This window comes from Notamacropus eugenii, chromosome 3 (assembly GCF_028372415.1).
Source record: "Notamacropus eugenii isolate mMacEug1 chromosome 3, mMacEug1.pri_v2, whole genome shotgun sequence".
Taxonomy (NCBI): domain Eukaryota; kingdom Metazoa; phylum Chordata; class Mammalia; order Diprotodontia; family Macropodidae; genus Notamacropus; species Notamacropus eugenii.
This window is the reverse complement of record NC_092874.1, coordinates 466,866,607-467,001,629: the sequence shown is the minus strand read 5'-3', so window position 1 is coordinate 467,001,629 and position 135,023 is coordinate 466,866,607. Positions and strand designations below refer to the sequence as shown.

General features: G+C 45.0%; 4 protein-coding genes and 2 long non-coding RNA genes across 12 annotated transcripts; 5 read left to right on the top strand and 1 right to left on the bottom strand.

Annotated features, from left to right (window-relative positions):
* The first annotated feature begins 12,108 nt into the window (after positions 1–12,108).
* RPP14 (ribonuclease P/MRP subunit p14) lies at positions 12,109–17,844 on the top strand. 4 transcript variants are annotated; one of them, XM_072598825.1, is made up of 6 exons: positions 12,109–12,199; positions 13,961–14,069; positions 14,183–14,267; positions 14,609–14,685; positions 15,599–15,677; positions 16,962–17,844. In XM_072598825.1, the coding sequence occupies exons 2-6, from the start codon at positions 13,975–13,977 to the stop codon at positions 17,019–17,021; spliced, it is 396 nt and encodes a 131-aa protein (XP_072454926.1). In that variant the 5' UTR covers positions 12,109–12,199; positions 13,961–13,974; the 3' UTR covers positions 17,022–17,844. The 4 variants fall into 4 exon arrangements, with proteins under 4 accessions (XP_072454926.1, XP_072454924.1, XP_072454925.1 ...); XM_072598823.1 differs by having other exon boundaries at positions 12,156–12,818; XM_072598824.1 differs by having other exon boundaries at positions 12,160–12,669.
* HTD2 (hydroxyacyl-thioester dehydratase type 2) lies at positions 17,146–17,844 on the top strand. The gene has a single exon (XM_072598827.1). The coding sequence runs from the start codon at positions 17,146–17,148 to the stop codon at positions 17,677–17,679; it is 534 nt and encodes a 177-aa protein (XP_072454928.1). The 3' UTR covers positions 17,680–17,844.
* Positions 17,845–20,532: 2,688 nt separating this feature from the next.
* Positions 20,533–21,613, top strand: LOC140531770 (uncharacterized). The gene is made up of 3 exons (XR_011976432.1): positions 20,533–20,654; positions 21,023–21,101; positions 21,522–21,613. It is a non-coding gene; the product is annotated as an uncharacterized lncRNA (long non-coding RNA).
* Positions 21,614–25,212: 3,599 nt separating this feature from the next.
* Positions 25,213–116,942, top strand: PXK (PX domain containing serine/threonine kinase like). 2 transcript variants are annotated; one of them, XM_072598819.1, is made up of 18 exons: positions 25,213–25,400; positions 60,237–60,287; positions 64,245–64,292; positions 73,651–73,837; positions 81,258–81,335; positions 82,878–82,951; positions 83,807–83,881; positions 86,754–86,858; positions 88,278–88,379; positions 91,394–91,555; positions 92,153–92,270; positions 93,894–93,972; positions 96,897–96,945; positions 97,828–97,905; positions 99,549–99,635; positions 100,726–100,795; positions 102,125–102,187; positions 115,559–116,942. In XM_072598819.1, the coding sequence occupies exons 1-18, from the start codon at positions 25,299–25,301 to the stop codon at positions 115,765–115,767; spliced, it is 1,737 nt and encodes a 578-aa protein (XP_072454920.1). In that variant the 5' UTR covers positions 25,213–25,298; the 3' UTR covers positions 115,768–116,942. The 2 variants fall into 2 exon arrangements, with proteins under 2 accessions (XP_072454920.1, XP_072454918.1); XM_072598817.1 differs by having other exon boundaries at positions 25,216–25,400; positions 102,128–102,187.
* Positions 116,943–118,067: 1,125 nt separating this feature from the next.
* Positions 118,068–124,577, bottom strand: PDHB (pyruvate dehydrogenase E1 subunit beta). 2 transcript variants are annotated; one of them, XM_072598820.1, is made up of 10 exons: positions 124,129–124,577; positions 123,984–124,037; positions 123,008–123,115; positions 122,865–122,927; positions 122,744–122,779; positions 122,327–122,612; positions 121,378–121,488; positions 120,795–120,886; positions 119,036–119,177; positions 118,068–118,604 (listed from the first exon to the last, which is right to left on the bottom strand). In XM_072598820.1, the coding sequence occupies exons 1-10, from the start codon at positions 124,174–124,176 to the stop codon at positions 118,459–118,461; spliced, it is 1,086 nt and encodes a 361-aa protein (XP_072454921.1). In that variant the 5' UTR covers positions 124,177–124,577; the 3' UTR covers positions 118,068–118,458. The 2 variants fall into 2 exon arrangements, with proteins under 2 accessions (XP_072454921.1, XP_072454922.1); XM_072598821.1 differs by lacking the exons at positions 123,984–124,037; positions 124,129–124,577 and adding an exon at positions 123,745–123,866 and having other exon boundaries at positions 123,008–123,282.
* LOC140497647 (uncharacterized) lies at positions 124,540–131,467 on the top strand. Of its 2 annotated transcripts, XR_011964802.1 has the most exons (4): positions 124,569–124,851; positions 128,433–128,549; positions 128,636–128,793; positions 130,404–131,467. It is a non-coding gene; the product is annotated as an uncharacterized lncRNA (long non-coding RNA). The 2 variants fall into 2 exon arrangements; XR_011964801.1 differs by lacking the exon at positions 130,404–131,467 and having other exon boundaries at positions 124,540–124,851; positions 128,636–129,406.
* Positions 131,468–135,023: the final 3,556 nt, after the last annotated feature.

Below are 135,023 nucleotides of genomic sequence, written 5' to 3'. Positions count from 1 at the left end.
ATCTGTAGGTGTAGAGCTCCAGAAACAGCCACTACTGCTGCCCTCCACCCCTTCCACATCCCTGGGCTGGGGTCAGACCACTCTACTCTCTCACACAGGTCTGACAAATATTTTCCACTGATTGTTCAATTTGTCCTCAGCATTTTGGGGTTGTAAAGTCTGGAAACTGCCACAGATGCCTGAGGTCTGCTTAGGTCCCATAAGTGCTGGTGTGGCTCACACTGGACTGTGGTCTCTTCTCAGCATGGTGTGATGGATACTTCCTGTTGATCTTTCAGGCTATCTTGGGCTGGATATTTGCTTCACTCTGTCATTCTGTGGGTTCTGTAGGTCCAGAATTTCTTAAGAGTCCCTTTTACAGGTTTTGGCTGAGTTTGGGAGGAAACCTCTAGCAAGTCTCTGCTTCTGCTTTGTCATCTTGGCTCTGCCCTCTCTATTCTTCACTTTTAAATGAAAACTAACCACATTCTTGTTTCAGAATACAGCCAACTCCTAATAGTTGACTCACATTAATGTATTGAAGTTATGTCTTTAAACCACCCTATATATTTTTATAATTAAGTGTTAGGCAAAATGAAATCTCACTCTTTATTATAGTGAACTGTGTAGTATATAGTATAGTAAATCTTATTGTAATCTGCTTCAAAACAAAATATGCCCCTTCAAATATTTAAGTCTTTAAATATTAATTTTTATCAACATTCTTTTAAAAGCTTAATTCATAATCTAACAGCATCCAGATTTTTAAAGAAATGTTGTTACATTTCTGATACAATAGTTTCTCAAATTTAGCAATATAAAGAATTTAGAAATACAGTAACAACACATAATACTATGTGTTTAGAACAGGGAACAAAACATTACCAGTTAGATGGCATCAATTCAGCTGAATGCATTTCCAAATTATTCTACATAGAAATCATCAATCTTATTACCTTTGTTATTTTATATGAATCACATCTAAAATCCAGTATGGAGTTATCAAGTATGGAGCCATTGCATTCAATTAAAGAAATAATAAAAATAATAACAATAGTCAACATTTCTATAGTGCTTACCACATCCCAGTCACTGTGTTAATAAGCACTTCACAATCATATTTGATTGTCACAACAACCCTAGAAAGCATTTTCCTCTTTGCAGATCAGAACAGAGATAAAGTAACTTGCTTAAGATCACATTTCTGAGGTCAGAGTGTAACTCAGGTTTCCATGCATTTTTCCAACATTGTTTTTTGTTATTGATGTCCAACATCTTTATTTGAGAACCTGATCTGACATGAGGGGTTAACAGAGTCAGAGGGGGAAGTCTCTGAAGTGGGGTGAGAGTCATAGGAGAATCTCTGCCGGGAAAGGAGTCAACTATGCTGGGATGGAGTCTCTGGGGATCCTGATTTAAATAATCTTTTCTCTTTTCATAATGAAGGATGATGGATTTGAGTACCAGGTAAATTTAAACCGCAAACTGCATACCATTTTTTTCCTTCACTCTGGGATTGCTCTCAAATTAGCTGCCTTCCTTTCTTCCACTAAAATAATAGCTTTATCAATCTTCAGAGGATAAGAAATCTAAGTCCTATTTATCCTTAACATTTTTATAGAATTTAAGTCGTATTTTCCTTATAACAAATGCTACAGAGTAATGCCCCAAAACTCACTAAAATATTTCGGAATGGAGTGAGTTCCTGGAATGATCCAAAGCCCAAGGAGTCTTCAAGTGATTAATCCCCAAACCTCCAAAATCTAGTAAGAAGTTTTTAGCTTCTTTTTTCAATCCACTCTCCCACTAAAAGCCTAAAATGGGAATTAGTCCTGTTTACTGGGACAACTGCTTCATGTATGAAACTCTATCAGTCTCCCCCAGCATACTAAACTCTTTAGCTACAGCTTTTTAGCAATTTTTCTGGCTGGCTGCATTTTCTCTTTAGAAATCTTTCAAGGTAACAGAATCTACAAACAACACTAAACAGAAGAAAAAAATTGCCCCAGAAAAACACAGACAAAATGATAAGACACAAACATACTTGCTAGCCTTAACTTTTTTTGGATTTGTCCTAATTAAAAGAGCTAAATTAACCAAAATAAATTATCAGCTGAATCTCTTGCAGATTTATGTCAAATGTCACATAATTCAATAGCGTGCTACTTGGTCATTCCAGTAACTATTGGGAGCATGCCCTGCTCTTGTGCTATCAAAAAGTCTATCCACGGGGCCACCCACAGGTATCATTACTGAAAACCATCCTCCTTCACAACTCCTGGGGAAAAAATAATTTAAAAACTAAAACAACCCTAAAATGTTCCACTCCCTGGGATAAACCTAATTTAAACCCAAACCACCCCAATCCCTGGGGAAAACTTAATCTAACCTTTATTAACTCTTGTCTCTCCCTGCACAGGTTTCCACAACATTAGTCTTACATGGGTGATAACAGAGTCTCCCTGTCATGGTTCCTGTTCCACATAAATAGTTCTCAAATACAGATATTTCCTGCCACTTGTCCTGCGCAATTTGTTTTGGTTGTTCAGGGTGAAAAATTTAGAGCTGCACCTGCTTTTTTCCCCTTTAGCCATCACCTCCCCAATTTCCATCCATGTTAATGGCACAATCATCTTTCATTCGCAATGAAAATTTGTAAGTGGACTCATCTTTAATTTTTTCTTCTCCTTCATTGCCCTGCATTCCAAGTCTGTAGGTTTTTCTTTCCAAATACTCTACCATCGCCCTGCTCCACCCACATGAGAGTATGAAATATCACCTTTCTTCTCTTTCCTCTCCATTCTTACCATCATCACTTATCATTTTAGGCTAGATTGCAAGTGTAATCATTGAAGTGATGTCTCTGACTGGCTTTCTCTTTGCCTAATATGGTGCTAAATACTAGGAGGCACTAAATAAACATCTGTTGGTTGGCTGATTGATTCACAGTTTTGCTTAGGTTGGTCTTTTCCTATTGTGCCAGTCCTACAATCAAATAGTGACCTCATTTCTAGAAGGTGAGCACTTGCTGGAATAATGAGATTCCTTGCCTGTGTGTGGGAAAGCTGATGGACCAGTTGATACTATTGATTGTATGTCCTAAGGGAAGGGAGAGGGAGAGAGAGCATTTTGGCTCTCTTCTAAGCAACCTACTTTCATTCTCCCTTGATCTCCATGGGAGTATTCTGTGAGAACACATCTAATTCAAGGATTCAGGTTTCTGAACCCTAAGTCATGAAAAGAAACATAAAAACATAGGAAATCAAGGGAATGCAGTGGAGATGATATATCTAGGTGTTAGCAAAGCATTCACTTTGATCTCCCATGCTATTCTTATGGAAAAGATGGAAAGATGCAGATGGGGAGATTAGAACTAGTTAAGTGGTCATATTCAAAAAGTTGTTATGAACAGTTCAATGTCCACTTGGAAGGAGAAATCTAGTGAAGTGAAGGTTTTGTGCTTGGCCCTGTGCTTTTTAATGGTTTTGTCAATATCTTGGGTGTACAGATGGCATTTCTATCAGATTTGCAGTTGACTCAAAGCCTACTAGATGTCAATTAGTATTCAGGAAAATTTGGGCTATTAGAATTTCGTCAAATAAGAAGGGATTTAATAGGGAGAACTGGAAAGTCTATACTCGCATTCAAAAAATCAATTGCCCAACTACAAAACAGGGAAAGTGTGGCTAAGCAACAACTCATCTGAAAAAAGAACTGTGAGTTCTAAAATTCTGAAAAATTCCTTTTGCATCAGCAGCAGTATATTATAGTAGCCAAGAAAGAGAGAGTGGCCTTCAGCGGTACTGACAAAGCTGGTGATTGTCCATCTGTAGTTGGCCCTGATCATACGATGTCTGGAGTATTAGGTTTGGTTCAAGGTTCCACAAAAGAACATTGATCAGTTGAAGAACATCCAGAAGAAGGGAACCAGGGTGGCAAATCACTTTACTTCTCTGGCCTCAATTTTCTCATCTGTAAAATGAAAAACTAGACTAAATGGCCTCCATGATCTTGTTCAGCTCTAAATTGATGGCAAAGAAACTCCATTTCAAGTCAAATAAGGATCTACTGAAGGATTAAGGTTATTTAATCTGGAGAAAAGTTAGAGGGGGATCCACAATAGATGTATTAAGGGTCTGAAAGGTTGTTACAAAGAAGAAGCTTGCTCTGCTTGACCCCTAGGAGCTCCCAGGTGGAAGTTGTAAAGAGACAAAGGGATCCTTAAGATGGAAAAGGATGGGGAGAGTTCCTTCTCAGGAAAACTGGTAACCTTGGCACCAGGATGACAAGAAGAAAACCCCAATTGGGTGGGACCATGTCAAATTCCCTGTACTGGTCAAAGAGCAGGAAGGAGAGAAGCAGATCAGAGGGACTCAGATTTGATGGTCACCTCCTAGCAGCAATGATGGTGGCTCCAGCAGAGTGAGCATTGTGAGAGCCTAGATTGATCTCAGTAGAGCCAGATCTCCTCTGGGCCTTAGTGGATGAATTAACTGGCAGTACTCAATGTGAATGCCTAAGAAAGACTGGTGCCAACCAGGGCCAGGAATTTTTGTAGTTTGAAGGATTTATGGTTTACAATGCCAAACTTGGAGTCCAGAAAGCCTGAGGAAACCAGGGGAAGAATTATGTCTGAATCTTCCCTTAGAATTGACTAGTTATATAATCCTGAGCAAGTCACTTTCACTGTCTCAGACTCAGTTTATTCATCTGTAAAATGGGAATAATAACCTACTTCACTGGACTGTTTCAAGGATCAAATAAAATGATATTATATAAATGTTAGCTATGCTGTTATTATTCTTTTTTAAAGAAAATCATTGTAATGTTACCTTGTGATGCAATCATCCTGCATTCAATCCCACAGGCTCATGGGAAATGGGGGTCTCTGAGGTCCACTGGAGATGGAGTTCTGTGGTTTTCTTCCCTCACTGATGCTTAACTGTATTTCTATAGATACCTTTGTTGATGTGTAAGAATTTGAGAGGGGATTACTTCCTGGTCTAGTATAGATGCTAAACTCCCATGACCTCAGGGCTCATAAAACACTGGAGCTTTCAGGCCTTGCAGAGACTGCTGGGGTGAGGAGAATTCAGTTCCTGGATCTCCTTGTCCTATCAGTATGCAAATAACAGTAGCACGGTGTAATTGCCATGGTCCAATCTGGAAATATCTGATTTCTTTTTTAACCAGCCATGATAATTGCTTAGAAGGCCAGAGACACAAAAGTCTGAATTCATAAAGGATTGCATTGAGCCAGGTCTGGGCAAATACAGTTTCATCAGGGTTCTTTGTGTGACAAATGTCACCATGAGTGAGTGATGAGTAGGTAGTAGTAACTGTGGCCAGGATCCACTCACTTTTCGACAAGGAGAATCTGTGTATTCGCCCCACGGCAGAACTGTTCTAGGTTAAGGTAAGTCCTACTGTACTTTGGACTTTGATATCTCTTTCCTGATTTACAGGGCAATGACTTTATCTTAGCTAAACCCTTGTCTCTTAAGTATCTCCTAAAACCCAGCATTCCACACACCACAAGTCTTTGAAAGAAGACCAAAGAGCTGTTTGAAATTTGCCCTTGATCTCCCTACTGACGCTGTTGGAAAGTGCTATAGTACCCAACAGGAAGAAGGGATGGGGTTCTGGAATCACAAGGGATGCCAGGATCAATCTTCTTCTTTGAAATTCAAGTAGAAAGAATGGAAAGGACCTAGAGAGTTCTATGCCATTCACTTTCCTCTAATTTAGGGATTCTCAATCTAGAATCTGTGAGCTTAAAAAATATTGATAACTATATTTCAATATAATTGATTTCCTTCGTAATCTAATTTATTTTATTTCATGCACTTAAAAACCTTATTCTGAGAAGGCAGAAGGGTCCATAGCCTTCATCATGCAGTTCAAAGGGTCCATGACATATAAGAGGTGAAGAATTGCTGTTCCAATATGAAACAGGTCTGGAATCATTTCTGAAAACCTAATTACTTATACTTTTCTTTCTTTTCTGGTGAGGCAATTGGGGCTAAGTAACTTGCATAGGGTCATATAGCTAGTATCAAGTCTCTGAGGCTGGATTTGAACTCAGGTCCTTCTGATTCCAGGGCTGGTACTCTATCCCCTTGTGCCACCTTGCTGCCCCTTATATTTTTCTTAAATATCCCTAAAGAAGAAGATTCCTCAAGGAACATTTAAAGTCAGTGTTGTACTGGGGGATACATCTGAGTACTTTCCTACCATTTCCTTAGGGATAGGAATAGGGGCTCAATCCATGATCTTACCCTTGTAGGGAATTCCTAAGCCAATGAAGAATGGCCTCTTTTTTTGTGCATTAGAGTTTTAGAGACACAGCCAGATGTGTCAAAGGTGGGACTTGAACTCAGATTCTTCCAGCATTCTCTCTATTTCACATCACTGCTTTGGAGAATTGACTCCTTAACCATAATGTATTTTCTATCTTTTACTCATGGATGTCCTGCAGTGCCAGGGTTTAAACAAGCAAAAAATGGGAAACATTGCTCTCTTGTGGACATGAAAGACATGGCTGTAGGAATGACTTCAAACTTTTGTTTTTTAAATTGGAATCCTAGTCTTTTGAGGGTGTGGGGCTACAATCAAGTTAAAGGATAAGCTAGCATTTCCCAGTGCTATTAATTCCTCCTCATACAGCCTTAAACCAATTCTCTTTTGAGACTGAAGTCTTTAGAAAATCCAAGTTTGAATCCCACTCAACCACTCATCACCAGTGTGACTACTTAATCACTTGAGACCTGTTTTGTCATCTGATACATGAAACTTTGAATAAGCGAACCTTTAACATTCCTTACAACTGTAATACTATGATTTTCTCTTTTTATAAAACTGGTGTTGGCGTGACTTATACTTGTAATTCCTGCTATTAAAAAGACAGATTGCTTGAGCTATGTGAATTAAGAGCCCTGGGAGGAGTGTGGAGGGAGAGTGGGTAGCTTCCAGACAACCTAAATAAGAATGAACCTCCCAGCTGGAAATCGAGCAGGACAGTTTTTCTGATGATCAGCAATGGGATAGGGCCTATATGTAACTGCTTCACTTTTGACCCAGTCAAGCTAGGGAGATTTAGTCTCCCTGTCCCACCCCTTCCCCTAAAAGTGATGCTGGGGTTAGGGCAGTTTCTTTTTAGTGGAAAGGTCTTTGACATAGGGTTCAAAGCCTGCCTTTGTTGCCACATGTGTGAACTTAGGCAAGTCACTGAACCTTTTTGGGACTCAGTTTACTCATTTGTAAAATGAGGGAAAGTGGACTTGACCTCTAAATCTCTAAAACCAGCTCTAAATCTATGAGTCTAAGTTGTTTTTTTTTAATTTGAGAGGACCCTTATTGTAACTGGGACCCCAACCCCAGACATATCACAAAACTTTGGGGCTTCACTTTCTAGTACATAGAAGACAGTATGGTTGACTTGGGCCTGAATTCAAGTTCCACTACCAAGCTTCACATCAGCCTTATTTCCATTATCTAGCCAACAATCAGTAAACATTTACCTAAGCTCCTACTATGTGCTAGGCACTGTGGTAAGTGCTGGAAATACAAATAAGAAAAAGATAGTCCCTGCCCTCAAAGAGCTTCCAATCTGATGAAAAATAGGAAGGAGGTAGCCAGAGGAGGGGGCATGACAGTGTCGGGGGGGGGGGGGGCAGGGAGAAACTCAAGCAGAGCAGCTGGTGGTGAATGAAGAGTTGGCTGGAAATTTTGAGCCCTCAGTAAAGTGAGACTTTGAAAGACATTCATTGCATTCTCCAATCTGAGTGATGAAGCAACTGAGGAGATCTTCATGACCAGGGCTGAGGCAGTCTCCACCAAGGGGAGATTTCAATTGAAATGAAAGGAGCCCACAAAGAGCCCCATGTTTGGAATTCCCTTCCTCTTCAGCTCCATCTTGTCACATCTCTCGCGTCCCTGAAAGTCCAGTTGAGCCGCCATCTCCTCCACTACACTAGTGCTCTTATGTTCCTGAAATGACTCTGTATTACTTTGTACTTTCTTATTAGTGTACTTGCTGTATCCCTCTCCAGCACCATTCCCTTCCCCCAGTGAATATACCCTCTTTGAGGGCAGGAAAGGTTTTCCTCAGCATCTAGTTGTGGTTTACTCCCAATAAACAAGTCAAGAAGTATTTATCAATGACCAACTATGTTCCATAAACTGTCCCAAGCATTGGGATACCAAAAAAAAAAGTCAAAGACATTTCCCACCCCCAAGGAACTCACAATCTAACGGGGAATTTGCAAACCACTATTTACAAACAAACTATAGAAAGGATAAATTGGTGATAATTCCAGAGGGAAGGCACTACCATTGAAGGGGATCAGGAAAGGTTTTTTGCAGAAGGTGGGATTTGAGTTTGAACTTTGTTGAACTGAATTACCCTTGCTTACTGCTTGTTTCATTCTATTTTCATAGTGGGGATGTAAGGGTCACACAAGATCCTGTGTTTGAAAGCAGTAAGAACATTGTCTTTCAGATGAGAAAACCTGGATGCGTCCAATCTACATTTCACTGGTCATTGAGACAAGAGACCTCTTTAAAGATGTGAAACTCTACAGTTCTGTGTGATTGTTGGTGCTCTTACTAACGTGGCAAGAAAAGGAAGTTCTAAGTGGAAGGACAAAGGATAAGAGTGCTTGTGGCACTGGGTCATAGCTGGTGGAATAAGACTTTTCTGCACCTCATGACTACACCTTCCTCCTCTCTGGGGCTCAGATTTGCCCACATTAACAAGCTTTCCAGACTCATCCTACCTACAAATTTATGTAGCAAAATACTTGACATTTCTAGATTTAGAGTTTTCCATTTTGAAAACTCACTGTGTACTGTGAAACCCCAACAGAGATTTAACTGCCTAGATCTCCTTGAAGGTCCCTGATCTCATGGAGCTCACAGTAGAAAGGTAGTTATTACTCTTTTTTCCCTCCAAAATGAATGGGGGGGTCATAGTAGGAAAATAATCCTGTTCAAGAGGTAGGGAGGTTTGCTGTGCTCCTTAACTCAACTTTTTTATCCAGGTAAAATGGGATTTAAAAAACATTCAGGGTAGCTTTGAAAGGAAAAAAATAATAATAGGGCAGATTGAAGGATGTGTGCCCAAGGGGAAGGGTTGATCTTCACAACTTTGTCTTGGGATAAACTGAATGCATGAGATCCTCAAGATGAGCAGCAACTGACTAGAACTCCCTCCTTCTCCCCCATCTGCCTAGTTACCAACAGCATGGGGTTTCCTGACAAAGCACAGGGCTCGGGGCTGTCCAACACCTTGACTATGAAACCCTGCCAGAGCTCTGTATCCATGTATACTCTGAAGCTGCCAATTTGGAGATCATGATCAAAGGAACGACTTCACCTTATCTTCCAATCTACATATTTGTAGAATCCTGTCCCTACCATGTCGCATGGACATAGTCACATCCACTTGTATTGTCACAACAACACTGTAAGCTAACCAAACATCATACTCATTTTATTTTTTTTCTATTGTGTCCATTTTACAGATGAAGGAACCAGATAAGTGCTATGCCAAGATTATACAGCCAGCAGACCAGGGCAGGAGCCACCTCTTCACTTTCAGTTCCTGATTCATTGCCCCAGATTGCACTCATATTCCTTGTATACCCATTATATAATCCTTTCTTCCTCAAATCCAGAAAACTACTTATATTTAGGTAAAGCCACCTAGCATATGCCACAGTGGAGACATATTGAGTTGGAACAAATGAGGGCTTTTGTGTTCTTTGGAACAGAGACAACAACGTTGAAGAGAGGAGCTGAGCCTCTGAGGTCCAGTTGCTTCCTCCAGCTCAAGACTAACCTTAATTCCTACAAAGGTTTGCACTTTCTCAGACACATTTTAAGTACTCATGGAGGAACATTTCAGCTGACTTCACAAGTTATTTAAATAAATGGTCAGCGTTCCAGAGGGTCCTGGGCAACTGAAACTACCCATTCAAGGTATAGCTAATTTCCTAAGAAACAGGTTGGCTTTATTTTAACAAGAAAGGTTATTTTTCCTTCAGCATATTCGGATGCTCTACTGTTGATTCAGTTCCCATTCCACTGGAAACCCCTTCTTCTTAGATCTAGCTATCATTAAATCACTTGGACCTCAAGTCATTGAAAAATAAAATGGTCTGAATCAGGAAAAGCATGGTCATCTAAAACATCTAACAAGGAGTGGCTGTGGGTAGCATAAACAGTATTAGACACAATCAAGATCAAAAGTCAAAGGTCAAGGATCTCCCTCCTCACACACTTTCCAAGGACCAGAGTTCTGTGGGTTGAAGGTCCTAACAGTAGAGTTACTATCTCAGTGCAGAGCTCAAGTAAGTCAAAATGATGAGGCTTCACCACAGCAACACTGGCATCTTCACAATCTGGAAGTCAGTTAGTTGGCTAAAAAACCCCCACCATTTATTAAATACTATGTGCTAGGTACTGTGCTAAATACTACAGATACAAATTTGGAGATCGTGATCTCCAAATTGGCACATCCGTGCCCCTTAAAAATTCCCCAAACTCTAGGAGATCCCATTCTAATGAGAGGCAACATGTAAATAACTGGGCTATATAAGATCTAGCCAGAGTAGCCGGATACTTTTTGGCTAGTTCTGGCAATTCCAGTTACCTGGATGCTTAGAGCAAATGCAATAATATTTGTAAAGTGCTTAGCATATGGGCTGGCCCATAGTAGGTACTAAGTAAATGTTTGTTCCCTCTCATCCTTCCACATAAACGGCAACAAAATCCCTTAACCAATATCTGGTCTTATTTCATTTGATCCAATGGCTCTCAAAGATTTTTCACACTTAGTTTAAAGCATAAATTTTAAAGATCTAAATGAATGGAGATTGACTGAACAATTTATAGCCTAATTTAGGTGTAAGGTGGGGTGATCTGAGGAAATAATCAGTCATTCCCACCCTTAAAGGGCATTTTAGGCAAACAGAGGACCACAGATTTAGAATTGGAAGGGTTCTCAAAGGTCACTAACTCCTTTATTTCACAGAAAAGGAAACTGAGTCACAGAAAAGCATGGTCTTTTAAGACCAGGCATGGAAAGTGACTTGACCAAAGTCACACAAGTAAATGGTAGGCTGGCATTCGAACTCAGATCCTGTCTCAAATACAGGATACTTGCCCCTAGCCCACCTCTATCAGGGCATCCACCTGGCTGTCCACCTCTTCTGCCTCACTGGCTCTTCAAAATCACACACTTAGAGCTGGATAGGACTTGAGAAGCTTTCTAGTGGGAACCCTTTATTTTACAGATGAGAAAGCTGAGGCTCAGAGGATGAAAGAAGAAAGAACGTAATAATCCCTATTCCAAAGTACTTACATTTTATCAGAAAGATAGCATGTTACCCAAATAGTTACAGAGTAACTATAAAGTGAATAAACACAAATACATTGTATCCAAAGTAGTTACATCCAACGCTCCTGGGTTTCCTCTGAAAAGAGGCAGAGGTCAGGAGCAAGTGCATTCCAAGCACCTCATCTCTGCATCCTCAGCACTTCGCACGGGGTTTAGCACGCAGCAATAACAATAACATTAATGTTTGGTGCAGAGCATATAACGAGAGCATTTGTGCAGGGCTTTAAGGTTTTCAAGACTTTACTCACACCGCTGTTGGTTGAACCGAATAGAACTGAAAGCTAACGCTAATCTGCCACCATTAGTACCAACCAATAATAGAGCACTAAAATAAAAATAAGTACTTTACAGACTCCTCCCCAAACCATTCTGAACCCGAGACCTAGGAAAGGCCTCAGACCTGGATTAGCCAATCAGGGCGCCCGTATCATCTGAACCTCACAACAATCCTGGGTCTCATTAGGCCCATTTTACTGATGAAGAAACTGAGGCTTCCAGAGAGGGGGGGGTTGGGCGAGGCCACCCCCGCACACCCCAGTGCCCTGTTTATTGTTCCCATATAATAGACGGGGAGGCAGAGTTGTCTGGAGTTGCGCAACCCGAGTTCAGAATTTCGCGCTCTCTCTCTCTTTCCAGCTCCCAACAGAAGCGCCCCCTGGTGGCTTTGCAGCCTCTCTCCCGACGGGGACCTTCTCATACTCTCTCTTTAACTCAGCCCGGAAGGTAAGAGGCAGACGCCGGGAGGCGGCGACGTCACATCCGGCCTCCGCCGCGTGTTTCCGGAAGGAGCGCTGACGTCCGGAAGAGCGTGAAGGAAGTGTGGGTTCGGGAGTTTCGGGAGAATCACTGGGTCACGCCTCCCTCGCGGAAGCGTTAGTCAGAAGGAGGGGATAATGAGAAAGGCTCCTAGCGGGTCTTTCGGCTGAGATCCTCCGTCCTCCGGGGAGAGAAGTGAAACATGGGGACTCCGGGTGTAGGGCACGGTTGGCCGCCCCGCGCAGTACTCTGCGCTCAGGAGAACCGGAAGAGCATTCTGCACCCTCCTGCGCACAGGCGCCCCTCATGCACGCGCACGTCTTTTAGTGCGCAGGCAGGTCCTTCCATTCAGGCGCGCACGCTTTCTAGCGCAGGCGCATCTTCTGCGCGTGCACATGCGCTCCGTCCCACGCACGCGCAGGCGCGGTAGCGCCGAACCCGGAGTGTTTCTGACTCTGAGCTGCTGGGGGTCTGTTGGCTCCCAAAGTGGTTTGTCTGAACGCCCCTTCCCCTCGGCGGCAGCCGGAGAGCGCGTGAGTCTGTGGCCGTTGTGCGTGGGAGGAAGCCCTCTCCGGGGCCGTGCACGTGCTCGTAGCGCCTTGAGGTTCTGGAAGCGCTTTCCACGCGCGGGATTCTCCAGGGGGGAAACTGAGGCCCCGACAGACCAAGGCGCTAGTCCGAGGTTAGACCAAGTGACTGAGACTGTCAGGTGCCAGGCCCTGGCACCCAGTCATCGTTTTGTGCCCACGGCTCGGGACTTGGGAGACCATCGAGGCCAGGGACCGGCTTCCTCTTTGGGGTCCATGCAGCAGGCGCCCCATAAATGCGCAAAAGGCATGGGAGGTTTGGAGTCAGCGCTTGAACCCGTGGCTGGAAAGCCCTCCTCTGGATGCCTCATCCTGGTCTTGTCGGGGCTTCTGGGTTGTTTCTTTTTCTTTTTTTAAATAAAAAAGGTTCCCCCGAACTTTAACATCAAATAAGTTAACCTTTTCTGTATATAAAGGATAGAAAAGTGGGGCTGTATATGATCCTAAATTTCTTTTTTATGAGCCTGTCTCTTGTCTTTTTAAGTGTATAGTAAATCCATTATATAATGAGCTTTATAATAAATCTCATTATATAATGAGCTTTTCTGATTGTATGTATCATACCTTACCTCCTATTTTCATTGGTACATTTTTTTAAAGTTCAATTGTTTTGGGGAGCTGTTTTATTAGCTTCTCATTTTCTCCTACACCTCTCCCCTCCCTTGGAAAAGCAAAATTAAACATAAGCCCTTGTAACAAAGATATGATCAAGCCAAGTTAATCCCGACATTAGTCATGTACAAAAGTACACATCTCCTCCATGTCCTTCTGCACCTCCCTGGAGATGGGTCATCAGGCCTTTGGAGCTGGGGTTGGTCATTACTTTAATCAGAGTTCAATGGTTTCAGAATGATGATTCTTTACAATGATGTTCTTTCAGGAATTGCTCTCCTGGTTCTGCCCCCTTTGCTCTGTGTTAGGTTAGACAAGCCTGCCCGATGACCCTGGGTTCTCCAAACTTGTGCTTATGGAACATGAATTCCGTCAGGTTCTGCCTGGCTGGGAAGATTTCCTCCATTTTGTCCTTTGTCCCAGAACCATCCTTGTTAAGTTTGAAGAGATTCGTGGCCACCTTGGCTCCCCATCTATTGATGCAGAAGGGTGAAGGCTGGTGGTGGTGAGAATGACCACATGGATGATAAAAAGGACTGGCTGGGTCACACAAATTAACATTCAAAATGAATTTTTGGAAATATTCAGAACCTAGAAATTAATAATTTTCATTCTCTTCCTGTAGGTTTAATCAATACTATGAAACACTTAAGTAAAAAGTTGCCTTCACCTGCATCATTTGAAAGAATTGTATACAAAAATCCCTCAGAGTACCATTACATGAAAGTCCAACTGTAAGTTCATTTATCTGTGTACTCTTTTACATTTGTTCCTTAAAGGTCCTTACATTTTGTCCCTTAAAGAAGGTGAAGAATGGAACTTTCTTAATGCCTGCTTTTTTTTATAGTGAATTTCAAGATCGTGGATTTAGATTAACTGATGCCCAGTTCAAACAACTGATTGTTTTGGCCCTAAAGGACTTGTTTGGAGAGGTATGTGAGCCTTCACCTTTTTAATCTATTGAATGCTGCTAGGGTTTTTGAAAATACTCTAGAGATGATCTCTCGATATAATTTCATGAATTGTTTTTAATACTAATATTTGGTATGGAAATATTCTTGATTTGTTTCCCTATCTCTTCATAGAATGTTACAAGAAAAAAGTAAAAGCTGAATATTCTCATCCCAATTACATCTAGTAATTGTTAACTTGGAATCTCGTACTCTTTCACCATTAACCAGAATGTTCCCAGTGGTTGTTAAAATGTGAATGTTGAAAATGTTTCTTCATGGGGCTTAGAATTGTCTAATAAGAGCATCATTTCCGTATGTAGGTGGGTGCTGCCTTACCCTTTGATGTATTGACATATGAAGAAAAGACCTTATCAGCAATCTTGAGAATCTGTAGCAGGTAGTAACCACTTAGCCTTTTTGAAACATGTAGACTGTGGAAGAGTGACTGGTGGAGAAATGGGGTGAACTCTGTCCTCTTATAATGCACTTTTCAGAACATCAGGCAAGTCAGTCAGTCCAGTGCCTGCTCTGTTCCAGACACTGGGATAAGTTCAAGGAATACAAGGAAAGGCAAAAGACAGCCCCTGCCCTCAGGCTGCTTACAGTATAGTGGAAGAAACAACATGAAAACAACTTTATACAAGCAACATTGGCTAGTCACAGAGGGAAAAGGAGGACTGAGATAGTTGTCTTGCAAAAGGTGGGACTTTGCCTGAGGCTGGAAGGAAGCCAGGAGGTGGAATTGAGGAGCTGGCAGTGGGGACAACCAGGGAAAATGCTCTTCGAGTCAGTAGATGGAGGTCATGTGTGAGGACAGCCAGGAAGCCAGCATCACTGAGTCACAGAGATATAGAAGGGAGTCAGGTGGGAGAGGCCTGGAAGGGGAGGAAGGGGCCAGATTCTGAAGGGCGGGTGTTCTTCACCATCATCTTTAAGTATCTGCTTGTCTACTAAGAACACTGCAGTAGCTACAAGAGGGGTAATGTTTCATTTCTCTCCACTAGGAGCATGTATTCTAAGGAGAGTAAAACTAATGGCATTTGAATTGGGTATTATTTCTAATAAAAGACCTCTTTTGCAACTTAGAAATATCTAAATATACACGTAAATGTTTTAGAAAGTCGTTGAGTTTTTTTTTTAATATTATATATAGATGTGTGTGTTTCCCATCCTTTTGAGATTTAGCATTTCAAATCAAGACAGTTTTTGGCAGAAGCAGTTGCTAGGACAGACATATAGAGCTGAGGATGCTGGAAGCATAGCAGAAATACATCTTTGTGTCATTCTGACGTGATCTAACTTTTCTACAGGGGCCTTGTAAAGGTGTGGAGTTCTCTGACCCTGCTGGGGTCCTATCAGAACAAGAAATGTGCCTTCAGAGTGATACAGGTACAGACTGACTTGGAGATGTTACAGGTCTGCCTGAGGGAGGAGGCCTTTCATGAGTGTCCGCATCCATTGATCAAATGTGTGTGTGTATGTGCGTGTGTGCGCGTGTGCATACGCATGTGCATACACATGTGCATGCTCTCTTGAGCTTGGAATTAAGAAGGCTCATCTTCATGAGTTCAAATTTCACCTCACACACTAGCTTTGTGACCTGGGGCAAGTCACTTAACCCTGTTTGCCTCAGTTTCCTCATCTGTCAAATGGCAACCCACTCCAGTATCTTTGCCAAGAAAACCACAAATGGGGTCATGAAGAGTCAGACATACTAGAACAATAAGAAGGACTTAAAGGAAGGCAGGGAGGTGAGTAGGCAGAGATGAGGAGAGAGAGCCCTCTAGGCAGGGGGGACAGCCAGACAAAATGCCTGGAGCCAAGAGATGGGGGGTCAGGGGTCTTATTTGTGGGACAGCCAAGAGGCTATTTTAACTGGATGGGAAAATTATGTGTTAGGGAGTAAGATGTGAGAAGCCTGGAAAGGTAGGGGCTAGATTCTAAAGGGATTTGAACACCAGAGGATTTTATATTGGATTCTGGAGGTAATAGCCATTATTGAATAGGGGAAATGGGGTAACATGTTTGGACTAGCACTTTAAGAAAATCACTTGGGTGGCTGAATGGAGGATGGACTGGGGAAAGGGGAGACTTGAGGCAGGCAGACTGCCCCCAGCAGCCACTGCAGTTCTGAGATGGGTGGGGCTTTCTCAGGAGGTGGTTAGATCCTCTTCTTTTAAAGTCTGCAAGACAGGCTGCAAGGCAGCTGTATTGTGAGGGGAGGATTTTGAGTCAGATGCAGACTGGAGTGGATGACCTTTGAGTGGATAGAGTGCTAGGCCTGAAGTTGGTGAGACCTGAATTAAAATCTGGCCTCAGTCAAGTATTAGCTGTGTGACCCTGGGCAAGTCATTTAACTGCTGTTTGCCTCAGTTTTCTCATCTGTAAAAATGGGGCTAATAACAGCACCTAAATCCCAGGGTTCTCCTGAGGATCAAATGAGATACTCATTTGTAAAGATCTTAGCCCAACGCCTAATACATAGGTGTTGTATAAATGTCAGCTATTGTCATTATTACTACCACCACCACCATTCCTACCATATTATAGTCTGACCTTGATTCAAGTTTGTTCAAATAAGAGAAAAAGAAACTTTTTAGCCAGCCAGCCTGATTGCTTGTGTTTCAGCATAATTTTCTTCCAGTGTTGGATTGATATTTTTCTTTCTTTTAGGTTTCTCCATTTCTTCTTGCTTTATCTGGTAACAGTAGAGAATTCGTATTGGAAGAGTAGAAATTGAATCGGAATCCACTAAAAATCAATGGTTGAGAATTTTTTTTTTTGCCAGTTGTGTGTGCAGCATTTGTAGACGGAAGGACTTGCAGCTCTAGTTTGTAACTGTCTAAAATTTGGAAAGATGTTCATGGTAATTTCCAGTCACCAAATTTTACTGAGCACAGGAGGGCTCAGAGTTCCCCTAGTGCTGTTGAGGCTGAATAAAAGAAGGATGTACAGTGACTTGACCAGGCAACACCTTCGATATCTGAGTGTAAAAGTTGGAGACCACGCTGAACTCACTAAGGCTTTTACTCAGAAGGACGTTGTTACGTTTTCAGAATTAACAGGGGACATCAACCCCTTGCACTTAAACGAAGACTTTGCAAAGCAGATCAAGTTTGAAGGGACCATCGTTCATGGAGTTTTGATCAATGGACTGATTTCTGCACTGCTGGGCACCAAAATGCCGGGTCCGGGCTGTGTGCTTATCTCTCAGGAGATTAACTTCCCAGCCCCTTTGTACATTGGAGAAACGGTGTTAGCGACTGCCGAAGTGAAGAAGCTCAAGATGGGTGTCGCTTTTATTGAAGTATCATGTGGTGTCATAGAAAGAAGAAAAACTGTGATGGAGGGCCTGGTGAAAGTTGTGGTCCCACCTGTCCCTAGTTCTTGAACCGTATGTTGAAGTTAAAGAGTTAGAAATGTATGAATGTGAAAATTAAAGTACAACTAGAGAAAATCGTAGGAAATATTTGAGTTGCTATTTCATATAATTATTGATAAAAGCAAATACTTTATGCTTGGAGAAAGGAAGAAATAAATTGTTTAAATACTTCCATTTTGTGTCTCCCTTCAGCGTGTACATCCTTCATCCCCCCCCACATACACACAAGTGTTATATCCAAAGACTTTGGCATATAGTGGTTTCTTCAGTATAGCCAGCTTTTTAATATTTAAAAATATTTTAAATGTGATGTCGCTATGAACGCTACTTTTGTTACCTAAACCTGGATGTATTTGAGTTTCATAGACTTCTCTGTGTCAGTGTATCTTAGATTGAATCTATGACCCATCTGGAGTTTAATTTTTAGTGGCAACAATAGAACTTTTAAAAAATTCCATCTTTTTAATGTAACTATAGTTGGTTTAACCTTCACCAAACACTTTTACAAAGATTACTTGGATACTTGCCACAACCCTGGAAGGTATTTGATATTATTATCCCCATTTTACAGATAAGGAAACCAAGGGTCAGAGATGGTAAGAGACTTGCTGAGGATCACGCAGCAGGTGAGTGTCTTGGGCAAGATTGAAACCTTGCTCTTGCTGTCTCCCAAGTCCAACGCTACCCACAGAGCCATATTCTTCCAGTGTTGCCATTCTTTTTGCATCTTTGAGCCCCACAATTCATGAAGATTGAAGCTTGAGGGTGATCCAGTAGGCACTGTAGTGGTGGGTGGTGGGCTTACAAGTAGGCAGCGGCATAAATGATGGCTGGTGGTCCGGAAGGTGGGGAGAGGACCCTCATCAAGGATTGGAGGAGAGGAGAGCTGATGATGTGCACAGAGCCAGGGAGATCGGGGGATGGACCAGGGCATCACCAGGACCCACCAAACAGAAGAAGACCTGGAGGAAAGCTTTGTTTGGATGGCCCCTCCATGGGATCCATGGGGAAACCCAGACAAGAGTCACACAGAATGAGGATGAGGATGAGGGGGTGGCCTGGGATCTGCACAGAAGGAGGGAGGGAATACATCTGCTGAAATGAAACCGCTGTAAATGACAACAATTATTTGAAAGCAACATGGAAACATTTCTTCATGTACAAGTGAACTTACTGATTTCATCCTCAGTAGCACAAACATTTTGATTTGTTTCATCCAGAGCAGTGGCACTAATTGAGACTAAACCATCCACATTCTTGTCCAGCTTCCTTGGTAACCAGGAGCTAGGAGCAAACTTGTGTTTTTAAAGCTCAGTTTAAGAACTGTTGGTATTAATCCCATGAGTGAGTCAGAGTATGTTGCTAATGAAACCATATAACCTGGACCTCCCATGCCCCCGAAAAAAATAATAAACTTCCTGGGTATTTAAAGTTATAAACTACCCCCCTGCATTGGTTCTCCAGATCTCCAATGAGTTTTGCTTAAACTCGGGGCTCTAATGAAAGAGGCCAGCTTCTTACTGGCGAGGTGCAGAGAGTCATGGTCATGTATATAGAGGTCTCTGCTACCTCCAAGACAAAAGACTGTAACAGGAGAAGGCTAGATGATTTTTTAAAAAATGTATCTAAACCTGGTAACTGTCAACAAAATAAACGTCCAGCAACAAAAACATTCAAAGACACAAACAAGGCTGAAAAAAGGGGCACTGAACCAAAACCTTGGTTAGAGGTTATTAAAGGGGATTGTGCATGTTAACTTTCCCAAGAGCACGAAGGGCCTTAATGCTCTTCTGTTTCCTGAACCATTGCATGTATTTTCCCAGATTTTATTTGGTCTTGGCAGGGTTGACCGTATGTACAGGCTGCATCATTTCATACAGGTGGTACTGTATGTCTGCTCTTGGTGTTGCCCAAGACTGCAAGACTGCAGAATAGTCTATTATTCTTTTATACCATTATTTGATTAGTTGTCCAAATTAGTAATCAGCTTTCATTACGCACTTACTATGTGCCAGTCATTGTGCTAGCAAAGACTGTCCCTGCCCCCAAGGAGCCAACATTCTAACGGGGAAGAAAACAGGTGTGTGTGTAAGTATATGCATCTTATATACAGTGATAGGAGATGGATATGGGGAGGGTGGGCAAGAACCCTCCTGGGAACCAGGGAAGGCTTCATGTTACCTAGAACTAGGTTTCAGAGGCAACCAGGGCTCCTTGGAGGCAGAGATGAGAAGGGGGTATTTTCCTGGTGTGGGAGATGGCGAGCAGAAGAGGTGGAAACAGGTCTTGTTACAGCTGTTGTGGGCTCTGTGACTCAGCCAGGTTCTATACCCAGAAGCTCTGAGTACCACTATTGTCTCAGGGCTGTATATCCTAGAGTGGAAGTGGATCAGATGTGGTCCATAGGAGGTGTGGTCCATAGCCGCTGCTGGAAAGGAGTGAAAACCGTCTTTGGTAGCAGAAAGGACAGTCCCCTTTGACCCAACAGTGAGAATCGCCCTAGTCACAAGAGGGCAGCAGTGCACAGAGACGCCAGCAAGGGACTGCTGGCCTTCCTTGGCCATCCTGGAATCTGATTAGGTGGAAACAAGGACCAAAACATTTCCAGTGCAAAGAAGGAGATTAAACTTTGGCTTAGTTAGATAGCCTCTGAGTTTCCTTTTGGAACTTGGGTCAGTTTCCTAGCTTGAGTCAGTCCCCTGAGACTTAAACCATGGAGAAAGAGGGGGAGGGGGGAAGAGGAGGAGGAGAGGGAGGAGGGGAGGAGGAGGAAAAGGGGAGGGGGATTGCTCCAGGGGGTCAGAAATTTGAGATCCCATGCTTTGTCCTTGCTATGCCCTAATACCCAGCTTCCAGACGAGAACTATCTTTTCTCTTTACAACTCTCCGAACCTAAATGGATGCCAATCTTAAACCCTACTACAAATAAATAAAGCATGGAAGGAAATGCAAATGGATGTCATTTGTTAATTAATGCCAGCCATGTAAGTTTGCTTTTGGTTACTACTGATTCACTGTGCAGGGTAACTGACAGAATTACGCTGAACATGAAAAATTGTGTGGGCCCAGGGTAGACGCCTTGGTTGTTGCTTTGGCTAGGCTTTGATTTCTGTTATTAGCAAACCCGTTCCCAACCTGTAGCTTCCCAGATGCCTTTGCTTTTCTGACTCTCTGAATCAGATTTATAGAAACAAAACTCTGAAGCAGAGTCCTGCCCAAAGTCCGGTTCAGGTAGTGGTGAGTTGTCAGTTTTACCCAGAATTATTTCCGCAGTCCATCGTACCTTTGCTAGAGTGAAGCCAAACACATTAAAAGATTGATCCATTGGAGCTTTATCGTGGCACTTCCACAGCTTCTGTAGCAGAGAAGGAAACATGAAATGTCTGACACAATTCACCTGGATATCAGAAAATGAGCAAGAGATTGGAGAGGTAACTGTGACTGTACCTAGTGGGGGCTATGAGTTAGATGACAATGCTCAGACCAAATTATATTCAACGCAGTACCAGACTCGGTAATCCATGTTCTTTTTTTGACCGCCACAGAAAGGAATCCTCATCTTGTGCAATGTCAGCCTAATGTCCTGGAAAACTGGTTAACAGATTTTTATACTCTATGAGAAACATTTCCATATTGGTCAACTAGCATGCATTCCTTTTTACGAGTGGCAAATTTGACTTTTTGGCCCAGAGGAAAGGCCTTGGTGAAGCTACCATTGCTTTCCTCACCTGACTTATTTATTGTTCTAGAATGAGCAGAAGTAATTAAGACACACACCGGTGACTTTTGGGTAATGGGAGATCTTGCATTTTCCGTGGACTTACTAGTCTTTTTTTCTTTTTTAATTTTAGGCTATGATTCGGAGACCAATTTATTCCCAAAGAAACTTGCAACTAAATGATATCTCTTAAGTGTTTCTATTAAAACACCCTTTGAAAGTTGACTGTCCTCATGTGTTGTCCAGCTGCTCCATCACAAATTGTTGATTGACTTTACAGTCATGGAAATCAGAGTAGCCTAAATCACTTTCTTTCACCTCTGCTTGGTTTTCCTCTTGTTTAGAGATTAAAATTCTCATTGTTTTCATTTCTTGCTTCAGAGAACAAGTGCCCACTCTTGTTGAAACAGGTATTCTTAGCAAAATCGGAAGTGTGTAAAGTGAAGAAAAGGACCTCTGAGAAAAGGCTGGGCAGTTACTTGCTTGTTATCGAAAGGGATCTTGTGCAGGTCTGGTTGGGACTGGCTGGCCTCTGATGTTTTTCACCTATGTGATTCTGTCCTTTAACTCCAGCACTGTGGCGTGAAGCCACACCAACTTCCTGGAGGTCATGCCATTGAGGAACTGGCTCCCACCGGACCTACCAAGCTAGATAGACTTGTCATAGCAAACCCTACAGGTTCCTCACTGCGTGGAGTTAGTCTGAAAAATCATCTACTGACTTAACATTCAGTAGGTACTTAATGGATGCTTATTGATAGAGAAGAGTGGTTGCCATTTATGTTGGTGAAGGTGATGGGGTTCAGACTCTGGGAGCCTCCTTGAGCTCCCCTTGAATCTTCCCACTTAATCTGGCCTTTCTTACTCAAATCTAATCTTCCCATTTGTTCTGGCAGTCTCAGGAAGCCCGTGGGCTTTTCATCATCATTCTACTCAGGTCTCTGTTGCACTCCCCACCCTTGATCCCATCAAAACCCCATTCCCCAGGCTGCCGACCACTCCCATCAAGATCTGTATCCATTCCCATACTGCCCCTATCAAGATCTCTGGATTGCCCCACCTGCTTCCCACCTAGGCGCCCCCTAGTCTGTCTGGTGATAGCCTCCAGCTGTTTCCAGCCTTTGACCCTCCTTAGATTCCCTCCTTGGACTTCTCCTCAAGACCCTTCCTAAACCCCTCCTCCCATCACCCTGGACTACCAGACCACCCCCCAGATCCCTCCTGTACTCTTTTCTGTATTTAAGTTCATCTTGCCTCCACGAAGGCGCTCAGATGCAATCCAGCTCAGACTCTGTCTAGCTGGGATTCTATCTGACCCGCTTGTGAATAGCTTGTGAATACAAGTGTCACAAATGCTTAGGCTCCTTAAGAGGCAGCCCAATTTGGCGAATCTTTAATAAACTTTGTTTTCTTTGGCTTTAAGAAGGCTTGAGTTGAATTCATTAGAGCGCAACCCAGACTGTCGGTATCTTGGGGTTCCCCATCACCCCTCAACCTCGTCAAAGGAAGGAACCCACACTTAGTAGGATTAGAGAGTCTGAAAGTAATAGGAAATTAAACAAAAAGTGTTTGTCAACAAAGCTCTTCAGGAAAGCTGGAAGAAAGCATGTCCTGGGCAACCTCTCTAAGGCCTAAGTTTCCTCATCTGTAAGATGAACGAAAGTCCACCTCAGAGGTTATGACAGAAACACTTTGAGCTTTACAAAGGGCGGTATAAATGTGAATCAGTGTTTTTTGTGTGAGGAAAGCTGCTGGGCCTATGATTCCTGACGCAGCTTGAGACAGGTTAGTTAGTATTAGAGAGGGACCGGTGACCTACTCTGAAGGATGATGGAAATCCAATCTCAGGATCCCAAGCAGAGGTGGGGGTCCTGGAGCCCTGATGGGACCCCAGAGTGCTCAGATTTTCAAGCATGAAAAAATAGGTTGAAATTTGCCCCTTTTTTGCCTGGTGAGGTTCCCCCTATTGGGAGTTTTGAAAGAGAAAAGCAGAAGGGAAAGGCCCTGGGTGAACCTTGGCAGCCTTCCATTCAAAGTTTCTGAAATCACTTTCAGTTTCCTTTTCCTAACTTTCTTGTCCTTAGGTGTGCAGGTGGTTTCAGTTTCCTCCACACCTCCTCCTCCCCTTTGCATCTCTGGTCTTTGATTCTTCCTCTGCTCTAATTCAAACTGTTATCTGCTCAGCCCAGCTCACACTTTCCCTTCCCCTTGTTTGTTATCTTGCCATGGAAGAACTGAAATAAGTGTGTCTTGGGGGCCACAGCAGTTTCAGAATGGCTCTTTAACCCTTATCAAGTCACTGAGACTGTTCCTGGGAGGGTATCTTTAATTATGTCATTAAGGAAGCAAAAGCAGCCTAGACTTTGGGAGCATTAAATGGCCTTTCCCCTCCAGCACTGTGGTGTGGAGTTCAGCCAGGGTTCTCCAAGTCTATGCCAACTGATCACAAACTTGGATGCTACCTAGGTGAAAAGGCTGCATGGGCTCTGTTGGTATGCTGTCTCTTGTGCCTTGCTAAATTGATGGGGTTATTGGTGATTATTTTCCTCTTAGGAATGTGATGTAGAATGTGGCAAATGTAATTCTTAGATCACAGCATGATCCTTTACTGGAAAAAAACCTCTTTAGATTGGGATTTAGAAACCAGCCCAATTTCCATCATCTTACAAAAGGGAAACTGAGTTTCAGGGAGGTGAATTCCTACTGCCCCCACCCACTCACTCACTCACCTACCCAGTTGCCCAGGGTTTTATGAGTGGTAACTGGATCAGGTTTGAATCCAAACTTTTGAACTCCAAGGTCAGTGGGGCATTTTGTGTGTGTGTATTTTCCTTCACTGTGTCAGACTGCCTCACTTTACATTTCATTATTAGAAATGCTTTTTGGCCAGGCTCACTTTCTGAGCCTAGTGATGGAATTTGCTCCACCTCTCCCATCAGGAGCAGTCAGGGTGGTCCTTGTTGCCCAAGGTCTTGCCCACCTTCAAACAGACACAGGGTCAGACAGTGTGGGCCATGGTCACTGGATGTCTGCCAAGGCTCTTTGGAAGCAGCAGCTGTCCCTCAGTGGCATCATCACTGATGCTCAGGAGCCCAAGACAGAAACATGCCCAGATGCAGAACATTGGGTTACCATCAGAAAACACCATAGAATCACTGCCTGTTAGAGTTGGCAGGCCCCTTGTCTAAAGCAACCCTTCATTTTACAGAGGAGGAAACTGAGACCCAAGGAGATTGAGTGGGTCACACAGGTCAATGCCAAAGGTAGGATTTGACCCCAGCACTCCAGGGTTCAAAGTGACCAGTGTCCACTTTGTACCAGGTGCAGGCTCAGCTGCCCTCCCCATCCCCCCCATAGGGACCACTCATCCCGCCCCTCTCCCTTCAGCTTATGGGGGACAGAGTTTGTCCGCCCACTGCCTGGTACTCGGCAAGCCCTGCATTAACAGGGACTGATCGCTTGATTGATTGACTGATTGAATTGAAAACCGAGAATGTCCCAGCAGGGGTCCACCCTGTGCAGCCCAAGGCCAGTGTCCGGGTATGTCCTCAGGCCCTTAGTCGAGGGGGACACAGGGGCAGGGCAACCGGAGGAGGAACCCCAGCGGAGGAGGGAGCTCTGGAGAGTGGGAGACCGCGAATGACGTGCGGGAGGGGCAGAGGCGGGGGCGGAGCCTCCCTCCTCCCCTGTCAGGGGGCGGGGCTTCTCCTTCCCTCCCACCCTCCCACCTCGGGCGGGGGGCGGGGCCGGCCGCTCGGACGGGCGGCGCTAGGGCCCCGCGGAGTGCGCGGGGCCGGGCCGGGCCGAGTTGGGCCGGGCTGAGCTGGGCCGGGCCGGGCTCGGGGCGGGCCGGGGCGGGCGGAGGCTCTGGCAGCCGCCGGCCCGCGGAGGAGGAGGAGGGCAGGCGGCGATGGCGTTCATGGAGAAGCCGCCGGCCGGCAAGGTGCTGCTGGACGACACGGCGCCGCTGAGCGCGGGGATCGAGGCGAGCCAGAGCCTGCACTCGCACACGGTGAGCGGGCCGGGCCGAGCCGGGCCTCCGCAGCGGGCGCGGTGCCGGGGCCGCCGCCAGGCCCGCCGGGAGCGGGGGTGGGGGTGGGGGCTCCTCCGTCCGAGCTCGCATTCCGGCCAGACTGGCCCGCTCATCCATCTCCTGCCTCCGTGCCTTTGCCGGGGCGGCCCCGGCCCGTCCTGCAGCGCCCTCCGCGGGCCCGGGGCTTCCCCTATCCCCTTTTGGGAGCCCTTGCTCCCACCTAACCGTGACGCTTCACCGGGCCCGGGGCGCCGGCCCCCAGCGGGAACGACGGCTTTGTAATCCCCGCGCTTCCTTTCGGTACACACTGGTGTCTAATGTTTGCCGGGTGGGAGTGAACACGGGAAAGTGGCGGCGTCAGCTGGGGCTGGGGGGAGAAGAAAGAATGGGACCGGGCGAGGAGGATGCCCGAGGGCAGCTTCCCTGCCTGCCCGCCTGGGGCAGGAGGTGGTGATGATGATGTGGGGGGGGTGGGGGGGGTGGCGGCGGTGTTAGAGGGCCGGGGGCACAGCTTGGGCTGCAGAGAGGCCCCCTGCCTTGCCTCTCACCGCCCTCTTCTTGGCGCTCCTCTCGGCTTCCCACTTAGCGTGTTCAGGGGGTCGGGGGTTCGCTATATCAGTGATGGGGCCAGAGGCAGGCTGTGTGTGGGGCGAGATGCCTGCGGGTGCGGGGTTGCTGAGGATGGCCCGTGCCCCGCCTCCCTCCTCCCCCCTGGGCTTCCCACCTGCGCTCCCTAGGGATCAGGACCCTCCACCGGTGACTGGGTGGGCATTTATTTTTACTTCCAAGTCATCGGCACCGCCTGGAGTGGGGATAGGTCCTGGTGGGAAACACAGGCAACACTTGTGGCCAATCTGGTGCCTTTCACTTGGCTCTGTGTGTTTTTAAATGGACTCACTTTCATTTGTCTTTTTGTAAAAATGTGTAAAAATGACCATGCCTTGCAATTTGACAAGCTATAAATGAATCAATGACCAAAGCATTCAGAGAGCTGGGGCGGGGGGAGGAGGAGGGGGGGGTTTCTCCTGAAAAGAATGAACAGAATGAGGCAGACAGACTCCTTAAGCCCTAATATTTTTCCTTGTCAACCACTCAGATTCTGGTCTCTTCAGCTCGTTTGTTTACCACTGGAGTGTTTTCCGAATTCATCTTCTTGGGAGGGAGGGGAACAATAGCCCTTTGTCTTTGGGTTCAGACAGTTCCGAAGACTCCAAAGGCGACCTTTCCTCCCCAGAATGGCCCGACTTCAATGGAGTTTTCTGATTCCATTTTCCTCCTTGTGTGCTGTTTTCTAAAGTGAAGGAGGTACCTGACTGGCCTTTCCTTGGCCTCTTCAAATTCTTCCTTTATAATTGAGAAGATGATTGTCTGGCCAGGGGAATGTTTTCTATGTGGCTTATCTCCCCACATCTGCTGGCATCACGTGGCATTTTTAAACACTGAAATGTTCTCCAGGGAGCATGGATTGAGGGAGGATTGAGGTCTAGGGCTGGGAGTCAAGCATCTTGCCATGAAATTAGTGGCCAGTCCATGATAGGAGGAGAGGTGGAGAGGGTACTGATCCTATCTCCAGAGCCAGAATCTACCTTAGAGGCCGTTCTGGGAGGCCCCCACCTGAGTCCAGAAAGCTAAGTGCCTTGCCCGCCGGGGCTGAAGATAGAGAGGAGAGAATTAGGTAGGAAAACCTAATAGGAGGATATGACAATAGTCCAGGTGAGAGGTAGTTGAGGGCTTGCACTAGGTCTGGGTAGAAAGCAAGGGTCAGATGCAAAAGATGGGGTGAAACTAGAACTGGGTGGGTGTGTGGGGGTGCTCAGCAAAGGCTTCATGGAGAAGGGGACCTTGGGTTGGGTTTCAAAGGGAGCAATGAATACTGGAAGGTAGAGGTGAGTAGGGCATACATTCCGGGCCCAGGAGATAGCCAGTACTAATGCATGGAGACCAGAGCTGGAAAGGCAGGTGAGGAAGAGGAAGGCCAATTGAACCTACAAGACTGGGTAACTGATTGGCCATGGGAGCCAAGTGAGCGTGAGGGAGTTGGAATGGATACCAGGATGGTGGACCTGGGGGACTAGAAGGATGTTGGGACTCTTAACCCAAACGGGAGAGTTGGAAAGAGAGGGTAGGTTTGAGAGGAAAGCAAACACGCTGGGTCTTGGATAGGTTGTGCTGGTGATGCCTCCAAGGTCAGTACCTTTTCTACTACACTTTTGGGGGTAGTATCTTTTTAGATTTGCTTTCTGTAATGACAAAAAGAATCATAGAACCCTAGCTGGTTCAATGTCAAATAGTGTAACACCCCTGTTTTACATCTGAGAAACTGAGGCCCAGAGAAGGGATGTGTATAGCCTTGCCCAAGGTTATCCAGGTAAAGGGAAATGACAAGCTGGATTTGGGCTTGGTGCCCATGACTCCAAGTTCATCCTTATTTCTCCTGCACTCTGGAATCCTCCTGAAATGTTGCCAACCTCATGACAGGCCTTTGTTTTTCTCTTTGTATAATAGTGAAGATGAAAATGACAGGTTTTATAGAGCAGTGTAGTTAACTGAAGGAGAGAACATTTTCTTTGAAAATTCCAGCTCTGAAATACTGGAATAACTTGTAGGAATTAATACGATTATAAGTTTATCTCACTTCTCATTAAAAATGCAGATAGCATTATTTGGGGATTGGAAATGGCTCTTCTGACCAGGTTGGGCTAAACCCTGGAGTCTGATTCATTGAAAGCCCAGATAACCAGAAGTGCTGTCTTGTCTCTTACGAGTGCCCTCCTTCAAAATAGCTGCAAAATTAAAGGCTAGAAGAGGTTGCGTCAGCTCTGAGCTTCCCTGGGCAAAGCTAATGCTGAGGCCAACGCTCTTGATTCATAGCATTGGGATTAGTAAGTTCCCCTCATCAGGATGTGGTGAAAAAATACTCTGAAACAATATGAGTATTAGGGATGGCAAATGGAAGAGGAAAGGTGGTGTGGCAGTAGTTACAGGAAGGAAGAAGTTGGTTTTGCCTCAGCAAGTTTTAGGTGGTGTTTGGAACACCCAAGACCCAGCCGAGAATGAATGAATGGGTCCTCATTGACAGACAGGGAACTCTAGGTTTCTGCATCTGTTTTGTGCCTGTGGGCAGAGAGCATGGCTGTGAGCTAGCAAGCCAATTTTCCACTTTGACCTTAGTTCTTCTAAAATGGCTAAAACTCCTCAAATCTTTCAGGCATCTGGATTTACGATGGCAAAAATGGGTTTTGGATTTATGGTCTTGGGAAAGGGATGCTTTGTGAATGGAAGAAAAGGAAGGGCAGTCAGCCAACTTTTATTATGTACCTACTGTGTGCCAGAAAGTGAGTATACAGGGACACAAATGAAGCTGTCCCTGCCCCCAAGGAGGAGAGGAGGCCACTTCTGCGGTCTTACAAAATCAATGCTGGAGGCTTTGGGGAGGGAGGGAGGCACTAGCTATATGGTGGGGCCACTGGCGGCACAAATCCAAATGAGTCGGGGACATTGCAGAATGGAAAGGGTGCTGGGATGGTTGGTCTTACGGAGCACAAGTGTGTGCCTGGCTTTAGTTTGAATGATTTAACCTTCACTTTTGTGGGGAGCAGGAAGTGCTTTGCTTCTGTCTGTGATGTAGAAATGGAAAGCTCACATCCAAACAGAGAAGGGAAATATTTGTGGTGTAATTTGAGCAGAAGAGATGGCTGGTGATGCCATCCATGCCAGGGAAGTAACATTTCAGGTGCTGATGGAGAGAGGGAAAATTTTTAAAAATTATTTTTTGGGAAGATTATGCTAGAGTTTGAGAGGTACAGTAAGACAGGAGCATTGTGGGAAGATGTTTTTAAGCTCCCTGCCCCACATGACAGGCACCTTGTACTTGTTTCGGTGAGGTGTCAGGGATCTCAGAGGGCATCTAATCCATAGCACACCTGAGGGCAGTGCCATCTCTGTCATTTTAAAGTCAGGTTTGGATGCCTCATTGCGTGCCTGGTGATTTTCTGGACTTGCGATTTTTCTCTCTTCCTTCTTGGGAAAATCATAGTAAACACTCGGGGATGGACCTTCTTAGGGATCCAGGGCCTTTCTTTTCACTAGAACCTTGCATGTGTCTCTGCTTGCCCTGCTGGACCAGAGAATCCACTGTTCTGTTTCTGAGGTTTTTCATGTAGGCGCCGCTTGCTTTAATCTGCCAAGAAACACAGGTCAACTGAGACATGTGACTGCTGTGAGCACTGGCTTGTGGCAGGAGCTACCCAGGATCCTCTAGGAGAGCCAGGAGGGACCTCAGAAACTCTCCAGGGCCACCCCTCACTTTGTAGCTGAGGAAACTGAGTCACAGAGGGGTGAAATGGCTTGCCCCAGGTCTCCCAACTAGTAAGTCATGGGCCTTTGGCCTCCTGACAGCTCTGGGCCACTCTCCCTGTTGCATCATGCCTTGTGTCCAGCTCTGAGAACCCGCTTCTTTTTAGAAGCTAATCACTGGAATATTCAGAAGCCTTTTAATGCCCTTTATGTGACCTTCTGCTAGTATGCAGGGACCTCATTTAGCATCTAGACCTGGCGGTCACCTTTCACAATCTTTTAGGAAACTCTGGTCATGCTGGTATTACTGAAGCACCATTTGGAATTCAAGTGTGAAGTTAGATTAATCATTACCTTTGGGTTATGAAATTGTACAGTAGGCCCAGGCTTTGGCTCTGTATTCCATTTTCATTTTGGAAGTCTGTATTAAAATGCCCTTGTGGTTCTAAGCCATGATGCATGTGGTAAAACTTCTTGGCTTTCTAGTCAAGCCAGCCAGCTTTAGTAGGTACCTACTGTGTACCAGGCACTGTGCTAAGTGCTAGGGTTACAAAGAAAAGGGAAACTCAGGAGTTCTTAACCTTTTGTTTGTGTCATGAATGCCTTTGGCAGTCTGGTGAGGCCGGGGGGACCCTTCTCAGAAAAATGTTTTTAAATCTATAAAAGAAAAAATGCATGGGATTCCAAAGAAAATCAACATCAATTACATTAAAATAAGATGTGATTTTTTTTTTCCACATCCAAGTTCACAGAGCTCATGTTAAGAAGCCCTGGCCTAGACTGATGCAGAACCTTAGGCTAATTTGTATACGTCATGCCTTTCAATAAGATGATGATGCCAATAGTTTTCTGGGAAGTTAATTGTTTTTCTCCTATTTCTCTGCCTTGGAACCTAAAATGAAGTGAGTGTCAAAACCTTAACTTGGAAAGTTACTGAGCAGGAGGTGAGGAAAGAGAATTATCCTCTGCCTGGAATGACCTTGGCTTCATCCTTAATCTGCCCTTTAAGGCTCAGCTTAAACACTTCTTTTCCATGAAGCCTTTCCTGAGGTTCTCTGCTGCTAGTGCTGTTGTTGCCAAATTACTCTGCATATACATGTGTGTATACACACACACACACAGACACACACACACACACACACACACACAACATGCATCGCCTCTAATGTAAACTTCTTGAGCTCAGGAACTGTTTCACTTTTATCTCCAGTGCCCAATGCACTGCCTAGTACATAATAGGTCCATAATCAATTCTTTTGGATTGATTGATGCTAACCAATTAATTTAAATATTTGAAGTCATTTATTTCTATCAGAGAAGTCAGCTCTGAATGGATGATTCTTGTTATTGGGTGGATAATTCTGTCTTGATCATGTTTTAAAGACTAAAATTTCCACAGTATTCATTTCAACTCACACTTTTATTAAGTACCTACTCTATTCAAGATACATGGTAACCAACTATGTAAGCCTTATAAATGTCCTGGGATATAGTACTCTCAGGGAGCCTAAACAATGAATCTGTTATTGTGATGTCTCAGCTACTGGAGCTTTGTGAAATGATGAATGTGCACTTTGCCCTTAGGAGGACAAGGGCAACGCCCTCCCATGTTTATGTTGATTTTATCCACCTTTACTGGCTGCCATGTTCTATAGTGCTCTGTCATGGACCCCTTCATCTGGGGTCAAATGTTCTCATACCACCGTAGCATGTTGGAGGATTAACTAGAAAATCTTTGAGGTTATTCTCAGGAATGTGAAAAGAAGGAGCTGTGTTCTTTCCCCTCCCCCTCCATCAAGTTAATGAGAAAAATCATGTATGTTTGATATAGTCAGTATTGAAGAGCCCATACATGCTGAGGGACAATTGGGGGACAGGAGTCATAAAGTTCTTCCCACGGATAGAGAACCAGGCCTGGAAATTCAGTCTCTAATACTCACTCTGGGCAAGTCACTTAACTTGTCTGCTTCAGTTTCCTCATTTGTAAAATGGGATAATAATAGCACCTACCTTCCAGGGTTGTTGTGAGGATCATGTGAGATAATATTTGTAAAGCACTTGGCACCGTGCCTGACACAGTATCACTATTATTACAAATGTTTGTTACTGTTATGATTATTTTGTGCAGATGTAAGAAAAATGCTGCTAATGTGCCTCTAGTTTGTTCATGTGCGTGTGTGTGTGTTTGAAAGAGAGAGAGAGAGAGAGAGAGAGAGAGAGAGAGAGTGAGAGAGAGGATGGCTAGTGCCCAGAAAGAATGAATGTGGCTCTTTTCACACCAATATGCTTAGCTTAGAAGAAACACCTATGTAAATGAAGGCAAGGCAGCAGGCTTGGTCAGCCAGCTGGTCTACCTTATTGATTTGCAAACTCTATCAAGTTGGAGTTTGAGCATTATTCTGTCCTTTCAGTTTACCAAGATACTGCAAGTGAGATGAAACAATCCCTTGGTTATTTTTGTTTGGCTGTAAAGCACTATCACTTGAGTAGGTAATTCATGAGCTCGCAGGGTAGCTTGGGGCATAGTGAGTGATGTTGTCCTCATTCTTGTTTGTCCTTCGGTCTCCAAGAGGACCAGTGACATCACAAGGGTGATGTCTTGACTTGCTTGGGAATTGGATGTAAATGATTTAAGACTCTCCTCCAGAATCATCGAAGTCCAGTGACAAGACAAGTCAAGGTAACTGGCGAAGGCCCAAGATACCTGTTGTCCTTATAATTTTTCTCTATAGGTTACTTTTAACCTTGAAGTATCTTCTATGTATCTTCCTTGAAGACAATCTCACATGCAAAGCTGTAAAATGCTCCAGGGTATATTCTTTACTTCCACTGACTAAAATACTGATCACTAACTCTAGGTATGACCTGAATAATTTTCCATCATTTCACAGTAAACGTGGTTAACCCATTTTAACCAGCTTGCTCCAGTACTTTCAGGAATTCCCATCCTTTCTCTTTTGTGCTACAGAATCTGCTCATGTTCTGCACCCATTGGTGCCTGTTTAGTCCACGTAATTGTTGTTTGAGCCTTCCCCAGATCTTTACCAGAAAGGTCCAACATGTGGGAGACCTTCCTTTGGTTCTGCGAACAGTTTGTAGACACTGAGGCCCCATTCAAGGTGTCCTCCTGGTTTTTCCCCCCTTTGTTCTCATATGTGGCCCTAGGGCACCCACATAGCAAATGGCTGTTGGGACTCAGATCCAAGTCCTTTGACCTCCTTCATGTTCTGGTAATCAGCAGTTTTGATCCACTGGAGTTTGTTTTTTAATGTGAATTGATCGCTTAATTGATCTCTTTCATGACCGAGTGGTCTGGAGCTTGGTGCTGTCAGTCCCATGTCATCCACAAGCAGGAATATCAACCTATCTCTAAGGGATCCCCCTTCCATTTGGACTTTGCAGAGGACAGCCTTCAGGGTGGTCACCAAAGGCTGTCATAACGGCTTAAAGAAGCTGCCAGAAAGCTGATTATTCCTCCAGAGCAGAGGTTCCATTTGACCAAATGTTTTCCCTGCTGAAACAGGCAGGATGTGCTTGATTTGACAGAGGTGGAGAAGCTTTAACATGTCAGGAACCACTGCCAATTAAATGTTGAGGAGAAATGAAGATAAAACACTCCAAAACTGTGATATGAGTTCATTGAAAAAATATGGATTTGATTTATACCGACCAAGATGACATCCAGACCCTCAGAAACACAATGAAACAACATCCTTTGGGCCATTGGCTTAGAGAGGAAAAAGAAAGTTTGAAGTCAAGCAAGTGATCCCGCTTGGTCCCTCTCAATAAGCTATGCTGGGTGTGGACACATTATATGAATGATCTCCTGAAGGGGTGCCCAAGTTCCCAGCACCTAACTGTGCTGAGAGTGAGTCTAGAAACTGGGATGGTCTGTTTGCGAAGTTTAGGCACAGCCTCAGCCTACTTTGCCTGCCCTCCTGATCAGCTAGGACTTTCGAGATGCGGCCTCCTTGCCCTTCTTATGAAGCCAGGAGAAGGCCTGCTCAGGTGGGGGTTCTGAGCCCCGCCTGTAGCATCCTGGTGAGAGCGAAACCTTTTGGACAGGGTTTTCCCTCTCATCATCAGGTTTCCAGCCATTAAGTCTTCACCTGTTTCTCCTTCCTCCTATTTGGGTAATCTGTGTTCCCAGCTGTCTCTGGATCTGTGCTTAACTAGCTTGTATAAAAAAGTGAAAATGACATTCAGTTATTTCCATCTCAGCTTCATCAGTTGCTCAATAAACATTTATTAAGTGCCTACTGTATGCTGGGCATTATGCTCAGATCTAGGGATACAAAGAAAGGTGAAAACAAAACAGTCCCTGTCCTTGAGGACTTCACAGTCTAATTGGAAGGGGGGAGATAACTAGCAAAGGACTATGTATAAATAAGACATATATAGGATAAAGTAATAAAAATAATAACCAACATTCTTTTAAAAGACTGAGGGAGGGATGAGAGAGTGGAAAAGAATTTGGGACTCAATTTTTAAAAATGAATGTTACAATAAGAAAATACAGTTGGGAAATATTTAACACAATAAATAAAATATATATACATATATATGCATACATACATGCATGCATACATACATACATACATACATACATACTTAAAAGTAGCTGGCATTTCTGTATGGCTTCGTATGTGCCAGCCATACTACGAAGCATTTGATCCTCACAACAGCCTTGGGAGGTAAGTGTTATATTATTCTCCTTTGAGGAAACTGAGGCAGACGGAGGTTGAATGAGTGAATCACAGTGATGACAGGCATCACTAACATACAGCACCCATGACGTACCAGGTTCTGTGCGAAGCACTTTATAATTATTATCGGCATTTACATTAGAATCGTTGTCTCGTTAGAGCCTTAAATAACCCTGGGAGGTAGGTGCTATTATCCCCATTTTGCAGTTGAGGAAAGTGAGACAAACTGGGTTAAATGACTTGCCCAGGGTCACACAGGTGTGTGACACACTTACTGTGTCTGACTCTGAATTTGAACTCAAGTCTTCTAGACTCCAGGCCCCAAGCTCCATCTACTGTAAAAATTGGACATTTTTTTGTAGTGCTTCCACATTTTATGTCATTTTTTTCATTCCAAGTTTCCTCATGACTCAAGATGTCTACAAGAGGAATGAGCTGCTTCGGGGGGGGGGGGGGGGGTTCCTTATCCCTGGAGAATTCCAAGCAGAAGATAAGTGGTCAGTTTTTCTCATAGCGATTCCTGTCTGGCTCCAGGTTGGTCTGCGTGACTCCTGGGATCCTTCCAATTTGCATCTGCACAACAACCAAAGACATGGGTTGGAATGAATATCCGGGAGGGCAGATGACAAACAGGAAATTAGTGATTGCACTAGAGCCTGACCCAGGCTTCTGGACCCGTGAAATCTTATAATAAATCTGTCACAGATGGGGCCAGATGGGATCGGATGTGTGATTTTTATAGGGACAGCAAACCTCCCTTTGCTGGGGTGAATCAGTGCCTGCTCTGCCTGCCCTGCAGGTTCTAGCCTATGAGTTACATAGCTAGGTGGGGGGCAGGGCCAGTATTTGAACTCAGGACCTGCCTCTGAGGTCAGCTTTCCACTCAGCCACACCATTTCCCAAAGGTATATAGTATATAGCCTTTTCCTTGGAGCACAGACGAATCGTTATCATGTTTCATCACAAATGACTTCTTGTCCAGACAGAGTAAGACATTTCTTCCCACTTATTCAGGTGAGGTTTCGTTTTTTGTTGTTGAGGGAGTCAGGAGGGTAAAGTATGAGGGATCTTTTGCTCAAGTAGTGTCCAAGAGCTGGAACTGGTTGAGAGGACTGGATCTTGGGAGAATCCCAGAATCAGGGATTTTTAGAGTAGGAATGGACCACGGAGGCCATTGAATCCAACCCTACAGGGATCCTCTCTCCCATACTCCTTCCTTTGAAGACCTGGAGGAGGGGAAAAAAATCTACTGCTTCCCAAAGCATCACATTCCACTTTGAGATAACTGATTCTAATTTGTATAGCCCTAATACATTTCAGGGGATCCTAACCTTTTTTGTATTATGGCCCCCTTGGTCTATCTGGTGAAATCTCACAACCCCTTCTCAGAATGTTTTTAACACATAAAACATATAGGATTACAAAGGATATACCAATTATTTTGAAATAAAGATGTAATTTTTTCCTATCCAAGTTCATGAAAACTACCTGCAGATTAAAAACTCTTGCTCATATTAAGAAGTTTTTCCTTATATTAAACTGAGATGTCAGTTATCACTTATTGTTCCAAGTTCTTATCTCTGACATTGAGTTGAACAAGGCTTATCTCTCTAATACACAGCAACCTTCATGTCCTTAGAGACAGCCAGGAACCTCTCCCTTCTCTTTGCTAAAAATTCCCAATTCCCTCATGTGGCAGATTCTAGCACCTTCCAATTTACCCTAGTACAGATGGGTCTGATGAGGACCACATCCAGTGGGAGTGTGACCTCATCAGCCTCACATTGTTTTAGCCTTTTTGTCTACCCTTTTTTCCTGTTGGCTTATAACGGTTGCAAAATCCGTTAAAATGCCAAGGGATTTTTTTCTTCCAGCCATGTCTCCCATGTTGTTTTTGGGCAGTTGATTCTTAGAAAGCAAATGAAAGACCTCACAATTATTTCTGTGAAGTTTCATCTTAGAAGCTTTGGCCCATGGTTCTAGTTGGTGAAATCATTTTGGAGTCCAACTCTGTCATCCAATGGGTTAACACTTCATTCCAGCTTCCTGGAGATGTGACCAACTTGGCAATGGTCCTGTCATCCCACACAGTGATATGAATGGTAACCAACACAAGACCCAGGGCATATGCTTGAGGTTCTCCATGAGACACAGCCCTGGAGATCAGCATCTGCCTATCAGTGACTATGTTCTAGATCTTGTTCTTCACCTGGTCCTGAACCTTCACTACGGCATGTACACCATCGTGTAGGACCCATCTCTCCATCTTTTTGACAAGAATAACATGAGATGTTTTGGTGAATGTTTGAGTGAACCCTAGGTAAACTGTGTCTTACTGAATGTAGCTGATCTCTCAGTCTAATAACATCAAGCCAGCCTGGTATAACCTGTTCTTAACAGCGTACTGGGTCTTGGAAGTTATTATTGTTTCCCTCTCTAAATGTTTACAAACCGTCATGTTATTTCAATTCAACAAACATGAATTAAACACCTACTGTATTCCAGGAATGAAGGTACTAAGACAAGGAGAAACAGCTTCTGCTCTCAGGGGGCTTCCTTCCTATGGCAACAATGCATTCTAGAGTTTTCCCTGTTATTTTTTAGTCAAGTGAACTGAACTATAGATTTCAGACTCCCCCCCCCCTTTTTTTTTTTTTTAAAAATCCCAGCATTTGATTCTCCCCAGTCTTGTAGTGCCTTTACTGTGCTCCATGACGGTGGCCTTGTAACACCGTAACAATAATCCCTGGTATCTGCCCATAGTAAGCACTGACTGTGTGCGCTCTCTGTCCCTTGTAGAGTAGCCTTAAGGACTGTAGTACATTAACTTGACTTGATCGATATTAGTGAACATTTTACTATTCTCAATAATAATCTGTCACTTTCTATTTTGGGAAAGGGAACTTCTTGCATACTTGTGTAGGCTTGGTGTTGTGCTGATAAAGGTTTAATAATAGACTTCTCAAGCAATGTACACTTTGAAGTTTAGTCTGTATTATCATGTTCTTCATCACTTTCTTAAGTTTAGACAGTTAACAAACTAAACCAAAAAATCAAGTCTGGATTTGTAGCATTTGCATATTTCCGAGATATAAGTGCTCACACTGAAAATGTAACAATTGAAGCAAGTGGGCAGCCCCCACTTCGTGGGGTTTCTTGGCCATATTGGACAGATAGTGTCTGGGCCCTCTGCGGAGGGACTGGAAAATGCCCACATGCAGGGGGAGCCAGATGCCCAGCCCAACCTAGGGGAACAGTGCTATCCATCTCCCCTGTTGGACTAATATGGTGAGTCTTCTCTCTGAGGCCTGAGAGGCTTGGGATTATTTATCCACCTTTCTTGAGAAATAAGGCTGACTGGATGAGCTCCCTTTGATTGGTAGTTAGGGACTTCCTGTCAAAAGCCTAGTGCAAGGAGAGAGAGAGAGAGAGAGAGAGAGAGAGAGAGAGAGAGAAGGGAGGGAGGGACAGAGATAGAGACACAGAGAGAGAGTGTGAGTGTGAGTGTGAGTGTGTGTGGGTGTGGGTGTGGGTGTGGGTGTGTGTCTGGGTGTCTGGGCTGGGTGGGGTGATGATGTTTTGGCTGAGTCCAATTATCACCAATTTCTCTCCCTTCCCTCCCTCTTCTTGCCTGCTCCCATCTCTTCTCTTCCTCCATTCCCATTCCCAGGAGAGGCAGTAACCCACTTCATTTTAGACCCTTTTGCATTGAATCTGCCTCCATCACTTAGTTGAGAAGCAGTTTGTTAGTCTGGGCTCTGAATTGAGGGCATTTCATTGGCCATATTGGGGATGACCAGATAGCTCCTGTGTAGGCATTGTTTTGGCATCTCAAGTTGTTCCTTCCCTCCCCCCCACCCCCAAGTGTATAAAGGGAAATTTAAAAAGCAAAACAGAACAAACCAACCTGTTCCTGCTTAGTCCCTCTGTCCCTTTAGGCAGTTTGGGTTGGATATCTGTTTGTGTGTGGAATTTGTTTATTCAAATTTGAAAGTCGATATTTTCATACTTTCCACCTCTGGGTTTTCCTTGGTGGGTGAACATTCCATTTTGGGGTTGATTTGTCTTAGTAGTTAACTCTTTTTCCAGTGTTCAGAAATAATGACAAGAGTAGCAGGATATATATGTACATGTATGTGTGTACACACACACACACACACACACACACACACACACATACCAGACTAGCTACTTTTACCCTTCTGTTCTCTAGACCAAGGGGGATCAGATTCAAATAGAAAGGGATCCCTACTGGCACATATGGATTTAGAAAACCACAAATTAACATTATCTATGTTTTATTGTGTTTTTATTTATTTTGCTAGATATTTTTCAATTATGTTGATCTGGTTTGGACCACACTCAGGAATTTTGTGGACCTCGCCTGCAGCAGTCAGCCATGAGTTTGGCACCTGGCAGCCTTCTAGACAACTCTTGAAAACCATAGGTCAAAGGGAAGTTGTTGACCTGCGATGGTAGAAAGACTTCCAGAGTGCCCTCTACTAATGGAATAACAGGTTTAGTCTCCATGCTTCTCCCAGAAGCAGATGCACATAAACCATTGGAAACATAGCTGGAGAGCTAAGGTTTTCTATCTGTGGGCTGCCCTGAAGAACCAGCCAGTGGGAGCATCCCCTATAGACACTATCCTTTCTTAAAAATTATTTATTTTTTTATTTTTGTTGCATTTTGACTTCTGAGTTGTCTCCCTCCCTCTCAGCTCCACCTTTGAGGTCAACATTTGCTATCCATACGTAGGTGAAAGCTATGTAATACAGACTTCTATCTGTCAGCTCTTTCTCTGGGGGTAGAGAGCATTTCTTTCCTAAATCCTTTGTAGTTGATTTGAATGATCATGTTACCCAGAATAGCTTAGTGGCTCCCAGTTATTTTTGAGCACTTTTGCTCTTACTGTATACAGCATTCTCTTGGTTCTGCTGGTTTCCCTCTGCGTGGATAATCTTGCAGGAGATAAGATTTCATCACACCAACTGTATGCAGCCCATGCTGCCAGGAAATGAGGCCATAGGACTGGTCATATCCTTTTCTTGGTAACTGGCTTCCTGGTATGGGAGCTGTGCTGGAAGGGCAGAACAGAGTAGGGGATTAGCTTTTTTTCTCTGCTTGAGCCACCATTCCCTGTGTGGGAGAGAGAAGGGGAAAATGGATACGAGGTGCAAGTCCATGTTGGCAGCTGACCCTTTGTGAAATTCTGTCAGTGTTTTCAGGGTTTGGAGAAGGTTTCATAAAACCCAGGCTCTCTCACTTGGTATTCATCGGGGGTGATATTTATATAGGCACATATGTATCCTATACCTACTAAGTTCAGGTTGTCCCAAAAGTCTTCATGTGGTTTTAAAGTTTTAAATTGGACTAAAATTTTTGGGGAGTTGTATGTGTGTCCGTGTGTGTATGTTGTGTGTGTACATGTTGTAATGCTAAATGTACCTGCACATATCTTATATATGCTAATATATACATGAATATATATGAATGTGCGCACATGTGTGTTATTTAGAAAGAGACCCAACCTGGCAGAATGAATAATGTTCTGGTCTCAGGGCAGAAAGATCTGGATTTATACCACTCCTTTAGCTCTCTCAGCCTCAGTTTCTTAATCTGTAAATAATAGCACCCCCTACCTCCCAGGGTTGTTGTGAAAATCAAATGAGATAACATTTGTATAGCACTATAAAAATGAGAGCTGTTATTATCACATACACTCACTGATTCATAGGAGAGGCCAATGGAGCCATGTTTAAGTCCCCCCATCCCCTTTGAGGCGTACTGGATTTGTGACCCTGCATAAGTCACTTCACTTCCCAACAATGTTCCAGACAAGTCTCTTAAGACTAGAACTTATAGATGAGTTGTCAGTCTGTATTCATGGATGGGGCATCCTAGCCCTAACCCTATGCCAGTTACACATGCACATGTCTTATATATGCTAAGCATACTTGTATGTGGACACATCTTTTATACATACTGTATTAAATTCAGCTGCAATATGTGATTATGTCTTTATGTGCTGTGTGCACACATATGGGTGAGTTTACACACATAAACACACATCTGTGTTACACCATCTAAATATGTGTCCTCCTAGACACCAATATGGGGGGTCTGAGAAAAGGGTCACATCTTAGTGTCGATGCTGAAGATACCAAGTGACTAATATAAGGGATAAAATGCTCTTGGTGTTTTTAAAAAACCGCACTTTCAAACGAAACAAAACCTTTTTGTGGACCATGGTTTGAAAATCACTGTCTTCCAGATGGATCCCATTGTTTCCTTCTTCTACCTTCCTTAGCAGTCCCTAGGCACAAGGCCTGGGGGTTGAGAAATTCCTAAGAAAAGACTAGTAGGCAAAATTGGAAACTTCTCATGTCCCTGACTCGGTTATCCTCTTGTAAAATGCTGACCAGGAGGCTAGAGGAGAGAATTGGTACATTCTGCCCAACAAAGGCACATGTCCGCTGTTGCCCTCCCAGTTTTTGTCTGTTACCAGAACAGTCCCAGGTCTGGGTACACAAAGGCTTGACCCATGGTGGGATTAAAAATTAAACCAGCGGCCTTTTGCTTTGTTTTCTCCTTCGGGGCCTGTGGTGCCAAGTGCCCAGGCTGGGATGGGATTCTCTGGTGTAAAGGCCTGAGATTATTCAGCAGCAGTCCCTCCTCGTGGATGTCCAAGGGTGAACTGTTTTCTTCCTGGCTCCCATTTGTCTGCCATTAACTGGGAATCAAGCATTGTATGTGGGGGGGAGACAGGAGGCATGATGGGAGGGGTATGTTCTAGGTAACTTATTTGATGAAAATATAACTTCAGAAATGTTGGAGTTTCATTTTGTTATAAATTATCTGCTATGGAGAAAAGTATTCTCTAGCTCTCCTGCATACCATTCCATCAGCAGAGTAGGTGCTATGCCAGGTGTTGGAAAGCTTGGTTTGACAGAGCCCTGCTCCTAATTTAGCTTGCTGCCCACTGTGCCCAGAATGCTCTCCCTCCTCCTCTTGGCCTCGAGATGCAAAGTCTTCCCTGATTCCTGCCCCCACTATGCCACTTTGCGTTGGCACTTTCCCTCCCCAAATTACCTTGGATTTACTCCTCTCTGTACTTTGAGGATAGGAAGCCTTTTGTTTCTGTCTTGGAATGAAAGAATGAAAAAGCATTTATTCCTCAACTTACCCCTTCGTGGAGGTGGGAGGTCCACACATTTTACACATGCACATGTTTTTAGACTCTTTCAACATATCGATAAATTATACTGATTTTTTATTCATTTCCCCACCCTTACACCTCTCCTCATAGGGTAGGGAGAGGAATACAAGGGAAAGCTATGATCATATTTTTTTAAAAAGGCATCAATAAAAACTTATTTTAAATAGAAGAAAAAGCATATCACAAGTCCTTACTGCGTGCCAGTCATTGTACTAAGTCCTGCGTCTACAAAGACAAAAAGAGAGATGGCATCTGCCCTCAGAGAGCTCTCATTTTACAAGGAGGAGACAAGTGGTGGCCAGGGAAGGAAGTTAAGATTGGTAAGTCAGTCAATTGCCATGCCCTTTCCAGAACCAACAGTCAATACATTGACACATTGATTCAGTTCCTACTGTGCCCAGAGCAAGAAAGGAGAAGGGGGCAGCGCAGAATGGCATGGGTGGGTAACTGGAGGGGGTGGGGAGTATCTGTGTGCCATGCATACAAGAAGTGTTTAATAAGTGAACGTTTGGTGAATTAGATTACCAAACTGGCTGATCAAATTTTGAAACTAAAAATAATACAATTACTTTCTGTAAGAGCTTGGATTAAGTTTGTTCCTTCAGTCATTTAGGATTTCTGTTGAAGTAGAAGGAGGGCAAAGGTAGTTTGGGGCTTCTTTGCTTGGGATTTGGAATAGGAGTTGGAGGAGTTTGGATTTTACTTTATATAGAAGAGAGAGCCTTGGGTGGATATCAGCCTTGGAGCTGATCAATTACATGAAAGTGGATGTTTTGGAAGAGTCATTTGCTGGTTGTGTTCTGTTTGAGCTGGAGGTGGAGAAATAGGCTTGGAATGGGGAAACCCTCAAAGACCTGCAAATAATTCAGCTGGAGGTTATAAGTGTGATCCAGAGGGCTTGGAGGATCCTAGGTCTAGAGCTGATAAAGGGCTGTCCCACCCATTTTACAGATGGGTACACTGAGATGGAAGGCATTGATTGCATCAACTTGCTTAAGGTTACCCATGTGGTAAATGGTATGGCTGTGAAAATGGAGGGCATCTAGGTGGCTCAGTGGATACAGCACCAGACCTGGAAGACTCATCTTCTTAAGTTCAAATCCAGCCTCAGACACTTCCTAGCAGTATGACCTGGGCAAATCACTTTAACCCTGTTTACCTCAGTTTCCTCAAATAGCAAACCACTCTTTGCCAAGAGTCCAACAAGACTGAAAATGACTGAACAATGAAAATGGAAGGAAGAGGAAGAGAAGGGCAGGTCATCAAGGGTTAAAACTAGGAAAAGATGCTTCTGGTTCAGGAAGCGGGGAGAAGCAAACTCAGATTATATTTTATCTACTTGGCCTTGTTTTGTGTTCAGCATCCTGTCTTGGTGTTTGAAATTAAGGAATGAGAAGAAACAATAGTTTGAGTTTTGGTTTTTTTTAACAATCACAATTGATACTTTTGAAATGGACAGAGCAGCATATAAAGCTATGTCTGCCTGAAGGTCCTGCCTTAGATCCAAGGAGGCAGCTGGGTCTTCTGACACTATAGTTAAAGAAGCAGTCCACTGGATGGCTGAGTGCCTGCATAAAGTAACTTGGCTGCCCCAAGACATGTTCATGTCAAAATACCTGGTTCTGCCTCTTCAGACCCTGCTCATTGGCTAAGTGGTTTTGAGTTGTGGAAAGAAGTCCTATGTAACATGATGACCATAACTCAGATGACCTGGTCATTTTTCAATGTCCTGGAATTGCCTGGGATTTGAACCCGTAGAACGTTACTGTTTTAAAGGAGTGGAGAAGTGAAGGAGTGAAAAATTGTCCCCTTCAAGGAAGTACTTGAGGCCCTTCTCAGAAAGCAACATGTATTTTCTGTCCATAGCCTGGATAGAGATCTCCTGCATCTCTAACAGGTATCAGCTATGAACGATTGAAGTCCCAGCACTACTGCTGAACGTGGCGTAGCTTTCCTCGACAGGAGCACCTGGTGGTTTGGGTCAGTTTAACTGAATGGCCTTTTTTCTTTATCCTTTTATATAGGAAATATCTCTCTGAGTAGAAAAGAGGGAATGGACGTATTTGGCAATAAAGGTGATATTAAAACAAAAAACATCCATAAAATATTTTTAAATTTGACATGGTAGGTGGGGGAGAGACACAGAGACAGAGAAAGAGGGGAGGGAAGGGAAGACAGATTAACATTTGTGACATAGAAAGAAAGGTGCTGGATTTGGTGTCCATGGACCTAGATTCTAACACCTGATCTGCCACTTACTAGTTGTGGGACCTTAGTAGACTAGGGCCACTCATGGCAGGTTTCTAGGAATTTAAAAAGAAGGAGACTTGATCAGTTTTTCCACCCATTCAGTGCCTTCATGTGGAAGTAAATGCTTCTTCAAATAAGTGATTATGTAGCAACCCAAGCATCTGTTGTAGGTAGAGGAAAGGGGAACCCTAGTGAAAAACTTAAGTGTCCAAAGGAGATTCCCTGAAAGAAATTCCTTTCCCTCCACATGGGACTTTGCAGGTTGGGAGGATGGTGGGCTCACCAGATGGCTTCCCAGCTCCCCCTTTTCCTTATGATTTTATCAGAGATGTTCCCTCCTTTTGTGGAAGGGGAGGTCTGGGACTCCAGGCTGCTGACTGGGGGGAGACAAGGTGTATCAAGGCTTTGGGTTTCCTGAATGCAGTAATTGGTTGAAGGAGATGAAAGTACCATGTTCCTTGAATTTCTCAAGGTTAGCTAATTGGAGTAGGGTAGGGGGAGGGAGTACCATAAAAATCTTATCTCTGATGACAGCTGTTGTGGGATCACTTAGGCTCAGATGGACACTTCTCTGGGAGATTCTGATTGGGAAAAGAGGGGGAGACTTTTTCAGCAGGTTGTGAGGTGAAAACAAGAAACAGTTAACACAAGATCCTTGTAATGGGCAAATGCCAAAGGAAAGCAAGAACTGCAAGTTTATTCTATCAGTGAAATGCAAGCTCCGATTTCAGAGGGGTAGTGATGGGACAAACGCCAATTAAGATGAAGTCCTTCCTTAATAACATAACTTTATAAATATGTGTTTGCATATATATTCTATGGCAAGCAGTATGGATTCATTTGCATTACTCTAAGAGAGGAATGTTTGCTCTTATAGCTACAAAATTCTAAGAACTTGATCAATTGTGCTGATTTTTTACAACTTTTCTGAGCAAAATCATATCCATTAGGAATAATAAGAAAGGAGTATAGAACTATGAGACCTAATATGGGAAATATTTTCGCAGTTATAGTTTGGTTGACTCTCGCATACCTGGGCAACTTTCTGGATTGCAGTTTCTTCATCTGTAAAATGGGGAGCTTTAAATGAAAAGATTTCTCCGGTCCCTTCAGAGTCTTAGTCTTGTGATCCTCATTTCCTGGTTTCTCCTGCTTAGTAGAGGTTCTATTGCATTGGAAAGTGGGCAGAAAGCTATTACAAATAGGTTGGAATGTAGTTATCCAGGTTCTGATAACCTCTCCCCTTGCCTTTGGCTGATTATCAGACTGACCTCGCTTATCTTATGCTTTCGGATGGCATGTGAGACAAGGCCATCATGCAATAAAAATGATGTTTTTTTCAAATTAACTGTCTGGTTTGATATAGGTTTAAGATCCGTATTGGAGTAAGGGATACTCATTCCATCCTGAAAAAACAGAAAAGGCTGTTTATTCTTTCCTATTCTTAGCACTGCCGTCTTTCTCTTTTGCTCCAGTGTTCTTGGAATTATAAGCTTTTCTAAAACCATGAGCTGTATTTGCTGATTAGGCAGTTGCTGTATTTCCCTTCTGGACACCGGGTCATTGTACGGTTTCCTTAGACTTAAGCTGAATTGAAATCCAAAGCCTTACAGTCAGTGAGGCTCAAAGCTTCTGAGCTGGCTTCAGCGTCCTCTTCAGTCTTGTTGTATCATCATTTGGGGCACTGTGATCCTGTCCCCAATGATCTATCTGTTGGGTCCTTTTAAGAGTGAATCTATGTAATATTGAAACAATGTAACATTTCTTTGGTTACTGTTATAATGAGGGGAAGAGGGGTTATATAGTATCCTTCTCTATAATTTGTGCTACTCCTGTCCCTGTCCTGTGTTACCAGGGCTAGTTCCTTGCCCTTCTGTTTAAGGGTCAATGGTAACTTCCCAGATAAAATTGATTTTTAGGTGCATCTTTCAGGTTTTCTGCTGGTTCAACTGGAGATTGCCTTTGGAGTAGGCTGGGAGGACCATTTTGGTGATGGAGGAAAGAAGCTTGGGTGGAAAAATCAAAGCTGAGAACAGAAAGAGAAGGAAAAAGGGAGAGAAGGAAGAGGAATAACTAGATCAGAAAGGATGCTCAGGCTCAGTGATAATTCCACTAATAAGATTCTGCTTTTCTACTCTTGACTTACTTTTGCATAAGGTTGAAAGTCTATTATTCTCTTAACTAATTTAGCCAATGTGATCTTAAATTTCAGTTCAGTGAAATTTGTTTTTAAAAGAGGGCAGGGAGATGCTAATTGCTTCATCCATCAGCACAACCTTAACTTCCAGTTACCATTCATTCTTCCCTTCCTTTTGAAAATTGGTCCTGAAAAACTGGCACACTAATGCACTGTTGGTGGAGTTGAGAACTGATCCAGCCTTTCTGGAGAGGCTGTTTGGAACTATGCCCAAAGGGCAACCAAACTGTGCATACCCCTGGATCTAGCAATACCACTTCTAGGACTGTATCCCAAAGAGATCATAAAATAGGGAAAAGGACTTAGGCAGGCAAAAATATTTAGTAGCCCTTTTGTAGTGGCACAATATTGGAAACTGAGGGGATGCCTGTCAATTGGAGAATGGTTGAACAAGCTGTGGTTTAAGAATGTAATGGAATGATATTGTGCAATAAGAAATGATGAACAAGCAGATTTCAGAAAAACCTGTAAAGACTTGTACAAACTGATGGGAAGTGAAATGAACAGAACCAGCAAAACATTGTACACAGTATCAATAACATTGTGTGATGATCAACTATGAATGATTTAGCTTTTCTCAGCAACACAATGATTCAAGACAAGTATAAAGGATCACAAAGGAAAGTTCTGTCCATATGTAGATAAAAAACTGATGAACTCTGAATGCAGATCAAAGTATATATTTTTTCACTTTATTCCTTTTTTGTTTTTCTTTCCCGTTTGATCTGTTTTCTTCTTTCACAACTGTGACTAATATGGAACTGTGTTTTACCTGAGAGCACGTGTATAACCTATATCAAATTACCTACCGTTTTTAGAAGAGGGAAGGGGAGGGAAGAAATCAGGGAGGAAAATTCAGAACTCAAAATCTTGTAAAAATGAATGCTAAGAATTTTATTGACATGTAATTGGGGGGAAATACTATTTAAAAATTGCTCCTGAAAATATGTCTTCATTAATTTGGCTCCGTTTTGTGTGCCTTATTGGCTTGTACAGCATTTGAAATCCAGCAATTACAGGTCAGACTTCAAGGCTAATGAGTGTGCCAATGGATCATGGAGAAATAATGAATATTGAGCAGAGCCAAGTGGAAGCATGAACTCAAAGGGAAACTTCTGGAGCTTGAAACTCCCCAGAAGATGGTTAGTCAGCTAACGCAGAGCCCTGGGAATAATACTCAAGCAGACGCCTGTTTATTGGAACCATTACTTTTTCTCCATAAACATCTCTGTCAGGCCTACTGGAAGATGATCCCATTATGGTAAAGGTCAAAATCTCATTGGACTGGATCTTGGTGGCACTGGACATTGCTCATTATTACGCCTGGGGTGGGGATGGTGTGGGTGGAGGGCAGGGCTGTAATGCTGTTTGATTTTTAAATGGACTTGACCTGAATCTTTCAGTGGTGATACAGCCCAGAAAGACCAGCTTGTGGCTTAGGTCATTCCCTCATTAGTGTCCTTCTGAAGTTCAACCAACCAAGGTCCATTGTATGTCAGGTCTGGAGAAATCCAGAGGACATAAGGTATTTACATAAGTAAGCTACCAATAGGAAGCATTCTGTGAGTGGTTCTGCCATTGAGTACTCCTGGAACATGGAAGAGGCAGGGCAGGGTGTGGGTGGGAGTGCTTAAGCAAAGCATCATGGGAGAGACAGGGCCTGAGCTGGGGCTTAGAGGATGGATAGATTTGGACTGGCAGGGCAAAGTGGGGGAGGGTAATCTCATTAGGGGAAGAGAGTGGGGGTGAGAATGAGTAAGTCCTATTTGGTGAGTAGTGAGTACTGTAGCATAATAGGTATGGGACGTGTTTGTTGGGGGCTGGGGTTGCCATTAAGATCCAAGAGATAGGCTTGCTCCAGAGTGCATGAGGTAGCAAGCAATGTTGGGCTAAGGAGGAGACATGGTTTCTTGTAGGTACTAGGGAGCCATGGAAGATTTTTAAGTAGAACAGTGATGGCCAGGCCCTGCAGAGGTATGTTCTCTCTACCAGTTTATGTTGAGGACACTTTCGGAGTCCCCTGGGAGATGAACAGCAGTGGGATGTGCTAGGTTCCAGTTCTCACCCCTGGTCCAGATGCTTTCCCCTGCCTCTCTTAGCATGTGCTCCTTCACCAGTTGGGTCCTCCCCTCAGAGGTGCGAATTGCAGCTCATCCTTGCCATCTTCACCCACCTGGATCTTGCTGGTGTCCTCTCAGATCGTCTCAACATACACGATTTCTTCTTCTCATTTTCTTGGGCAGTCCTTGGTCCACTTGTCTCTCACTCTTGTTACCTGCCTGGGTTGTCTCCTTTGCTGATTCTACATTTTCTGGATAATGCCTTTCAGGCCATTTCTTATGAGTCTGGTCATCTCTGGCAACCCATTTCTGCCCACTGTGGTCTTACCAACCATTGGGTGGCATCACTGCCTTATGGGATCTAGCAGACCTGATCAGTCTCATTCTGAGTAGGAAGGAGAGAGGGGGGCTGTTGTGGAGCTGTCAGGTGTTGAACCAAAGGTTTGACTGAACGCTCCTGTCTCTTTCTCTCCTAGTTCTCCTGGGGTCTGCATCACATGCTAGCTAGCTTCAGATCTTCAGTGGGGAGCACCCTCCCCACCAGTGTCTAAATGTGTGCACACAGAGAACATTGAAAAAGTGTCTTTGTCCAGGCTCTTGGTCAAGAGAATTGAGATTGACAAGGGAATATTATGGTGATTTGTTTTTGTTGTTCTGCTTTGTTCTGATTCTTTTCAGAGGCAGCGGAAAAAGAGCTTCTGTCTTGGGAGCCAGGAAGCCCTGGTGCTCTCCCCCCACCTTCCCCCCCATAGGTTGGCTGTGTGACCCTGAGCAGGTCACCTATCGTCAGGTACTCTCCATACAGTGCTGACCCGCACTGGTGGAGGGAATTTCCTCATTTGGGGATTCCTCCTACCAATGAAACCACAGGTCCATGTCTCTATCTTTCTGAGTCTTAAATTCTGACTTTGAACAACCTTTCCCAGTGTTGGACATAGTGTTGACCATCTGCTGCCCTTGTAGCTTTAGGAAAGTCATCTTGGCATGTGTGGATACATAGTATAGAGTGAATTGTTTTTAAACCTGCCAAAAACCCCAGACGACTTGGAAGGTCAGTTCTAGCCAGTTCATCAAACCTTTATTTACCGTTCTGGGCAGAGCGTTGTGCTAGAAATTGGAATGCTATAGCTAAATGCATTTGGAAAACTCTTAGCTCACTTAAAGTGTCCTTGGGCAAGCATTATTTGGACTATACTGCACAAACATGAAAACATTTGTATAGATTGGGCTTTTAAATAATAATCCAACTAGCTAACATCTATATAGTAACTGTAGTGTGCCGAACACTTTGCTAAGAGCTATGTGATTATTATAGCTCATTTGGTCCTCACAGCAACCTTGAGAGCTAGGTGGTATTATCCCCATTTTACAGATGGGGAAACTAAGGTATATAGCAGTTAAGTGACTTGGCCAGGTCCCACAGTGAGTACTTGTCTGAAGCCAGAATGGAACTCAGACCTTCCTGATTCCACCCTCCAGGATTGCATCCACTGTACTGCTGAGCTGCCCATGGTAAGAGGAGCACCCTTAAATGCGATCCACACCCAGAGAAAGAACCATGGAGTCTGAATGCAGATCGAAGCAGACGATCTTCTCTTTTTTTGTTGGTTTTTCTTTCTCATGCTTTTCCTCTTTTGTTCTGATTCTTCTTTCACAACATGACTAACGTGGAGATGCATTTAATAGGATTGTACATGTAGAGCCTCTGTCAGATTGCTTACCGGCTTGGGGAGGAGGGAGGGGAAAAGACGGAGAGAGAGAAAAAATTTGAAATTCACAATCTTGTAAAAGTGAATGTTAAAAACTCTTTATATGTAATTAAAATCATCAGTCATCTTTGATGAATCCTTGCCCAGAAATGAGGGCATAGCTTCATGAATTAAAATGGCTGGTTCCCACCCTTCAGGGCAAATCAGTGCTCTGAAGAAGATGAGGATGCTGCTTCCCTGAGACACTACGTCCCCCATGCTGGGCCTTGGAGTTTTTTCTGGTTCTGCTCCACCAGAATAAAGGATGTGGTGATGATAGGAGAAGAGGGAAAAAGGAAGAACCATGGGGAAGTAATGGGAATTACAGTACAGATGGGAAAGTTCAACAAGATAACACACACGCACAGTTGTTTGTTTGGCTGGTGTCACCACCATGTGACGTAGAACCCCACCCCATGCTCCCCAGTTGGAGCATTATACTGTCCTGTGGAAATGGGGACAGCTCTTAGTGGTACAGGCCTTACACGCCTGACCCCACCTATTTGTCATAGTCTGCTTTACATGCTTAGAAGGTGATGTGTGCTTAGTTTGCCTTTGGAGGCTTTGGGACATTCATTTGGAGAAGGCTGTGCTGCTGACTTGAGCTGGGGCTGGGGACAGGGAGACCCTTCTACAGGCAATGAGGTTCTTACTGGTCTCAGGAGAACAATTTGCTTTGATGAAGCCTGAGGCCTCAATGCAGACCTTGGGTAACGTGGAAAGGTTTTCCCAGGATTGTGCATATCAAGAGATGAGTAAGAGCAATAGAAGTATTTCTTCCTGGTCCTGTCATATACGTAGAAGTCTTAAGAATTGTCACATCTTTAAGTTGGTTGATGAACTTTTCTCATTGAGTTAACTAGTTATATTTCTGAGAAAAATCACCTCATCTTCTGTAGAATTTCTTTGCTTTGTGTTTCTTCTATACAGATGGAACCTCAGAATTAAGAGGGACCTGAGAGGCTCATTCTGGCCCATAGCTGAACAACAATCCGCTCTAGGATGGGCCAACAAACGTTTGTCCTGGCCTTGCTGAAAGGGAATCTACCAGCTGGCAAGAAAGCCCATCCTGTGCTGGGGTGGCTAAGTTGGGATGAAGATGGAGCAGCCACTGTACAGCTTCAGGGCCAAACAGAACATGGCTAACCCTTTGGCTTCATGATAGCCTCTTCCGTTTATGCAGACCGCTGCCATGTTTCCTTTTGGTCTTTCTTCTTTGGCCTACCCACCTTCCTACCATTAACGGATACCCTCCTGGACACTGCCCAGTTTATCTGTGTCCTTCCTAGCTAAAGTTTGGTCCCAGAACTGAAGTCAGTCCTCCAGCTGTGATCTGACCAGGGCAGGGAGAGAGGCACTCTTCTCTCCCTTGTACTCCCTCTCAGTGAAGCGTAGGATTACACTGGTATGTGTGTGTGTGTGTGTGTGTGTGTGTGTGTGTGTGTGTGTGTGTGTGTGTGTGTGTGTGTGTGTGTGTGTCTGTGTGTGTGTGTGTGTGTGTGTGTGTGTGTCTGTGTGTGTGTCCTATTGATTCTGCAGTCCTCTAAAATTCCCACATCTTTTAGATGGAAGCAGTTGCCTAGCCAAGTGTAGACTTTACATTTGTCCTTATTAAATTCCCTCTTACTAGACTTGGACCAGGATTATCAAATACCAAGGTCTTCTTGAATCCCAAGTCAGTCATTCAGTCCTCCTGACTTCTCATCCTCATCTCTACAATTTGAGTACAATATCATCTCTGGCCTCCTTCAAGTTCTGATTCAAATGCACCTGGAAGGCACAGCACAAATCCCTGAGGTTCTCCACCCAGCCACTGTCTCCTTCTAAATCCACAACAGGCCATCAAATCAATGAGTATTGTCCTTTTTAGAAGAAGAGCACCTCATCAGGGAGGTGATGCCATGACATGCAAGTGAATTGGATTTAAGTGAGGAAAGACAGTGCACTCACCAGTAGGGATGTTTTCTGTTTTAGTCGGAACCCTGAGGGTCTTCTCCTCTCAGTTTGATTTTTTTTTCTGGACTAGATTAAAGAGACCTCTTCTTTTTACCTTGCCTTGTTAAGAGCTTACTGTATAAGGGGTAGGCTGGAGATACAAAGAAAGGCAAAAACAGTCCTTGACTTCATGAGCTTACACACTAACATCTAGATAAATGGAAAGTATTCCATCTGGAAGTAGATAACCACCGAGGGGAAGGTACTGGCAGCCCAGGGACCAGGAAGGGCCGCCTGCCTTTCTTGGAGGCATCTGTTCTACGATCACTTGACTGCTCTTTGGATCTGGTCACACAGCCAGTGATGTCTCTATCTACCGAACTGTACTCTTGTCTAGCTCATGTCTTCCCACGTTGATCACAGGATGCCAGGAGAGGTTAGTCAGAGGCTGAGCTGACATCTAGATAAATGCAGTCTCCAACATGCCCCTCATGCCAGTGGTCCAGGAAACCTATCAGAGGAAACAAAGCTGACTCATCATGACCAAAGTTAAGTGAGAAATATCTCTTAGTCATCACCACTTCCTTTGCTAGGAGTTCACAAACCATAATTTGGAGACTAGATTTCTAGAATTTTGCTTTGAAATCGAGTTCACTGGCTTCCAGTTTGCAGGATCCGTTCTTTACTTAACCCCTTTAAAGTCTAGGCCTGTGCAGTTCACATAGTGAATGTTTGGCCAGGTTTGTATCTGACCTCAGATACATAGTAGCTATGTGACCTTGGGCCAGTCATTTCATCTCTGTGTGTATCAGTTTGGTCCCTCTCAGAATTGCTGTGAGGATCAAATGAGAAGATATATGGAAAGAGCTTAAATGTTAGCTGTTGGTCGCTCTGCCCTTATTTCATCAGTGTGGGGAATTCCTCCATCCGTGCACATCCACACCTGTCCAATTACTTCCTTTGGGGAAGTGGCTTGAGGCACTGAGAGCTAAATGACCTGGCCTGGGTCAGAGGAGGGCACGCAGGTCCTTATCCCCCAATGCCAGAATCTGTTCACTGACTTATAATGGCAAGTAGGATCTTTTGCTATTTTTGTTTTAGTATAATCAAGTGCCTCTCATTGAATAATGTGATTAAAGAAGATCTTCCCCACCCATTAATGGGCCTGCCCCGCCCCACCCTCCTTTAAAGCCCATATGTTGGCGCTTCCCTCTCTGGTAACTGTATGTAATGGTCAGACAGTTGGATCTGTCTGTTGATCTGTGATGTATGTATTGCTTATGTCAGGCAGCCGGAAGCCCTGGCTGTTGATCTGTGATCTGTATTTCCCTGTATTTTCTCTGAAGTTCAAGGTGCTGACTTTTTCCCCTAAACTAAGTGAATGATACATGTGCTTGATTAAAGGGATTGTTGACCCCTCAGAAGTCGCCTTTCCTTTTAGAGAAGCAGATCAGAGAACCTGTGGCTGCAGCCCTTCATGTACATTGGGGCCCCTTCTTTCACACTGACCCAGAATTCTTTTTTAAATCTCTTCATATTCCTCTCTTCATGTATGCGGTGTGCTATGATTTGCAAAGCACTTTGTGTGTGTTATTTTATTGGATCCTCACCACAGACCTGTGAGGTAGATGCTCCTATCCCCATCTTGTGGATGGGGAAACTGAGTCAGAGGGAGGTCAAGCAACTTCACCTGGGTCACAGAGCTAGTGTATATCTGAAGCAGGTTTTAAACAAAGGTTTTTCCTGACTCCAGGTCCAACACTATTCATTGGGCCAACCAGCTTTTAGTTGGTCTTGCTATATTTGTGAAGAGAAGAGATAGGAAGAGAATCAGACTTTATTAAGCACCTACTATGTTCCAGAAACTTTGCTAAGCACTTTATAGATCTTATCTCATTTGATCCTGACAACAACCCTGGGAGGTAGGTGCTATTATGAGCCTCATTTTACAGTTGAGGAAACTGAGGTAGGCATCAAGGTTAAGTGACTTGCACAGGGTCACACAACTGAAAAGTGTCTGAAGACACTCTGTCCCCCATGCCACTAGCTGCCTCTAGGCCTCTGAGTGCACCTTAATAAATGCCTGCTAATTGATGGATTATCCCCTTGAGGACCTCTCAGGACATCTCCTGGGTTTCCTATTCATTTCTTTGCTTCTGGGACTTTTAGGCCATTCAGATGCTAGCAGTTTTTACCCTTTCTGTATGCCCTGCCTCCCCCCCCCCCCCCCCCCCCCCCCCCCCCCCCCGCCAGTCACAGGAGGCCTAGGGACCTCTTCAGAATAAATGCAGAATATAGGAAACAAAATCAGTTGTTGAAATAGTTATTAAAGCATTAAAAAAAGCAGCCACCAAGTTCAGACACCAGGCTAAGACCCCCTTACCTACAGGATGTTAAGTATGTTGGCACTTGGCTTAGGTTTTTCTCATTTTAGTGGAGATTTTCTTTTCTATTCTGCACCTTTTCAAATACTTTTCTTCCCTCAGGTGTTCTTGTTTGAAGTCTCTCTGTCCAACATCTTGGCTCCTTCTCCTCTCTCCTCTTTGGCCAGGGAGCCTGGATAACATCTGCCCTTTTCTAGGCCTGCGGCCTGTTTCCCTGCTTGCCAGCCTTGTGTCCTCCTCTTAATGCAGTTCACTGTGGCCTCAAAGTGCTTAGTGAAGGCAGCCCAGGCTCCATCTCCTGGTTTGTCTTGGGTTCCACCTGCATAGGAGTCATTTTTCTCTCATTTCTCCCTGTCCAGAGTGATAATTGGCATTGACCCTACTGGCGTTGTTTCATACAGAACCGTGTCTCAGATGTGGATTTATCTTCTGTTACCTGTCTCTGCTTCCATCTTCTCCTAGTATCTTTGTTAAACTAGGTTTGTTGCTATGCATCAGCTGTAAGTCATCAGTTACCAGTAGTTGGGCTCCTTCCCATGCTCACCACATCCCTCCCCTCTTGCTGTGTTTGCCCCCTCTTCAGAAAAGCTTGTTATGAGGCTCCAAATATTCAGTCATCCTTATTCTCACCATCCTTAAACCTCCTGCCTTCAGGCCAGGCTTTGTTTTTACCTTGAACTACTTCGTCTGTTTTTCTTTTAGAAGAATATTTCATTTTCCTTGATGTCTTGGAGAGTAGAAACACATTCCTCTATCCATCCCTCTTACTTTCTCCCCTTGGAAGCACAGCAGTTACCTGGTCATGGCAGAAAGACAAGTGTCATGCACTCTTTTCAGGACACAGCAGATCTTCACGCCCTCCTTCTTTGAGGGCAGTGAGATCCTGTGTTCTGGGGATGCTTCATCTGCTGTCTCTTAGCACCACTTGGCCACACCCATTAGGCTCCACCTGGGGGCTCTTGAGGGAAGTGTGATTTATTTGTAGCAGTCCAGAGAGTGTCAGCTGGCTCTAATGGGCAATTAACAGCTTCCCGCTGAAGTCCTGGTTCAGACACCACAGCGAAGCCAGCAGATGGTTCTGAGCAGTTCTTTGACTGATTTCACTTGCCAGTCATTCTTCCTCCCAGAGCCCTGAGTACTTTTGGATGTCTCAGCCTGCCACTTTTGAAACAGATGTGTTTAGAAATAAACTGGGGGCTCACTTCATTAAGGCTTCCTCCTTTGGCATCTTAGAGATGAAAGCATATTGTTCACTTGTGTCAGTCATGTTCAACTCTTCATGACCCTGTGTGCGGTTTTCTTCAAAAAGGTACTGGACTCGTTTGCCATTTTCTGCTGCAGCTCATTTTACAGATGAGAAAACTAGCCAAACAGACTCAAGTGACTTGCCCACGGTCACACCGCTAGTAAGTATCTGAGACCAGATCTGAACTCAGAAAGATGGGTCTTCCCCACTCCAGGTCTGGTGATCTATCCACTGCAGCGCCACCTAGCTGCCCCTCAAAAGCACATTATGAAGTTTTAAAGTATTTCACATCCTCTTTCTTCCAAATGAGAGTCCTAGATGAGCTCTCATATAACCTTATAGTTACGTTATTATTCTATAAGGATTCCTAAAAAGCATCCTGCTCATCCTTTCTCAGAGCACCGTAATCTTCCATCGTAATTATATACCACAAGTTCTCAGATGCTTTCATTGTCCCTACAGGGCAGCAGTGGGTGTCCCAATACTTTTATTTGAATACAAAAGGCAGTCATTTCGCCCAGTTGGGCAGCAGCCACAGAACCTTCAGTATAATGGAGTAATAGCAGGACAGCTAGTTGTCCCAGGGGTTGTTCTGCCTGGAAACCGTGGGAAAGATGGGAAGGAGATAACTCTAAGCACAAACCAACACTTCTGTAGCTGCTGCTTAGATTATCTCATAGGAACCTCACACCAGCCCACCTAGCTGGCATCATTATTTCTATTTTACAGATCTGGAGACATTTGAGGCTGTGGAGGGCTAAGTCACTTGACCGTTGCCACTCAGGTAGCAAGGGGCCGAGACAGGATTTGAACCCAGGCCTTTGTGTGCCCTGTCCTCAGCACTGGCTGACTAGATTCTGATCTTTAGCAGCAAGGTTAGGGAATCACCTTCCTGTCCTGGACCTTAGTTTCCTCATCTGTAAAACCAAAAGATTAGGATTCACTCACTTCTCAGAAATCCATGCTCCTTTGTGCTTCTAGTGGATAGGTCAGAGTTCAAAGAATCAATATTTGAATAGGGGGGCATTGTCTTATCCTTTGTCCTTGTATGTGCGGTACCTCATACAGTGCCTAGCACCTGGCAGACTAATAAACCCATCAGTGATTAGGCTAATGATTCATTATTGCTTATTAATTATTAATGCTGTTGATGGTATTGGTTATGGTATTAATATTGACTAATAATTAATAAATACTTATGGATTGGTTACAGTGACACCGAGTGAGCTCCCTTCTCTTCCTCCTCCTCTCTGAAATTCTTCCCAGTGTGCTATACCCAGTTTTCTTTTGGTCAGAGCCTGTGATTCATGGGGTGCAGGGAGCTCAGAGAGCTGCCTATACAGATGAAGTGTGGCCACCATTCTGCCAAGGCTGCTGGGGCATGGGGTGGGGGGTTGCCTGGAGCTCTCCGAGTTGAAGTAACTTGCCCAGTGTCAGAGGTGGGACCTGGTGGTCCTGCCAACTCCCAAGACTGGCCCACATCTAGTACGGATTTCACAATGTGTCCTAGGAATGACGGCCATCTCTTTGGAACAGTCCCAATTCTTGGGCACTTAGCCTTGGGTTACTTTGTGGCCTGAGTAAAGTCCTCTCTGCTCAAACTACCCAACCCACACTGAGTGCTCTGCCTGCCTAGATGCTCTCCTGGGCCAGCCCAGGGTTATCTGTGTTGTCATTACACTAGAGCCTGTATCCTTCCATATTTAGCACCCAGCTCCTGGGAGCCCGGGCCACTTTCTGTAACAATAATATGGCCCTTTTTGTAACACTTGGGGAGTCTGCAATGCCAGAGTGCTTGTGAACAGGAACATTGTTTCCTGTGTCAGAGATCAAGAAAACAGTTTCCACAAGTTGTCAAAGGGTGAGGCTGCAGTCCTGGCAGATCAGCTTTCAGGTCCCTGTTCAGACCCTCCTGGCTGTTGCCCCCTGGGCAAGAGAGCGCCCCAGACAATCCTCTGGGATTGTGGGCTGATGTTATTAGGGATCTCCTTCTTATTAGGAAACCACACATCTCCAGTTCTTATGCTTTGAGAAATATGCAGACCTGTCAGAATCATCCCCAGGAAGGACCATGGCCCAGCAGAGGACTAATTACCCCTAGTCTCTGGATGAAGAATTTTGGCTTCCAAGCTGAGTGTCTTCAGGTTCCCCCTCCTTGATTACCTCATTCCATTCTATTTAGACTTATCCTGTGGGCTTATATGGCATAGCCAAGTGGCACTGACCCTGGAGTTAGGAAAACCTGAGTTCAAAGCAGACTCCAGATGCTTACTATTTGTGTCACCCTGGGCAAGTCACTTAACCCTGTTGGCCTCAGTTCCTCATCTGTAAAATAAGTTGGAGAAGGAAATGGCAAGCCGCTAGTATGTTTGCCAGGTAAATCCCAAATGGGGTCATGAAGAGTCAGACATGACTGAAACAACTGGATAACAGCAAAAACAAGTACTCTTCGCCTACCTATCTATCCTGGTCAATTACAAGCATCCTAGATTATCATGCAATTATCATGTAATTATTTAGATCATATAAATGATCATGTGCGATCCTAGATGTGGATCTGAAAGGAGCTGTAGAGATCAGAGTCCAACCACCTCATTTTACAACTGAAGGAACTGAGGCCTCTTGGAAACCTTGCCAAGACCATTGAATTGCACTGAATAGGTGCTTAATAAAGGCTTGGATTGAAGTGATGGAATTTTCCCATCACACTCTGTGCTGCTTTGTAGTGTCACTGTCCAGCCTCAAGTGAGACTGTCTGGGTTACAGCTTGGGTACTAAAGGAGATGCTCCTGGGCTCTGGGCAGTGAGGCAGCTGGCCGGCCAAACAGGGCCGTGCTCACTGATGAGTTCACTAAATGAATAAAGGACATGAGGATGGAGCTGGACAAGAAATGCCACATCCTGAGTGCCTGATTCGTTATCTTCTGTCTACCTGTATTCAGTAGAAAACTTGAGAACGTCGGGAGAGCAGGGCAAGTAGAGGGGCCTGCCAGTTTGGAGTCTAGCTGCAAGGCCTGCCTCTAACAAACCCTACCTGAGGGATCCTGGGCAAGTCACTTACTCTCTGCCTGCCTCTGTTTCCTCAGCTGTAAAGTGGGGATAATCATGTTACTGCCTCCCAGGGCTTTGAAGATTAAATGAGATCATACTTATAAAGTGATTATTTTGCACAATGTCTGGCATATTAGTAGACACTGCATAAATCCTTCCTTCTTTTTCCCTTCCCTCTCTTATTCCTTCTCCTTCCTTCCTTCCCTCCCTTCTTTTCCTTTCTTCTTACTTTCTTTTCCTTCTCTCTCCCTCCCTCTTTTCCTTCCTTTCTCTCTCCTCCCTCCTTTTTTCTTTCCTTCCCTCCGTTTCCTTCCTCCCTCTCCCTTACTTCTTTTACCTCCTTCCTACTTTCTTTTCTTCTGCTCCCTCCCTCCCCCCTTCCCTTCCTTCTTTCCTGAAGCTCAGTTCTCCCAAGACTGGGAGTTGCTGATCTGCGCTGCTAAAAAGGGGCTTCCATGCTGAAGTTCCTCCGAAAGAGGAAACCACAGGACTAGACTGTCCTTTCCTTACCCAGAAATAAAATCAAGTAAAAATGATACTAATGTGTGAGCTCATCACAATTTTGTTGTTCCTGTGGCTGAAATACCAATAAGAGATGTGCTAAGTTGGAAATGTTAGTGTTCCTCAAATGCCTTGAACGCCTGCTACTGTAGGACATTACTCCCAGTCTCTTAGAAATTCTCAGTTTGGCTCTGGAGACATTTATCGAGCACGTGTGTTGGGTGTCCTGGAGATATTTATCGAGCACATGTGTTGGGTGTCCTGGAGACATTTATCGAGCACGTGTGTTGGGTGTCCTGGAGACATTTATCGAGCACGTGTGTTGGGTGTCCTGGAGATATTTATCGAGCACACGTGTTGGGTGTCCTGGAGACATTTATCGAGCACACGTGTTGGGTGTCCTGGAGACATTTATTGAGCACACGTGTTCGGTGTCCTGGAGACATTTATCGAGCACGTGTGTTGGGTGTCCTGGAGACATCGAGCATGCGTGTTGCATGTCCTGGAGACATTTATCGAGCACATGTGTTGGGTGTCCTGGAGACATTTATTGAGCACGTGTGTTGGGTGTCCTGGAAAATGGGGCTGTGCTGAGCACTGGAGACCCAGAGCTTGGTGTCTGACTAGATGGTGAGGGAGGTGGGACAAGGGAAAGGGAAGTTTAAACTAGGATTTTTGGGTCATGAAATTGGCCAAGTGTCAGGCCAATGGTGCTTTTGACAGAAAAAAAGGAAGTTTGGCGCAGGGGAGGGGGGCAATTTTAGAGGAAAGACGGTGAATTCAGTCTTAGACATGTTGGGTTGAATTTGCAATGCCAGTGGAATGTTCTGCTTGAAATGGCCCTCAGGACTGGAGATGAGGAGCATCGTTAATGGAGTTACATGGGTCTGGGTATTGTGTCCAAAGAAGTTAAAATTAAACCCAAGGGAGTAGAAGGGATCACCAAGAAGTCTGTCTTAATCTCACCCAGGATTGATGCCATTGCTATCACGAAGTGTTTAGTTTGTTTCTTAATTCTGGTCTTCCTATTTGATTGGAGGAAACATGCAGGCGTCTGGACACCATGCACGTTGTGGACAAATCTTGGTTGCCCACTAAAGGCTCGTTCTCTTTCCTATTCACCATTCCCACCAATTTCTTCTTTGAGCTTTTCTGTGTTTGTTTCATTGTAAGTCAGTTATTTGGGTGATTTTTAAAAGTTTTTTTACTCCTTATTTTTCAGGAGTACATCATTCGTGTGCAAAGAGGAATTTCTATAGAAAACAGCTGGCAGGTAAATTTTTTCATAACTGAAAAGTATTTCAACTTGGGGAAAGACTCACTCACGCCCTCACTGTGGTTTGGGGCCCATGATAACATTCAAAACTGAACTCTTGAGTATTGATCAATGGTGCTTCCTCCCAGGGTGTGTGTGGGGGGGGGGGGCGGTGGTGGGGTGTCGGTAGCTGTGTAGTTGTATTCCTTGGTTGGTGTTTTTAGGGGAGGGGGAAGATGGGGCAGCTTGCTGGAACTTGTACCCAACACACTTATCCAGGAGTTCCTTCTCTAGAACTGAAGGGCAGAGAATGGAAGATCTATTTTCTCTTCCCTCCTAGGTTGCTTCCCTTTTTTCATCCAGACCTGTCTGTTAGACTTGATTTTCAAATGGAGAAAAGATAATAAGCCTTCATATAGAGCTACTCTATTGAGATACGTTCCCAGCAGCCTCAAGTTGGGCAAGGCCTAAGGAGAGGCCACCATTTCTCTCCAAAGTCCATGTCTTTTTGGGTTTTCATCATCCTTTCTCTGAGTTTAGGTTTCCTTAGGTCTAAATTGGGAACACTGCCGTCCAAGGCTCCTGCTGGCTCCAGTCTGCTGTGGTTGTCTGCTCCCTTATAACCACTGGCCATTTTGGCTGTGTGCTGGGTCCCACCTCCATGGTCATGGAGAGAGAGAAGAGAGAGAGAGAGAGAGAGAGAGAGAGAGAGAGAGAGAGAGAGAGAGAGAGAGAGGAGAGAGAGGGAGGGAGGGAGAGAGGGAGAGAGAGAGGTATGAAGGGAGAGAAGGAGGGATGGAGGGAAGGAGGGAAAGAGAGAAAGAGAGAGAGAGAGGTATGAAGGGAGAGAGGGAGAGAGAAGGAGAGAGGAGAAGGGAGGGAAAGAGAGAGATTGGAAGACAGAAGAGAGGGAGGAGATTGAGAAAGAGAGAGAAAGAGGGTATGGGGAGAGAGAGACAGAGAGGGTGCCTTTGCCATTTCTGGCTGCCCTGGAGAGGGAACTTGAGAGAGCTTTTTGTTCTGGCAGACTAGAAAGAAGCAGGTGGGAGTCAGGGGACCTGGGGCTCTCTCCTTCTGCCTTTGCTGCCTGTGAACTCTACCCAGGCCTGAGCTTCTCTAGATCCATTTAGGGATAGGAGTCAAGCCAACCTACCTCAGGAAGGACACTTTGCAAAGTGCCGTGTGCTAAACAAGCCCAAATGACATCTCATCAAAGACGATTTTCATCTAATTCAGAGCCTCAAATATCTGTGCATGAGGGAGGGGTGAGGAACAGGAGAAACCACTTGTTATAAGAAAAGAGAAGCTGACAATTGTGGGTTTTAGTAGGGAAAGTTTGACTTCAAGCCGTTCCTCCCTCCTTCCCTTTCCTGTGGCTGGCGTCCCTTACCTCTGTGTAGCACCTGACCTCCTCCCCTGGGTCTCCTCTCCCTAGTAGACTGGAGGTTCCATGAAGGCAAGGCTTCAAAGATACACTTTTGTGTCTTGCAGCACTTAGCCCAGTGCTTGGCACTTGGCATGTGCTTACCAAGTGCTATTATTTACCGTTTGAAAACAAAATCAAATTTTTATTTGACCACATTGTCCCTCCACGCTGCCCCCTGTTCCCATGTCTCTTCCATCTCTCAGTGCTTGTCCCCTCATCTCCTGACCCAGCCCCCCTCTAGCTTCCACTCTCCCCATGTAACTGAAATTTCCCTCCTCAAACGTTCTGAGTGTTCTGTCCAATGGCCTTTGCTCAGTGACTGCCTCTGCTGCATTTGACGCTACTGGCCACCCCGCTCTTACTGTCCTCCCCTTCTTGGGCCTCTGGGACACTGTACTCTTCCAGCAGGGAAGGCAGCCAGGGGATAGAGTATTGGATTTAGAGTCAGGAAGTCATGAGTTAGAATTCTGTCCTGCCTTAACCATGTGCTGACTTTGTGACCTTGTGCACATCCCTTACTCCTCTGTGCCAAAATGAAAACATCAGACTCGGTGGCCTCTGAAGAGCCCTTAATCCTCCCTGCCTCTCTGCTTTCCCCTCCCTCGTACAGTCTGCATGTCCCCAGCATCAGGCCTCAGATCTCTGTTTCTCTCTCCCTGGAAGGATTCAGCCACTCTCACCACTTTAAGCATAACCTTCATGTGTTTTGCTCAGTGTCCAGAGCCCACCAGACCACCGATGCCTTCTGCTTTATTTTTGTTGAGACATTTTGTTAGCATTGCAGGCACCGGCCCCTCAGGGGCCACGTAGCTCCCTAGGACTGGGAGGTTCAAGCTAGCCCCTGCTTTGCTTTGGGAGAGGCCCTTTCCTCGTCAGAAGTCCCTCTCTCAACAGAACCACAGTTCCAGCCTTAAAAAAGAACAGAAACCACAACAGATTCACGTAGAAGCCCCCTGCAAGATTGTGGCTACAGATGCTGCTTCATTCAGAGTTATTGCAAAAGTTACAGAAAATCCCAAAGAGCAAACAGGGGCTGCTGGTGCGGTCTGACCCCTGGGGGTCTAGCTGTTTGTCCAGAGAGAAAGGCCAGTCACTCAGTGCCAGTGTTGGTCATCCACTTAATCTGGATATTGTCATCATCTGAAGTTATCATCGTTCATGTGATGATAATGATAATAACCAGAGCTAGCCTTTTAGAGAATTGTAAGGCTTGTAAAACACTTTACAAATACTGTCTATTTCATCTTCACAACAGGTGAGGAAACAGAGGCAAACAGGTGGTGAAATGACTTGCCCAGGGTCACACAGCTAGGAGGTATTCTGTGTAAGGCTGGATTTGAACTTGGGCATCCCCAAGCTGCCTAATGTAGGACTCTGTTTTTGGTGTATTTTGTTTTCCTGGTGCTACTTCCTTCTCTTGGCATCACTTACTATGAGTTTTTTTTTAATTTCTTCCTATTTTTTTCCTATTGGGTGACATTTTGACCAACATACCCAGTCATTTCTTGTCACCCAAACCTGCTCCTTCAGATGACAGTACTAATTCCAGTTTGTCCAGGGTATTTAGGTTTGCAGAGGGCATCCCTCGAAATAAGATGGTGAGCTAAGTGCTCCTCTTGTCTCCATTATGTAAATGAGGAAACTGAGGCTTAGGTGTCGCACGACAATTCAAAGACCTAGTCAGGATTTGCACCAGGGGCCCTGACTCAGACTTCCCACCATTCTTGGTCACGTCTGTCACATTCTCACTGCATCCTCTTCCGAGGTCACAGCTTTCTCTGCATTTGATCAGTCACTGCTTCACTAGGGCTTTTGTCTCCTGCCTGGCTCATTCCGTCTTCCTTTCACTCATCTCCCTTCTCCATCTGTCATTCGACTTGCCCTTCCCACCTGGACCTTCCCAGGTTCTATCAGATATGATTCAGACTCAAAGCCTCAGACACTGGCTCCAACCTCCTCAGATGTGCCAGGCATGTCACCTCACTGTGCAGCAGACTCCAGATGGCACCGACTGTGTGCGGGGCAGGAAGACATGGACTCTATGTCCTTGCGGAGCGTGGAGGCCACTGCTTGGCTGAGGCTCCTTGATTTCTCCATGACCCCTTCTTCCAGGCTGTTCTAGTGTTCCCTTGCCCCCATCAGACTCAGAGCATCATTTGCCCCTTCATTTGACCTTGGTGCCTTGATTCAGGCACGTGGGATGGATAAACCACATGTTCATGTCTGGGTGTCTCTTCCCCCACAGCATCAGCCCCCACACCAGGGACCTTCAAGGCCTCTTCTGGCCCCTGACATCCTCTGGGTGACCTTGGGCAATGGTTTCATTGTTCAAGGCTCTCAGTTTCCTCATCTATAAAATGGAAGGGTTGGGTCAGATGATCCTCATCTGAGCTTCTTTCCAGCCCTAAAAGTGTATAAAATGTTCCCCAAGGTGCTTAGTACAGTGTTCGATTCGTAGTAGCTGCTCAAAATGACTCAGTTTTCCTGGGGGCTTGGCGAGGTGGGCGATGTCTTCTGAGTCAAAGTACCATGGTCTTTGTCCCCTGCAGATTGTGAGAAGATACAGCGACTTCGACTTACTCAACAACAGTTTGCAGGTGAGTGTTGGGAAAAATCAGTGTGCTGGGGTGGGGGGAGGGTTTGGAAAAACCAATGTGCTGGGGGGAGGGGTAAGGGATGAACAGCCATAATGCAAACCAAGAAATCACCTAGATCTCAGGTACAGGTGACAAAGACTGACTGTAGACAAGACTGTCCAGCCCTAGAAGTATACTTTCACAAGTAAATGACCAGCTATTTTTGTGACACGTTTGAATTCAGAATAGGTCACTGCTGAGCCAGCAGACACTGACCAAACCTGTTCATTTGACTGTTTGGCCTCTTAGATGGTAGCTTTCCCTTGCAAAAGCTTCCTTCTTCCTTGAAATGAAATGACAGAAATGGCACTGAGATGCAGGTGGGCCTTCTTCCCAAAGTTCTAGCCAAGGATGAGAAGTAATCCATCCACCAACATTTATCTGATGCCCATTTTGTGCTAGGCACTGTGCATAGTGCTAGGGGTACAGAGGAAGAGAATGAACTAGTCTTTGCTGATACCACATAGTCTCCTGTTAAGCCTCTGCCGTGAGGCAGAGAAAGAACCCCCTGGCAGTCTTAGTTGGCAGACTGGCCCAGAATGCAACGTTCTGGATTTCAGAAAATTCCCTGGTTCACATTGGGAAGTTGGTTTGAAATATCTCCTGAAATCTTTTGACTTTTAGTGAGAAAAGGACCTGATAGACTTGTCCTTATTTTGGGAAGGGAGTGAGGGGCAGCAGGTCCATATGGTGTGGACAGAGTTGGGAGAAGCTATTGCTCCAGATGTACAGGAAGTACCACTTGTGGCACTTCCTAGAAAAGTTGGGAACATTAAACAGGCAGTCATTTGTTAAGCACCTATCATGTGCCAGGCCTGGTGCTCCTAGTCTACAAAGCCCTTACAAATAGGGTGGAGGGAGACAAGGCCTGTGCAGCGGAGAGCCTAGTGTTTCTTGTGCCCAAAGTGAATGTCATTGACCAAACCTCTGAAAACACCACGTTGAGATCCCCAAACATGAGAAATGTACACACGGTATTCTTTGCATCTCACCAACTCCCTTTGTAGATCTGTACCTCGCCTTTTTCTCTTTAAGCCTCTAGATGGAATATTGACAAAGACTGGATTATCTTCCCTGACACATCGAATCTGTTTCATTTTAGCAGGAGTATAGGGCATGTACTAACATTTTCAATCCAGCATCTGTGAGCCTGGTATCAATTTGCCACTTGTCTCTCTGAGCTCTTCCTGCTCCCTGGGCCCATGAAACAATTCTCAAAGTGTTCTGAGCCTTCTCCTACATGTTTCTCTCTTTGGGGATGAGTGATCGTCTTCCTGGTATCGACCTGGAAGTTTGGTTAAAAAAGGCAAACAATCTGAATGCATGTTGTCTATTCCCTTAAAGCTAGCGGTTACATGGCCATGGAGCCAGAAGGAAAACCCCTGACTACCTGGTGGAAGAATGACCAGGCTTAAATACACTTTACCACGAGAAAGGGATTTTCTTAGTTGTATAAGTTGTAAATTCCGTGAGACAAGACAATTAACAAGGTAGAGTCAGCGGGAAATGAAGATCCTAGGATGTTTGTTTTCCTCTGTCTCTACATATCAAGATAAGAAAAATCCTACCATTCTGGTTGTTGGCATCCTGGCATAAATAGGTCTTTGAAGTTGCTGACACAGGAAAGGGCATTTTTATAGCAAAACAAAGCAGTCTGATTGATTAGTTCAGGCTTTGGTCCTTATTAAAAGTAAAAAATGATATTAAATGTTATCACTGGCTTTATCAGAAAGGGCCTGAGGCAGAGCTAGTGCCCAATGGCATGTGTAAGAAGGTGGGGTTGGAGAGCCAAAAAAACACAGCATTCATCTAGAAAAGAGGAGAGCTATGGATGTTCTTTCTTTTCTATCTTAACTTTGGAAGCTAGCCCTAGATCAGAGAGGATTTTTCCAGAGTAATCTTCCCTTAAAAAAAGTGGTCTCAGAAAGGTACATGCTTATTCCAAATCCAAATGTACATGTGTATTTATGTTGGCACACTCTGGGCAGGCCACAGCCAGATATTTCAGCAGGAGATTTGTCAGAATTCAAATAAACAAACAGAAGAAATTATGACTTTGCAGGAACACACATTTAGAGACACAATTCAAGACACTGGCACGTAACAAGAAGTCGACCTTTGTTTTTAATTCTTGATGCCCCATTGAGTAATTCAAGACAGCTCTGGAGAAAGAGAAACAAAGCCCTGCCCATTGAAACTGGGCCAGGGCCAAGCCAGGGACTCCCCCTGACTGCCCCATGAGGCCAAGCTGACTGTGTGGAACTCAGGTCTTTGAGAAGCCTCTGAGGAACCCCGATTCAGGAGGACCAATGGTCCTTTAGGCATTTTTCTCAGGGTCAGAGAATGTATTTTCTGAGAGCTAGGCCTGGCTCTTTGTGTGACCCTCTGGGCCTTTCCTCTTCTGAAGTGGCGTTCTCAGTGCTTGAGGCCTGGGAATTAAGCTGTGAGGAGGGGCTGCCTTTTGTCACTCAGAGACCAGTTTATTGCAAACCTCCAACTCATTCTCTTTCCTTGGTGGATATATGGGAAGTAGGAATGGGTGACTTTGGAAGTGTCAGGGTGATGACCCCCCCTCACTTGGTAAAGGTAGTGTATTGAGTGGAAGGATTGCTTCCCCCACCCCCAAAATGCTCAGGAATGTTTGTAATTAGAAACTTGGCTCAGTATCTCCTAATGAAATGCATCATGGAGCAAGAACCTAGAAAATACTTCATCTGGCTGAAGAGTTCTGTGACACTGGGAACACATCAGGTGTCTTGGCCTCAGTTTCTTTGCCTATAAAATGGGCAATTGGAATTGTTTGTCTCTAAAAGAGAGAAAGGAAGTGAGATGCAGTAGAAAGTCTGGTGACCTTGCAGTCGTTAGTCCTGACGGCCATTTATTCCTCTTGTGACCTCAGGCAAGTCATGGTAACTTCTCTCTGCCTCAGTTTCCTTCCCTGTCTAATGAGGGGTTGGATTGGATGGCCCCAATCTGGGTCCCCTTCTGGCTCTAGGTCTAGGATGATAGAGTCCCTTCTGTTTCTCAGTGTTACTTTGCTTTGTTACTGAAGGCTTCAGAGATAAGCTGCTCATTTGGAGAAGCTTTGGAAGAAATGAAGGCCAGGGGCTTGGGAATAAAAACAAAATTTGGTTGAAGCTATTTACAAATCATTTTAAAAGAACCCCGGGTTTTGCTAGAAATGGTTAAAGGCAAGAATCACCCAGCCAGCCCGGTGGGAGGGGGTCCCCCCCGATAAAGGGGCTCAGTTTCTTGAGAACTTGGGGCTTCCCTGGACCTATCTCTTTCAGCTTGAAAGCACCCAGCCTCCTACGTGGTTACCTTTCCTCTATTGTTGTACAGTAGGCTTTGTGAGTGAGTCCCAGGGGGATCCCAGGGGAGCTTTCAAGTCTGGCTTTCCCCCTTCGAAAAGACATAAAAAAGGGAAGCAGTTCAGGATATCAGAGAAAGTCCGGGAAGCAAAGCCAAGAGGGGCCATGCATACTCATTCTTCTCCAAAGTCTTTGAAGCTGGCTCAGGTGTCAGGGAGGCTAGGCTCCATGGACTTATCAGCCAGCAAGTATTAGCTTTTTTTCTATTTAGTCACCAGGGTTCTAGACCTTCTCTTCTGCAATTGATGTCAAACAAGTTTATAGAAGTTGGGAGAATGGTTAAAAAAAATAGAGACATCTCCTGATTTCTGACATTAAAAAAAGAATTGCTTGGTTTAGAAAGAAGCCAAAATACACATTTTTCCATAGTATCATTGCTTCATGAGAGGCAATGTGATGTGCTAGATAGGGAATTTTGTACTTAGAGGCAGGAAGACTGGAATTAAAATCCTGACTCAGGCACTTACTGGCTGTGTCACCCTTAACCTCTCTGTGCCTCAGTTTCCTCATCTGTAAAATGAGGGGGTTAGATTAGAGTGGCTCTAGATCTGTGATCTCACATAATAGTTCCTGATATGTATTTGGGAGAGGAAGTTTACTCTTCAGGAACCGCACCCCCCTTCCCCAGACACACACACACATCACATGTCTAAATGCTCCTAGTCGACCCCTTCCCCCTTTTTTCTTTTCCTTTATTCCTTTTTATTTCTTAGGAATACTTATTTTAACATCTAAAGTTGAGGGGAGATAAAATTCTCCATGGCAGTGGGGAGGGGCCATGACATCCCCTATCACTGTAACCTCGTGGGAATGAAATGCTGAAGCTCCCACAAACAGCCTGACAAGCCCTGACATATCTGTAAAGATTGGGGAGTTTTCCTTGAGAGAAGTGAACCTTGAAAGATTAGCTTGGTTGTAAACTCAGAGCCCTCCAAGCCAGACCCAGTGAGACACCCCATGAAATGCATTCTCCAGCCAACCCTCCCACCCTCCACCCCCGCCTGCCATTACATAGCCTGGAAATGAGAAAAGCATGAAAGAGTGAGGGCAAGCTGAGCTTGAACTGGAGTTTGGTTGCGCTGGTGGGCTCCTCAGTGATCCAGCCTGGTACCTGACTGCCTGCTTGCACCATCATCCACTCACCATAATGCTGCTGCTTTCTGGGAGAGGCCTTCCCATCAGGCTTACACCCACACTCTGGACTGCTTACACCCAGACATTCCCTCAGACTCCAACAATTCAGCTGCAGCCTTTAAGGGATTTTTTAAATTATCCACTTAAATGTCAACAAACACAGACATTTCAGTATACAGATAAAAGCTGAAAAGAGGATTGTATGTGCAAATGAGAACTTCAATCCCATGGTTTTTAAAGGTGTGTAGTAAATCTGATGCAGTCATAACAGCCCTGTCCTCATCTGGCTCCCCTTCTATGAGCTTTCTTAGCTGCATTTTCATATGTTTCATTGACTCCCCTTTTTTCTTTCCTTCTTTATTTGTGTCACTGTCACCGTCCACAAACTCCTCCTCACATGGGCCCCTTCCCCTCCACCTGCATCTTCAGATTTCATTTCCCCCTTGGTTTTCCACTCTGTGCCCCATTCATAAGAACGGTTCCAAGTGATTGGTTAGTCTCTGTACCCACCGAGTTAATTCTTCTCTGTTCTGCTATAGGCATACTTTTATTTCTCAGTCAATAAGCCTTTTTTAAAATCTATTTACATTTTTTCTTTTATTATTACAAACTCTTTTCAACAAGATTTCCTTCCTTATTTCTTTATTTCTGTAAAGGTGCCATTACCTCATGAATTACCCAGACTCAAAGCTTGAAGGTTATTTTTGGTTCTTCCTTCTTCATCATATTCTACTTTCAATTCCCCCCTGGCAATTTTATTCATTTTTCTTATATTCTTTAGTTTTCCGCATCCAGTTTTATAAGATTTGAAGTTGCAAATTTTTTTTCTTCCTCCCTCCTCTCCCCCCTCCCCAAGAGGGCATGCAACAATCATATTAAACAGATTTCTACATCAGTCATGTTATGAAAGAAGAATCAGAACAAAAGGGGAAAACCACGAGAAAGAAAAAACAAAGAGAAAATAATGTTTCGATCTGCATTCAGACTCTGTAGTTTTTACAAGTCTTGGAATTTTCTTAGATCCTTGCAATGCTGAGAAGAGTTAAGTCTGACAAAGTCAGCCATCACACTGTGTCGCAGTTACTGTGTACAGTGCTCTCCTGGTTCTGCTCACGTCACTCAGCATCAGTTCATGTCAGTCTTTTGGGTTTTTCTGAAATCTACCTGCTGATCATTTCTTATGGCACAGTAGTGTTCCATTACATTCATATGCCACAGCTTGTTCAGTTGTTCCCCAACAGGCAGCCCCTCCCTCAATTTCCAGTGCTTTGCCACCACAAAAAGAACAGTTTCAATAAGCATTTTTAAAGCACTTGCTATGTGCTAGGCAGTGTGCTAAGTGCTGGGGATACAAAAAAAGACAAAACAGTCTGTACTCTCAAGAAATTCCCAGGGCAGGGGGGAAACCACATGCAAACAGCTCTGTATGAACAAGTCACATAAAGGATAAAATGGAGATAATCAGCAGAGAGAAAGCCCTAGTAATTAAGGGGGATTGGGAAGGGCAGTTTTTAGCTGAGACTTGAAGTCAGGGAAGTCAGGCAGTGATGAGGAGAGAGCGCATTTCAGGCATGGGAGAGAGCCAGAGAAAATGCCTGGTGTCAGGACACAGGGCCCTGTGTTCAAGGAACAGTAGGGAGGCCAGTGCAATGGTACAGGGGAGGCGGGTGGGTGGGTAAGAAGACTGGAAAGGTGGGAGGGGGGCAGTGCCAAACAAGGGATTTTCTATTTGATCCTGGAAGATAGGAAGTCACTGGAGCTTTTTGATCCCCCTCCATCTCCACTAGCTGGCTGCCGTCCCACCTGCAGAGAATCAGGGACAAAGGGTTGATTGACAGCATCAAAGACTGCAGAGGGGTCAGAAAGGATGAGGTGACATGGCCAGACCTGTCCTTTAGAAACATTACTTTGACAGCTGAGTGGAGGATAGACAGGCGGGAGACCCTGGAGGCAGCTTGTGTAACATAAATTTGTAATGGACCCAATACTGATCTTTTTCTCCAGCATGGCTCAGGAGCACATGTGTAGGAAGGAGGGAGGGCAGCAGATGATGGGAGTGAACCAGGGCTGAGGTGAGCTTGGCAGGGCAAGATCCATGATACAATAGAGGACAAAGAGACTCAAGAGAGGAAGGACAATGTAGAGTTGAAGAACTGGTTTGCCAGGGAGTCAAGATAGGGAAGAAAGGAGAATGTGACCAGTTCAGGGGCAAAGGCCTGGGAAAGCACTGAAGGGCTGAGGGTGCGGAGGTCATGCCAAAGATGAAGAGCAAGGCAGAGGGAGAGGTGGAATGACAACAGATTATGGAAAGAGAATTCAGAATTCATGAGCATGGAAGCATAAGTACAGCAAGATCAAGGGTCTGGCCATGGACTTCATTCATCACCGGCTACTGTTCTTGGTTTTAGCCCCACCATCATCCTCATGCCTTCATGTTGGGCACCTTCTGGTGCCCTGCCCCCACCTGGGCAGCCTCCTCTTTGTATCTTCTCCCACTGGATTGTAAGCTCCCTTGTCGTCCTTTTTCTTATTTGTATCCCCAGCACTTTAGCCCAGTGCCTGGCACATAGTAGGCAGCTGTATATAAGTGAGATTGGGTGGCCAAGAAAGCAATAACTGCTAAGTGGGATAGATTACCCAAGGGAAGCCCGCTTTTTTGTATCTGAAAAAGGATCGGAAATGAAAATGGTCTACTTAACAACAAATTGGTCTGTGGAAAGGAAAAAACAAAACATCTGTTGTGTGTCTCTTCTGGCATTTTTTAAATAATTGAGTTGTCAAAAGAGAAGGTTTGGAATTGGCAGTTGTGGCTTAATGTCATGGACAAGATCTGACTGCATCTTTATTGTCTGAAAAGCCTTTCTGAGTGAAACTGGTTATATGGAGGTATCACAGCCCTTCTGGTATCTTAAACATACGCTTCTCTTTGAATACTACCCCCTTTTTTCTTTTTTTGCTAGTACCCTATTTTAGACTAACCATTTTCCTAAAAACAAGGGCAGTAGGGAAGCGTATTACTCTTTGAAAGTGACTCTTGCCATTGAATTGCCTTCCTGACTGTTTGTTTTATAGGCTTAAAAAAAAAATCCACATAAAGATGTGAGATTAACCAAACTAAGAGAGCCATAGAAGCCCCAGAGGAGGTTGGGAGCTGTAGAATTTCCTTTTAGGGAAGTTTCTTTTTTTTTTCTTTTTTCAAGCAAGTAAAGCAATGTACTATGAAATTTAAGCAGTGATAAAACCAATTTACCGTTTATTTGCATCTAATTAAACTTAGCCACACAAAAATTAACAATTTTCATTCACTCCCCCTTCCCCTCTTCTGTGTCCTGTTTTCTTTGCCCATTCGTTTCTGTATTTGGGCAGGTGGAATCCTTGAACATATTGATAGCCTGAGTGAGTGGATGGCTTCTCCGACTGTTCTCTTTGCTTCATCTCTCTTAAGTCCTTCCATATTTATTTTTCAACATTTTTTTTTATCATGAAGTTAACAACTACCACGAAACACAAATCATGAATGTTTCAAGGTGCAAAGTTAGGAAAGAAAATTGCATAAAAAAAACTGAACTGTTACATTCATTAAGACTTTTTGGACAGTGCATGAGAGAGAGAGAGAGAGAGAGAGAGAGTGTGTGTGTGTGTGTGTGTGTGTGTGTGTGTGTGTCTGTGTGTCTGTGTGTCTGTGTGTGTCTGTGTGTGTACACGTACATGTGGACTCTTTGTGCCTGATCTATGGTAGAGTCTTTGGAGCTCATCAGTCTGATCAGCCACAGTCGGATACACTGTATCTCGACCACAACGTAGTGATGTCATTTGGGCCGTCTTTGAGAATGAAGTTATAGTAACCAACCAACCAGTGCATACATCCAGTTTATTGTGGTAGTCAGTAGACTGCTGTATTTGTACCTTCTGCACCTTATATTTTTCTTCTGTTCCCTTAATAAAAACTTTGGGAAGATTTGTATGAACTGATTCAGAGTGAGGTGAGCAGAACTGGGAGAGCCATGAGTACAATCACAGCCACACTGTGAAAACAAATGACTTAGAAAGATGTAGGGCATTGACAGGTCCCCACCTCCTGCCAGAGAAGTAAAGAACTCCAAAATGACTGACCCATGCAGGGACTTCTTGTACTTGACTATGAGTGTTGGTGACTAGGGTTTTCTTTTCAGTGGGCTAGGGAGTGGGATGGGATAGGAGGGAAACAAACTCGATTTTTATTCATTGAAGGAAACAAAATTAAGTTTTAAAATGTTACTGATGTTTTTTATTTATATTTTTCACTTTTTACTACATTAGCCTACCTTTATGTTAGATATTTTTATTGTATGCTGGATGTTGGGATTTTTTGTTGTTATCGTTGCAATATTACAGAGGGGACTATCACACACATCTTTGAATTACATAGCTGTACTTTAAAAAAATACAATTCTTAGGGAATGTTCTCAATCATAGGTCAAAGGATATGATTATTATTTTCAATAATAATAACTAGTATTCATAGAGCATTTCAAAAGTTTGTAAAGCATTTCATGTCTGTTATCTCAGTAAGAAATAAAAAGTTGTACAACCTCTATGATCCTAATTTTAAACTTGAAAATTTCCAGAGAATAGATCTCAGAGTATGCAGAGACACCGACAGATTTACCCACGACTAGTCCTTTCCACCCTCGGGGCCTCACTTTCTCATCTGTGTAATGAGAGGGCTGACAATGCGGTATACCAGATTGATAAGGCATTAAGTTAGTTACTTGGCCTTGTTAGTGGGAAGGTTGGGGATATAATATTTTAATTTTTGTTTTTGTTTTTTCAAGATTTCAGGTCTGAGCCTACCTCTTCCTCCCAAAAAATTGATTGGCAACATGGATCGGGAGTTCATAGCTGAAAGACAGAAAGGCCTTCAGAACTATCTCAATGTAATCACCACAAATCATATACTATCCAATTGTGAACTGGTTAAGAAATTTTTAGATCCCAACAACTATTCTGCAAATTATACCGGTAAGTGAAGCCAGCCGTAACCTTTGTGAGACAGTTACAGATGAGAGAGGGAGGAGATAATTTTATATATAGGAAGAGAAAAACAGAAGTCTGAGTGAGAAAGGACCCTGGACTTCTAAATTATTCAGTGTTTGTTTCATTTTAGGATCTTGATTTTCAGGTGGGGGTAGGGGAGCACGTAGGGGAGTGGATTTATCTCCTTTCAACTCTGCCCTCCAGATCCATAAAGGGAAAACTGATTTCTGAAGATGCTTGTGCCTCCTATGCATTGACTTTTATCTGTGTGCAGACTCCGGAGCGTTACTGCTTGCATCGGTACTGATTTCATATTGGGCGTGTGTACTCCTTTCTTTGATATCTATCAGAATGCCCTCTGTCTTAGTGTAGAAGGCTTCCTGAGTGGGTAGACCCCCAGAATTCATTGTTCTGATGACAAATTCTTCTCAGGATCACTTTTATGCTGTGTTAAGGCCTTTCAGTAGGACATGGGAGAACGAAGTCTTTTTAAGTAGTATAAATCACTTTGTTGCCTGTGCTATGTCTCAATAATGGCTGAGCTGTGACCAATTCAAAATGGCAGCTAATGAAGAAGTATTTACAGGTAGCTTTGCTATGACCTTGTAGACTTACATTGTAAAATTGTAAAATTCTGGTATTACTAAGGAGCCTGTTTAAAAGGGACTAGGAAGCTGTCTAGGTTCTCCATTCAGACCTTTACCCATCTCCTCCCTGGCATCAGTCCATGCCAAATGCCAGCCTAAGGGGAACAGTGTTTTCTCATATCTTCCCTGGAGCAGAGGCCCTGGTTAAACATTTGAGCTTGCAAGGGCTTCTTTGATGGGTACAGAGGGATAATGCAGAGTAACAACATAATGGCACCAGATATCAGCAAGCGAGTTATTAAAATTTCATAAATTTTATATCCTTGGAGTGATCACTATGACAAAATACCAGAAAGTGTTACAGATGAACTGATAAATAATACTTAGCTGTGGCCTATTTGTCTAAAAAGCAAAGACCAACGATCGAGGCAGGGGGGACCAAGAATGTTTCATGTGGTTCGGGTAACAAACCAGTCCTGTCAGTTCGACTTTCTCAAGCTCCCATATATCTCTCTGCCCCCTTCTTGTTTGCTACCACCTCCTTTGCTCAGGTGTTCAGTGCCTCTTCCCTTGGCTGTCTCCAAATCACTCATTTATCGCTACTTCTAATCTAATCAGTCTTTCACCCCTTTGCCAACATCATGCCACTCTCCTTAGAATCCTTCCATGGCTGCTAGCTTGGCACTGAAGGCCCTTGACTAGATGGCCTCCACAGGTAGGCCTTCAGCGTGGTTTGGTCCTGTTCCTTTTATGGACTCTGTGTCATATTCCCTGGGCCGTCTTACTTATGTTGGTGCATTTCTTCTGTCTCCATTAAGCTGAAGGCCTTGTGTTCTTTTCTGTCTTTCTGTCTCTGATCTATCCGCTTTGCACATAACTGGTGCTTGGTTAATGTTTATCTAATTGACCTGGAACTAGAAAACAAGGTTTACTTATTGATTTGCCTAGTTCACCACTATGGTGAAAATTGATTGTAAGGATCTGAGTCTTTAGTTTAATAAGTAATGGAATCCTCACATAACGTTCTTTTATGGCAGAGGAGAGAGATTTTGTTCCTGTTTCTCAGATGGGAAATTGAGGTCCAGATGCCATCTGGTCGATCACTATATTATTGGTGGTCCAGGAAAGAAGCCACATCACATTCCTGTACCCTACTCCTGGTTGAGAATCTGCTGATCAGGTTGAAGAGTCATGGAGGGGTCAAATAAAATTACATTTAGGAAATTGGGGGAGGTCATGTGCAAAGCCAATATGGAAACCCTTGGCTATTTCCTAACTAGGAAATCTAGATTTGTTGTTTTTTTCTTCATAAGCAGCTGGGTGGCCCAGTGGATGGAGCTCTGGATGTGGAACCTGAGTTCAAATCTGGACTCAGGCACTTTTGACCCTGGGCAAGACACTTAACCTCTGTCTACCTCAGTTTCTTCAGCTGTAAAGTGGGGATAATAAGAGTACCTCCCTCCCAAGGTTGCTGTGAGGATCAGATGGGATGCTGTTTGTACAGAGTTTAGCACAGTGCTGGGCGCATAGGAAATGCTTAATAAGTGTTTATGCCCTTCCCCCACTTAACCCAGCAGAATAGATATCCTGGTGGTCTCCTAAGGGCCCCATCAGGGTCATTCTGACCGATAGGGGAGACTTTCAGTTCTTCTATTATTGATAAGATCTAACAGGACAAAGTCAGTCCTCCGGGGCACCCTCTTGATCACTGAGAACTGAAACCCCAGGTGGGGATGACTGGCCCTGGACGGGTTGGTGGGCAACCCCAAGGGAGGCCAAGAGCCCTCCTCCAGTTTAAAATTGGGACTGGGGAAGTTGAACAACCTTGACATTCTTTTTAGCATTACACACACACACACACACACACACACACACACATACACACACACACATGCTCACACACGTGTTCACACACATATACACACTCAATAGCATTCGTACATAATGCACACACAACCTTACATTCAAGAGCACTCACACACATGCTCACACTCATATACTCATGCGTACTCAGGAGCACTCACATACACACACATTCTTATACACTCTGTTATTACCTCAAGTCTTCTCCATCCTCCTCTCCACCAGGGAGAGTTAGAGAAAGGAGCCAGGACCTCAAGGCCCTGTGAGAAGGATGTGGAGGGCCATTGTATGCCCCTGCTGAGCTCTTCTAAGTGACTGGAAGCTTCCGTGTGGAAAACCAGAGTCTTTATGAAATTTGCCTGCCATGGCGTGCTCTCCTCCTCTGGCATCCTCTAGCAGGTGGAAAAAAGGGAAGCGTGCATTTGTGGTAACGGGCCTGTTGCACCATCTGTCGGCCCCTCTGGACAGTTGTACCTTGTATTTCATCACCTTACACGTTTCTGACTGTCTCAGTGCCCAGCCGTAAGTGGTATTGTAATCTCCCTGAGTAAGGAAGATCAAGCTCCCCTTGCCCCCTTTGAGGGGGGCCTCAGTGGCCTCTCCCCACCCTTGAATTTGGTCACCCACACCTGCCTCTGCCCCTGGGGCTTTTCAGGATGTGGGTGTTGCTAGCACAGCCCTGCCTTATGTCAGGATTGGATCCCTTCCTCTGTGGCTCCACAGAAAAGGTTAAGAATTCCTGATAGAGCTTTCAAGTTTGCAGAGTACTATAGGTGCACGATCTAGGAGGTAGGGGCTGATCATCATAATAGTAGCTCCCATTTCTATAGTGCTTACTATGTGCCAAGCACCGTGCTGTGTTTTACAGTAATGATCTCATCTGAAATGCACAACAACCCAAGATGCCATTATTATCTCCATTTTACAGACAAACAGCGGTTAAGTGACTTGCCCAGGGACACACAGCTAGTGAGTGTCTGAGGCCAGATTTGAGCCCAGGTCTTCCTGAATCCCACGTCCAACATTCTCTTCTCTACCCCATGTTTAACCATAGACTGTGGTGGGCAGACCTCGGAGAGTAAGAGACACCTGCTCAGGTGAATAGAGGTGCTGTTAAGTGAACAAATCCAACACCCTAGGACGTGCCTTAGCAACACCGTAGAAACCACCTGGGCAGGGTCAGGGGTCCTCTCACTTCATCCCTTTTGGGAGCTACTATGACTTTTTTTTGGTTCATTTTCAATAAACTTTTGTTGATATCTCTTATGTTAAATCGTTGGCATTTTCCAATATATCCCTTCCCCTTTACTGCCCCCGAGATCCATCCCTTAGAACAAAGAAGTGAGAACTCTAGCCAAACTAAGCAAGATAAACAATAAATCGAACCCAGTGTCACTGAGCAGCTAGGAGAGGTCCCTTCTTACACCTTGCCTTGGGGCCCATTCATTTCCTATTGTTTTCACATTGTTCTCTTGGTTCTGCTTACTTCACTTCGTATCAGCTCATGTCAGTCTTCCCATGCTTTTCTCCTTCTAGACATTATTTCCTAGAGCACAGCAATGTTTTGATACGTTCACATACGAATTTGTTTAGCCACTCTGCATTTAATGGACATCGACTTTGTTTCTAGTTCTTTGCTCCTACTGAAAGTGTTGCTCTATACATTTTAGTCACTGTGGGGCCTTTCTTTTCAGTCCTAACTGTCTTGGATTACATGTGCTAGGAGATTTTTAGCATCTACACGGAGCCCTCAGGACTTCCAATTCTAGAGGCTGAGGGTTGGGGAGGACTGGAGGATCTGTGTGTCTGTCTCATGCACATAAATTCCTAGAGGATAAAACGCATGGAATTTGGGAAAGGCTAAAGGCCCAAGTCTGATGTGCAGGTGTGATAACATGTCAGTTTCTGGCGATGCTATAGATTAAAGGTCTGCCTTGCCTTAAACTGGTCAGTTCCTGAACTGCTTTTAAGCCACTGTGGTGTGCTTAAACATTAGCTTTCAAAGACTTTTGCTCTTTGGGGGTGCTGACATCTTCAGAGATGGAATGCTGGAGCTCAGGGAATTTCATGCTTTGCTCTGGATTTCCTGACTTGGTCAACTCTGAAGGCAGCTCCTTAGCATTTGCTGAATGCACCCAGTCTAGGGACTATTCTGTTTACTATGTACATCTGGGAGTTAGCAAAGAAAAAAAGTCAGTGCGGTCCCTTCCCCTAAAGGGAGAGCAAGAGATCGGTGACATTATTCAAATCTAGTGATCATTGACTGGGAAGATCTTTACCTCTCCACCACTGGAGTAGCCACAAGGGCTGATTCCCCCAAGATGTGATATCAAGATACAGTCCCTTGAGAAAGCCATCCTAGGCCAGAGCTGGAGAGAGCGACTTTTCTGACCTTCACAAATTCCAGTAAAGTCACCTGCTTTTTTTTCCCCTTCAGTCCTGGGACATACTTGTCCCTCACCCAAAGATACCTTGGCTTTGGGGAGGACAGAGAAGGGAGGAATGTGGATATTGTTAGGTTTTTCTTGAACTCGTTCTTGATCCTGTGATTCTGGCCATCAAGAAAATGATAAGAATGTTTTTCCTGTTTTCTGGCCTCTTTGCCTTTGAATTGGAAGGTGGGGGGAGGAAGGGAAAAATGATAGATAACCTTGCATCCCACAGAGAACAGGGAGGAATGGCAGAATCTAGCAAATATTTGTGGGTTTTATATCGCTCCGTAGGGCCCCCTGTCAAGGAATGAAGCTCTACTGGAGTGAAAAAATACTGGTTTACTTGCATACTGACATAGACTACCCACCCAGCATAAAAAGTGAGTTCTCTTGAATTTCTCAGACCTTTAAGGTCAAGAAATCATTTTCCATGCCCATCCCCTCATTGTAAAGAGCCTAGAGATTCTGTTTGTAGCCAGGGAGGCAAGTAAGCTTCTCAGTCAGTAAACGTGTGTCCTCTGTGAATCTGTGCACAGCCACACTGTGGTCCCTTGGCAGAGAGATCTTTGAATAAGTCTGCCCTGAGTTGGGATGAATCATTCACACTTTAGGAATTTATTTTAAAATAGCAGATGGTTTAAATTTAATATGAATATGGAAATACCAGAAACATTTTGCATCAATATTCATTAGAGTAGGTGTAAGATTTTTGCTGTTTATAGTGGAAGTTTATGAAGTTCCTGACAGGTTAGGTGACGTTCCAAGAGGTTCATTACAATTCATATAATTAGAATAAATATTCATGGAATTTTAAGTAACCCACCGGACCTTTCTTTGCATACATTTCCTTCCGTGAATCTTGTCTTACCTGAAGAGACAATGAAGCAGTCCTTATCACAGTATTTTATCTCCTCCCAGCTCTCAGCTGTTCATGGCTCCTCCAGATTGGTGTCTGAATAATGGGGCTCGCAGACTGTGACTGTTCTCCTTCTCCTGGGGAGGGGCATGCTCCCCCTCCCCCACAGCGGGAAGGGTCATTCAGTTATCTGGAGTCCTTTCTGCTTCCCTTCTAATAATACTTTGCCATTTTCCCTGGAGTTTGGCTGATTAAGAAAGGGAAAATTCCATTGTGAGTCTGGAAGGTTGCTAACTTTCTTTCCTCAGTCTGCAGCTGAAAAGGAGCTCCTAAGCCATGATCTGTAGTCCAGCCCTGACTTGCCAAGGTCATTCAGCCAGTAATCAGCAGAGACAGAATTTGAACCCAGGTCACCATGGACTCTGGAGCCAATCCTCTTTCACTATCCTATCCTACCCTGGAATGATTTCATTCCTTCAGGAGTGGTGAGGGGGAATAATAAATTTAAATATGTTTTATTCCCCCAGAAAAGAAAGATGCAGTGGCTTTGATGACATACTTTAATAACCCGTCTCTTCTCATTGTCCTTGGAAAGGGGAGAACGCACCAGCCAGACTTGGTTTGAATGACCAGGCACTTGTAGGACTCTCCTGCCCTCCCACACCCAACACACCCAGTCAGTTTTTCTGGGCTGTGAGGTTTTCGTTTGCTGTCTGCTTTTACAGTGAACCCCTTCTGTGTCACTAAATGTGGTGATCCCATGAAGGAGCCCAGATGGCCATCTTGCTCACCCTACCAACGTTAAATGCATGTTTAGTGGAGATGGATGTGAGGCAGTCTGTCCTGGCCAGTAGGGAGCCCAGTGACTCCAGGCCTTTGAGCTGGACTTCTCTGAGAGTAGCCAGAAAGATGTTATTAGAGATGGGGAGAGAGAGAGCCCACCATCTCACCTCATTTCCCTTTGCCATGGGGTCTCCAGCTCCTAGCTCAAAGGTCTTATCTCTCTCCTCTCATTCTCCACCACAGCTGCCCAGATTGGCATCTGAAGCCCAGGTCCAACCTCGTCACTGCCCTGCTTAAAACCCTCAGCAGCTAGCTGCCCCCTGACTGTGGTGGCATCAAACACAAAACCCTGGCATTCAAGGCCTTCTGTAATACAAGGCCTGGCATTCAGGGCCTCTCCACCACCTTCCTAGCTGTCCATCACAGTCCTTTGTGAATGCCGCAATCCACCTGTTCTCTGAACTCAACAGTCCATCTCTACCCTCTGTATTCCCATAAGCCTTCCCTCCCATGCATGCTGTGTTCTCTATCACATTTTAAATGGAAAGGGCTACAGTGTAAGAATTTCATTTGTAAGCTAAGTTCCTTTGACCTGAAACCCTTAGTCAGATGAGAAGCAGCAGGGTGTGATGGGAAGAGGTAGAAGAGGGGTTTGTGTTTTAACTCGGGCAGTTACTGGGCACATCAGACCTCGGTTTCCTCCTTTTCTGTGAAGTCAGTGATAGGGATACTTAGACTCCTGCTCGATGATTGAGCCTTTGTATGGAAAGAGTCACACTAGATGTTGAAGACTTTGTAAGCTTTAGAATGAAATGGATTTATGAAAATATGTGTTTGTGTTATGTTACCTGTTTCACTAACAGACCCGTAAAATATCTTTGCAGAAATTGCCTTGCAACAGGTTTCGATGTTCTTTCGATCTGAGCCAAAGTGGGAGGTGGTGGAACCGTTGAAAGATATAGGTGAGAAGCTCCTGTGAAAAGACTGATCAGAGGCTGCTGGGCCCCGTGGCTAATTTTCAGATTTTCCTTTGAGAACCTCAGGTCCTGAGCTCAGCATCAGGAGCCCCCGGGTTTGGTGCAGCATTTGGGACCCTTTGCTTCTATGAAAGGTGTCAGGTCCTGAGGACGACAACCTGTGCTGACAAAGGGAATTCCTCATTCCAGTAAACTGGCAGATCTCCTGGCATCTGAAGGGAATTTTAAAATGAGCCATATTCTGGTGGCCTTTGTTTTTAAAGGCTTGCCTTCTGAGCCTGTGGAGGCTTCTGTGACTTTTGGCAGCTCCGGCACCCTGAGCAGGTGGAGTCTGCCTCAGACTCAGGAAGCCCTGGGTTTGAGCCCTGCCTCTGACACGTAGAGGCTGTGTGACCCTGAGCAAGTCATTTACGTTCTAAGGACCCCAGGAGGAAAGGAATAAACATTTCTTAAGCGCCCACTGTATGCCACTCTATGTGCTGAGCTCTTTACAAAAGTTATCTCATTTGATCTTCACAACAACCCCAGGAAGTAGGTGCTGTCATCCCCATTTTATCATTGTGGAAACTGAGGCAGACTGAGGCTAAGTGACTTGCCCAGGATCACACAGCCAGTAAGTGCCTGAGGCCAGATTTGAACTCAGGTCTTCCCCACTGCAGGCACAGCTCTCCAACTAGCCACCAGCTGGCCCAGGCAACTCTATGAGCTGCAGAGTAGGTCTCATCTGAACTGAGTAAGGGGGGGCTTCCTAGACCAATGAAATCAAAGATCTGGTCCCCAAAAATGAAAAATTGTCCTGGCCAAAAGGGTGAGGTTGGGGGGTGCCATTGGTGTTGGGCAGTCCTGGGTAATCTCACTCATCCATAGTGGTTCTCCATGTTTGGAAAATGTCCAGCCATTGTCTTGAGTCCTATGGAGCAAACTTACATGTGTTCCGGGTTGTAGACCAGGCAGGGAAGTTCTACAGGAGGCACATAGGCCTTAACAGAACTCCACCATCTTGGAGCCTCCAGAGTCTGATTTCTTGACCACCTTGATGTGTATCCAGGACCCTTTGGGCAGCTTGGTGAAACCTGTTCTCAGAACATTGGTATTAAAGGCACAGGATGAAATCCATAGGATTACAAAAGAAACTAGTTACATTAAAATTAAAATTTATCCAAATACCTTCAAATATTCAAATATTTTTTAATAATAAGCTCACAGATTACAAATGCCAAGCCTGTGCTCTGGACCAAACCTCAAATGGAGCTGCCAGTCAAGGGGACACTCCCAGAAGGCCTCCAGACAAAGTTCTTTGTTCTTTGAGTGCCCTTAACTGAGCCCCAGGAATGCTAACAAGGTGGAGTAATTGTATTTTTAGCTAAAGTTGAGGACCTTCTTTAAAAAAATAATAATTAATGAGGAAATAAAATCAGCATTAATTCATCCCCCCCAATACTGGAATATTATATCATTTTGATCATGTCTATGCTTTTTTCTCTTTCACAAAATGCCTTGTTGATGGTCCCTCTGCTTTTGTACCAGGTTGGAGGATACGGAAGAGATATTTCTTAATGAAGATTAAGAGCCAGCCAAAAGAACGCCTCGTGCTAAGCTGGGTACGCGGGGGTTCCACGGATCGTGGCTCTTTCTGGGTCTTTGAGAATGATGGGTTTTTTGAGGCTCAACAAGGACGATATATTGTCCTTTTATCTCTTCGGGCCTTCTCAGCTCCTAGAAGTCAGTTTCTTTATTAATTATTCCAAGTCATCCTTATTTTATTTGCAAAGCACAACATGTTTTCTACAAGAAAATCTGCCTCTGACCTGTGTTGTTCCCCAGAAGTCTGAGAACCCGGGCATTAAGACTGTAGACTGTGATCGAGCTGGAAGGGACCTTCGTGGTCTTCTCACCCAACTTTCTCCTTTCACCAGTGAGGAAATCAAGCCCCTAAGAGTGGAAGTGACCTACCCAAAGTCACACAGTTGTATAAAGTGTTTGAGCCAGGTTTGGAAGCTGGAGCCATGAGCGCTTCCCACTGGACTACACTTCCTTTCACACTTATTAGCTGTGTGACCCAGGGCGGGTCACCTGCCATATACTAGCTGCCTCCTGGGTTGTTGTGAGGATCAAATGAGATAATTCAGGTTGTCCCCTTAAAGTGCCACGTAACTGTTGAGTAGGTGGTGGCCAGAGCAGCAGGAGGAGCAATAGGAATTCTCTTTGGCCAATTCCTTGGTGATCTGAGAGAGGGAAGTGGTTCCCCTAGGCAGCCTTTCCAGAGTTGCCACTTTGAGGTTTTTCTTTAAGAAAATACCTTAATTCTGAAAAATTACACTAGCACTGATGTTCATCCTCTGGGTTCTCTGAACACATTTGGATATGTGTCCTAAGAGCTAGGTCCCAGTGGGGACCTTCTTCTGCTCCTTGCCCCAGGACAGGCTCCGATGTTCCAATGTTCTTTCTCTCTCTAGGCTGACCTTGGCCCTGACAAGTACCTGTCAGATAAGGACTTTCAGTGGATCATCAGACTCCTTCCTTCCTGTTTGGTGAGTAATTCCCCTCTGGTTCCCTAAGCTGCTGATATCAAATTCCTGGCCTTTCCAAGTGGGAATGTCAGGTCCTTTCCCTTTTCTTTTAGCTGAGTTTGGAGCCAAGCCTCTAAGTCAGTAGGAGAAGAGATCTAGAAGCCTTTCAATTCAAAATCTAGGGAAGATCAAACAATCCAGGCCTTTATACCCAAACCTGAACAGGTAAACCAGTGCCAGGCAGATGGAACCTAGTCTGGGTTTTTCATTTTAATCAAACACTGGCAAGTCACCGATTAACTCGACTGCAAAGGCTGGTTCCTCTCTCCCTGGTGCCTGATGGGGACAAGCAGAGGAGAGGGGCAGAAAGACCCACTTCTGGGAGCAAAGACCATAATCGAGGTTCCCATGATGGGGATGGTCATGGCATGCTGGGATGAAGGCAGTAGGTCATTTTCGGAAGCAGCCCTTAGTAACGCAGTTACCTTCCACAAACAAAAACGAGCCAGAAGCATGTAGGCTCATCCAGGCCCTCCAGTTAGCACTGCTAGTGCTCCAGATCTGTGGCTCATGTGCTTTAATTTAAAATAGGGCAGGGAATAAAATGACCTTTAGAGTTACTGTCAGCTTTTCCATCTCGTGGCCTGGCTGCTATTTGAATGTGTGGAAGTGGTTTCAGTAAGGCAGGAAAATCCCTTTTTAATGGCGTTGGTGGGTGAGTGAGTGGTGTGTCCTTGGATTGGTTCCTTCCCCAAAGCTGTTCTCAGCAGCTAGATTCCTTAAGTGGGTGTGGCTCTAAACCCCCAAACAATGCCCCCCCCCATTCACTATAAGGGTTAAGGCCAAGGGGCTTCCTCTGCCTACTTTGCCGCTTCTAAGTTAAATTACAGACTCTTTGGCATCGAAAGCCCCTCGCTGTCTCCACCTAGCCCCCCTTCACAGACTGATTTTACTTAGCCCATCCCCCACTTCCTCCCTGCCCACCCCCCTCCCCCCCCCCGCCCCGCCCAGATCTCCAAACACTCGCTCATTCCATTTCCCATCCTTTCCATTTCATCTCCTCTCTCCCATGCCCCAAATGCTCTGCCTTCTCCCCTCACTTTGAGGTATCACCCCCTGGAAGAAGAGGCCCCATTGTCCTACAATGGGGATTGCTCGGCCCCTCCCAGACTGACATCACACACACACGCGTACACATGTATGGGCATTTACTCCTCCATAGACACATAGTTTTTGCCTAGTGGGAGATGAGCTTATGAGGGCAGACATCATTCTGTTCTTGACCGTATCCCTGGCTGGAAGCTCTCTGTACTTGGCACATGCTTGTTGGATTGGGTTGGGTTGACTCCTGGAGCACCTTCAATTGTCCTGTGATACAGGGTTTGTCTAATAATAACATTATTTAGAAACTTATTACACTTTTGCAATATATCCTAGCAATTTTGGCACTAGTTAGCAAAAACTGCTTGAACCTGTCATGATCAGAGGATCACAGTTCACCAGTTTGGGGCAGAAATCAAATAGAGAAGCTTTATTTTTATTACAAGCCATAAAACGGTGAGATTGATTGACAATGTTTCTTTGTTAGTCAGATGATCTAAGGAAAAAACCCATCATTTCCTACCAGCTTAGAGCTGGAGCAAGCAGGTATGTAGTAAGGAACACAGTGGTAGAAGGCTTCGTTGGGATAAGGCAGCTTAGTGTGGTCCTGTGTAGCAGGGGTCCTGGGGAAGGGCAAAAGTGAACTTGGGGTGAAGGGGGTGAGAGAGCGAAAGGGACTGCTTGTTTTGCTATAAAAAAGAGGCCATTTTAAAGATGGAGTGAGTTGCTCCTACCAGAAAGGAGGAGAGGGGAGACACAGGGTCCCTCTGTCTTTGCTGCCTTTTACAGATCTTAGCATAATATTCTGAGAGTTACCTCCCTTCCCTTCCCCTTCCCCGCCATCACTCCCTAGAGTTGGTCCAGTCCCATAGCTCTGAATTCTCATTGTGTCCTTAGAGGAGGCTGATGTGATAGCATCTACCTGGAGCCAGTATTTCCTTCTAACCAAATTGGAGTTCCAGGTCCCCCAAGGACTCTGTGTAGTTCATTCTCTGGGGACCTGCTTCCTTAGTGCTCTCTGACCCATCACCCCTAGCTTCACTGTCACCATAGTTATCTACTGTGCCACCTCCCAGAGAAAGGGTGGGAAGCCTTCAGGAGGACTCTCCTGCTCCGTGGGGAGCCTGCTCTGTAGGGCACCTGAGCCTCATCTGTAGCCTGGCCTGCATTGACCTGAGCAGAAGCATAGGGGACAGACCCAATGAGAGAGGAAGGGAATAGACTCTGTTTCCTCTGAGCTGGGTTGGGGGGACCACTGAGGAGCAGAGAGGGAGGACTTGGCTCCCTTTGGCCACTCTGTGTTCCCCTGAATAGTTCATGGGAAAGCAGATTCCCTGCCTCTGTTATCTGTTACCCTTCCCTGGGTGGTGTGGCCTCTTTCTTTGGAGCTCCCAGGATGACTTCACCCTCACACAGCTGGGTTCTGCTGCGTGTTTATCCTCCCCAGCCTGGCATAGAGTGGTGCTTAATAAAGGCTTATGGAATTGATGCAGATTCTTTGTTCTGCACAAACTGTAGGGAAGAGGATGGAGGAAGAAGTCATCAACCAATAGGCTCAGGGTGGTATAATGGGGGGGTGGGATTCTGGAAGCCCCTGGAGGTCAGGGTGCATGCTCCCCAGCACCCAGCACACAAGCCATTCTCAGTGAGTGTTGTGGCTGATTTAGTTATAAAGGATGGAAGATGTTCTTGAGAAACAGCCCAGATGGAGATTGGAGAGGGCAAACACTGACTGTTGAGATAGCCTGGCAACCCCCTGCACACAGCTAATGGGTGCTCTTTGTCTTGGTAGCACCCGTACATCTACCGAATCTCCTTCGCCACAGCCAGCGAGTCCTCTGCCTTGGTCATTAGGGCGTTTAATGAAAAAGGAACACTGAAGGACCTCATCTACAAGGTACTTGGACAAGCCCCAGTGGAACATGGGGAAGAAATGATGGGGGGTCCTGGATTCAAATGCTGCCTGTGGTACTGTGATTGTGTTACTGGGGGGGGGGGGGCAACCTTTCTGAGGCTCAGTCTTCTCATCTGCAAAAAGGGGATAATCCTACCTCTCTGCAAGGGTCTTGTGAGGCTCCAGTGAGATAATGTAGGGGAAGCATTTTGTAAACTTGAAAGCAGTCTCCAGAGGTGAGTTATTACAGCTGTTACTGAAAGTTCAAGCTCGTGACCACTGAACAGTTGTCAGCGTCCAATTTATTCTCCTGATCTTCACTTTGGAGGAGGAGCCTTTGGGCTGGCAGTTGGGTAGAACAGGGCCCAGAACTTTTTTGATTTCACCATAGAAAAACTACCGTTGTTTCAAGAATACTTCCTTCCCCCTTTGCCCCCGGCTCGCCTCTGCTCACCCTTCTGTCTCCCAGTCCACAAAGGAGAATTGGCAATAGGTTTCATGATACCACAGATTGTTACCTGTGACATGAGACTTGTGGGCTTTAGCTAGCAAGGCACCAGCCCGAGCCTGCAGCCAGAGGTGTGTGGGGGCTGAGGTCCAGAGCATGCTGCCTCCTGTGGTGAACTTCAGAACAAAAGGAAAGCTGGCCTCTTTCTCTTTATTGCATCAGGTGGTTCTGATTCTAAAAACCAGATGACCAAGCGCTGCCCTTTCCGTTCTCCAGCCAGGTCTAGAGCTGGATTCCTGGTGCTTTAAAAAAACAGTCACATGACTATTATCATGGCAATTGCAACATTTAGGATAGACCCCAGTTAACCAATGGTGGAGCCAAATGTGGAGGTGACTCTTCAGCCCAGGCCCCTTGTTGGAGCTAGGTTTATGTGAATTAGTGAAGGGAAAAAATAAATACAATAAAACCTACAAAAATGAACTATCCCCCCCCAAAAAAGTCTGTCTAGTCCCCACTTCCAGCCAGTGTGTGTGAGTGGTTCTGGTTTTTATCACATCTTACATACCCAGAGAGTCCAGATATGGCCTTGTTGGCTTCCTATTTGCCATTCGTAGCATTGATATTAAATGCCACGAGCAGACTACGATTTATTCAGCCATCCCCTGACCGCTGGACAGGCTGGTGGTTTCCAGCTTGGACAGATGTTACAAATAAATTAGTGTTTTCAGATCAGTGAACACGGGTTTCCTTTTTATGGCATTCGGAGGCTAGAGTTGCTGCACTGCCCTGCTGGGTCAACGTCTCTCGGGAGCTTTGTGACATTCTACAGTGCTCTTTGCTCTCTCAGGAGTTTGCCTTTTCTGTCTTGTCTGTTTCCCGGCAGGCCTTCTGACATTGAACTTGACCCTTTTGTGTTCTTTGCCATTTCATTGGGTATAAAGTGGTATCTTTTGTTTGGTCTTTTTTCAAAGTCAAAACCAAAAGACCCGTTCCTGAAGAAGTACTGCAACCCTAAGAAGATTCAGGGTCTTGAACTCCAGCAAATAAAAACATATGGACGACAAATATTAGAGGTGAGGAATGTTTGATTTCTGCTTAAAATATAATAGAATGGACACACTCTTTCCCCCACCTCTGCCCCTTCACTCTGTGGAGGGGTTACACCACTCTAGCCAGAAATGTTCACGTAGAGGCAGAAGCTGTATTGGGAAGGGAGTCAGAGCGTCCAGGGTCCAAATCCCCTCTCTGCTGCTTCATGCCCATTAGACGTCTATGGACCTGAGTTTTCTTATCTGTAAAATGAGGAGGTTGGACTAAAATGACCTCCAAGGGCCCTCTCTTCCAAGTTTAAATCTTAAAGTCATCACTGTTAATAAACCTGTAGATAAAGATTGGTGAATGGCGCTGATGATTTTACACATGTGATATAAATGACGACAATTTTATATAGATACGTATCCACATGTATATATTATTTATATGTGCATATACATACACACATATGTAACATATATATATGTATATATATATATATCTACGTACATACATTTATGTATTTATCCTCTGCAAGCATATATGAAAGTCTGGAATACACCCCCTCCCCCTACCCCAGGCAACCCTGGCCCTCCTCCCTAACCAGGAGGTGTTATTTGGATACCAAAGGAAGAGGCCAAGGAGATCTAGACTGATTACAGGTGGTGGTTTAGTCAGTCATCATGAATACTTATAAACAAGGGTCATCTTCAGTCTGGGGCGGCAGCCAGACAGTTCTGTGGATCTCCGATGAACCCCCAAATCCCCGTGGTAATATAGAAAACAGAGGAAGAGGCGCTATTGAGAGCTTCCCTGCTGATTGGGGGATATTTTTGGTTTTCTGCTTAGTAATGAGCTTGGGAGTTGAACCAATGCTGTGCCCAGACATAAGCTTGTGTACGGATCATGTACCAGTCACATATGGTTCACCATTTTCTTATGGCTTCCATAGGTTCATAGCATCTAAGTTAGGATTGTAAACAGGTCACTGTATTTGGGCTTCTACCTTTCACAGAGTTTAAGTTTTTATGGCTTTTCACTTATTACTGTATTTGAGGACTTTTTCCCAATATGAACCCTATAGTATATTATGTGTGTGTCTCAAAAACCTTCATGCAGATTTTTTTTTTGCTTTGGTTGATTTTTCGAGGCAATCAAGGTTAAGTGACTTGCCCAGGGTCACGTAGCTAGGAAGTTTCTGAGGTGGGACTTGAATTCAGGTCCTCCTGACTCCAGGGCTGCTTCTCTATCCACTTTGCCACCTTGCTGCTCCTTCCGTGCAATTTTAAGCCTTTAATAGCAGAAAACTGTACACTAAAACTTTCTGAGACACCCTGTGTATGGGTAGATGTATGTGTGTATGACTGTGTGTGTCTGTGTATTATACACTAGTACATACTCTGCAAAAGCAAATATTGGACAAAGGCAGCAACTAACTTCATTTTTTTTGAACTTGCTCAATAGTTTCACTGCTTACCTGTGGGTGATTTGTAGGTGTTGCATCATATAGTACCTGACTTTCCAGAAACTCGGTTCACAGGTACCGGTTTGTGTCCACAATTTCTGACTTCCCTCATGAACTTTTTAGTCCCTGAACCAAGATTCTTCATTTCCCATAATCTTAAGGTTCATGCACATTAGTGTAAAGAAGTTGTAAAAAATGTGAAAGTGCTTCCTTGTGCCAGCCTCGGGCTCACGGTTCATCTTAGAGGCCTCCAGGGCCTGGCCAAGCTAGAACACCACCACACTTGCTCCCCTGTGTGAAATTTTCCAAAGAGAGAGAAAGTGAGGAGTCTGTTGGAGTTTTCATGAATATGGATCGCACTGTGGGACGTTTTGATATTGGAATGTGGATCTTCATACATGTAAACTGACTCGAAGATCATCCTCCCACTCCCCGTTTTAGATTCTGCTGGAGAATATTGAGGGGAACCAAAAGAAGTCCCAAAGGGCTCCGGGTGGTATCTCATGTCTACACTTGACTCTACTAATCCCACAAAGATACCTCAGCCGTATTCTTTATTTATTAGAGAACTTAGCCCTTTATTTCATGGAAGAATCCAGTGTCATTCTCTTCAGTGGAATTGACAAAGATGGGTCTGGCATTGTCTTCCCAGGTGCCTGTTTGACTTGGGTTTCAAAGTGTATTGGCTTTTAAAATCATTTTTAGTTTTATTGATGCCTCTTATTTTACATCGTGGTTATTTCCGTTATATTTTCCCCTCCCTTAACAAGTCTTTCCTTGTAACAGCAACAACAAAATTTAAATTGACTTTAAATAAATCCTTATGAACATCTGACAAATCAGAAGGTGTCCAGGTTGGTTAGGGGCCATAAGACCCTTCCAGGTGTCAATGGAAGGACTGAGGATGAGAGGGCTCAGGGAGTATCTGAGAATCTTCTTCAAGTATCTGAAAAATTGTTTCAGGGCAGAGACGGGAGCTTGGCCTCTAAAGGCAGGACTGGGAGTGAGGTGGGTAGGGAGCATAGAACCACAGAAAAACCTGCTAATAACTAGAGCTGTTCTGGAATAGCCTGAGCTGCCTTGGAGGGTAGGAGGTTCCCCGTGGCTCGCCAGGGGGACTGGCATTGCCACTTTGTGGGGGTGTTGTGGAAGGCATTCTCTGTCAGATACGGCTTAGACTAGAGGTGCCAAATGGTAGCAGCCCCCCGTGCACCAAACCAGACTAAAATGTAATTGGGAAATATTTAATAAGATGACCAAAAATACAGTAGAACACAAATAATGTTAATATGTGGTTTTTCTAAGTCAGCACGTGGCCTTTGGAGATCTTTATGTATGGTTTGTGGCCCAGTGGGGTTTAGATGGTCTCTGTGCTCCCTTTCAACGTTGAGATTCTGTGGCCTAGAATAATTTTTTTTTAATGTAAAACATTTGCAGGTTTTGTATGTATGTGCAGGGAGGGGATTTCCTTAGGGGAGGGTCCATGCATGAAAAATAATTTGAACAACATAGAGAACACCTTTGCAGAGCACAGCTACATTCTCTGAGTAAGATGATCTATAGTCCCGCATTTTGCCTTGGCTCATTTAGGCAATAAAGTTCCTCCATGAGAAGGGATTTCCTTATGGCCACCTTCATTCTTCCAACGTGATGCTGGAGGGAGACACATGCCAGCTGCTGGATCTCGAGAATTCCTTGTTGGGCCTTCCTTCCTTCTACCGATCCTATTTTTCACAATTTAGGAAAATTAATGTAAGTTGCTGATGGCAGTAAAAGGGGAAGGGTATTTTCAAAGTAGAAATATGTATTCTTGTCACAGTGGCAGGACATGGGATTGGGGAGGGAGCCTTGGATATATTGAGGGAACATGAAATGGTTTGGTAGGGACAGGCTTACCACAGGATCTGAGGCAGTGTGGTCTAGTAGGAAGAACCCTGACTGTACACAGTCAGGAACCCTGGGCTTTCTTTTGGACACTTCCCTTTCCTTGATGGGGGACTTTGGGCCTAGAGGTTCATGCCAGGGCTGACACTGGCTGGCTCTGAGGGCCTTACTTTACCCTCTGGGAACCTAGGAGAGGTTTCTGGGCCAGTTAAGATGGCAGACCAGGGCTGCTGGGGAGACGAGGAGGGGACAGCAATGCCTAGAGAAGCACAGACAGTGCCCTTTAATCTGACTCTGCTTCTTTGGCATTTGTCACCTGAGTGTTGGAACACCACACTGTTGGTATGACTCATGCATTAGACAGAAGGTGGTAAAACCTGAGCATGGAGGCCAAGGAGAGCTTGGAGACTGAGGCTTTAGTTTGTCCAGGAATGAATGGGGGTGCTCTGTCTTGTTTTCCTGCAGACATTAGAAAGCGTGGATGTCCACTGCTTTGGACATTTACTTTATGAAATGACCTATGGCCGGCCTCCAGACTCGGTTCCAGTGGACACATTCCCTCCTGCCCCATCCGAGGCTGTTGGTCAGTATGCTCTTGGACTTGTCTTTCCTTCTTTACCCGAACTTTGGATGGCCACATACTTTCTTTTCTCAGTCCAAACAAAGAGACCAGTTGGGGTCATCTTGCCACACAACTGAAGACACAGTAAACATTTACAGCCTTTTAGCTGCCTTGAATTTGGATATCCCCTACAATGGCTAAGGGAAAAGCCAGACTCTTTGCTCAACTGCTAAAAATGCTCGCACCACAATCCAAAATAGGCCAGAGATTTGGGAGAAAATTACTTAATCACAGGATCATCCCTGGTCAGGGGTGATGACAGAGTGTGGATGTAGGCTTGAGTCAGAGAGAATCTCCTGGCACTATCCAAACAGGCAACAGAGTAGGGGAGAGGCAGACGACCTGACTTCTGGTGCTAGCTCTGCTGCTTACCAGCCAAATGGTGCTGGCCCAGGCACTCCCCATCTCAGGTCCTCAGTTTCTGCAAAATAGAGATGCTCAATCAACTAACAAGCACCTATGATACGTCCCACTGTGCTAGGCACTGGGGTTGTACAGACAGAAGTGAAGCAATCCCTGCCCCTTGATGAGCAAAAGGAGACATATCTATCCATCCATCCATCCATCCATCCATCCATCCATCCATCCATCCATCCATCCATCCATCCATCCATCCATCTATCCATTCATCTTTCTAGCTACCTATCATCTATCTGCATCCATTTTTCTGTCTGTGTCTGCCTCCCTATTAATCTTCTTTCTGTCATCTATCTGTCTTCCTATCTATCTTCCTCTCTCTCCATCCCTCTCCCTCCCTCTGCCTCTCCTTCTTCCTCTCTCTCTGTCTCTGTTTCTTTCTCTCTCTCTTTCTGTCCCTCTCTCTGTAAAACTGAAATAAAATGGTTTCGAAGGGGGAGGCAAGAACAGCCAGGGGTATCAGAGAAGGTGGAGTTTGAGCTGACCTTCAAAGGCCCCCAGGGATGCTGAGGGGTGGAGGTGAGGGAGGAGTGCATTCTGAGAATGGCAGTAGATAGTCACACCGGGAATGCCCACCTGCCAAAGCTGTGGCCAGGATCTAACCAGAAGTTCCTTAAAGTGCTCTGTAAATGTCATGGTTGTAATTTCCATCTCCTCTACCTAAGGCTTTCAAAGACCGTTGGATTCTAAGCTGATCACTGGCTTCCTCTTGGGCCTTGCTGGGCAGACATTGTCTGGAAGGGAAGGTTCCATTTGAGGGGATTAGTCTTCTTTACCTTTGCCATCTTGTGTGGAGGCAGCCAGGCTCCTCCGATGCTTTTGAAGTTCTGAGCGGAAGCAGATTTACTTCTGCTTTTAAAAGAACAAACGTTTTTTATGAATGGTGCCTGGAATTCCTCTCCCCTCTCACTCTTTTAAAACTTATTTCTGACATGAAACCATCGCCTCGTCTCAGTGTGCAATCTCCAACACTGTGTTTTACATCACCCAGCAATGAGGCTCAGCACTGCCAAAGTTACTCTCCCCAGTTTGCACCATCTGTGTGTATGCAAAGCGTTTTCAGCCAGCAGAGACTCGTCAGATGGCAGTGGTGGTGGCGGGTTTGCCAGTGTGTTCTGTGTTTGCCAGCGTGTTCTGTGTAACTCAATGCTGTTTCTTGGTTTCCAGTGGCCGTGCTAGAAGCTCTGCTGTCTCAGGAAGCCTGTAAGAATGGCATGCCTACTGTGTCCCGCCTTTTACAGATGCCGTAAGTCCAGAGGGTGCCTGCGCCTGGGGAGTGGAGGGAAGAATCCCCCTGGACTGTAGGCCAAGGGTCCTTAGCCCTGCCATCATGGGGCTGGTCAGGATGTTCTGGCAGGCGACCTGAGGAAAGGCTGGGCATTATGGCTGCCACCTTCTTCCTTTGGGGAGGTGTCAGTGTGAGTGAATTCTCACGCCCATCCATTGTAGCCTCTTAGACTCTTTCTGTCCTTCCCCCCTTCTTTTATTAATACCTTTTCTTTTCGTATTAACTTCACCTTCCTCGTTGTCTTCTCCCTTTCCCCCTCCTGTATAACAAAGAATTTAAAAGGAAAGAAAACCAGGCCAGTCTAACTGATGAGCACATCCAGCCAGAGATTAGAGGCAGCCTGGCCCTCTGCTAGAAGGGAGTGCTCCAAGAGTCACTGGCCACTCTATTGTCCAGTTGTCAGCTCTGACTGGAGGCGGCAGTGGCAGCCACTTGGAGGCTGTTCTCCTGGTTCTGCTTACTGTGCCTGTTTGTTCCAGCCCCCCCAAGCTTCTCTGTATTCCTCAGAGACCTTCTTTCTCACAGAATGAAATGCTCCCGCTGTAATGCCAAGATGCTTACTGACTCTGCTGTGAACTAGGTCAGCCCTGCACACACGTGTGTGTGTGTGTGTGTGTGTGTGTGTGTGTGTGTGTGTGTGTGTGTGAGCAGCCCTGGTTCTGCCATGCTTTCTGGCTCATTGAGAGCTTTTATCATGATCTCCTGGAGAGGGAGGACAAAGATGAGGCTCACACATCTTGTTTCACAAGAGTCCTGACCTCTTCCCATATCCTTTGATCTACAGGTCTAAATTCCTGGTTATGAGTGGCCCCAGGGGCCTGACATGTTATCAGGACCAGGAATGTTGACCCTCCCCCCAGACCCAGAACCTTTCCCTCCCCTAGCCCTCTAGCCAATGGAAGAATTTCCTTTACCCTCTTGGCCCCTTCATTCCAAGGGAGCCCCTCACCTTTCTGCTGCTGTCCTGGTATGTGTGTTTCTACAGGAGATCCTTCCTGGTCTATCCATCTGCTAGAGTCCCCACCCCAAAAGGGTCAGCTTCTGTCTATTCTGTACTCATCTGTTTGTTCATCTGTTGTCTTCTCCATTGGACTGGGAGCTCCTTGAGGGCAGGGAGTGTTTTTACCTTTCTTTGTATCACCAGCACTTGGCACACTTAGCCTGGTACTCATAAACATGGCCCAGCTGGTGAGAACATAGTTGGCTCTTAATAAATTATTTATTGTTGGTGTATTCTCATGGAGAGTTTCCTGAGTCTGTGATCCCTGTAGTGTAGGGGTTCCCTTGATGGCGGTCCACCTCAAACATCCTCACAGAAGGTGTTATTAGCGCATGAGTGGAAAAGAAAGGCAGTTGTGGGTGACAGAGGTTTCTACAGGCTGTCCTGGGAGCATGATCATTGTTTATGGCATCATTTCCATGGAAAAATGGATTCTGGGCACCCCACAGAGGTTTTCAGAGTCTCAACATACACCGGCTGTGTAAGGAGGGAAGTCACCTGTCTGGAGATTCGTTTCCTCACATTTCCTCACTCCAAACCCAGTGGTTTTTCTCTCCAATGGCCAATTTTGAAGACAAAATCCAATCTTTTTCTCTTCCACATAATTCTGACCTACTTCAGGCATAGCTTGTTTTAAGAGTCAGTGAAGCACGGTCACCTCCTTTTCATTAAGCTGGGCTTGCCTAGAGTAGCAGTGGGGCACGAGCCACCCAGACATTATAGCCCTGGCATCTGGGAAAATGAAGCAGATGAAATCGTCAGGTGCTCACACTATGTGCATGCACACGCACAGACAGTCACAAACGTGGGGGCAGAAATGCTGCCTTCTCAATGACCCCCTCTGGGCATTCCAGAATGCCTCAAGCTATTTCTCTGCCCCACACCCCCAAGCAAGCAGTTGCTTGGCGTCTGCTTTTCTTTGAGAGAAGGTGGGATGTCTTTGGTAGATTCCAGCCAGGGTAATTCCCTTTCCACACCTCTGAAGGTTTCCCTGATCAGTCAGCGGGACTTTATAGTCCTTCTTTGTCCTTCTAACCAGGTGATTATGTTGGTAATAAGGCTGCCCCGATGCTCTGTGAGTGTGTAGTGGCGCTCTGGGGTGGGAAGGGATGGACCAGTCACCCAAAGACCTGGTCATGTCAGACCAGGACAGGCCTGGGGCCGGATGGAGAGGGCCTGTGGGAGGAGAATTTATGGAAGGACCAGAATCCTGTGGGACTAGGAGGTGGGAACCCATTCTCCCAGAGACCACAGATCCTGGTAAGTGTCCAGCAACCTCTAAAATACCTTCCTCTGGGGCTGGCAGTCTGCCAGCAAGCGTTTATTCAGTGCCTTGATGTGCTATGGCTACAGAGACAAGGATGAAAGCTCCCCTGCCCCCAACAGGGTTCCGTTCTAGTGGGGAGAACAACACATATGACGTAAATGAATACAAATACATACCAGGAAATCGGCAGGGGGTCCCAGAAGGAGGCTCTGAGGCCATGAGGGAAAGGATTTCCTGGGGCTGTGTGCTCTGCGGCCTTCACAGCGCTTTGGTGGTCTCAGGCTACAAATGTCAAAATTATCTTTGTCATGTAGAGAAAGGGCAGCAGCAAGGCACAACAGATAGAGGGCCAGGCTTGGGGTCAGGAGTCCTGGACTCATGTACCATGCTGGCTGGGCACCCAGGGCAAATGACTGAACCTCCTCCTGCCCCAGACTCTGAGTGGTGGAGGAGTGTTGGCCTGCACTGTGGAGGGACTTTGCTCCGAGGGAGTTCCCAACACCAGCTAAATCTCAGGTGCAGACCAAAGGAGAAAAGATCTGAGGTTTCTGTGAATGTCCTTGTCCCCTTGGTGGTGAATGAATAACTGGTTTTAATCTTGTTTTGTTTCTGCAGGCTATTCAGTGATGTTTTTTTAACCAGTTTTGAGAAACCACAGTTTAAGGTAAAATGGGCTTCACCTGAGCTTGGTGTGGGCTTGGCCCCTGTCTGGGGCCAAAAAAGAGAATGTGGGGGGCCTGAATATGGCTGGAAGGACTCTGGAGCATCTTTAGGAAAGTCCTTTAAGTTAGGAAAGTCTTCCTGTTTCAAAGGGCAAAGGAAAAGGATTTTCTCCATTGGATCAACTGAGAAGATATATTAATTCTCTGCCTAGGGAGCCACTGCCCTGGTAACCCTCAGACACCCCATTGTTTCTTTGGGGTGTATTTATCTGCTTGTTTTCACCCTGAGTTCTCTCCCCTTCCTCCCCCCCCATCTTGCATGCATGGCTGCACAGGGTACTAAGTGGGCCTCCCTGTTCCTGACCAAAGGCTGTATGTGCCTGTTTTCTAGGATATATACATTTGAGTTGGGTTAATCAGGTTCGGAGTCTGATTCTTGGAGTCTTTCTCTGCTTCTGAGCTTGGGGCTAGCAGACGCTAAGTTCGCTTGAATTGTCCTTTGCCTTGTTTGCTCCCCAAGAAGGTCTGTAGCTGAGACACTGGGCAGTGACTTGTGGGAGCCCTGGGCAGAAAAATTGCTGTGATTTATTGATCATGGCTCAGCAGAAAGAACCTTGGACGTAGGCTCAGGACCCAAGCTCAGTTCCTCCCTGGGCCACTTCCCCAGGGGCGATTTTGGGCAAATTTCTTCCACTGTGAGATGAGGAGGCTGGAGTAGGCGGCCTGTCCCATCCTTCCCGCATGATAGCTCTGATCCAATGAGTCATTTCTCCATGGAAAGGGCTGGGCAGCTGAGCCTAAGCATACTGGTGCTGGCACCTTCTTCCTTGGCACGTTTCACGTGGCTGCTTGTTCACCCTGATCATTTCTTCTTTTCTGTCCAGATCCCCACAAAGTTAAAAGAGGCATTGAAAATCGCCAAAGAATGCATAGAGAAGAGGCTGATGGAAGAGCAAAAACTGGTATGTTGCTCATGGCTGTTCATGTTTTCCATTAAGGAAAGATGAAGCCGATGGGGATGGCTGGACTTGATGTATCTGTACTACTCAAGGCTAGAATGTGTGCCTTCAAGATGGGTGGGTGGGTGGAAGAGTGGATGGATATATGGATGGATGGATGGATGGGTGGGTGGGTGGAAGAGTGGAGGGATGGATGGGTGGATGGTTGGATGGATGGATGGAAGGGTGGGTGGGTGGGTTTGTGAAATGAGTGGAATATTTATTAAGTGCTTACTCTAACCTAGTCACCTGACTATGATCTGGGGACATAAAAACAAGCAAATAAGACAACATGTAGGATTTTCGAGAAAACCAATTATATTGAACTATATCTGTAGACATATTTTTCCCATCTAATTTCTTTAATTTCCTTTGGGGGCCTGTGACCCCCCAGGTCAAGAACCCCTGATCTAATTGTCCAGCAGGTAGTTAACAACATGCAGGTAGACCCCTAGGGAGAATTTGAAGCTAGAGAAGTTTGGAAGTCATCTCTACTGGAATGAAAGTTGTAGCCATTTCAGCATCTGACATTACCAAAGGGTGAGAGGAGCCAGCAGAGCTGGGCACACTTTCCCTCAGCAGTCTGAGGAAAGCTGGATGGCGAGGCTTTGGCGGGGCCAGGTTATAGTACAAGGAGTGGTGAGCTCACCTGGTTCATTCATTTTACCTGGATGACATCAATGGGAAAATCCTTTGGCTTTTAAAGCCCTTCCTAGGTTGGTCCCAATCTGTCTTTCCATACTGACCTCCCTTGTTTTCCCATGTACACTGTATTCTAGCTCAGCCAACTGATGTGCCTATTCCCCAAGCATACCCTTCCCTACCCTCCTCTGTCAGGACACTCTCATGGGCTGTCCTCCAGGGTCCCCTCCTATATGCATGTCCTTTCCTGATCCCCTCAAGGTTAGGGTTAGTGCTACACACATGCACACACATGTACATGTACACACACACATGCACATGCATGCACACAATCACTTTGTGTACATTCTAGACTTCTCTTGGCACCTCTCCCTTCCCCTTGACAGAATGAAAGTTTGAAGCAGGGGTTGTTTTCATTTTTGTTTGAATCCCAAATAGAGAGCTGGCCTCGGTGTCAGAAAGCCCTGGGTCCAGGCCCCAGCCCTGACTTTCTCACTGTACTAGGCCAGAGGAGTCAGACAGGGCCCACAGCACTCCTGAGAGGGGTCTGAACAAGACTGTGTCTAGTTCTTCTTTGATTTGCACGTGTTAATGTACTCATTAAAAAAGAAATTCATAAACAAGTGGTTTTCTAAGGCCACATGAGGCCTGCAGGGAGCCTTCTATATGGGTTCTCTGGATTCGACCCCACTATTCTCCACTGCTCTCTTAAGGCTATAAGCTGCAGAGAGGAAGCTGACCTACACCTGTAGGTGATGTTTCCTTCTCCTGGGGCTCCTGATACCAGAGAAATCTCAGATCTTGTCCCAGCCTCCTCCTCCTGGTTCCCAGCCTGAAATGCCCTCCAGATCACAGGGTGTCTCCCGTTGGGAAGAGGCATACATCTGTGGGACAGAATCAGAGCCTGGCAGATGAATCCCTTCTGTGTGAGAGAGGCCTAATGTCTGTGTGGTTGTTTTTTCAAGATTCACCAGCATCGCAGATTGACAAGAGCCAAATCCCACCATGGCTCTGAGGAAGAGAGGAGGAAACGAAAGATCTTAGCGCGGAAGGTGAGAAGGGGGGGTGTGTGTGGCTGACTAGTGTGGAGAGTGTGGTCAAGGAAAGTGTCTCTTTGGGCCGTGGCAGCTTTCTTGGCAAGTCTGCATCAGAGGTTCTGGCCCCTTGATGCTCAGGTGACCTCAGAAGTCCTGGTTTGCAGCCTTTATTTTTTACAAACTGCATGAGATCCACAGGGAAATGTGTTGTCCCATTCCTGAGTCCCTTCTTCTCACTTTCACCCTTTAGATTTTGTGTGTGCATGTTTTACTTTAATGAATCACATTTGATATGACAGCAGATCCTTTTCATACAGTGAGGATCTTGTCTTCCTATAGAGCAGCAAAGCTCTATGGGACAGTGGGATAGGAAGGAAGAGTGTGGAATTTGGAGCCAGAGAACCCAGGTTAAATTCTGCCCCTGCTCCATAAGATGGTAGAGAAGTCACTTTCCTTCTGAGTTTGTTGACTGCTCTGTGAAAAGAAGAGGTAGGATTAGATCACAGATTCTTTGTGTGTGTGTTTGTGTGTGTGTGTGTGTGTGTGTGTGTGTGTGTGTGTGTGTGTGTGTTAGAGAGAGAGAGAGCGAGCGAGCAGTCTGGCAAAGCCTGTAGACCCCATCTCAGAATCAGTTTTAAGCACGCAAAATAAAATACACACGATTACAAAGAAAACCAATTATATTGACACACACACATTATGTGTGTTATCAAAACACGCGCAAATAATCGTGTTTGAAAAACCCACACATTCCCAGATGCCACGTTAGGACCTGTTGTATTAGATGATCTCTAACTCCGTAAGGACCGGAAGCCTCAATCGATGCAAAAATACTAGAATTTACTTTGAGAGAACATTTCTCTTATTATCTATTGTCTTTGCTTCTGGTTTTAGAAAGTGTATCCATTGACGCAGCTTGAGCATCCAATATATTCTTAAATTTGGGGCTTTCTAGTGCCAAGTCTGGTGGGTCCAGAAGCCTGCTAGATTTTAATCTTCTCAGACATTAAGGACAGCCACGTAGGACCTTGTCTGTTTTAAATCTGCCTCCTGCTTCAGCCTGTGGACCCATCTCTTCCCTTCTTCCTCTCTTTGTTTTTGAAAGAAATCAAAGCGCTCTGCGTTTGAGAGCAGCGAGGACAAGACAGCCAAGTACAGCAACTCCAATAATTCAGGTAACGTGTCAGAGCCCGTCCACCCAGCCCTGGCCTGAATGGCCTCGAACCTGTGGGGGAAGGGAGCTCCCTAACTTGCCAAGGCCTCTCTGGCTCTCCCATTTCTGAAGATGGAGGCGTACGGGAATGACAGATGAAGCCACAAAATAGAACTGAATAGTCAAGTAAGTCTTTTCTCACACAGTTGAGAAAAAGTTCCACAGCATCTGAAATGATGTGAAGAACTGGTCAGAAAAAAAGAGTTTTGCCAGGAGGGTCTGTAGTCAAGTGTAAGGAGAGAGCATGACTGGGATTGACACACAGAGTCTTGGGAAGAAAGGGGGCTTGGTGGCCCCTGTTCCCTTCAGACACGGTAGAAGGAAAACATAGAAAGTACGGAAAGCGGGAGTCTTCTCTGCGTGAACAGGGAGAATCATTGAATGTCTTGAAAGAGCAGTAAAATTATGCAAAGGTAGGCAGCTGAAAGATCAGTGCTCGGATGGAGAAGCAGGCCAGAGCCCGGGGGATCTCCAAGCTGGATAGTCATCCCCTGAGTGACCGGAGGTTTGCTGTAAAGTCAAGTGCCAGAAAAAAGCAAATCCTGCTTGCACTGTCTTGTCACCCACAGGGCTCTGGGCAAGAACACTTTTTTATAACACAGTTGCATTTTGATCAGGTGCCACGGTTGCTCTTGTCATCTGTGGTATCATCTCAGGAGTGGCCATTGGGACAGGAAGAAGTAGCACCTGTTGCGCAGGCTACTGGAACTTGCCCAAAATTGGATTGATGGACAGATGGATAGATGGGTGGACAGATGGAGGGATGGACAGATGGACAGACAAGTGGACAGATGGATGGATAGACAGATGGATAGATGGGTAGACATACAGATGGGTGACCAACTGAATGGAAGAAAAATCACTTAAGTGCTTTCAGTCTACTAACTATCATACTAAGTGTTGAGCATACAATTACAAAGTCCCTGCCCTTGAGGGGCTTACATAATGGGGGAAACCACACAAGTCAAGGGGTGGTGACCAAGGAGGAGCCCTTGGGACGATGAAAGAGATTATAGGGATGGCAAGTGGGGCTCCAGGGAAGTAGGCTGACACACACACATCCAGAAGGAATAGCAGAATTGGTTTGATCATGGAAATGGATTCTAAAATGGGCCAGATCTGAAGGAGCAATGAAAGGCAGAAGTCCAGTGATGAGTGGTTTTTCTCTGAATTTTCTGAATTCTATCACCATTGAGCAGAGAGAGGATAGAACCCTTATCCATGTTCTTGGCTAATGCTGAATTTTCCGTACTCTTCTTTAGTTAATGTGAGACTTTTTTTTTTGTCTTAGCAGGATCTGGGGCAAGTTCTCCACTGACATCCCCATCATCTCCTACACCCCCCTCGACAGCAGGTGAGTGAGTTGTCCAAAGTGTAAGTTTAACTACTCCTTCACAACCAATGGGACGGCAGCTCAGCTGAAAATTGTGTTAGTGCATGAGCTCATGCAAACTCAGGAGATGGAAATGTCTGAGCAAGAGAGGACTGATTTGAGAAGCAGATGGTTGGACTTCTCAGTATTTGAATATACATGTGGTTCTCCTTGGAAGGATTTCACAGTAAATATGGTTCAAGCTTGCATTGACCAGTTCATTTACCATGTCATATTTCAATATGCAACATGAACCTGGCTGATCCCATTATTTCTCTCCTGTGGATGATGGAGACGTATTCTGTGAATGTTCCTGGGACCTTCAGTGGTCTTCAGTTTATTGCCTTGGTGATGAGTTGCATTTGTAGATTTTGAGGTATCCTATGGCTGCACGTGCTCTGTTTCATCATACCAAGGACTTGTTCCTCCAAGTACCACCTCTAAGTATGTTCCACCATTTTTTATCCAGTGGCTTAAATATTGAAGCACTTACAACTGGTCAAATGCTCATGGCTGGCACTTAGTTTGGGAAATTTTCCAGCTCTGCTCCTGACCCCTGGTTTATAGAACAGTGGCTACAGACTCATTTGGTAGTTTTTCAGTTTTCAGCCAGTGTGGTCTAGACAAGGCTCCCTCTGATGGATTGAGGGTTTCCTTATGTCAGCTCTTCAGTGTCTAATTCCGTGCTTGGTTTTGCCGAGAACGCCAGCCGGCATCTTCTGATGTATGCTTATGAACAGAAGCAACCAAGCAGTCAAGTTAGTTAATAAACATTCAGGAAGCACCTACTATGTGCCACGCACTGTGCTAGCTGGAGATACAAATGCGAAGAAGTGGTGTACCGTGTCTGAATGAGACCATATTGATTATACCAAGGACTTTGTGTGGAAAATGAGAGTTTTAGAAATTGAATGCACATAGTTACCTCTAAAAGTGGGGTATTTGTAGCACTCCTAGTCACACAGCAGGATGGATTCCTTGAGGATCAGCTACCCTGGGTTCAGGAGAGTCTAGGTCTGCCCTGCTAAAACTATGGTTCCCAAGCCCTCACCAGTGTGTTTACCCTTAATAGTTACTGGACACAGTTAACTCATAGCCAAGCCCTTAGCCAGCAGGAGCCTGGACGGCCTTATAAGAGTAAGAAGTCATCCTCCTCCCCGTACCTGGGGTCACAGGAGTGAGCAGGCATGTCCCTAGAGTCTAGAGCACACTTATAAAGAACAGTAGCCCACGGAATGTGGCCCTCTGTGGCTTTCCCCTTCTGGTGGGACCCTCTTGCTGCTCCCCTGGGCCCAGCTTCTCTCCTATGTATCACATACTTGGGCTCCCCAGGCTAGGGCAAGTTCTACTCTGTAGCTCAATTCTCGATGGCCAGGGCCAGCTCCCTTTGGACCCAGAGAGCTGGTAGTGACTGACCAGGCCTGCCCCTTGCTGGGTGTCTTCTGCTAAGCAGGCAGATACTATGGCTAATGCGGGGAGGGTTTAAATCCTCTCCTTCCCCCTGCCACCAAGGATCAAGGAGCACTCCCTTTCAAGGCCTGGCCTCTCCCCCCATAGTCACCATAGCTGTCCTGCACTCACAGAGCTCATGCTCCTCAGAGCCCCAGAGAGGCTCATTCACAAAGGGAGGGCTCTGGGGCATGGTGCCAGGATGGTCTCTAACCATCGTGTTACTGGAGGCCCTCTCTTTCCATCAAGTCTAAGTGGAGAACTTTTTCCACCTCCATAAAGGGGTAAGAAAGTGGAAACACTTTTTTTACCCTTCAGTTTAATAACTAATACCTCTTTGTCTCTGTTTCCTACTCTTTACTTTCTAGAATCTGTTGGTTGATTTGGCCAGACTGGGGTGGGAGAGGCTCTTGTTCCCCTCCCCAACACCTAATTTAATAATCCCACCTCAGTGTGTTAAGGGATCTCACTGATGGCTGGTTACCTGGGCCAGATGCCCCTCCCCTCCCAGGTGGGCTCCCAGTGGCTCTAAAGTCTCCCTCTGAGACCCTGCCTTGTTCTTGAGGCACTCTCCAATTCTCTATCTCTTCGGCCCTGTGTCTTCTGCTCCTTACCAAATGCTCTGCTCGAGTGAAAGGAATGTAGATTTAGAGCCAGAAGGGAGCCTGGAAGCCATTAAGACTACCCTTCTCATTTTACAGAGAAGGGAGGGGAGACTGAGAGAAGTGTGACATCGGGGGACTTGCTATTCACCCTTCTTTCCCCTTCCCCAGGTCCCATCACCATGCCTTGACTTCCCTGCCTTCGTCCCTCTGCCCTCTTCCCTAGGCCTTGAATGACCACTCTCCTGATTGCCCAATTCCTGTCAAATGCTACCTTCTTTGGGGAGTCTTTCAGAATGGCCTTCACACAGTACTCCAGCCTTTGCTGGTAATGTCAGTCCATTGGGCAGCTGGCATTCTGTTCTCAAGAACAGAGCTCTTCAGTCCTCCAATTCCAGGTCCCAGCTTGGGTCCTTCAGTCCTCTAAAGTAATGGGAAGTGTTTCAGTGATGGGACCTTTTACTTCCCTTCCTCCTCACCCCAGCTGTCAATCACCGGGCACTTGTTAGGTGTGTGTTTGGGTCAGGCCCTAAGAGTGAGTGAGAACTGGGGGAGAAGGGAACAGGGAGTGCAGTCAGCTTTTCCTAGAAGTTTAGCTGTGAAAGGGAAGGGAGAGAGAAAGAGCAATGGCCCGAGGGGATGGCAGAATAAAGTAATGCATCTCCCAATAACACATCTTCGTGGAAGCTGGATATGCTTTTAATCAACTATTCAAGAGATATTTCTCAATTCCCACTGGGCTCAAGATTTGAGAGATGCAGTCAGCCAGCACAGCACTAGCATGTGGGCACTCCATTAAAGGACAAAACCCAAAACCTTGATTTAATCTTATGTAAGACACCGGCAGGGCTTTTTAATCCGGGTCTGTGAACTTGCTTTTTAAATATTTGCAGAGCTATAGTTGAATATCATTGGTTTCTTTCATGATCCTATCAGTTTTATTTCATGCATTTAAAAACTTCGTTCTGTAGAGGGTCTAGAGGCTTCCCTGGTCTGCCCAAGAGTCCCAATTAGGGAGGGCTTTGAATGCCAGGTAGAGGTGATTCTGGAGGCAATAGTGAGCCCTACTGAGTAGGGGGTGACACAGTTGGGCTTGCTTTAAGAAAATCCCTTTGGTGGCTGAATGGCAGATAGATTGGAGTGGGGAGAGCAGACTCCCCCAACCCTCTGCAGATTATAGATGAGGGTCTGCTCCAGGGGGCAGTATAAGAGGACAGAAGAGGGGGATGTTTGGGAGAGATGCTGTAAAGATGAAGTGGACAGACCTTGACACCAGATTGAATATGGGGAAATCCAGGGTGACTTCTAAGTTGTGAGCCTGAGGGACCATGAATTGGGAAAGGAGAAGGTTTAGGGGGAAATATAATGAGTTCAATTTTGAACTTCTGGGATGAGACGCCTAATAGGCATTCGGAGATGTAAGACTGGAGATCAGTAGACAGCTTAGTGGCTTAGTATTGGGTAAGCAGGTTTGAGTCATCAGTGATCACTATTGCTGTTCAGTCATTTTCAGTCATGTCTGATTCTTCATGACCCTGTTTAGGGTTTTTTTGGCAGAGATCCTGGAGTGGTTCGCCATTTCTTTCTCCAGCTCATTTTACAGATGAGAAAACGGAGACAAACAACGTGAAGTGACTTGCCCAGGGTCACACAGCTACTAAGTGTCTGAGGCCAGATTTGAACCCACACAGATGAGTCTTCTTGACTCCAGGTCTGGCACTCAATATCCATTGTGCCACCTACCTGTCTTCTTCAGCAATGAAGATGGCAATTAACTATAGGAGCTGATGAGCTTACCAAGTGAAATGGTTTAAGAAGAAGAGAAGAGGGCCCAGGGCAGAGTTTTTAGGGATCCCCCAGCATTAATAGGAGTGATCTGGATGAAGACCCAGCCAAAGAGACAGAGGAGTATTCAGATGGGTAGGAGAGAGTGATTGGCAGTATCAAAGGCTGCAGAGAGGAAGGATGAGGACTGAGAAAAGGCCACTGGATTTGCCAGCTAAGAGATCTTGGTAACTTTGGAGAGGGTGGTGTGGGTGGATTGATGAAGTCAGAAGCAGGAAGGATTATAGAGAGTGAGAGGAAAGGAGACAGGACCCCCGTTGTAGGTGGTCTTCTTAAGGAGTTTAGCCTCAAAAGGGAAAAGGAGGGAGACAGTAATTATCAGGGACAGACACAACAAGTGAGGGGTTTTTGAGGATGGGGGAGACATGGGTGTGTTTATGAGCAGAGGGAAGCCACCAGGAGAGAGAGCATGGGAATGATAGCGGGGCATTCTACTGGACGAGGCAGGGAAAAGGGGCTCACCAGGGTTTAAGGAAGGAAGTGGAAGGGGTTCCTTAGGGCGGTGTAAAAGGCTTGCCTTCACTCTAGATCTCCCTCCTTCTCTCCCAGCCCCAAGGCTAGCATTTCTGCCCCCATGATCCCTGTGATTCAGGATTGTTGCAGGCCTGGACAAAACCTCCTTTTTCCATCTCCCACCTGTTAGACTCTCCTTCTTGTACAGCTCAGCCTGACCCTGCCCACAGATGCCGAATCCAGGAATCTTAGCCAAGAGGCTCCCAGGGGCCATCTAGTCCCTCCCTAGGGGCCATCCCATTTTTGTTTGAAGAGAGGAGACCCACCAGTTGCCTGTTCTAGCCACCTGTGTGCTCTCAGGCTTGTCACCCACTTGCATCTCAGTGTCCTTCATAAAATGGAAGGATTGATTGGACTGGGTGGCTGCTGGACTCCCAGTTCCAAACAACATCTGGAATCTTCCTCTGACCCTGAAGGGAGTCCGTCAGCCCCTAGAGTGCTTCCATCTACTCCTCTCCAACTCTGACCCGATGTTCCTAGCTCTTCCCTCGGGACTGACCAGAGCAAATTGGACTCTTCCCCACCTGCTGCCCTTCAGACACTTGTAGACACCCCCTGCCCTCTGAAGGTTTCTCTTCATCTCTTGGTTCATATTATCACTGTGATTCTTAGGTAGCCATAATGATGACCCAATAGTGGTATCTTCCTTTCTTAGGTTATTAGGCTCGGTTTTTGTTAAGAGAATGAGCTTGATGTGCCTGCCAGAAAGCAGGCTTGAAGTCAACAAGACCTAGATTCAAATCCCAGCTCTGGAACCCTTGCAAGTCACTGAACTTATGGCCATAGGAAACTCCCTAGGACTTAGGACCAAGTCCAGGCCCTGGTGGCAACAAGAAATAACCAGGCTTTTGCGCATGCATATTCTGCATATATTTGCAGTTAAAGATCATCTTATGCTTGTGAAATGTTTCTGGCCAGTAGCACCTGGCAAATATGGTCTTCTGCTTGCTCACTGATGGGTTTCCAGTGCAAACACCATCCTCACCCTCCTGGGAATGCACCTAACTGCCCGTCTCTGGTCTTGGAAGCCATTGTGGGCTCGCTGGGAAGATGTAGTGGACATAAGGAGCCTAAGGGCTGCCATGCTGGATAGCTCAAGAAATGGTCTTTGCTTTTTCTTGGCCTTTTACTTGTAACTTGTAATAAACATCCCCCTACTGCTTACACTTTTGATTAGTAGAATAATCCCCATGGCACATTGCCCAGAAGAAGCCCTTCAAATGTCCTAATTTATGTTCAGAGGCCTTAATGTGCCACTTATTATCTTGTTGCAAACCTACTATTTGTGATTTCTTAGTTCCAAAAAAGGATTATTAAGTCACAGAACTGAAGAGTGGGAAGGGCTCTCTGTGACATAATAACAATGATAATTATAATATCTAGCATTTATAGAGTACTTTGAGGATTGCAAAGAGCTTTATGAACATCTCATTTAATCCTTACAACAACCCTGAGGTAGATACTGTTGCTAGCCCATTTTACAGATGAAGAAATGTTATACAGATTGTTAGTGTCCACCTGACTGAATCGTGCCATATAACCAAAGGAATATCTTCTTCAACAAATCAAATCAGAGGTTCTTCACCACTTCCTGAGACTGTCCCTTCCACTTTGGGGACAAGTCTTCCTCTTAGCCAGTTGTTGGTTTGGTTCCACTGAGCCTAAATCTCTCCTTTGTCCCTTCTCCCTGGCCCTTCTGGAGCCAGGCAGAAGGCCAATCCCTCTTCCATGTGCTGGCCTTTCAGATCCTTGAAGATGACTCATGTCCCTCTGGTCTTTTCTTCTCCAGGATCCAAGTATCCCCAGTTCCTTCACTGGATTCTCTTGTGCCCTGGACAGACATAGGCTCTTCACACTCCTAAGTGAGAGAGTACTTAACCTTTCCTCTAAGTGGTTTTATATGGTTGGATTTGGGGTTCCAAAAGGAAGAATTGACAAAAATAGAAAAATCTGCAATTAGAATCCAAAGGAAAGTCAGTGACCCAAAGACCAGGATGGGGAAAGGAAAGGACAAATAATGACTAATTGTAGCCCTAGCACTTTCTGGTTTATAAGCTCCTTTAATTATTTGACTAAGAATAAGAATATTGTATATTTGTATGAGGTTATGAGGTCAGCTAACCTGGTGGAATAAGGCATATCATCGTCCCCCTTTACAGACGCGAAATGGGAGTGATTTGTCTAGGGGCCCGTGGAATTAGAATCCACATCTTCTGAGGACCTGACCTGCACATCCCCCACTGGGTGCCCTTGGGACCCCCTTCAGGGGTCTCCTTTGCACCTTGATGTGTTCTTGGGAACAAAGGCTTTACCAGCGTTAATGTTCTTTTATGCTTGAAGAAACTGTTTCCTTGATATCAGAGGGTATCTCTGCGACCTCAGTGATCCCCTGGTCCAGGGCTTCCTAACTTTTGTTTCTTGAACCCCTTGGGCAGTTAGATGAAGCCATGGTCTCTCCCACACTTATGGTTTTAGATACAGAGGTTTACAAAGCAAACCAAATACACTGGGATACATTTATCCAAATATTTTTAAAATTACAAGTTCACCGACTCCCAGATGAAAAGTCCCTGATCTAAGACAACCCCCCTCATTGTACAAATGAGAAAGCTGAGCCCTCAAGAGGAAGAGGGATTTACTTGGTGTCCCATTGTATGTAACTGAGCTGAGATTTGAACCGCTGCTGTCCTCTTGGAGTATCTCAGGTGTGTGGGCAGTTGTGTTGGCTCCATTCTTGGGGCACAATCAGGGCTCGCACTTTTTCCCCTTTGTGTTAACTCATGAATTTAATTCACTTGAGGACAAGATGAGTCAGCTTTCAGGAAGGTGGTATTGCTTACATGTGACTGTGGAGCCTCTTGACTTCAAAATACAAACAAAGCCCAGGGTTCCTCCTCTTTTAAAAATGGTCACGAGCTGTATTTTAATAGTTCAATTGCTCCTACATTTTTCAAGGCAAGTTTTCATGTCAAACTCTTGTAGTCCACTATGAGAAAAAAAAAAACCCCAAACCAAACCAAGCTTGATTTTCAGGCCTCTGGGTTTTCTTGATATAATTTTATTTTCTATAGAAAGTCACACAACCAAACAAACAGCTCTTCAGATGCCCAGCCCCTGAGAAAGGATATTTTTGTGGAGTGATTCTTGTTCTTCTGAGTGTATGAAAATAAGATTTTACTGGTTCCAAAAGAACTAGTGGGGTGTATTGAGCTGTCAGTGGTTTTCCCAAATGCCTAAAGGATCACTTGAATGTTTACAAACCAATGAATGATTTTGCTGATTAAACTCTAGCTTGGTTTGGCAGGAGGAGTCACTGACATATCCTTCAGTCTCCTCTTGTTACCTGTGTTTGATTGAATGACACTAACATCTGAATAATGACTCGAATCCCCTCTTTCTCTTTTTCTCTCTCTTTGCTGTTTTCAGTAGAGCATGTGCCATTTTGAAGGTGAATTTTCGGTAAAGTAAGCTGATCATGGTTTTTCTAATTCTAAAGATGCTCTGTTTCAGTGTGGGAAGTGTAATCTCATTTTCCTGTTTTCCATCACAGAGAGAGATGAACAGCAGGAAAAGTGGATTAGAAGTCAGTTCCCCTTGTCTGGGACAGTTCATTGAAATACAGCATCTTTTAAAAAAAAAAAAAAGGACTTCATTTGTATTCGTCCCATCCTCATTATAGACCTTGCAAAGTTTCCATTTTCACTCTGACTATAGCTTTAAGAGAAGTTGTTAAACCCTAACATCAGTGACTAATTGTGGGGCCAGTGAGTTAGTGTTTTCTGTAGGGCCTCATCTAAATAAATTACCATTGATTAAGGGGCCCAAGGAAATCTACTGTGAGCCCATTTCCTCTGATAGCCTCAGTCAGTACTGCACTGACACAGCTTGCCTTATTTGAAAAGCTATCCTGAGTAAGTGGGTCCCCAGTCTCTTTCAATGAAGTGTTTGTTGGCATTTTCCAGATTTCTCATAAAGAAGTCAATCCTCTCTCCCTCTGGCCTCTGCCCTCCTGTTCTGATCTCAGCTGGGTTGCCAAATTAAGTCTCATCTGACTCTTCTGAAAAAGGCCTGTTGGTGGCAATGGGTGGAAGAGTGCACCAAGCAAGGGGAAGGACTTTGAGAAACAAAGGCTGACTTACTTCTGCATGAGAACTAGGAAGGGATGTGAAGAGCCCTGTGACTTTAGAGGCACAAAGTGAGTCGCATACGAGAGGTCTTGCTGGCTTCCCACTTCTGCCTTTATTGTACACATGACTTTTCATTGCCCCCACACCTCTTTCTGAGCTAGAATGGAACACTGGAATCCAGGGCAATCCCATCCTCTGGGGGATTGAGGGGGGTGGGATACCTGACTGCTCTAGTCCTTGGTGAAAATGGAGAACTGCTGGTCATCCTTTTCCATCAGTCATTCTCTCATCTTCCTTTAAGACAATTAAGTTGCCCTGGATGATCTTTAATACTTGTGCTTAAGTTGGAAGCCTTGATTAGCATCTACTTTAGTATTTTAAAGATTGCATACCCACACTGTTTATGTCCTAGAGATGAATGGGGATGATAGCCACCCAAAGAAGTTTGGCAGGCAGTTGTCCCTGCAGTGAGACTCTAGCTTGACAGGATGAGTTTTCATTTTAAAAATTTACCAATATATTTTTTACACCACAAAACAATACTTCATAACAAATAGCCAGAGTGTGCTCCCAGAGGCTGTTCCCTGGGAAAGTCAGTTTGTGGATTGCTAAAAGAAAAGAAAGACTGACTGGATGGAACCACCATTAACCCTTGTAGGTCAGTGGTTGGCAGGTTGGTTGGTCCTCCATGTTGGCTTTATTTACAGGGCTGTGATGTTCTTTTGGCTCTGTTTTCCTCATTCTGTATCACCTCATCTATCTTCTGCCACGTTTCTCTGAATTCTTCATACCCGTCCTTCTTTTTGGTTCAGTAAAACAATCCATCATATAATTACTATGTCATTCCCTGATCTGGGCAACATTCCCTAACTATCCGATGCATACTTTGCGTCTGGGTCCCTGGGTAAGACATGATCAGTTTTAGGTAGAAGTTGATGGAGGAGTCCAAAAGCCAAACCAAAGTTTGTGTGGATCCCACCTTTGTTTCTTTTCACTCGAGACCCTAAGGGGCTCAGTGAAAGTGAGTGGTTGTTTCCCCTTTCACCTCAGGCTCCTACTTTGTGCTACCATCTTTCTTGGCACCAAAGAATTAACTCAAGGCTTTCCTCCTGTATCCCCATGTGGGTCACCTGGCTGCTGCTCCTGTTTGTACATGTAACATCCACTAAGGCAGCTGTTACTCAGCCCAGGGGCTTGGGCTGATTTCCTTAGGGGCTCATGAAGCCCTTTGCTGGTGTAGATGGCCATGAGCTTTAGAATCACTCACTTACCTGCCCCACAATCCCTTCCTTTGGGGCCTTCCCCTGTTCCCTCTGGCACCTCACCCAGTTCCTCCTGATCAAGGTGACTGTGCCAGGCAGGAGTGTAAACAAATTACAAACCTTAGACCCATTTATTTTACTCCTGGTCTCCATGACATTCTCCTCTCATCCCATGTCCTCCTGGAGCCCTGACCTGCCATCTAGCAACACTGGGTATGTAGGTATGTGTGTGGTGATTGACCAGAGCAGACCCAGCTTTTGAGTCAGGAGACCAGGTTCAAAATCCTGACTTTGCCACTTCCTAGCCAGGTGACCTTGGGCAAGTTACTTAGTCTCTCTCTTGTCCTCCATTTCCCCTTTTGCAAAATGAAGGGTAAGCCTCCGAGGTCCCTCCCAACTCTAGATCTCTGCTTCTCTGTGTGGTTGGATAAGTATAGATGAACAGTTCAAGGCCCAGGGCTTCTGGTCAGAAGGCCCAGGACTTTCCCTCTACAGTGAGCCCTTATAAATTGGTGGCCTTGGGTAGCGTGGGGGCAGCAGCCAGAACCCCTTCAGAGGCTCATACTTAGAGAGCCTGGGCTACAAAAGTGAAAGCCAGTCACTCTTCACTAGCTCTGTGGACACTAAGTCCTGCCAAGGGGTAGGGTACAGTGGACTTCCAGGGGGCCTGGTAGGCTTGTGGTCCTGCTGAACAGATCCACTTAGAAAAACTGAGCAGAATGTGAGCCGTGAAGGGCTGCTCTGCCTCCCTCAGCAAATCTGCACCTGCTGAGTCTTTGTGAAGGTCTGAAGGCCCCTGGTAGTGGGGACGGAAGGGATACCTGTGGGACTATGTTTTCTCCTGTGTAGGTTCCTCATTAGTGATCCAGATGAGTAACTCCTTCATGCAGGAGGGAAGCTGGGAGGACTCAGAGTTTAGGGAATGTGCCCAGGTTTGCATGTAAGAGGGGAGTGGTTTTGAGCCTATGTTTCCCAGACTCTGGCCAGGCCTGCTCTCCACTGCTCCCAGTTGGACCTTCTCATCTGGTAAAAAGCCCTTTTCAGTCATAACCATTTGACATCCAGAATGTCCCAAAAATTGGAGGGCAGCTGTGAAGTGTTCATAACTTAAGCCCCCTGCAGAAGCTGGGAAACTTCTTCCATGGCCCATTTCCCATCAAACATGGTGGCATTTCATTCTCCATACATCTCTTATCTGTTGTCTAGGAACAGTGGTACTGGGTTTGAGTTTGTCTCTAAGCATTATCATTACATAGATAGAGATAGGTGGAGAAAATACAGATCCGTCAGTTACCATGCCAAGCCTGGGGATACAAAAAGAGGCCAAAGACAGGCCCTGCCCTTCAGGGGCCCACAATCTAATGAGGAAGGTAGCAAACAGATATGTACAAACTCGCTGTACACGGGATAAAATGGGAATAATTACAAGGGGCTGGGGAAGGCTTGCTAGAAAAGGTATCTGGGATTTTAGTTGGAACTTAAAGGAAACCAGAGAGCTCTAAACATAAAGGCATGAGGAGGGAGAGTGTCCCAGGCAGGAGGGAGAGCCAGAGAGAATGCCCGGAGCCAGCTAGGAAATGGTCTGACAGGTGGATAGAAATCTAGGTAGATAAGGGTGGAGCATTTATTCAGAACTTACCTCGTATGCTGGGCACTGCCCTAAATGCTCGGGCTACAGATCCAAGGAAGCGAGGGGCCACATTCATGTGCAGTTCTTTCATTTCAGCTGTGTTGGGGGTAAATGAAGTTACAGACGGTGAATGCTTCCCAGATGGGAGATGTCAGGCCACTCACGCTTGCTGGCCCTCGTCTCCTGTGTTCCATTGGTGGTCCTCCTCTGTCTGCATTCCACAGTCACGCCTTTAGTTGTGCGTTATTAGGTCTCATTTGCAATCTGGCAGAAATGGGAATAATTCCTCCCTTTCTTCCTTCTGTGCCCTCCCAGGTTCATGCTGGCATTATGGGCATGTCTGTGTATGTTACATGTGTGTGTGCACACCAAGGACAGCCTGTCCCACAATACTACTGAATCTGGAGGATTTTTCTGTATTTGTCTGATTTTGTTCGGAGTGGGAAAAGATGCCTAGTTTGTAATGGGAGCCCTCAGTACCCTTGTTTAACATGACCCTAGAATCCTCTCATTTCTCCACTATTTGGTTTTAAGATCAGGTCCTCCAGTGACCCAAAGGGGGCCCCCCCATCCAAAATGCCAGTGAGCCTCCCCTGAGGAGGGAGAAGCACTGTTCAGCTGGCTCATGCTTGGTGCTTCTGGCTAGAGGAACAGTTCACAACCAGGCTGTTATGTTACTTTATTATGGAGACATCTTACAAGTGTTTCAGTTCTTTTGAGGGAGGAAAAAAATGCATGCTTGATCATAGAAAAATAATGTTTAACAAAGCAAAAACCAGTCCCCTTTCCTCCAGAACGACAAAATGGAGCATGATATCCCTGAGAGTGTTCCTATGGGTCTGGTTTAACTGCTGAGAATACTGAGTGGTTTGATGCTTTGTGTTATGGGGCAGGTTGGGCATTTTAGGAGTCACAGGAAAGTTGCCTATCAGTAGAGGAGCTGTGCGGTGCTGGAAGCTCCCTATGTCAATGATGCGACAGGTGTACTGCATGGCTCGCCCGTCCCCCAACAGAGCTGTCAAGGTACCTTTTTAGACACTGATTGTCACCTGCTACAAACCTTGCACTGAAGTCAAGTATAAAAATGCTAGTTCTAAAAGTCCTAATAGCTAATATTGATGTGCCAGTGCTCTAAGGTGTAAAAACATTATCATCCCCATTTTACATGTGAGGAAGCTAAGGTAGACAGGCTTGCCCAGGATCACACAGCTAGTAAGTGCCTAAGGCTGAATTCTGTGCCCCGTGCATTGTGTGTGCCACGTTCACATCCTTCAGAGACCACCTCCAGAGCACAGAAATGGCTTCTGTAGACTGGATTCTGTTTAGCAGAGGCTTTGGAAGTTGTAAAAGGGGGAGAATGTGACACTTTAGGGCAACAGCAAACTCACATTGGTTTCTCACAGTGGTTCACTCACACATTGGGTGCTGTTCAGTCTTGGCATTGACTGACTCACATGTTCCTTTAGCCCTCCTGAACTTCCATTTCCTCGTAGAATAACAAGGTTGGACTAGATCCCCTCTGAAGGCCCTTCTGGCTCTGGAGCTGTGATCTGTGATCCTGTGGATTACCTAGGTGCGAGTGGGTGTGTGTGCATATTCATCAGATTTGGGATTGGATCAGTGCTGTGGAACCCTTCGTGCCAGTGCAGGCAGATCCATCCAGAGTCCTGGAGAGTCACCCAGAGGCATGAGGTTGGATGATGTGAACAGGGTCACACAGCCAACCATTATGGGGCATAGGCAGGCCTAGAACCTGGATCTTCCTCTCAGACCAGCTCTCTCCCTACCACCCTTCCATCACATTCACCATGTTGGCTGTAATACATCATCCTGGGGAGAGGTTGCAGCCTGACCATTCATGTCAGTGTGAGCTCAGCATTGACCTGCCTATGCTGTGTTTGACTGTCATTTCTTTACCTCCTCAGGTGTGTCGGCTTTACCACCACCACCTGCACCTCCCCCTCCCCCAGGGCCTCTGCCTTCCACCATGGATACACCAACACCATTAATCTTTCCATCTGCATCTGTGAACGGTACCAGCCGAGGAGCCTTACTCAGCTCCATTCAAAATTTTCAAAAAGGTACTTTGAAGAAAGCCGAAACCTGTGATCACAGTGCCCCAAGGATCTACTGAAGTTGACTGTTTACATTTGGCTGCCATCTTTAAGGTTTTTCCCTTTGACACCCCCCCTGCACATTCCCACATTTCCACATTGAATGACTGATGAGCCAGGAGGGTGGCACTGTGGAGATGACCACCAAAAGGTCTCTTCAAGAGGGCAGTGATGCGGCAAGGGAGTTGGAGTGTGAATGGCAAACTCGCTTTTGTCTCTGGGCATCTTTATCAAGAGTTCTTTCTACCAACTGAATCAGAAAGCAGGGCAACAGTGACAGTTCTCAGATCATGGCAGCAAGTGCATTCTATGTTGTGGTCCCACCTTCCCCCAGAAAGAGCAACAGGGAAAGCGAGGAGCAGTGAATACTGTCTGTCCCAAAGTACTTTCCAAGCTCTCAGAGATGCCTTCCATTTGTGCTGAATCAGCTTCATCTCTGCTGTTTCCATAAGAGCACTTGGCCCAAAGCACAGCCATGGCTGAGTTTAGAAGATAACTTTTGAGTGGCCTGAAAATAACTTGCAAAATGGTGGTCGTCTTCTGAGTTTTAACAGAGACACTTTGTAAGTCTGAAGATTTGTAAGTCAGATAGCCCCTCCAGGCCCCAAACTGCCACCTTCTAATTAGAATCTTTTGGAAAAGGGATGAGAGAATATTAACAGGATTCATCAGACGGAATGCTTCTGACATTTTACACCGAATTGGTTGAAGACAAAGGAGGATTCCTTACAACACAAATAAATTGAACATCTTTCAGAAATGACCATCTTGGAAAAACTGAACATAAATACATCTTACGTATTCTTAATGTTATTGATTTGAGAAGATCCTTTATTTTAAGATTTGCTTAAACCTTTAAACAAATTGCACTTTAAAGGATTATAGATAATCCATTTTTGAATTCAAGTATACATCAGTGTTTGTAACTATGCAGAGAGAATGTCATTGTGTATAGTTTCATGTAACCTGTGATATATATTCAGTTGTATTTTTTATTAAAATAATAAACCATGTCAAGAGAACTTGTCTACATACATGAACTAGGTATTTGAAGACACTATACCTTGAAGATTCTTGGAGACACCATTTAGTAAAGGTGAAGAGATTTGTACAGTATTTTTTTCTAAATTTTAGTTCTCCTTTTTCATGTCCTATTTTCTTGTCATTTATTAATAAAAGCTAACTCCTACCATAAGCAAGATCTTTCTTTTTCACATTTAAATATACTTCAATATACATGCTTGTTTTAGGAATTTCTGGGAACGACAATTCTGGAGATGGAGGTATTTAGATTTCTAACACAATGTCAAAAACACTAACATTGCCTTGCTTCTGCCAAGATGGTAGACAAAGAGTCAGGAGCAGGGGAAGCATTTTAGAAACCAATTTGTTTGCCTAAGATGCTGCCCACTTTGTAACCCAAACTCCATTACCTTCTCTTTTCCCCTAGAAGTAGGATCCTGGGATTTAAGAGCCACCAGAGGTGGCCTCGGAGGTTCCAGCGTGGCCTTCCTTCATAAAGTGGGATTCATTTTATCTTAGGTAACTCTGATTCGTTCTGTTTGTTGGGAATCTGGATGTAAAGAGACTGTGAGGTCTCGCCATGAAGAGTGAAGTAAGTTCGCCTTGCCCTTGTAGAAATGTAGGCCCGGTGAATCACTTGTATTTGACGTGAGGGAGGGATCCCTTTAAGTAATTTGCACAATTCTGGGAAACACTGGCTGTCTCCTTCCTGAACTCCACACAGGCCTGATGCTTATTTCTTCATCTCCCAAAACAAAGGAAATTCTCACCATACAGTAATTTGGGAGAATTGTTCTTGTGTTTGTCCTTCATTCTCGAAGAAGACCATGACATCAAGATGATGACATGACTTGCAGTTGACTTTGATTTGAGTGAGGGAGGGCTGTGCAAGGGCAGCAGCCTCACTTTCTCCTCCTGAGCCATCTGGGTCCAGCAGCCAGATATTCATCCCGACCTAGAGATGGCCCAGGATGCAATGGGAGACACTGGCCCATTTAGGCTAAGGTCTTATCAGATTCTCACTTTGAGTGAGATACACCCATTCAATGAATAAATCTCTTTTAAGTACTCAAGGGATGGTTCCTTTCAATAAAAAAAAACAAAAAGCAAACTGGGAGGGGAAGACCTTCAGGGTTATTTACATTCACTCTGTGCTAGGAGGGTGGGAACCTGTGGTCCAACCTATGAGCTCCAAAAGGCTTGGTGTTTCAGCAAGAAATCTAGCCAGTAAACCCAAAGGAAAACAGGCAGCTTTTGGCTGCCTTTGAGAAAGAATAATCACAAGAACTTCACCAAATGACTGGAACCAAAAGGCATTTATTCCTTATCAAAACAGAACTCAACTGAGTCAGATCACACTTTCCCTTTGTACAGATAAGTATCAGGCCGACCCCAGGCCAATGCCTCCGATGCATCATAATGTTGGTGATGGAGGCAGAAACATTCTATTGATTAGTTTTCTTTGGAGCAGAAATAGCTTAACTGTAACAGACACAAAAAGGTGGAAGGTCTCACAACTGAGATGGTCCTAACCCAAGGGCTTTGATGCCTTCCCTCCACAAAATGGTACCCAGAGGCCTTGTGGCTCCAGACCAGTACAATTATGGGTGTGAACCAACAAGGCATCCTAGCCTCCGAAGCAATAATTACACGCAAGAAATCCCAGGGACTTCAATGTCAAGTGCAAATTAGATATTGAGTGTTTTCTTGGCTGCAAAGATGATGTCCTTGACTTGAGGGATACAGTTTTCTTCTAGAATCTTTGCATAAGGCATGGGAACATCAGCCCCTGTGACTCGGACGGCAGGAGCATCGAGGAAGTTAAACGCGGGACCTGAAACAAAGAGCAGACATGTGAAAGCCTGACAGATAGAGCAAACAGATCAAATGGTAGTTCAGAGAAGTCACAGAACAGAGGTTCTGCCACTTCATTTTTCTGCCTAACTGGAAGCTTGAAGTATCTGGCAGTTCTCCCCAGTCTTAACTGGATCCTACTTCCTGAGAGGCATCTAAATTCAGCAACTGTTTATTAGATGCCTACTGTGTGCAGGACCCTGTGGGAGGGATACAAAACCCTTTTTCCAAAAAGTTTCCATTTTCTTGCTTGGGGAGTGGGAGGACAATGAGGATATACACTATGAACAAGATCACCTGGGGTGGGAGAGAGCTGCTACCACCATCCATGGTGAGCCTGGATGGCTGCTAAGCAGGGAAGAAGACAACACACCCAGCACGGGTTCCATGGGGCTAGGGTCTCTGACATACCTTCCATGATCCTTGCACAAATCTCAGCTCCCACCCCAAACTGGGGCCAGCCCCCTTCAACAGTCACGAGGTGATTGGTCTTCATCACACTGAACTCAATGGTCTCAATGTCCATCGGTCTAATGGTACGCAGGTTGATCACCTAAAACAAGATGTTTTTTTCTTGTCAAGTTGTCCTGGGGGAGTCTTTAGAACACAAATACAATGTCCTTGCTTGGGTTCTTCATGATGCTACTTTATTGTATTAGTAAATGCTTAATTTGCTCACATTGTATCTAAGAGGCAAAGTGCAAAAGCAAAACTGACTCCGTCCCTGACCCAGCAGCTGCCTCTCCATGTTCAAGTCCAGAAATAAATAGTAATGGACTCTTCAGGAGCATTCTGCCATTGGTCAAACCCTGAACACATTCTCATTTCATCTACATGCTTCTCCAAGATGGATTCTGAGAGTATTATGCCAACTTTACAGGTAAGGAGACTGGGAGCAACCTCATGGCAATTCCACTGCACCCCAGGACACCATTAATTTATGTTCCTTAAATAGAAACCTGAGCACGAAGGGCACCTGAAGACCCCAGGCCCCAGGCTGCGTCAGTGGGATATGCCCAGATGAAGGCCTGTGACACACCTCCTCTTCAAAATGAGGGGGACAGGCCAGAGGCTGTGAGATCACTATGATAGGGAAGGCAGATGGAATCAGCAGGCCACACGGATCATCTGGGCAGCGTGAGTGAGGATGCTGAGAGTAGGAGAGGATCAGGAGAAAGAAAGAAGTGAGGACAAATGACCCATTTCCCCAGAGGCCTGGGAATAAGAGGGTTCCTGGTGATTATTGGGGCCAGTGGGACCTGTTCCTGGGAAGCTGGCCAGCCTCCACTCAGTAGGGGGCCTCTCCCTCTGAGCCCAAGAGAATAGGAAGGACACACCCAGGTATCCTTGCAGGGAACATCTTTGTGGGAACTAGGACCGGCTAGGATAGAACTTGGACATATGAATCATGGGAGGGAGGAGGAAACCAGGTCATCCAGGGTTGAGAGGAGCTAGAGGTGGAAAATGTAGAAAAGATGACCAGGAGGGAAGCCAACTACTGTCATGGACAAGAGGTATCAGGCTAGAAGAAATGGGAGGCAGTTTCAGAAAGGATCCCCTGTAATTAAAGGCAGCCTTTTGCAGTTTCCAATCACATCAGTGTCAGAAGGGTTTTCTGCTGAGAGAAGTTTGATGGAATGACTTCAGGAGTCCCTTCACTCCCTGAGGATCTGAACCATGCTGGGCAGTGGGTGTGTCACAGTGCCCATTCTGTGTTGGACTACAAACCTTAACACCAAGCCTCAGTCTGCTCAGTCTTTAAAAACCAAACCAAGATCCCAAGAATGCTTCAGCACTTAATAAGAAGTGGATATTTGCTGTAGCAAATAACAAATACAGTCAATTGAGATACTCAATCCTGGCCAATCAGAACTGTCCACACAATGACCACAAGTATAACAGACGTGGAGGCCCAATGCTGGCTGCGTCCTGACAGTGACCGTGCACAGCCCTCCTCTCACTGCACGGGGAGCCTGCACACAGTATTACACAAGGTGAAAATACCGATCATTTTTGTTAAAATACCTTTATTCCCCCCTCTTTTAACATCTTTGTTACAAAAGATGGCTTTCTGGGTAAGGAAAGGTAAGGGAAGAGACATCTGGAAATGACTGTGACATGTTATAACATAAATTAAACAAACAAAAAAAACCCCAAGATATTAACCTACCTCACATTCCACTCCCTCTTTAGACAGAATAGCAGCTGCTTCCAAACAATGGCCAACAGGTCGTGAGTGGGAAACCAATGTAATGTGCGTTCCTAAAATCAAGCAGCAATGGATAAGAACAAGGTTACTTACATCTCACCACTTTGCTTGTTTTAATATCTGAAAGTTAAGTCTAGTGCTTCCTGAAAACAGAATATTCCTAGAATAAAAGTTCTTTCAAATCTGCTAATCTCAAGCATTAAAAAAGCTGACTAGTTCAAGAAATAGTAACTAATATAACAGTGTTTTACAAATATTTTTCCATTTGATCCTCACAACAACCCAGGAATGTAGGTGCTACTGTAATTCTTATTCTACAGTTGAGGAAACTGAGGCAGGCAGTGGTTAAGTGACTTGTCCAGGATCACACAGCTAAGAAGTACCTAGGGGAGGATGTCCAGGGGGCTCTCTCCACTGTACCACTTAGCCTCAGATTACTGAAAATTCAAGGAAATTACCCAAATAAATGATTACTCCACTTTTCTTATCTACATGGGGGTGGGGTGGGGTGGGGTTTGGGAGGGAGTGTGTGACAGTTCTTTACCTTCCCGTTCTACTTTAGCTTTTCCAATGGGAATCAGGAAATCTTTTGACTGAGCTTCCTCGGTTAATTCAAAAGGAACTCCGTACATCAGTTCGTTTTCCAGCACCACAACTAGGAAACAAATAGGATTGCTCCTAGATGAGAATGAAAGCTACAATTCCAGCCCAGGAAGGAGTGGGGACAGGAGTCATCTGGGCCTCCTCTCCTCCCCACCCCATGGCCAACGCCTCCCTAGGAGAACTGAAGGATGCCACAAGGGAGGGGGGAAAGCGGGAAGTGCCCAGCTCATGGGGGACAGCAAAACTCTGGAGCCCTGCCAGAGCTCAAATAAAATGTGTATGGGAAATTAACAAAATAGATAAAAAATATAGCCCACAGAATGTTAATTTGAGGTTTTCTAAGTCAATGTGAAGTCCAAAAAGATCAGAGGGATTTCAAGTCTGTTTCAGGCTATTTTTTAAACAAGTATCGGGGAGTGTTAAGGATGACTAACTACTCATGTAGATTAAATATAAATCAATGACATTAACCTCTAGAAGAGTTCCCTTAAAAAAGCTGTGTTTTATATGAGGAAATCTCAACTGCTGTAGTTTTAAAAGACAGCTAAGCTTAATAATGGCTTGTCTATATTACATTCATCTTAGCTAATCCGGCTCTTCTGCTTATTAAAATTAAAGCATGTCAGAAATCCAGAGATGCTATGGATCACAAGCCAGGACAGGGGCAAACACACGTTTTCTCTGAACGTCAGGATATTATTCACATTCAAACAGGAAGAAATCAAGATTTAAAAACAAAACTAGTTTCTCTCTTCAAGTCATCTGATTAAAACTAGCTAAAGGTTCAGTTCCTTTAAAATGGGCATGTTTTACTCTCATTTCTAAGGTTTTCCCCAACTATAAAATTCTACGGAAGATTCTCTGTAAATCAGAAGGAAAAAAGGACTCACCGGGATTGTCATCCCGGATTGCTGATTTCATAAGGCCTTTTGAATCCTCTGCACTCCAAGGACTGACCACTTTTAATCCAGGACAGTGCCCATACCAAGCTGCAAAACACTGGGAATGCTGGGCAGCCACCCCAGCGGAAGCACCATTCGGTCCCCTGAAGACAATGGGCACCGACTGAAGCCCACCTGACATATAGTAAGTCTTGGCAGCTGAGTTTATAACCTGGTCGATTGCTTGCATAGAGAAATTGAAGGTCATAAATTCACAAATTGGCCTCAATCCTGCCTGTTAAATTAGGAAAAAACCCAACATAACTAAGTAGCTTAACGAAAAGGAAAAAAGTATCAACTACCATTGTTGCATTACGTTAAAACAATTTAAGATCAAGCCGAAAATGACCCATGTGCCTTACTTACCATGGCTGCCCCTACGGCAATCCCGGCAAAGCCCATCTGAAAAGCAAAAGCTCGGTGTGGAGGGCAGGCCTCGGCCAGCCACACTCCCGCCTCCCCACGGTCTGTCCCGCGGGCGCCCTACCTCGGATATGGGGGTGTCGATAATTCTCTTGTCTCCGTACTTCTTCCACAGGCCTCTGCTGACCTGCAGTGAACACGAAGGCAGAGCCGGTTACCGCGGGGCGGCCAGGCCCGCCGGGGGCACCCCGAATCCTTGGTCATTACCTTGTAGGCGCCATCGTACTGGGCAACCTCCTCTCCGAGCAGGAAGACCTTCTCGTCCCGTTCCAGCTCTTCGTCCATGGCCTGATTCAAAGCATCTCGAACGGTCACCTGTGGCATCGGGAGGGCGCTCGGTCCGAAGCGGCCCAGGCCCCTCCCAGGGCTCCCCTGCCAGTCCAGGACGGTCCGGGAGAATGGGAGTGGGCCAACCCAGAGAGCCAAGGTCACCGCAGGAACGACCCCAAACCGCCCCTAAGCCAAGCCAAGGTCGCATCCCCCTGCAGACACAATCCAAGCTACAGCCAGAGCGTGGGGACAAAGTCGTCCATCCCGGGCCTATCCGGCTCCTTCCCTGGGAATCCGGGGCAGAATGTTTGCTTTTAATTAAATTAAACTGATTAGAACCTATTTTGGTGGAACATATGATTAAAGAACCGGAAACAGGGGAGGGGGATTTGGAAAAGGGCCATGGCCAAGTTAGCCCAGAAAAGTGGGCGATGGGGGACGGCTGTGACCGGGGGTCTGCCTTTCCTCGTAAAGCTGAGGCTCCCTTGGGGAAAGGGGGGTGCAAGAGGGAAGCCTGGGGACCCTGGGGTTACGTTTTCTGGCTTTCTATATGTGTTCGCTAGTTTTCAACACTCTCCAATTTTCTACAGGCTCGAGCCGCTTGCGGGGGGCGATGCTAACTCTGGGGGGGCCCCTTGGGGGTGGAGAGAAAGGAAGGAGCATTTATTAAGCACCTCGGGGCACGAAGGGATCCTTAGCCGTCTCGGGAGGCAAACACGCCTGCCCTCAACGGGCTTACACTCCTCCACGGGCGGCCCCGCCCCCAGTCGGGCAGAGGTCCGGGACTGCAGCCCAGTAGACGGCGCCCCACCCCCACGCAGGAGTCTAATACGCAGGCGCAGCCCCGGCCTCCCTCCTCTCCGCCCCCCCCCCCCCCCCCTCGCCCCGCGGCCCCTGCCGCCCTACCCCGTACCTGCAGCGCCGCGGGCGCCGAGCGGTGGAAGCGCCTCCGCAGCAACCGGGACACCTGGCGGGCAGGGAGAGAGAACGAAAGTCAGTGGGGTGGAGGGGCCGGGGCCGGCGTGGGAGGGGTGTCTTCTCTTCGGGGTCGCGCCTACCTGCTGGCCGCAGCCGGTGAGCCCTCTTCGCACTAGCCCCGTCGCCATCTTGCCCGTGTCCTCTACCGGTGACGGAGGCTCGGTCTAATGACAACGGCGAGCCATAGCGAGGGGACGGGTCGGCCCCTCCCCTGACCTCGACACCGTCCAATGGGAGGGCGCGGTGTGCGCGTGCTTCCCTCCTTCCCGCTCTGGGAGGCGGGGCAAGGGCGGGACCCCAAAGCCAGACAGCCTGGGATTGGAGCTCGCGTGTGTCCCTTTCCGCCGGAGGCGCCACCTGATTTCGATTAAAATAAACTTTATTGATAGCGTCGGGGCGCACACTCAGAGGGCACGCCGTGCCCTTTGCCTGCGACCGAGCGTGGGTTGAAATCCCAGGCTCCTTTTAGCCCTGACGCTCAGTTCTCCTTCCTGGAGAGCCTTTCGGTCCGCAAAGCTCCTTTGAAGTCTCTGACCCTCCGTTCTTTGATTCCCCTGCTAGATAACGGCTAATTGTCCAGGCAGTCCGCCTGGCCCAGTGTGTGTTGTGGGAGGCGAAGGGGCTCATACTTGGTTGTAAATATCAGCTCTTGAGCTCCACTTGATTGTAAATGTCAGCTTTGTAAATTTCAGCTGAGAGGTCGGCTTTGTAAATATCAGCCCTGGAGGCCGGCTAGGATACTAAGTATCACCTAGGAGACCCGCCCATCTCCATCGAGTAGCTTGGAGAGAGTCCATCTACAGGCATGTAACTTTTTAAAAATTCCATTTTGTTTTATTTTCAGTTTCTAATTTTTCTCTCCAGCCCACTGGGAAAGCAAGAAAAACATAACACAAGTTACAGATAGATGCGTGTCAGGCAAAACTAATGATCACATTAGCCAGGTTAAAAAACACAACAAACTTTGTCCCCTGAGACCGATGCCTTTCGGTGCAGATGCGTAATCTTTCTCATTATGAGGCAGTGCTCTGGAATTGTGAGTGGTCATTTCGATAATTCCTAAATCTTTCACCGTTGAATTCTACTGTGGTGCTGTTGTTATCGTGTGGTTTCCCTGGTTCTGATCACTTCGTTTTGCATCAGTTCCTGTAAGTCTTCTCAGGTTTCTTTGAAACGATGCTCTACACCCACGAGCTCACATTTTAACAAGGAAGACAACTTGCAAATAGCTGTTTACAACTTAGTCAAGGTTTTTTCAAAAGCTTAAAATTTGCACCAAGGCTTTTGGGATGCCCTGTATGCAAAATAGCTGGGAGGGCAGAGAAAAGCTTCCTGAAGAAGATGGTGTTTGAGCTGAGTCTCGAAGCCCCCCCACGGAAGCTGGCCAGTGTGGATGGGTGGAAAGAACATCGAGGGCCTGGGTACAGCTACCAGCTCTAACACCTTTATTACCTGCACAGCTTCAAACAAGTTACATAACACATCTGAGCCTCAGTTTCCTCAAAAGTATAATGAGAGGATTGGAGCAGGTGGCTTCTGGGACTTTTCCCAGCTTTGAATCCGTGATCCATTGAGCAAGGACTTTCCTGGCAACATCCTTGACGGTACAGCGGAATCCACAGCCTCTTACACCCTTAGACAGCACTTGATGACTTTCACCCCAGATCTTCCTTCTGGGGACAGATAAAGCAAGACGAGTTCCTAGGAAATGCATCAGTACTTCAGACACCACACCTGAAGACAGTTATCAGGGTGACTCTAAACCTTCCAAACAGTACTAACCTTCACATGCTATGACCTATGGAAAGGGACCCTTCAATAAGGCGGTTCTCTCTACCTGTATCTGCTGCCCTGCCAGGTTTCAAGTCCACGAACAAGATGCCCCAGCCCCTGGTACCCTTTGGTGTCTCTCCCTTTCTTTCTGTGTTCTACCGGCTTTCCTGCAGTCTTTTGGGTGTTACCTCCTTTAGATTTTAAGCTCCCAGAGCACAGGCACTAACATTCTTTTTGTTATTTGTGTCCTCAGCACTTAGAACACTATTATCATAGACACTATTTATTGGCTTGCTGGTTTGGCAATTCAATTTATTTATTTAGGCAATTCAGTTTCATTAAATGCTTACTGTGTACTAAGCACTGGAAAAAACCAAAACAATCCCAGCCTCCAAGAATTAATATGAGACTGAATAGAGGGGCTGGGACTAGAGTCAGGAGGGCCCAAGTTCAAATCTGACCTTGGACATTTATTAGCTATATGACCCTAGGCAAGTCACTTAACCTCAGTTTCCTTACCTGTAAAATGGGAATAATAATAGCACCTACGTCACAGGATTGTTGTGAGGATTAAATGAGATATTTCTTAAAAGTGCTTAGCAGGGCATCCAATTTATATAAATGCTTATTCCTTTTTCTTCCTCTTGGGGTGGGAAGAAGAAAGTAGCATATAGGTAAACACAAGATAACTTCTGGGGGGAGAAAGTACTGGCAACTGGCAGAATCAGGAAAGACTTCCTGTAGGAGATGGTCTCTGAACCAAGAAGAAGCCAGAGATTGTATGAAGCTCAGGTAAGAAGGGAAGGTTTGAAGGGAAATGGAAGATGGAATAGTGCCTCCTTGACTGGAGCAGAGAGTAGGGGAAAGGAAGGAATACAAGTCAGTCTGGACAGGTAGTGGAAGCCAGGCTCTGAAGGGTTTTATAAATCAAGATTAACTATTGGTATTTTTATCCTTGAATCAGTAGGGATCCACTTGGGGCCTTTGAGCAGAATTATTAATGCCTATATAGTCATGGATGGTTGAATTAGGGGACCAAATGCCCCCCAATGTCTTTTTCTCTTTATTAGTCACATTTTCTCCTCCTTACTCTTCTCTAACATGCCACCAAGGCTGAAGCAAATTAGGGCAGTAGCCTCGGTCGAAGCCTTTGGTTACTCAGACACCTAACAAGGAGGGATTGAGGAGGTTTGGAGTTGGTAGAGCAGGTTCAGGTGTGAAAGAATTCACTTAGACCTTCACTTATAGCCAATAGGAACTTTTTATTTTAACTTGAAAAAAGCATCATAGTGCAAATCAGAACAACACTGAGGTACCACATTACATCTATCAGATTGACTAACATGGCAAAACAGGAAGATGATAAATGTTGGAGAATATGTGGGAGAGTTGGAACACTAATTCATTGTTGGTGGAGCTGCGAGCGCATCCAACCATTCTGGAGAGCAATTTGAAACTGTGCCCAAAGGGCTACAAAAATGTGCATACCCTTTGACCCAGCAATATTGCTTCTAGGACTGTATCCCAAAGAGATCATAAAAATGGGAAAGGGTCCTACATGTACAAAAATATCTATAGCCACTCTCTTTGTGGTGAGCAAAAACTGGGAATCAAGAGGATGCCCATCAATTGAGGAATGGCTGAACAAGTTGTGGTACATGAATGTAATGGAATACTATTGTGCTGTAAGAAATGATGAACAGGAAGACTTCAGAGAGGCCTGGAAAGACTTTTATGAACTGATGCTGAGTGAAAGGAGCAGAACCAGGAGATCATTGTACACAGCAACAACCACAGTGTGCGAGGAATTTTTCTGGTAGACTTAGTCCTTCATAACAATGGAAGGACCTAAAAAAATTCCCAGTGGGTTCTTGAGGCAAAATGCCTTCAACATCCAGAGAAAGAACTATGGAATTGGATCACAGAATGAAGCCAACCTTTTTCTTTTGTATTATGTTATATTTTGTTTTATGGTTTCTCCCCTTCATTTTAATTCTTCTATGCAACATGACTAAGGTGAAAATGTATTTAATAGGAATGTATGTGTAGAACCTATATGAGATTGCATGCTGTCTTGGGGAGGGAGTGGAGAGGGAAGGGAAAAAATCTAAGATATATGGAAGTGATTGTAGAACACTGAAAACAAGTAAAATAATTAAAAAAGAAAAATTTTAAAAAATTAAAAAAAGAAGAAAAGAGCATCACGGGGCTCCTTAGCAAGATGGCTAAGTAAAGTCTCAATATTCAGGCCTCAAGTTATGCTTATGAAGAGATTTCAGAATGATGATGTAGTTTTAGAGATTTTTATGGGGGTTGAAGATTAGGGACATAATGAGGAAGATGGATGACAGGAAGATGAGTAAGGAAGATGGGGGAAATTTTATGGGTAAGGGGGAAGTTTTATGGTTTAAGGATTTAAGGACAGGGCAGGAGGATATGGGTTAAAAATTAAAGGACCCAAGGAACACAGAATAAGGGAGACAAAAGCAATTCTTTTGGTACAGGTTCAAGATAATTGGGAAAAGGACTTTAGGGTGCCTTCAGGTTACAGAATAAACTAGGGGCTTCACAAAGTACTAGAAAAGCAACCTTATTTTTTTTTAACTCTTAGGGCACTGTTTGTATCTTAATCGTGACTTAGTTGTTATGGGGCATGTTGAAGGAGCCAGTGTTTACCAAGGAAGACTGACCATTCGTCCACCCACACAAGAGTCTGCCATTCACTAAGGTCAGGCTAAGTTAAACTGCCCTTTCCCTCTTTCTGGTCATACTCCTCAGCTCAGGCCACACATTATTTTTCCTCTTCCCCTTCAGGATTGTCCTGGATTTAAGTCTTTTCAACTTCTGGAATATGAAGTTTGGAGGAGATGTGAGCTAAGTGGTGAAGATGGTGGGTTCTGTTTTCAAGAAGCCTAAACAATTCCCAGGTGAAGATGTCTGACAGGCGGTTGGAATGCAGGAGAGAAATCAGGGTAAAATGCACAGCTGTTAGGGTCAGAGGAGGTCCTTTTTGTTGACAGTATTGTCTTTGGGGAGACTCTAGAAGAACATGAGGAAACACTGGAAAAAGTATTGGATCAACTAGGGCAGAAGTTCCCCAACTTGTTTGTCCTACCACTAACTTTTCAAAAAAAAAGAAAATTACTCGATGCCACCCTGGAAATCTACTTTCTTTTACCTTTTAACGAGTTTGTTTGTTTGTTTGTTTTTGATGTTTGCATCATTTCAAAAAAATATAGGATATAAGATATAATAAAATATAGGATATAATTTTTTTTGAAATGATGCATCTTAAATTTAATAATTTATTATTTTTATGTTTTTTTTCCTGTATTGAAATTTTGATGATGCAGTATTTTGTCATGTAACAGTATAGTGTATTGTAAAAAGGCATTACCTGCAGATATTCCTGCTGACGTGTGCTGGACTTCCCGACAATGTGTGACACACTCACTTGCCAACACTTGATTGTTAAGACCTGATCAGGACTTGACCACTGATTGATTATAACTTGCATTTTGTGTGTTTATTTGGAAAATAAATATAATCACTACCCTGTTATACTACAGAGGAAACATGTACAAACAACTTTCAAAATTTTATCTTCTTTTCTTATGCTTCCCCTGCCCCTTTATTTTTGTTCAATATCCCTTAATTATACCCTAGGCTACTCCCTCCCATTGTTCCAGGGCCCCCAGGGGGCAGTATTGCCCACTTTGAGACCTCTGAGCTAGAAGAAAATGGATAAATGCCAGCTTTTCAGAAGCATTATGAAGTGTGTGGGTTATTTCATATCTTAACAAGGTGTGAGTGAGACAGAAGCTGCCTGATTTGGCCACATCTACAGAAGCATTGAGATTTAAGTATGTTTCTTGAATTTGGTTATTATCACAGATTTGCTAAGAACTATGCTTCTCTTGCTAAACGACCAAATGACCTAACTAATGTTTACATGATTGAAGAAAACCAGTGGTAGCAGGGCCAAAAAAAAAGCCAATTCATCCTAAAAGTTACAAAGCTTTTTGAAGACCAGTGGATAGACTGATGTGAACAGACTTTCACAGACTCAGTCAGCTGCCTAATACGTGCCACCACTACTGGCCAATGCAGACAAAAAACAAGCCTTTTGTCCTATGTACAGGTTCCATCTTGGAAGGCTTGAGAGCAGCCTTGCACCAAGCAAACGATGATCACCAGAAACTAGTCAGAGGGCTGGGAGACAGTAAGATTTTTCATCCATTCTACAAGTTAGAGTTCTTGACTTTTGAGTACGAGTCACTGAGCAGATCACAGATTCAGCACATAGAGCGTAATTACAAAAGCAATTGACCAGTCCACTGACATATTTTGACAAGTGCTGAATTAAATGCTGCTTGTGCATGAGCTCTGCATATATGACCTGCCAGAGAAGGGTCTCAAAGACCACATGAACCAGTTAAACAAGGAGGAAAAGCCATCTTTGTAGTATCCCTCGCGAGCTGGGCTACAAGCATATAGTATTACAGAAGAGAGTTTGGCAATCCCACCAGAGAGGTGAGCCTTGTTTGACTGAACCACCCTTCTCTACTTCTATTGTCTATAGGAGTGGTGAAACCAGATGGCTGATGAGGAACTGTGAAAAGTGATACAAACCAGGAAGCAAGGAAATAACACTAAAGGACTCCGATTCCAGTCCCCTGAAGGTACCCTGCTGTTGAGACAATGACAGAAATTGGCAGTGTGCAACAGAGTACTGTACCAGACAGGGTACCATGATGCAATTGGCACTACTCAGATCACATCCCACTTGAAAGTTTTGTGTGATGTTTTTGAACATACCAGTCAAGAAAGGACCCTACAGCCAGTAAGGAACAGATTTGACTGGCCACAAATGGCTTTAGGCCTTGATAGGAAGTCAGAAATACGACTCGTTGTTTGCAGAAAAGTATTGCCAGCTTGTGCCTGGTTCATAGGAAATAGAAACACTAGTCAGTCTTTAGCCTTTAGTCTTTGTCTACACTGACTTTCTGTCTCTGGAGGTAGATAGGAAAGACATAAGCTACCTTCTGTTGGTGGCTATCCATTTCAAAGAGTAAGGCCTATCCAACTGGGAACCAGAAGTCTTTCATGGTTGCTAAAGTATTGTAGGGAAAGCATTTCTCAGTGAATGGGCTTCTAGCCAGTATCCATTCTGACCAAAACAGGGACTTTGAAAGGACTCTGTTCAAACAAGTGTTAGCTTTGGCTGACTTCCAGAAGGATAGAATTACATCTTACCACCCACAGTCTCAGCATTTCAGGCCTCACACAGCTGAACATGTAGCATTCCCAGAACACAGGTACAGCCTGACCAGGATGTCACAGGCTTTACATAGTACCTAACAAGGACTGGGCCAGAGCCACCACCTATCTCTTGACTCTCCATTTGGCATCTATGTTCCTGCCTGGGCCACCCCCAGGATAAGCTCTTACCATGTTGCTAACTTAAGTCTTGACTAACACCTCAGTCTCTTCTCTCTGACCTGAGGGCTGGAGGTTGGAGTACCCAGCTACTTCTAGTGCCTTCCTCCATATAGGGCAGAAACTGTACTCTTGGCTCACTCCACCCAGCCTCTGCTGTCCTGCTTGATTTCAACTCCAGAGAACAAGACGTCCTCATACCCCCCACTCCTCTGTCTGTGTTCTTTGGTCTGTTGTCTCTTCTCTTTAGATTGTAATCTGTCTCCTTGAGGGCAGGGACTGGTCCTCTTCTAGAAACAAAGGACAAACCACAATCACAGCCCATCGTTCTTATTATTAATTGTATCCAGGCACACATGAATATTGATCGGGTTGGATTGAACTTTTCTTTCTGTGGTCTCTGAGAATGGAGAGCCTACAGATATTCACAGCTAGTACATCTCTTGGCTGCCATACTTACAACTTCCTCTCAGAAGAACATTTACAGAAACAAAAGTAAGATACTTGAATTCACTGTCAAGGCTTTGAACAAGGAAGAAAGTGGGGCCTTACTAACCAAACTAAGTCAGCTCAGTGAATAAGCGGGTAGAGCCACACTTGAAGTTAGGAAGACCTGAGTTCAAATCTTGCATCAAATACTCACTAGTTGTGTGACCATGGTCAAGTCCCTTAACATCTTTGTGCCTATTTCCTCATCTGTAAAATGGGAATAATAATAGCAACTACCTAGAAGGGTTGTTGTGAGGATGAAATTAATTTGCACATGTAAAATGCTTTACCAACCTCAAAGCACCATATGAATACCAACTATTGAAACAATTTATTGCAATCATTTATTGCCAGCAAGTTAAGAGAGACCAACAGACACCTCAAGCAGCTCTTAAGAAAAAGAGAAATGAGCTACAAGAGGAAATAAAACTATACTAGGGGGGGACTTTACTTTTCTCCTCTTAGAACTAGATAAATCCAATCAAAAAATAAACAAGAAAGAAATTAAGGTGAATAGAATTTTAGAAAAGTTAGATATGATAGACCTCTGGAGAAAATTGAATGGGAATAGAAAGGAATATGCCTTTTGCTCAGTGTTACATGGCACCCCCACAAAAAACTTGCAACCAAATTCAGAAAAGTAGAAATATTAAATGCATCCTTTCCAGATCATAAAACAACAAATATGCAATAAAGGGCCATGGAAAGATATGTTAAAATTTAATTGAAAGCTAAATAATGTAATCTTAAAGAATAAGAGTGTGTGGGATAAAAAGACCCTTACTCAAAATCTTAAATAAATAAAGAGGTTTCTCAATAAGAACAGAAAGAAAAAGATTTATTACAATTCTCGAGAAAGGGATGTCCTTCCACCAGGTCAGGGAATCTGGTGGAGGGAGGCAACTTACAGAAATTGAAGCACAATTTTTATACCCTAACGCAGAGAATCCCACCTCCCTACTATCCCACCTCTCCATTGGCTGGGAGGCGAGCTCACAATCTAAGCGTGGAAAAACTAGGCAAATCACGGGAAATCTTCACCTATCCCAATACAATTACCTCATCTAATATCTAACTTAACTGCTGATGTGGCTTTAGAAAGGAGGGGAGGGGGAGAAGGAAGAACTGGTAATGTTGATGTGGCAGCAGTACAACAAACAATGGGGAGATTTGAGTAACTTCCAAGTTTCGGCTACAGCCCGCAGCACTTTCACAAAGAAAGCTGGTAGCTGGTAAGGGGGGGGGGACCCAGGGGGGGTGACCAAATGACCGTCCACAAGCCCTGGATACCTGAAACTCAGGTATCCAAGGAGAGAGGCCTTACGAAAGAGAAATTTTATTTAGAAAATCCAATATTCCCCATATTTTTATTATGAAAAGTCTTCACAATCTCCTCAAACAAATCATAGAAAGAATAATTTTGGTAAAGAGAAGGACAACAATAAGGCAACATGCCAAGATTTGTGGGATGGAGCCAAAGCATTATTTTGTGTGTGTGTGTGTGTGTGTGTGTGTGTGTGCACGCATGTGCAGCAAAACCAAACATAAATCTTGATTTTTGCACTATATTATTATTAGGACCTGAGCTTCCCCTTACATGATGAATGTTTATATATCATAATAGAAAAAGCAGTAGAGATACTCATTCTGTGAAACTTGTATAGCAGTTTGATGGGCAGTGCACCTGAGCAATGAATTTTATTTTTAAATAATAGGCATGAATGTTTTCATATGCCTTAAATTTGTTCATGTGTACAAGTACTTGCCTTTTGACTGTAGGAATGTTTATACTGAAAAGTATAAATAAAAGGAATATTTTCCTTTTATAGATTAGAGGAGATAGAGATGAAAATAAAATGCTTTCCTTTTAATACGTAATCTTCCTTAAACCAGTCTACATTTATATGAATATGAAACTTTCCTGAAAAAAATTAGATTTGAAAATGTAATCTAGCCAACCAGGCAACTGTGAGAATTTAATCTTTTCAAAATAACTTTTGACATTGCCTGCAAAATACCACTGGGTTATTTATAAGACATTGGAAAGTTCTTTGAAGGAACCTACCTCTGTGTACTTTCCCTCTCCCCACCCTGTCAGAAAAAAATCACAAAACAAGGATTCAATTCAATTCAACAAATAATCATTAAGTACCTACTAGATAAAAGGAGGTGGGTGACTGGTAACTTAGATGAGCTTTAGGTCCCCACCAGGTCTAAATCTAAGTACAAAATACTAAGCTAGACACAGTGGAGAAATAATGGCAGGAATTATATACTCCCTGCCTTCAAATAATTTTTATTCTACTGCAGGAAGAGAGGGTACCACATGTTGGGTGGTTGTTGTCCTTCATTCTCAAAGAGGACCCAAATGACATCACTGTGATAAAGTGAAGTTTCAGTGTGTCCGACTGCGGCCGAGCAGACCAATACAAGCTTAGAATGCTCTACCACAGGTTGGGCACAGATAGTCTGTGTGAGTATTTGGGGTGTGTATTCCAAGTTTGTACACACTACATTTGCTTTGTGCTATCTCAGTTCTGCTTTGCTTATAGAGCACAGCACCCTTTCTGAAGTGGGCATGCCATTCTGAGCGGTCCTGTGCCAGTGTCTCCCATGTCACACAGTCAAATTCAAAGTTCTTGAAAGTGTCCTTGTATCACTTCTTCTGGCCACTATGTGATCCCCTGCCCCCTATGAATTTTCCATAAAATAATCTTTTTGGCAAGTGTACATTTTGCATTTGAACGATATGGCCACCCCATCAGAGCTGTGCTCTCTGAAGCATAGTTTGATTGCTTAACAGTTCAGTTCAAGCAAGGACTTCAGTATCTGGTACCTTATCCTGCCAGGTGATCCTCAGAATCTTCCTAAGACAGTTCAAATGGAAGTGATTCAGTTTCCTGGCATGGTACTAGTAGACTGTCCATGTTTCACAGGTGTACAACAATGAGGTCAGCACAACAGCTCTGTAGACCTTCAGTTTGGTAGTCAGTCTAATACCTCTTCTCTCCCAAACCTTTCTTCAGAGCCTCCCAAACACTGAGCTAGCTCTGGCAATGTGTGCATCAACCTCATTATCAATGTGTACATCCTTGGAAAGTACACTACCAAGGCAAGTAAACCTATCCACAGCATTCTACACTTCTCCATTTGTTGTAATCGATGGTTTCATGTATGGATGGTGTGGTGGTGGTTGATGGAGCACCTGTGTTTTCTTGGTGTTAATTATTAGGCCAAAATTAACACAGGCAGCAGAGAATTGATCCATCCTTTA

Excerpts from the sequence above, each read along its gene's own strand:
- RPP14 (XM_072598822.1), top strand. The coding sequence starts at position 12,532 with ATGCGCTCCGTCCCACGCACGCGCAGGCGCGGTAGCGCCGAACCCGGA. Across the intron at positions 14,268-14,608 it reads TAAAGGACTTGTTTGGAGAG|GTGGGTGCTGCCTTACCCTT; the intron begins GTATGTGAGCCT and ends TTCCGTATGTAG. Across the intron at positions 15,678-16,961 it reads GTGCCTTCAGAGTGATACAG|GTTTCTCCATTTCTTCTTGC; the intron begins GTACAGACTGAC and ends TCTTTCTTTTAG.
- PXK (XM_072598819.1), top strand. The coding sequence starts at position 25,299 with ATGGCGTTCATGGAGAAGCCGCCGGCCGGCAAGGTGCTGCTGGACGAC. Across the intron at positions 73,838-81,257 it reads CTATTCTGCAAATTATACCG|AAATTGCCTTGCAACAGGTT; the intron begins GTAAGTGAAGCC and ends ATATCTTTGCAG. Across the intron at positions 102,188-115,558 it reads TACACCCCCCTCGACAGCAG|GTGTGTCGGCTTTACCACCA; the intron begins GTGAGTGAGTTG and ends TTACCTCCTCAG.
- PDHB (XM_072598820.1), bottom strand. The coding sequence starts at position 124,176 with ATGGCGACGGGGCTAGTGCGAAGAGGGCTCACCGGCTGCGGCCAGCAG. Across the intron at positions 122,780-122,864 it reads TCGACACCCCCATATCCGAG|ATGGGCTTTGCCGGGATTGC; the intron begins GTAGGGCGCCCG and ends TTTGCTTTTCAG. Across the intron at positions 121,489-122,326 it reads AATCCGGGATGACAATCCCG|TTGTGGTGCTGGAAAACGAA; the intron begins GTGAGTCCTTTT and ends TTTGTTTCCTAG.
- HTD2 (XM_072598827.1), top strand. The coding sequence starts at position 17,146 with ATGTTCATGGTAATTTCCAGTCACCAAATTTTACTGAGCACAGGAGGG.